At 35.6% G+C, this 144179-nt stretch overlaps 1 long non-coding RNA gene across 2 annotated transcripts; it reads left to right on the plus strand.

The window, feature by feature from the left end:
• Positions 1 to 62478: 62478 nt before the first annotated feature.
• Positions 62479 to 119037, plus strand: LOC141553725 (uncharacterized). Of its 2 annotated transcripts, none has more exons than XR_012485614.1 (4): positions 62479 to 62557; positions 74770 to 74926; positions 77360 to 77483; positions 118898 to 119037. It is a non-coding gene; the product is annotated as an uncharacterized LOC141553725 (long non-coding RNA). The 2 variants fall into 2 exon arrangements; XR_012485609.1 differs by lacking the exon at positions 62479 to 62557 and adding an exon at positions 65054 to 65130.
• The last annotated feature ends 25142 nt before the right edge of the window (positions 119038 to 144179 follow it).

Genomic DNA, 144179 nt, shown 5'->3' on the forward strand with positions numbered 1-144179 from the left:
TTGGAAATCCCTCTAAGTGCCTTTGCTAATTCTCACCCCTTTTAATAGTGTTGCTGTGTTCAGTCACCCCTGTCCCACCCTCTTATAGACCCTTCCTATAGTTCCCCAGATAGAGATGTTCACTGGCTTAATTATCTCAAAAGCTATTGTTAAAATAATATCTGCAACATCAATAGCCTTGGGTGTCTGAGTGCTGCTTGGGGTAGGTAAAGAGTGCTGTGAGAGCACAAAACTTGGAGCCTCATTCCTACCTAACCCCATGTAGAAGAGGTTCTGGTCCAACAGGGCAGTGAGGACTGTGAGACTGAGATCATTGCTTAATGTTGTAAAAGGCCTCAAGAATGGCAAGTCTCACATCACACCTGGCTGAAAGTAAAATAGTAATGGTGTTCTAGAGTCAACTTGAACATCACTGCATTGTAACAGAAATTGGGGCTTAGGAGAGCTGAGTTCTAGTCCTAGGTCCTTCATTGATTCATTGTATGACCTTGTCTTAGCCACTGCTGCCTTATGAATCTCACCTTTCTCCTCTGGCAAATGAGGGAATTAGTCTAGTGTACTTCTGAGACAATTTCCAACACTAACTTTCTATGAATCTAGTCTTGGTTCTGCCATTTGCTAGTTAATGAAACTCTGGACAATAAAGAAGTGTGATTAGATCAATGGACAAAATCAAAATCAGATAGAAAGTGAGGACATCAAAATGTGGCTTAGAAAACTACAAGTTAACATTATCTGTGTTCTATTGCATTTTTATTTATTTTGTTAGGTGCCAATTTTGTTTTAATATGGTTCCAAGGTATTTTGGAGTCTTGGGAAGGCCTCTGGATGCATGATATTTGAGCTCCCTTTTAGTTTGAGATGCTTACATTTCTGGATCTGTTCTTCCACCAACGTATTCTGTGACTTTGGACACATTCTGTTATGCCTTTGGCTTTTGTTTTCTTATCTGTAAAAGAAGAGGTTGAACTAGATGGTTTTAGAAGTTTCTTCTGTAACATTTGCTCTTTCGATATTACACAAAGGAGTATCATAAATGGAGTTATTCATTATGGTGCCATGGTTTGTGTTATGACCTAAAAATCATGGTCTGTTTTTCAATTATGCTACCATATATTTCTTAACAACCAAGGTATAAAAGGAAATTTATTGTGTGTGCTCCTTGAATCTGGACTTTCTTATATTGAATATCCATGTAAAAGTCATATTTTAAAAGTAGGAGAACTACATGACAACAAAAAACTCTTGAGAAAAAACTACTGAAAGCTGCCTTGTCATCCTGGGACATCTCTCCACTCTGAGCTCTCCATCTTGGGCAAGGGCCCAGGACATTTTTCACTGCTTTCTTGACTGTGCTTTTGACTCTACAGACTTTGCTGATACTCCTGTATTTGGGTTCTCTCTCTGTCTCAGTTTTCTGTCTCTGTTTCTGTTTCTGTTTCTGTCTGTCTCTGTCTCTCTCTCTATATATATATATCAGAGAAAACACACACATACACACACACACACACACACACACACATATATATTCATTGTGGAAGTGATATTTGGTGGGAAAGGCATCAAGCCTTGGAAATAGAGCACAGGGTAACCCTTTTCTCCAATAATGACAAAGCAATCAGAAGTCAGATTCAGCCTGAGAGTATTCTCTAGATTAATACTGCTAATAATTTAAACACATATGCACAGACATCTTCATGCATATATATATATATATAAATATAGATAGATAGATATGCACATAAATACACATACAATTATTCCTTTCATATTGTGACTTTCCTTATTCCAATTTCTATATGTTGTGAGTCACCATAAGAAGTGACTGTAAATAGGAATTTTGGGGGAAATTTTGTGAAATCTGCAGATGATCGAGAAAAAGATTAGAAACTTAGAAATGTATAAAATAGCCCTATGAACAAATACTTAATCCAAATTTTAAAATAAGATAGTGTAAACATCCCAGAAAAGCAAAATAAAAAAATTCAGACTTTGATATGAAGGGAGGACCAAAAATTTTTCTACAGATATTTCAGATTGTAGGAGCATTGTGCCCCTAATCTCTACAATGTAGAAGGGATAGCTACAAACACACACACACACACACACACACACACACACACACACACACACACACACGGACATGCCTATTCTGCCTCCCTTTGAGGCACCCAAAGAAAACCCCTCTCTATGTGTGCAATCCACTCTCCCTACACATGGAAATAGCATTGAAAAATATGATAAAAGAACTGGAGGTCTTAGTGGCCATGGGGCTATGAAATATAACTAACAATAGGCAGGTCATTTTATTACATGAAAAAAAGACTTTCTTGGATGAAATAACTTACCAAAACCAAGTTTTTAAAAGTTAATACAAATTAATACAGTGCTTAGAAGGAGTCACTTCAGGTAACTCAAGGTGAAAGGGATGTGGGGATGCTTGTTTATAAGTTAACTCTTGCCATAGGATCAATCTATTGTTTCTTCTGTTGGTTTGATAGTTCAGATATTCCTTGGCTGACTGGATTATAGTGTAGCAGCAGCACTGACAGTCAGCAATAACAGAGGCAGTCAGAAATGTCCTAGATCCTTCTTTGCATATGTCTACATTGTAAATTTATTTCTGTCATGCATTAATTTTAAAAATAATAACACATTTCGATTGTTCTTTAAAGTTTACAAAGCAGCTAGGTGGCACTATGGTGATTAGCATCAAGAAGACTAGAGTTCAAAATCAGACTTAGACATCTTCCAGCTCTGTGACTCTAAGCAAGTAACAATCTTTTTCTGCCTTAGTTTCCTTAACTATAAAATGTGAATAATAATAGCACTGTTTCCCAGCTTTGTTATTGTATGACAAAACATTTATAAAACATTTAACATAGTGTCTGACACATAATAGGCACTTAATAAATGCTTGTTTTCTTCCTTTATCTCAAGACTCAAACTGGTAGGGAATTTATCTTTCAACGTTTTTCCCTTATACTTTCATTCTACTTTGGCACAGTAACATTAAGTATAATAGAAGAGGGAAAAGAAAAAAAAAACAAAAAACTAAAGGCCAACAATAGTGGAATTGCTATGCATACTATGATATAGGATTATAAATGCAAAATGGCTATCATAAGTGTTAAGTATTTGTATTGTTGCTGTATGAAAATATAAATGAAATATTTATAACTAAAAAATTGAAACAAAATAGAATGTACACATTGGCCATAACTATCTAAAGTTATGGTATGCACAGAAAAATTGGAGTGGTTAAAATATATTTAATGTATTTTTTCCTTCCTCCTTCCCTCCTCCTCTTCTTCCTTTCTTCATTCCCTCCCTCCCTCCCTTCCTTCTTCTTCTCTTTCTTTCTTTCTTTCTTTCTTTCTTTCTTTCTTTCTTTCTTTCTTTCTTTCTTTCTTTCTTTCTTTCTTTCTTTCTTTCTTTCTTTCTTTCTTTCTTTCTTTCTTTCTTTCTTTCTTTCTTTTTTCTCATATATAGTGGCTAGAGAGCTGGCCTTTGAGTCGGGAAGGACAGGATTCTAGTATTATTTTTCACACATGATAACTGTCTAACACTGGACAAGACACTTAATCTTTAATGTCCTAAATTACTTTCTGAAAGTAAAAGTTGCAAAGCAGATGCCTATCAGTATTATTAGAGGGCTGGAGCTAGGTTTCAAATATAGGCCTCCTAACTCTCTCAACTAGACTCAACTGCTTAATATACTTCATAAATAAGAAAAGCAGATTTGGCTTTTGTTTTATAGTAGCTGATTGTGAGGTATGTCATGTAGGTCTAATGTACTACTTTTTATGCAAGAATAATATCATCAACAACAAGCAATGGAACAATTTCATCACTACTCAATTTAATGGTCTCAAGTGTTCAAGTTGACTTGAGTTTTTCTTCCTCTTCTCAATGGTCATTACTTATTTAAAAGTTTTCCTTCCTAAGAATCTTCTCAAAACATTGAATAGAAAATAATTTTAAAAAAACCTTTGAATTATTCTTCACACTATTCTCCTTCCTTCTAGTATTCCTCACTGTTTCCCTCATTCCCTCAATACTGGTTTTTGAAAGTTCAAATACTCTTGCCCGGGGAAGACAGAGTTAAACTAAGCTGTTGACCTACTTGGAACTGTTGATTTGGAAAGAGAGAAGAGGACAGTATTTATCTCTCCGTACCTCCTTGTTTCTCTCTCATCTCCACTGCCAGCTTATATCTCCTACTTCATTATCTTCAATCCTCATCTTAGTATTCAAGGTTTAGACAGGCAGGATTCTCCAATGAATTTCTAGATATCCTTAGTAACAGGTTGGGACTTTTGCTGGCTGTTGGCTTGATATATTCTCCTCTAGACCAGAATGCATAAGTTCCATATCTGAAATTCACATTAAAGAAATTCTAAATGTAAACAACCACTTTTGATTATTTAAAATCATCTATCTTTATTCTTCCAGAAAACCTGTTTTTTTTTTGTATTTAGCAGTATATGAATTGCCAAAGGAAAGATAAAAAGCCAAATATCTAGATTCTAATTGGTGTTGACACTGACTGTTGTATAACTTTGAATGAATCACTGTTCTAAAGTAAAGAGTTTTGAAACTATTGTGAGAATATTAAAAGCTAATGAAGATATGAGAGGATTCCATGTCTATTGTCTGAGGAGTAGCAGGGCTAAATTAGAGAAGGCATATCACCAAAGAGCTGGCTACTAGGAAATGAATTTATTTATTTTGGATTACAGCAGCAAATGAAGATGTTTACTAAGGCAGGGAGAAAGAGGTTTGTAATTTTTATTCATGAAGCCATTAACCTCAACAGTGGAATGACAGATTCTAAGAATATTGAAGTAAGAAGTAATTAAGTGTGTGGACAATCTTCCTCTTCTACCCTTATTCTTCCCCAGATACTTTTGGGTAAAACTATAGGGGAAAAAGGAAGGTCTGCAATGGTTATGCTAAAGTATATTAACTGCAGCTAAGTGACCTGGAGTAGGGGACCTGAATTCAATTCTGGATTCAGACAGCTTACTAGCTATGTTACCTTAGACAAATCACTTAACTCTGTTTGCCTTAGTTTCCTCATCTATACAATGAGCTGAAGAAGGAAATGGCAAACCACTCCAGTGTCTCTGCCAAGAAAACCCTAAATGGAATCAGGAAGAGACAGATACAGTTGAAAGCCCAGAAAAACAACAATTCCTTATTTTCTTCTAGTTTAGTTCCTTCCACATAGTTGATCAAGAAATATTTGCTAAGTTTATTGAGCTCTTTCTGAAGAAAATTAAAAGGTTAGAGTCACTGGGAGAAAAGATTCTTAATCTTATGATACTTGACATAGTTCATATATCATATATACAATTGAATTCAGTTCAATACCTCAAATAGTTAATAGTTGGTATGACCCTGAACAAATTCTTTATTGTTTTTTTCCCCCTGGGGAAAGGGGGGACAAAGCAATTGGAGTTAAGTGACTTGCCCAGGGTCACACAACTAATAAGTGTTAAGTGTCTGAGGCCACATTTGAACTCAGGTCCTCCTGACTTCACTATCTACTGCACTGTCTAGCTGCCCCATCCTTAGCTACTTTCAACCTCAGTTTCTTCTTCTGGAAAATAAAGGGGTTGAACTTCCTGACCATTAATGTTCCTTGAAGCTCTAAATCTGTGATCCTATTAATTCTTACAAAAGAACAATTCTAAGTCATTTTGGTCATACCAAAGTATTACATTGGTATGTCATTATCAGTTTATTGTATAAAATATATAACATCCATCCACAAATAGAACAAAATAAGTTTATTTGTCAAAAATGACTGTTCCCTATCCATGTCATTTCCCTTTTTCATATTATAGAATAAAAAAGATTGTACTTTGTTGCTCAGAGCTAGTAATTTTTACACTTTTCTTTCAAGTATATACTTTTAAAAGCTCCAAGAAAAATAAAAAAAATTCTTTTAATTTGGGGAAAATTCTGTAATTGATATATTTTCTTTCTTTGGAAAAAGAAAATAATCCCATAAATTGTTGTTTATGGCTAGTTGTTCTATATTTAGTCAGACCCTTTCTAGTAGCTAGTATCTACTGTTAGTTTGGAAAACAAATTGATTGTAGTTAATGTGGGCATGGAAAGTGGAAATATTAATTTTCTGTTCCCTCTCCTTTGAAAGGAATCACTTAAATCTTCAGCTTTGATGAATTTCCTCTTGTGGGTGAGATTGGTCTGAAGAGAGGCATCTAGGGAAACTGGATTGAGTTCTCAGTTCTGAGGGTGACTTGAAAGATTTCTCTCAGGACTCATTCTTGGAACAATGAAGCCCTGAACTGACCATTTTCTGAAGCAATGGAAAGAGAACTGTTAGACTCAATTCTGTTTTTATTCAGTAAAAGGGTCAGTCTTGGAGATACAGATGGGGAGAAACATGTGTTTTGTTGGGGAAAGAAAAGAATCCAGTTGGAAAGCTAGACTGATGAATATCACTTTCTTAAAAATTGGTTTAGAAATTCATTTTTCTTTCTGCTGTGCTTCAAAGTTTGCCCCAAGCAAAACAACAGTTTTTTTATGTCTGGAGAGAAAAAGTCAATGTGCCAGTACAGAAAATCTGTAGGTCAAAGGTCACTTCAAGGTTTTCTGACACATGTGTTCTCAATCTGTATTTAAGTTGATGATTGGTTCCTATTGGGATAGAGACAGCACTGGGAAAAAAGAGTTATGAGAAATATACAAAAGATGTTCTGATGCTGACAAACCCAGTTTTACTCTTTATCCTATTTCAACATTTCAAAAGATGGGTGACTTTATCTTTGTAAACTCTATCTTTGCTGATGTAGATTGTAACCCACTGTGCTTTAAGAGGTTGCTTCATAAGTTACTGTGGCTAAGAAATTCATGACCTGAAGGCCAATCTATTTAGGTGTTCCTGTCTCCAGGTCCACATTAAGTGCCTTTTTTGTTCAGAAAGAGGATTTAGTTGTGATAGGTCCTACCTAAACTTATGTTCTGTAAGTCTGACCTTCAGGCATTGCCATACTATTATGAAGCATTGGAGCAGGGCTTTCTTACCAAGTTCCTTTAATGTTTTCACAAATGCTTGTTTTTTTGCATAGGAATAGGCAGAAGGAAGATATAATTCATAGGCTCACACCTATCCTTAATCCTACATCCTCCTGGATTATTGCCATGTCTTGACCAGCTAAAGAATGAGGCAATTCTTCAGGTCATTTCCATGATGAGCCAAAACTGGGGTTACGGGGCAACCAAGTCTTTCCTAAACCAACTGAAATTTAGATAAGGCTCCCACAACATTTGTGACTCCTTCCATAGCATAAAAACAACTGAGTTTAGTATGTGATTAACAAGAATTAGTGATAAAAATAAAAAGCTACCTCCCTTTCAGATAGGACAAATAGACATGCACCCCAATACTTTGCTTCAGCTGAATTGAAGACACATTTTATGCAGGTTGACTTGGGTTAAAAAATTTCTAGTTAAGGTTCTGTTTCCATAGAAAGCATATACTTTGCTGCTGTGGTGATACTCTTGGTGGTAGAAATGAATCCTTTTCTGTATACCCTAGGAGGCAGTGGCAACAACTTTGAAGAAATAATGATCAGAGGTGGAGAAACCTACTGGCTTTGTTAGTTCTAATTTACATGGGTCCAAAATTGGATTGGCACCTGACTCAGACAGAATTGCATCTAGTGGAACCCAGAGAGAATGAAAATGAGGACCAATTTATTGGGACAAAGGAAAAAACTCTGGTTTCATCATGATTTACAGGAAAGTTTTCAGAATCAGAACACCTGAATTTGAATCCTGGCTGACATTTACTGTGTTACCCTGGTCAAGTAAGGGAGGGAGAAGATTGCTCGTATTTCCCAAGTTATATTCCAAAGAGAACAATTACAAAGAAAGAAGGACAGAGCAGAATTTCAAAGGAGATAAAATCCAGGGAAGGGACTAATAAGTGAAACTCATGGTTTTAAGTGTTTATAGACAAATATCCAAATCTTAGGCAAAATATACAAGAAAATTAAGATTGTAAGGGAAGGAGGTAAATCTGACCTCCTGAATATCATTGGAAATTGGTCTAATGAATCTCATACCCATAGGTGGAATAATTTGCCTTATTTAAAAGAAACAAATTAGGCAAAAGCATTGTATATAAGAAGGCATGCCTTCTTATGTATAAGATGTGAGGAAACCTGGGGAACAAAAAGAGGAAGCATGATAGAGATTTGGGTGAAGATCAAGACGAGGACAAGCGGAAGTGGTTTTGTTATTGGAAGATATATACTACAAATCATATGAATCATGGGATCACAGATAGAAAGCTACAAGAAAGAGAAGAGACGAGGAATTTGAGAAATAAATTAGAGGCCTGGCACGGGCATGATGTAGTAGTGATAGGGGACTTAGATTTTCTAGACATCTGCTGGCAGAGTTTTCTCTCTGCCATAAGCCAAGAGATAATAACTTCTTAATTTGCTTTGGTGATAATTTAATGCTTCAGAAGGTAGAGGAACCAGCAAGGGAAAATTCTATTCTGGATCTGATTCTCACCAATAGGGAGGATTTAACTGTTATGGAAGAAAAGTAAGAACCTTAGAATAAAGGGTCCACTTCTTCCTAGAGTTTGTGATAGATAAGGATAAAAAAAAATCTGGGCATAGTTTGACATGTACCCTAGATTTTAGGAAAAGCAGATTTCAAAGCTTTCAAAGTAAAGATCAGTAGAATTCCACAGAGTGAAATTCTACAGGGGAAGTCAAGCCAGGATGAGTAAGAGATGCTTAAGAATAAAATCCTGCAGAAACAATTTCAGTAAGAAGGAAAAATAGGATTTCTCTAATGAAATTGATATGGATGCTTAAGGAACTCACCAACCATCTTAGATTTAAGAAACAAATCTAAAGAAGATGGAAACAACATAGGATAAATATAAGAGTCTGGCATAGTTGTGATGCTAAATCTTAGAATGAGCTAAGTTAGTGGAGGGAAATAAAGGATAAGGAAATTTTAAAAAAAAGTTATTTGGGAGGAGAATCAAAAGAAGGTACCGAACCTTTCTTTGGTAGATGGTGTGATGGTAAATGAGCAGAGCTGTTCAATTTTTGTTTGGCTTATTTTCTGTGCCAAGGAAAATGACCTTTGTTCTAGAAATGTTAGACAAAAAATGACTAATAGAGAATTAATATTAATGATAAGTGAGGAAATAGTAAGAGAGTACCTAGCTGCCTTTGATGTATCCAAGTCACCTGCCCCAGATGAATTACATTGGATACTGGGAAAAAACCCTGGTAGATATGATAGCTAGTTTCCTTCACAACTCAGCTCAACAACAATTTCTTCAGGAGGCTTTGGCAGTCCCCCCAGCTGCTCATGTCTTCTGCTTTCATATTATCTTCCGTTTTCTCTGAATATTAAAATACATATGTACTTGCAGACACAAACATACACATTTGTATGATTATCTATCTATCCCTCCATTTCTCTATCTCTCTGTCTCTATCTCTGTCTCTGTCTCTGTCTCTGTCTGTCTCTGTCTCTGTCTCTCTCTCTCTTTCTCTTTCTCTCTCTCTAACGTACCTAGCTATTTACATATTCTTTCCTTCCTCAATTAGACTGTGAGTTTCTTGAGAGCAAGAGGCTTCCTTGCTTGTCACATAGTAGGTATTTAATAAATATTTGTTGACAATGTCATTACAAATGACATTTGAAAGATTAAGGGGGAAATAGTATGAGATTGGGTTGGAAAAAGGCTGATTTCAATAAAAGAGAAGAGAGCAGAGTTTGCAAAATTAGAGACTAATGAGCTTAACTTTGATTCTTAGGAAAATTCTAGAATACATGATTAAAGATATGATTGATGAACATCTAGCAAAGGAAGCTATGGCACAGAATAACTATACAGCTAAAATAGGTTACAAAAAAACCTCAACAACAAGTCACATCAGGCTCACCTCATTTCTTTCTTTCTTTTTTGATAGGGTTACTAAATAATAGATATGCGGAATATTGTGGAAACAATTTACTAGATTTTAGCAAAGCTTTTTGTAAAGTTTATCATGCGGCAAAGGCACTACTAACCCCAGAGAAAAGCACCAAGCATAAAGGTGATAGATGCAAAGAGACTAATTTGGGTTTGATGTCAGGAATTCTTAATTAAAAATGTTCAAAGCAGATGGGCTGCCTAAAAAAAAGTAGGGACTCTTCTCTTGGAGGTGTTCAACCACCTATCAGATAGGTTATATATGGAAATTCTTTCTTATGTATGATTTAGATTTAATGGTTGCTGACATGTCTTCTAACTTTCAAATTCTGGGATTTCTCTGAGACCCAGTTTCCTATAAAATAAAAGTAGTAATACCTAGATAACAACCTCTATGGGTTTTCTTCCTAACCCAGTATTCACAATTTGACAGGCTGGGTTTCCAGGGAGGAATCCCACTTTTGTGAGTTCTGGAGTAGCCTATTGGTCTATTCCCTTAACACAAAACCTCATGATCCTTTAATGCATTTCTTATCAACAATCTGCCATTAGAAATAATTAACTCAAAACAATGGCATTGTCTATGATGGTCTGGTAAGAAGACTAGTTATAAAACATTTCCTCAATAAGCCTGGTTCACACTCTTAGGCAAATGCACACCATATCAGTAAGAATAATGGGCACCAAATTAAAATATATTGGTAGTGAGGTGTATACTCAAGAAATACCTGTGGGTAAGGCAACACTTCTTTCTATTACTCCAGGATCCTGATATCCTTTTTCTTCCCATTGAGTCCTCCTTACAACTATACTTTTGATTGTCAGGGGCAATTTTTCCTTTTCTGCTGACAGAGAAAATCTTTGCATCTTCCTGGGGAGATTGTGCCTTGGCTTCTTTTAGTAATCTCTTCAAAACTTATGGCAAGGACCTATTCATAGCTTAGGAAGTGGCTGATTTCTCGTTTGTCTTCTGATAACATAATTTCATCTTATCTTGGAGACTGTGTCCAGATGCTATATTCATATTCTGGAGTGACTGGACGAAATGATTGGATGAGGATCCTGAACTACTGGAGCAGACATCTACTGAATGACTCGGCCGCTAGATTCTCTCTTTAACATAGAGGAGGCGGAGATAAAATCCTTCCTCTCCCCTTTCAGCTGCTCTGGGTTGAGCCTTGACTTTTGCTTGAATTCAAAACTCAAAACTACAGAGTTGTTAGACTTAGCTAGTTATTTAAAGGCAACTAGAGATCACTATGTGGTAAAATATTGGCCTGGAGTCAGAGGGACCTGAATTTGCATTGTTTATGTCAGACTAAATATGAATACAGAACCTGACCAGATATGTAGAATTTGTAGTAGCATGGGTTCCACAGTAAGTAACATTCTCACTTTCTAACAAATGACTGAACATGTAGCATATACAAGATCTTACTGTACTTGTTTTTTGATATTATAAAAGCATTTGATTTGAAAGAGCAAGATACCACCTTTAAAGATTTCCTTCCAGCAAGATATTTTTTACCCATACATCAAAATTATTGAAGTTGTTTTAAAAGACATATGAGAAAGAATCTTTTTCAATTTTCTATGGATGGTAAACACCAAGAGAGCTATAAATCAGAAGAATGTGTGTTTCCCAGATTTTTTTCTCCATTGTCATTGAGATCCAAGACAGAGATCACACTGAAAGGGGGTTCCCTTCATATGACATGGGACTGACTACATAAAAACTTAGAAATATTGCAGAAACTCCAGAAAGATATTTATAACTACTCAAATACTTTGACCTAACCATCCACACAGGAAAAAAATAAGTGGATGAAAAATAATTACACGGACAACCTACAGGACCTATAGAACTTGTCCATTAATATGCCTGTATTTATTTCCTACATTATTTTGGTACATATTATCTTCCTTGACAGAATAGTAATTATTTGAGGGAAAGGACTCTTTTATTTTTATCTTTATATTCCCAATTCCTGGCATGCAGAATGCATTCAAAAGATTTTTTTTTGATTGATTGGTTGCCCAAGGTCACACAGGTAAGAGGTGATGTTAGAGTCAGAATCTAAATGAACCTAGGTGTTCTGACTCTAGAACCTGTTATATTGCCTCCCTAAATGTCATCTCTAAATATTTGATTAGGTCTATTAGTAAGTCTTCTTTTTTTAGGTTATATACACTTAATTTTTTTCACTTAAATCTAAATGATTTAATTATGCATTAATTAAACATTTTTATTGATTTCTTTTGATTTCATACTCATTTGTTCACCCTTACTCTTCCACCTCCATAGAACCCTCTTTCACAAGAAAGCAAAACATTTAAACAAAACCCAAAGATGCAGCAACCCTATCTGACAGTTTTCATTCCCTATCTGTCACCTTTTACCTTTCTGACAGATCACTTCAATTAATCAGAATCCAATCTGATAGTATGCTTTGGAATCCTTTCACCATGCTGACTACTTTCTTCTGTATGTTCTATAATTTATCAGTGTTCTTCCTAAAATGTGGATCCCAGTGCTAAACACAGTGAGCCTAGATATCATTACACCAGAGCAGAGAATGGTAGCACAAGGGAAAATAAGCATACCTCTTTCTTCATGAAAGTTATTTCTGAAGATAAGCACATTCTGTGATTGCATCAGTTTCTTTGACTAGTATAATGAATTATACTTGTATAGTATTGAATTATTAGTATAGATTGAACTTGAGATGTAATAAAACCATTATTTTTTTGAAATGAAATATTTAGCTATGCCAACCTCCTGATGACATTAACTCTTAAATTCAAGTGTGACACTTTTCATTTCTCTCTATTGTTCAGTCTTATTCCCTCTCTCTATTGTTCATTTATTGAACAAATACTTCATCATAGCATTATATATTTAGAATTTGAAAATAACATTAGAAATTACTTAGTCCAAATATCTCATTTTAAATATGAGGAAACTGGGGCTCAGAGAAATTAAGTAACTTAGATTCAAATCTAGGTCATTTGACTTCAAACCCAACATTCTTTATTGTACTATGGGAAATTCAAAGATACATAAATTGTAACTCTAGTTGCAGGGAGCTTACAATCTAAGTAGCAAAAAATGTCCTAATCTATTTGATATAAGGCATTGTGAGATATATACTACCTAAATGATGCAAATAAGCTACTAAAGGAGCTTATTAGGAGAGATAATTTTTTATTTAAGTGACTAAAGAAAACTTGGAGGAAGTGGCATTTGAATTGAACCTTGAATGGTTTGAGAACTTGTAGAGATAACAGCAATAAACAGAGAGACAGGGTAAGAACAAATATGAAGATACAAATCATATTTGGGAAATGGCATATAGTTTTTTAATAAAATTTTTTATTTTCAAAACATATGTACAGATAATTTTTCAACAATGATCTTGCATGGCTTTGTGTTTCAGATTTTCCCCTTCTTCCCCCCACTCCCTCCCTAAATGGCAAGCAATCCAATATATGCTATATGTGCTAAAATATGTTAAATCCAAAATGTATAAACCTATTTATACAATTCTCTTGCTGCACAAGAAAAATCAGATCAAAAAGGTAAGTAAATGAGTAAGAAAACAAAATGCAAGCAAATAATAACAAAAAGAGTGAGAATATAATTTTGTGATTCATATTCAATTCCCACTGTCCTTTCTCTGGGTGTAGATGGCTCTCTGTTTTTTTTTTTTTTTTTTCTGTTTAAATAAATTTTTTTATTTTTTATTTTTTAATATTTTTTACTTTCTTTTCCTTTTTTCCCTTTCTTTTTTATTAATTTTATAATTATAAATTTTTTGACAGTATATATGAATGAGTAATTTTTTTAGTATTATTAATTTTTATAATTATAACTTTTTTTTGACAGTACATATGCATAGGTAATTTTTTTTTATACAACATTATCCCTTGTACTCCCTTCTGTTCCAAATTTTTCCCCTCCTTCCCTCCACCCCCTCCCCTAGATGGCAGGCATTCCCATACATATTAAATATCTTATAGTATATCCTAGGTACGATATATATGTGCAGAACCGAATTTTGTTGTTGTTGTTATTGCAAAGGAAGAATTGTATTCGGAAGCTAAAAATAATCTGGGAAGAGAAACAAAAACAAAAAAAAAGCTCACAGTTTACACTCATTTCCCAGTGTTCCTTTTCTGGGTGTAGCTGATTCTGTCCATCATTGATCAAATGGAATTGGATTAGCTCTTCTCTATGTTGAAGATATCCACTTCCATCAGCATACATCCTCATACAGTATCATTGTTGAAGTGTATAATGATCTCCTGGTTCTGCTCGTTTCATTCAGCATCAGTTGATGTAAGTCTCTCCAAGCCTCTCTGTATTCCTCCTGTTGGTCATTTCTTACAGAACAATAATATTCCATAACATTCATATACCATAATTTACCCAACCATTCTTCAATTGATGGACATCCATTCATTTTCCAGTTTCTAGCCACTATGAAAAGGGTTGCCACAAACATTTTGGCACATAGAGGTCCCTTTCCCTTCTTTAGTATTTCCTTGGGATATAAGCCCAATAGTAGCACTGCTGGGTCAAAGGATATGCACAGTTTGATAACTTTTTGGGCATAATTCCAGATTGCTTTCCAGAATGGCTGGATTCTTTCACAACTCCACCAACAATGCATCAGTGTCCCAGTTTTCCCACATCCCCTCCAACATTCATCATTATTTGTTCCTGTCATTTTAGCCAATCTGACAGGTATGTAGTGGTATCTCAAAGTTGTCTTAATTTGCATTTCTCTGATCAATAGTGATTTAGAGCACCTTTTCTTATGACTAGAAATGGTTTTAATTTCTTCATCTGAAAATTATCCGTTCATATCCTTTGACCATTTATCAACTAGAGAATGGCTTGATTTCTTATAAATTGGAGTCAATTCTCTATATATTTTGGAAATGAGGCCTTTATCAGAACCTTTAACTGTAAAAATGTTTTCCCAGTTTATTCCTTCCCTTTTGATCTTGACTGCATTAATTTTGTTTCTACAAAAAATTTTGAACTTAATATAATCAAAATAATCTATTTGGTGTTCAATTATGAGTTACAATTCTTCTTTGTACATAAATTCCCTCCTTTTTAACAAATCTGAGAGGTTAACTATCCTATGTTCTTTTAATTTGCTAATAATATCACTCTTATGCCTAAATCATAAATCTATTTTGACCTTATGTTGATATGTGGTGTTAGGTGTGAGTCACTGCCTAGTTTCTGCCATACTAGTTTCCAATTTTCCCAGCAGTTTTTGTCACGTAGTGAGTTCTTATCCCAAAAGCTGGGGTCTTTGGGTTTATAAAACACTAGATTGCTATGGTTATTGACTATTTGTCCTGTGATACTAACCTATTCCACTAATTAGCCAATACCAAATGGTTTTGATAACCATTGCATTATAATATAGTTTTAGGTCTGGCACAGGTAGGCCACCTTTGTTGGCATTTTTCATTAATTCTCTTGAAATTCTTGACCTTTTGTTCCTCCAGATGAACTTTGTTGGCATATAGTTTTTTTGTCCAAATCATATTTCACATCATTTAGTTGAATCAACTGAATAAATATAATAAATATTTATGATGGATTGCAAATATATATATATATATATATACTATAATGGAGAATTGGTCTAGTTGTTCCTTGAGTATCCTTTTAGGTCTAAATCTATAATTCTATGATACTGTGATCTACTATTGTGAGAAAATGAGTGTTAAGCTAACTGCAAAAATACAGCTAAGCTCAGTGATCTTTATGAAGGTTTTTTATTTACCTTTTTCCTTTGGATTCCATCTTGGTAGCCTGAAACCTTCCCTCCTGGGGCTGAGGAATATCTGTTTACCTTTCTTTCTTTGTTTTAAACATTTACTTTGTTCTTACAAACAGTGTTAATCACAAACCTTTCCAAGTTTGTAAATATTTATTGGAAATTCAGTTGAGATGAGATGAGGATGATTGAGGAGAGGCAGAGATAGAAGAAAGAGGGAAGGAAGGATAAAAGGGGCAGGAAAGAGGGAGAGAGGGAGGGAGTGGGAGACAGAGAGAGAGAGAGATACACACAGACAGAGAGACAGAGAGAGACAGAGACAGAGAGACACATCTACACATACAGACAGGAGACAGAGATAGAGAGAGATGGAGACAGACAGAGATATTCAATGCTAAGATGTTTTGCTAGAATGTTGTCTCTGGCTGAGGGCTCAGAGTAAGAAAACAGAGAACTATAGATTTTTTCATTACAACTTCTCAAAGCAGAGAAATGATGTTTAAACCAGAAAGCCCACTTAAGCAATGTCAGCAATAGTGTGAAAAGCGAATAGAGGGCTTGAAGGACCCTATTCAACTGCACTCCACCTCTGTTACACTAAATATATTATGTCAAATGACAGTGGGATTTAGGATCAGAAGATGACAGATTTCAGGGTGGAAAGGGCCTTAGAGGCTATCTAAACCATCTCCTTGATGGATAAGGAAAAGATTTAGATTAGACATTAGTAAGACTTTCCACAGAGAGTGTGGTTAGAAAGTACTATGGATTACCAGAAAGGTGGTGGAAGGAATCTCTTTCCCCAGAGGCAAGATTCTCATCAGTCTGAGAGAATTGATCTGTGATAGTGCATGAAGATGAGGGATCTTTTGGAATAAAGAAAAGAATCAAAGAGAAGGGGGATTTGTTTTTATTTGAGGAGGCTAGAGAGAAAGAATAGCTCCGAAAAATACTATAATATTTCTTTAGAAATATTGAATGTAAACCAATGAACATATTTAAGGAAGACTAAGATTGTGAGTTTTCTCATTCATGTTCCTTCCTAGCCCCTTGATATCCATGATTCTTATGGAATAAGAAATGACATAGAATAAAATACCAAAAAGGATGTAATTAGGTAAAACTGGATTTGGGGCATTCTCCTTTGAGTCTATTGAATTACAAAGCACAAGGCAGAAGGAAGGTCAAGTAGTGAGTGCAAGTAGATGTGGATTAATAAACATTCCAGAGTGCCTTACTGAGATAGTAACATTTGGATTATAAAATACTTTTAAAAACTATTTGAGCCAGTGATTAATTGAGGCTCACAAATTCCAAGCAGTGAAATGTGTTTTACTGCAATTGCCATTAAGAATTCCTATCAGCTATCTGATTCCTTGATTTCCCTTGTGAATTTTATAATCTAAATTACATTGAGAATGGTATAAATTTCCTCTTTTTGGGGAGTAACTGATTAAAGCCAATATCATCTCGATATCTTATAATAGGGAAGTTATGGCTGACTCTATGAGATAATTTATTATGCATCTGATTGCTACCAATATTTTTATGAATTGATCATAAGCCAATTTGAAGACTGACTGATTTGAAAAAAGTTCAGTAATAGGAGAAAATACTGCCTATCAGAGTTATTAATGAAATAATAAATCAGGACACATGAAAATAAGTATCTCTCTTGCTGTAAATTATGGTGTCTTGAATCCTTGAATCATCATCCAGGATATATTTCTTGCTTCATACTGAAGCTGCAGTATTAACTCCATCACCATCTCCAAAATCTATGCACATAGAGAAAACTTTTATTTGTTTTACAGTAAGCTTTTTTTTTTCTTAAAAATGCTTTAAAAAGAATGGAGAAAGAATCTACACCTAGGAAAAGAAACCATAATTGCACTCATTAAGGATGCTTTATTTTTAGAATAAGTACATGTTACATCAGCCACATTATTAATTTAAGTGTTAAGAATAGTAAGACAGTTGTAGTGGAATCATTTCAAATCAGAGGAACTCAGGTCCAACTCTGCTGCTTTAAAATCATGTGACCTTGGGGAAAATCATTTTACTTTCCTGATCTTGAACTGTCTAGATTGCAAAAACAAGGCTAATAACAAGTGCATACTTGCCTCATACAGTGTGTGAGAAGATCAAAAAGAAAACAGGGCCACTCTTTTTCTCATATTTGAAACGCTACCCTGATGCTCAATTCATTATGCCAGACTCTGGGTGAAGAAAACAGAAACAGGAATGGTTTCTTTCTTGATATGTCACACCTGCCTATAAACCATCCCAGAGAGAAAATGGAAAGGGACTTCTAGAATGTCTTTCAACAACTCAGAAATAATGGAATGAAATTAGAACCCTCCACAGAGGAAGAAGAATGTTGTTCATTGGTGTTTCTCTTTTTCCTCACTCCTCACCTCAAGATCTGCTTTTTTTTCCCCCCCACCGAGTCCAGGCTGTGTATGTGTGTGTGGAGGGGGTGATGGCAGTGTGGGGTGATCGAGGGATGGAAAGAGTAGGAGTAGGAGGAAGTAAAAGAATAGTGATGAAAAATTGTATGAAAAATGAGCCTTAAGATACCATTCTCTAAATATTCAAGTTCCTTTTCCTTTTTTTAATGCATCATATCATGTTCTTTAATCTGTCTTTGAGGCTGAAGTTTCTGTAGTACCATTTATTAATTATATTTCTTCTTTTGTGTGATTTTATGTGACATTTAGAAATTTAGGTTACTGAAATACTTTGAGATGATTGGAAAGATCGTTCAAAATTAATTCATTCAATCTCTCTCTATTTTTGAAAAGCATGAAATAGGTGATCTTCATTCTCAGAGAATGGGAGGCAGTGAAAATAAAATTTCATTGGGGTACTGTAGATTTTAGTTCTAGCTCTAAGTTGGTGTTTGACTTTGGGAAAGGCATTTACAGGTCTCCTTTTAATTCTGTATAATGGGGATTTAAACTAGATGATCTTTAAATTTCTGCCAAGTCTAAATCTTCTGAATTCTATGATTCAATAAATATTGAAACTCCTTTTTGGCTCTAGCATGCATTGATTATATAAAGCAACTAGATCTATTTCCATACTTTCTTTACTCTGTGATTTCACTTGAAGCTTTACTTCTAAATTTTTATAGTAGTTAATAAATTAAAGCAGATCTCTTAGCAGTGATTAGATTCCTGGCTGTGAGTAATCCTTATTTCTGTTAAGTAAACAGAGAATGTCAACCACTACTATTTTTGTATATAAATTTAAAAAATAAAATTCCACTTTATTTCCTTTTCATACTAGGGGACATGTTTTTCTCAAATGCTAAATGGCAAGACTGTCTTTCATTTACTTCCATTATTTTTTTCAGAATCTAGTCTATTCATGATTTAAGGAAAAGTATCTGCCTCCTACATGGGAGCCTAAGGGATAAATTCTTGTGTGTTCTGAGTAGGAGAAGTGATTTATTGATTTCATAGGAAAAGTAAATTAGAAGAGGAGGAGGGGAATGAAAATGAGGAAGGAGAAGAGGAGGAGAAAGAGGAGAAAAAGAAAAGGAGGAGGAGAAGAAAGAGGAAGAAGAAAAGGAGCAAAAGCAGGGAGGAGGAAGAAGACAAGAAGCAGTAGCAGAACAAAAGTCACTTTATCTCATATAGATTTTCTGAATTGTGTTTTTGAGATCGCTCAAGACAGCTTTTACGGTTTATCTGGAATAAGCTGGTGAGGAGGAGAAATATGCTGAATTAGAGAACAGGGCAGGCACCATTTTTAGTATTGGTTTTGAGAGAAAAGAAATCTAATACTAGGCCCTACTTAAATGCCATGATTTTGCCTTCCATGTATCCCTCTTCTCTCCATCCCCCATCTTGTTCTGAAATGTAATCAACTCCACATTATTGCTATCCCTGGAAAACTACTCTATTGTTCTACTTACCATTTTTGCCATTTTGTGTACCAAAACACCCTTTCTTGATCACTCTTTTATATACTTTGTCTCTCTTTTATTAGAATATTAGATGTTTGAGGACGAAAACTATTTATTTGTGCTCAATACATGCTTTTTCATCCATTCATCCATCTATCTATTAATTCATTGGGAGAGACACTTAGTTTGGGCCTCAGTTTCTTAGGATGACTTAGATATTAATTTGAGAATCAGCCTTTTTTTTCCAGATGTTGAGTACTCAAAGGAAGAATATCTTGTTGAATACAGAATAGTCATTGATGTATATAGATTTGAGTGTGCTAAAGGCAAACATAGAGAAAAGTGATGAAGGTAAGCTCTTTTCTATGAAGGTGAAAATTGAGATTTTCTTAATACAGGTACTTGACGATAACTCTATTTTTAAATTTCTTGATAATCCTGTAAAATCTCAGAGTTAATCCTATCCCTAGAACAAGAAGGTATACTTATGTAGTATGCTTTGATTTGCCCAAATATTACTGCCCACACTAACTTACTACCCATGCCAAATTTTTTTCACCAATAGAAACCTTGCAATTATTCTTGATTTCTCTCTTTCTGTTGCCTCTGTTAATCAATCAGCTACTTTGCTTAAAAGTATCAAAATATCACAGGATCAGGGGATCATAGATTTAGAGTTAGAAAAGCTCTTAGAATTAATTAATCTAATATACTCAATTTACAGATAAATAAACTGAAGCACAGGGAGATTAAATAGTTAAGGCTGTAGAGGTAGCAAATTTCAGAAGTGAGTTTAATTAAGGACTTCTGACTTCAAAGAAAAAAAGAAAGATAAAAGAAGGGAAGGAAGGAAAGAAAACAGGGAAGAAAGCAAGGAAGGAAAGAAGGAAGAAGGAATAAAATGAACATTTATTAAGTGTTTGCTTTGTGTAAACAATGGATTAAGTGCTCAGGATATAAGTATGAGAAAAAAGAATGCTTTTTGCTGTCTGGGAGCTTATCTTTTTTTTTATTTTGTTTTTTATTAATTTTTATAATTATAACATTTTCTTTGACAGTACATATGCATAGGTAATTTTTTTTTTTTTTTACAACATTATCCCTTGTACTCCCTTCTGTTCCGAGTTTTTCCCCTCCTTCCTTCCACCCCCTCCCCTAGATGGCAGGCATTCCCATACATATTAAATATCTTATAGTATATCCTAGGTACAATATATATGTGCAGAACCGAATTTTGTTGTTGTTGTTGTTGCAAAGGAAGGATTGTATTCGCTAAGGTAAAAATAATCTGGGAAGAGAAACAAAACAAAACAAAACAAACAAACAAAAAAAAAAAACCACAATGCTCACAGTTTACACTCATTTCCCAGTGTTCCTTTTCTGGATGTAGCTGATTCTGTCCATCATTGATCAATTGGAATTGGATTAGGAGCTTATCTTTTAATAGGAGAAGCCAACATATAAAAGGAAGCTTAAAAAGTGGAATTGAGGGCTGGAAGATCCGTAGTTCAGGATGATACCTGGCAAGGGAAAAGGGTTTTGAAGGCCAGAGAGCCAAGGACAAGTTTGGAAGATTGAGGGCAAGCCAATCTCAGCTCTTCCACAAAATAGAGATTGCAGGTGGAATTCACTAATGAAAGAAGGAGAGGAGGATATACCCTGTGAAAAAATATTCCAGAGCAAACCAGTCACTTTCCAGGGCAAGAAGGCATGAGGTACCAAGAGAAGTTCCAGAATGAACCAATGGTAGTAAAGATATGCTTTGTCTGGGAGAGATAGGATGTTAAAATGTAAATCTTTCAAAGGAATTAATTTGATATTAACCAGTCACATAACACATTCTTGAGGGAATCGAATCCAGTTTTAGGGAAGGATAAGGTAGAGCACCAATGGGGAGAATTCTGAGAAATTAAGGAGCAGTGGGAAGACTCTGAGAGTGATGAAAAAGGAAAGACCTTTCAAGACTGCTTAAGGTTTTTTTTTTTTTTTAAGTTTTAAGGTGGATGGGGAAGGAAGGAAGAAAAAAAAAAGAAATGTACATGATAACTTTGTTGTATATTTGGAGGGAATAGCAAGTTATACATGATAGATTTATAGTTTCATATTCAATCATTTTTAAAAATTGGACTGTGTTATGGAAATGTTTACTTTGTTATGTGAATTGAAAATAAAAATAAGTTTGAAATACAAAAAAGACTGATTTCATATGCTGCTTAATTTAGTGCAAGTTATGAGAGAATGTCCATGGAAATGGAACTCAGAACTATGCATTTTAATAGGGATGGTTCTAAGCTAGTTTTAGGAACCTGAATCAGCAGTGGAGTGCTATTGTTACAAAAACCATGGGAAAAGACAGTTTCAAGAAGAATGAAAGAATGTTGTGAAACTCAGACTTTTAGGGTCAGTTCCATACTTTGCTGATAAGCCAAAATTTCCCCAAGATAACAGAATTTGGGCCAATCATATTTATCAATTAAGAATATCTGCCCTTCTTTCTCTTTCTCTTTCTGGACCTAAAATGAAAGGGGTTGGAATAGATAATGTCTAAGGTTCCTTCCAGCTCTAAATCCTGGGAGAACCACTCATTAAACATCCCAGCTAAATGCCACCCTGGTAGGCTGGAATGGGGACACAATCACTTGTTATACAGTTTACCTACTCCCTGCAGCTCTGTTGTGGTCCCTCAGCTATCATACTAACCCTAGTACTCTCATTGCCCGATTACACTCCATTTGATGTGCAGTATTTTTAGGGGAAACAAAAAGACAATTATAATCAGAAGAACATTCATTCACATCTGAGAATGCCAACTGAGCTCTGCTCTATACTTTGCATCCTGGATTATCCCTATATGTTTCTAATTACTCCTTGAACCTTTTAATGAACATGTAGGAGGGAATACATTGGTCAGAAATGGATCACACCCAGACAGTGTTTCCCTTATTATACATTTAAACCTTACATACTGTGCACAGAATAATTACTGGGATAGATGCTAGATTTGAGTTATATTTAGAAGTACAAAGTGTTACATATTTTACTTCAGTTTTTGCTTCTTGTTTCAATTTGCTTCCCCAATCTGGATCTCAGTTTCCCCTTCCACAAAATAAAAATATTGTATTGAGTGGTGTCTATATTTATTTCCATTTTTAAATAGTTTTTTTTCAAAATATATGCAATGATGGTTTTCAATATTCACCTTCACAATATCTTGTGTTCCAAATTTTCTGTCTTCTTCCCCTAAACAGAAAGCTATCCAATATAAGTTAAACATTTGCAATTCTTCTGAACATATATTTCCATATTCCTCATGTGCACAAGGAAAATCAGATCAAAAGGGAAAAAAAATAAGAAAGAAAAAAAAAAACTAAGCAAACAAGAACAACAAAAAGGTTAAAATATTATGCTTTGCTCCACATTTTTCCAATTATATTAGTTTTATATATTCTATTAATGTATTATATTGATAACTAATGATATAATTAGTTTTTATTAGGGTAAGTGCCTTGCCTCTATCTTCCAAATGGTTTTGAAGGGAAGAAATAATTTTTCATTTGGACATTTGACATGTATTCAGTTTGATTACATTTAACAATATGTAAGACTGTGCTGTCTACTATACATGAAATAAGAAATATGACATATTTCCTACTCTCAAAATGCTTATAATATAATAAGATGATAAACGACAGTCACAATGATCATTTGAATGATGCATCTGGAAAAAGAGAGTATCCTACTCTGGCGGTTTTTAAAGATACAGCCTTTTCAAGTCAGGTAACCCATGGAAAGAGGATACTTGCATCCATGGAAGACACGGCATGATGACTTCTCTTAGAAGTAGGTTCTGTACTTCCTTTATTTTAGGGGGATTTTGGTATAATCAAAGGAAAGCCCTCAGTACACTTAATCAGTGTAGCATATCTTCCAGTATTAACTTCCTCAACTCTCACTCACATTAGTGGATCAGATCCTCAGAAGGTAGCAACCATTTCTCCGCTTAGGGATATCCATGAAGGGTGGAGGATTTCTAGTACTCTCATTCTTGAGACCCTACTAGTGTTTTCGTCACTATCAATCAGTCAGTTGAACTCCATTAACTTTTTGAAAAGCCACTTACTAAGAAAGTATAGCAAAAGATAGTAGTAATAAAAAATATCCCAAGCCAAGGATATATATACTTTCTCCTTGTACACTAGGTCTCTGAGGAAAGAGGGATCAGAATTACTATTATGTGGCCAAAGAGTAAGCCCAGAATCTACTTATTAGAAGTCCCCTTTTTCTCTTTTATGGAGCCTCTCTTGTATCTTTCTACTGGTCTCAAAGGTCTTGTGCCTTATGAGGTCCCCAAACTACTTTTTCCCAATAAGTCTAGTTTGTTCTGTGTGTCTCTACTATCAGATGCTGCTGCTTCAAAAATGTTGCTGCCAGGACCATTAGCTCTTCTGACCTTTTGAAGTTTACAAGGCTTTAACTTGGTCAATTCCATGTCTGAGTACACAATTGTCTTTTCTCAAGAGACCTTATCTTTTCCCTCCTATATTTCTTTACTCCCAGCTGCTTGAGCTCTCTTCTGTTAGCTCCATTTCTCTAGTAATTTGATTACTGAGCATGGAGGAAAAGAAAGAGGTACTCTCTTCTCACTCAAAGGTAAATTCTGAATTTCCATTTAGGAAATGGAATACTGATCTTTTGAATTTGGCATCCTCTTGCATTTGATTGGGCTACTATGAATTAAGTAAAAAATCTCAGGGGTGGTTAACTTTTTTGCTTAGTTATATGTTTATTCCACTCTTTACCTAATCAATGAGATCTACACCTCAAAAAGCAATCAGAAGGTATAATACATCTTGATTATACATTTACAGCTTCATCATGTGTGACTATCCTTACATTTAACACTTCAATATTAATTAGGGTAGGAGAACTCTACACTTAACAAGGATAAGACATGTACAGAGATAATTATAAATGAGAGTGTAATAATTGCATTAAAATGTTCACAGAGAAGAACAGAAGAAATTGGAGATTCAGGGAGGCAGGGAAGGGATTATCTCTAAAAGCATTTCTAAAACTTACTGAAAACTTTTGAGAAATTGATAATTGATCTAGATCATGAAAGAAGGGAATACTTTCAATGAGGATGGGGAGAAAATGGAGAGAAAGGAGTTATTCTGTGCATGGGGGATGGAATGGGTAAATAGGTAGAGCAAGAAGAATGAGACTAATGTTCAGAGCACACAGACTGAACTATCCTAGAATAAGACTAAATCATCTGGAACTCTGGATTTCTTTGTTTCCTTCTTTTCCCTTTACTCTTATTTTCTGCATTAATTCAGGTCACTGCTGAAAGTTGAGAAAAGAGGTTGTTTTCAAAGAAAAATTGTATTGATGAAATATTCTAGAGTCAAATGGTGTTGAATGTTTCATGTTTATAATCAGCATTCAAATTTCAGAATTATATTTATATAAGGATAGAAGGAAGTGAACTTTTAGCAAGTCATTAAGGAAAAGGCCACTAAGTCAAGTCTTTTTGACTTGGTAATTTGTTAGTGGTGTCTATTTTCCCATGCTGAATTCTTTCCTTCCCTCTGCTTCTTATCACCTTTCAATTATTTATCAAATCTTCTTGATTAGACAATCATATGTCTTCTTTTTATTTTAATACTGCTATATTCAGGCTCTTAATTATCTAGACCCATCCACCTGGCCATTTTTCTGGCCATATATTTCTCAGATGACTTTCCTTATGTTAGTTCTGCTGCACAATCTATCCTTGGAATGTGTCTCAGTCTGCTTACTCCCACCATACCTCTCTATTGACATTTAGTCAATTGGCTGGAGACTGATATTCAGTAATGAAGTAAAACTACAATAAAGAGACACTAACAAATTAGCTGGAGATTATTTTCAGGACAGAAAAGTTTTATAATGCTAAACTATTATGTAGTCTAGTTCAAAGAGAGAATCCTTATAGATGTTCCTAATATACAACATTATGCCATGTAGGTGGTATAATAGTAAATTAAGTGTTGGACTTAGAGTCCAACATGGCCTTCCATATGCTCCAATATAGGGTGGTCATTCCAAGTCCATGAACATTGTAGAATCACCTAAATGAGATCTATAATCCCAAAAGAATTTGGTCTCACTAATCACACTGAAAAAAACCAAATAGATAATGAATACCTAATGTGTACTCTGCTATGCCAGTGGATAGATAATCCACAAGGCTCCATCTATTCGGTTCATCTATCTTGGAAAGATTTTGTAAAAAAGACAAGGAACTAATACCAGAATAAAAGAGGAAGAAGAATGCAGAAAATATTGAAATTGAGAAATTGAACTTATTTTAATGATATTAAGCTTCTCCCTGGAAAAAAATGTCTTAACTTTTGAACACCAAAAATTTCCCAAGAAATCAAATATTACATAAATTTAAAGACAGGAGAATGGAAGAGTCCTTTTGACTCTGCTGAATCACATCCGCAAAGTTATCCAATTTGTCCTTATATAAATATAATACTGAAATTTGAATGCTGATTATAAACATGAAACATTCAACCCCATTTGACTCTAGAATATTTCATCAATAAAATTTTTCTTTGAAAACAACCTCTTTTCTCAACTTTCAGCAGTGACCTGAATTAATGCAGAGAATAAGAGTAAAGGGAAAAGAAGGAAACAAAGAAATCCAGAGTTCCAGATGATTTAGTCTTATTCTAGGATAGTTCAGTCTGTGTGCTCTGAACTTGTGTTCTTTACCATCTTATAAATTCTGTTCTGGAAAGGACTCATGACTACTCTTCTATTCAATAGTTCTCAAGATCCTTTGACAACTGACCAAGAAAGTGTTAAGTTAATTGAATCTCAATAAAACAGTACTCACAAGAGAGGAAGCATTTAATAAAGACTCTCAGGCACATGAACTTTTGGGGAAATTTCTTGCCAAAGACATGTAAATCTATCAAAATGATTTTAATCAAGTAATAATAACACAGAGAAGTATGTATTCATGAATATAGGATTGATTAGAAATTATTACTTCTCCAAATTGTTTGGTTATCTTGACATGTTGACAACTGGGATATAGGGGAAAGGAAGAGAGAAAGTAAGAGAAAAACAGAAGAGACAGATTCAAGTTTAATAATGAGCTAGATATATGTCATTAATTGTATATAGTGTTGCCTTCTTTAAGATATAGCTTATTAGTAATTAAAAGCTAATTGTTCTGTTCATGTAGCCCAAGTTTACTTCCCCCTTTCCCAAGTTCTATTCTGAATATACCTATGGGGAACAGGGAATATTATTAAGTTCTCCTTCCAAATAGTTAGAAGCTAACAAGATTCTAGTTGGTAATTACAGTGTTACAATAGTAGTAGATTTTTAACAGCAAAGCTTATTCTTTCATCTGCAAAATGGGAATGAACAAAATGACCTTCTCAACAGGTATGTAGTAAAGAGAAACTATCAAATGAAATGGAGATCATATCCAGAATAGAAAGCTTTTCTTGTTCTAGTTATGTAATTAGCTGAATAACACATAATTCTCCCTAGGTGAGAGTTTATGAATAAATATGAAAGGAAACAAAAGAAAAAGATAATTGAAAACATGAAAAATGGAGTGTTTAGTGGAAATGCAACTAAAGGGGACTTGCTGTAAAACACAATTTTTCTCGCTTTATTTTCAATCCTTCTCTCGCTCTCTCCTACCTTTGTTCTCCCTCATTGATATTGTCATGGTTGTGGTCATGGTCTTTTCTTCCTCCTCTTCCTTTTCTTCCTCCTCCTCCTCTTTCATCATCATCATCATCATCATCATCTTCTTCTTCTTCTTCTTCTTCTTCTTCTTCTTCTTCTTCTTCTTCTTCTTCTTCTTCTTCTTCTTCTTCTTCTTTTTCTTCTTCTTTCTTCTTCTTCTCTCCTCTCCCCCATCCTCTTCCCTCTCTTTTTCTTTTTCTCCTCTTCTTCCTTTCTCTCTCTTTCTCTCTCTTTTCCCTCCATCCTCTATTTTCTCCTTTTTTCTCTCATATATGTGATCATTGTGGGCCCATTTCTCCTATTTATTTGTGTTCTGCATTCAAATGTGTTATTTCTGTTTCTGAATGAACCAATAAGAATCTTTGGACAGAAATTTTGACAAAGCCCATGTAGAAATAAAACTTGTGCCAGGAAAATGAATTGGGTGGGAATGTTAAGGAGATAAAGAGAGGTGGGAGGAATGAACTGAGTTGAGTACAGTTTTACTATTTCACAACTTGTGGAAGCAATAGAAAAATATAGACAGAGATTGGGCTATGAAATGGCCTGACTAAGGTTGTATGCTGTTAATCTTTGGGTGTTCCCTCATCTTTATGGTGGCTCAATTGTGTTCAAGGAGCAACAAAATACCAAATATTATCATAAATGAAAAAAAATAAGACAAACCCAAACCTGAAACTTCCTTGAGAGAATTTTTCTTTCTTCTTTTCTAGTTTCCAGCTAGAATATATTTCATAAAGAATGATGCTAATGAAACTAAAAAGAAAAAAAAAGAGAGAGGTATCTAGTTAATGGGAATTTGCATTCATTTGTTCTGTTGTCCTCTCTGTTCTCCTCTCTACCCCCCAACCTTCCCTGGGAATAAATGACTGGAAAGAGGCCGGTGCCCTCTGGAGCTTGCTATTGTGAGTTTCTTTATATGGGGGATTTGGACCGGCTTTTTTCATTCTGCTTTCTATTAAGATGAGCTGCCAGTTTGTGTTATGTCAAGACAACCACCTTGTGGAAACCCAGAAAGAGCTGTAAAAGAGGAATAGGGCAATTTGCTTGAAGTGGCTTGCCAGGGCCCTCCAAGGTCAGTGGGGAGGTGCGGAACTCCATCGAGTTTCGGAGCTCTCAGTGGGTTTGTGAGAGTGCTTCTGTGTCTGCTCCTGCTTGTCTTCTCACACGCTTGGAAATCAAAAAAAGCCTTCATCTTTCCCGAAACCTACACATTGCCTTTCATCATGGGCTCCACAGTCCCACCACTCCCGGGGAACAAAGGATAGGAAGATCAGTCCCGAAGGAGAAGAGTCCAGTTCCAGAAATGTGCCTTTGTCCTGGAACAGCTGCATGGAATTCCAGGCTATCCAAGGGTGTAAAGATCACAGGATCTCTTTCTTTCATTGTATGCTTGTTTGCCTGGGCACCACACTGTGCTTCTGCCATCACTAGAGCTGCCCGCCTGTGTCGAACCTTTTAGGCTACAGATTTCTTGTTGTAGTGGAGGCTCCAGTGTGCGGTTAACCCTTCCATCTTTCTTGGATGTCAGATGGTCTTTGTCTCTTTGGAAGCCTCAGTGAATATTCACTATTCACACAGATATGCACCTATCTGGGTAATCCAAGGTGTAAGGGTCAATTATGAGGAGAATTTTAGCCTAGGACAATCTCCCACTTAGGCACTAAAGCTTTTAACATGATAGAATACAAAAATGAAGGGACAAACCAGGAATAAAAGCAGGTTTGATGATTGCATGAGTCCTAGGAAGATAAATTATTTTTAAATCTCTATTTCAATCTGGGCATATGAAAATTGGGGAAGGGAGAGGAAATACTGACTTAAATGGAGGGTTGGAAAGATTTATCAGCAGGTGAATTAGAGGTAGGTAGGTGGTACAACATATAGAATGCTAGGCCTGGAGATGGAAAGGCATGAGTTTAAATCTAGCCTCTGGCACTTAGTAGCTATGTGACCCAGGACAAATAATTTAGCCTCTGCCCCAGTTTCCTCAACTGTAAAAATGGAGATAACAGCATTTACACTGTAAAGCTATTAGCACTTAGCATAGTGTCTGACATGTAATAGTAACTATATAAAGAGTTGAGCGGTTTATGCCTTGAGTGATCTATTTGCAAATTTCAGAGATTGGGGCATCTAGATGGCACAAGTGGATAGAGAGCCAGGCTTGAAATGAGAAAAATTCATCTTCCTGAGTTAAAATTTGACATCAGACTTTTACTAACTGTGTGACTCTGGGCAAGATATTAAGCTTTTTACCTCAGTTTCTTCATTTGTGAAATGAGATGGAGAAGGAAATGGTAAACCTCTCAAGTATCTCCCAGGAAAACCCAAAATGGGAATGTAAGGAATTAGACATGACTGGACAACAAGAAATATTTTGTCACTCTTGTTCTTGCTGTGTCATTTCTGTTTTAATGAAGATTGCACTTGATGGAGTATGCACAAAGCAACCTAACATATTTCTAGTTGACCACATGTGTTAGCTTTGAAATGAAAAAATAATCACTTTATTGATTCCTTATCCTTATTTGTAATGATGACAAGGAAGGGAATACATCACTTTAAAAATTAGAAGATTTTGAAATTATCTTCAAAAATTATCTTCAAAAATCTCCATTATTTTCAAAAGATCCTGGTTTTTTTCTACCTTTTACTCTCTTGCATAGCAAGTCATTTTTTTATCCAGGATTCCTATAAGGGGGTACAGGAAGAATGGTATAATTTCTCCAAATCAGGGAGAAATGTCAAATTGTAAGCAAATGAAAACTCAAGTACATATGTGAGTTTAACTAAATCTGAGTTACATGTTGTATCCCTGCCTGCCTTTTCCTCTTTATATTTCCTTCCCTGAGCATAAGTGAATAAATAAATAAATAATGAACATATCTATCTTGGAAGCAATTTTGTGAACTCATGAGTTCCTGAGAATCTGAGTTCCTCACTCAGAAATGATTGGGATGAGAGGACAATCACTGATGGGAGAGCAGCTTAATTCTTGGCTTGCCTCCTAGAAGACAGAGAGCTAGAAGAAATTGTTTGGAAACGCAGAACTGAGGTGAAATGGAAAATGTCTATTCAGCAATTTCACAAATTATATCTTATCTTGATGTTTTAGCACCAACTTTCTAGGAGAATAAAACAGTAGTTACAGCTTTTTGTTTAAGTTTTTCTGTCAATGTGTATTCCCACAAGGAAATAGATAGCTGTCAGATACCTGATTCATACTGTATATTTCATTAACTTTCTACCTTTTGGAGAAACCCTAGACATATCCGAGCAAAAAAATTAATTAATTTCTCTTGGACCCTAAGGTGGGGATGTAGTGAGTCAAAAAGTGTGATAAAAGGGACTTAATCCTTTTCATTTGAGGGCAGACCTAACCCTGCACCTCTCCCAAACACTGAATTTGGTAACCAAGTATCAGTTCAGACTAGAGGACTCTTCTAATGTAGACAGAGCAGATGATGTACTCCAGACCCTTGGCCCCAGAAGAGGTTTTAATTGTTAGACTATAAGTACCTTTTTTTGTGGGGGGGGGGCTAAAAGTATCAACTGTCTTAATTATTGATGATAATTAAAAGGGGCTAGAAGAGCAACCAGTAGAGTCTAGTGAGCTGTAGTTTTAAGAGTATGGACACAGAGAACTTTGATCCTAGAGTAGTTATCCCATAAGAAACTGAATCTGTGAGTGAGAGTTAGAGTAGTCCAGTGTTGATACCACATATATGTGGTACTATATATAATATATAATACTATATATTGCTTTTGTTAATTTCATTCCATATCAGTCCATGCAAATTTCATATTTCTCAGAATTCTTATATTTGTCATTTTTTGGTAACATGATAACATTTGATTGCATTCATCCAGTTTTTGGACCATTCCCAAATTGATAGGAATCTAATTTGTTTGCAGTAATTTTTATTACCAAGTGTACCTCTATGACCATTTTAGTAACATATTCTTTCTTTATTCCTGTCTTTGATTTCTTTGGGGTATGGGCCTAATAGTATTATCAGTGGGTTGGAAGATATGGTCAGTTTCCAAATGGAAATTTTTGGTCTCATCTAAAGAACTGAAAGTATCAAACAATATAAAGGCTAAAAGGGTGAATTTAATTTGTTGTGGAGCCATTCTTAGCTGGTACAGACATAAGATGCTAGACATTGAGCTCAAAGGGACCTCGGAGGACATCTGGTCCAACTCCTTAATTTTATAAATGAGAAATTCGAGGCCCAGAGAGATTAGTGTCTTGTCCAGGGCCATTTATTTAATGTCAGTGATAGCATTTGAATTCAGGTCCTTTAGCTCCAAGTCCAGCACTTTCCCCAACATTCCACACATCCTGTATGATTCAATGCGGATGGTTAACATGTTTAGTCAAACAGAATCTTGACCTTACTACCTAATATATGACCATGGGCAAACCAAATTATTTTCTGAGATTAAGTGAACTCACATGTGAAGTGGGTGGACTGAATCAGATAATTTTTGGTGCTGTTTCAGAGGTAGCTAAGTAACTGACTCTGGCCTAGAGTCAAGAAAACTAATCTTTATGAGTTCAAATCTGCCTTGAGACTCTCACTATGCAACCCTGAGCAAATCATTTAAGCCCATTTGCCTCAGTTTCTTTATCTGGAGAAGGAATTGGCAAACCTCTCTAATATTTTTATCAAAGACGCATCAAACAGGGTCACAAAGAGTCAGACCCAACTGAACAACAATGCTTTAAATCCTGGGTATGTATATACATGGGCACAGCGTACAATAAGTAGGACCATAGGATCATAGATTTTCTAGTTGCGAGGAACATTTGAGATTATTTGGTCTAATGCCCTCATTTTACATATAATGAAACTGAGGACTAGAGAGGGCATGTGACTTACTGATCTCATCCTGAGGTTAAGATGTAGTTTTCTTTTGGTACTCATATCCAAACTGAATTTGAATCCTACCCCAAATACTTATAATCCTAAGCAAGTAATTTCACTTTTCTCAGCTATATTTTCTTCATCTGTAAAATGGGGATAATAATAGTGCCAACCTCATGGAGTTGTGAGGATTTAATCAGATTACATTTACATGTGGGATGTGTGTGTATTCACATTATTACACACACATATATTTATGTATATAAATGTATCTGTGTATAAATATTAAATATATATATATATATATATATATATATATATATATATATATATATATATATATATATATAACTTTACACATTGATACCTGTGTTATTATTCTGAAAAATCATGTGAAGGACTGGCATATACTGTGTATAATCATAGGAGAGAATTTAAAGACTGCTAGACTAGCTTTTTTTTTTTTTTTATTTTAAATTTTACAAAAGTGGAAACTGAGCCCTAAAGATGAAAAGTGACTTGTCCAACTTGGCAGGGTCCAGACTCAGTTCCCTGATCTGTAAACCGAGGAGGTTGACCTGGGTGATTTCCAGGATCCCTGCCTATTCTAAAGCTATTCCCTCGCGCTCTGCTCACTCCCTGTTCCGTGATTCTCCTGTTAGATCACACTGCAAATGATGTTGTTCCCCGTGCGGCGGACTTAGCTGAAAGAGCAGCATCTGTGCTCCCACTGTGTGTGGTCAATATTCATATAATCAGCGCTTGCCGCCAGGAAGGCGCTGGGCATTGTGCGCGGGACATGCTTCAGTTTCTGCTTGGTTTAACTTACTGTCTGAATGGGAGTTATCTGTTTAAGAGCTCAGGGCAGGGGCAGGCTTGTACTCTCCAGATAAGATTGTAACAAAGATGCAGATCATTAGACACATTGTAAACAATGCGAATCTATACTGCATTCTCTGAATGCGTTTTTCATGGGCTCATTCAGAAGGGAAGGTGGCCCTTGATATGTTGTTGATTTATCCCCAGGGAAAAACAGAGGGGGAAGACAGCTCTGCTCTTTTGACTCAGATTGGCCACAGGATGTCACTGTTGCTTGAAAATGGACAGAGGAAGCTGGGTTAGCTTGTCTGGGAGGGCTCTTTGGAAATGAAGTTTAAGAAAGACAGATAAATGGTTTGACTCATTTGTTCCAATGCACAAATATTGCTTCTAGAAAGCGAGTGGTCTTTGGTTCTTGTGGAAGTTTGTATTTTCCAGAAATGCATTTTCCCAGCAGAATGCCAATATCACAGAATAATATAGTCTCTTGGAATTATTGAGTTCTAGATAATTAAAAGATGCTGCCTCTTTTGTGAAGTTGTACTCAGACTTAACATTTTGGACCTCCCTAAAATATCCCTTTATTATAATTTTTTAAAATCTCATATTTCCTGCTAGATTGTGAACTCCATGAAGGCAGGCATTCTATTTTATTTAAAAAAAATTTTTTTTATCTTCCCTAGTGACTTAATACTTGGAATTGATTTCAATTGAAGCAATTTTACCTCTATAATCTCATATGGCCTCATTTTTTGGTTAATTTGAATAATTTAATTGGGGTAATATATGAAATTAAATCAAAGAAGAGCCTTTGGATATGTACCTAATATTATATTTTCAATTAGGTTCATGTTTCTTTTCTTAATATCGTTTCTTAATATTCTTTCCAGTTGGCTCATGTTTACCTTTTCTTTTAACTGTTAAATTTTCAGTCATTTCCAAATTTAAAAAAAATGTCGAATATGAAGCCTAGTCAGTCGGTTGGTCAGGAAACATTTGTTATTTACAATGTTTGGCACATAAGCAGTGCTAGGTCCTAGAGATCCTCAAAAGGTAAATATAATGTCACTTTCTTCAAAGAGCTCATTTTGTAATGTGAAGATAATATGCAAAGAACTGTGCATATATAAGAACTGATGAAAGGTAGTCTCAGAGAAATAAGCCCACTCTATCAAAAGCATTTGAATATATTTTTCTTCATTTTTTTTCTATGCCATTTTTTTTCACTTTCCCTTAGACAGAATTGTAACATCTCTTTTATGATCTCAGTTATTTGATTGTTCTCTTTGTGGTTGAATTTCTACAGTCTTTTATTTCATAGGCATCTTATGGTACTACATTCCTGTGTGTTAAGAAAAATAGATAATTATTTCCATTTGACAGATGGAGACATTTTGGTGTAGAAATATTAAGTGACTTTTAAGCATTAGAAGTTAGTGACTAGCAGTTCAAAGTTCTTTGTCATTCAAGACTTGCCATAATCTGATGATGACCAAATTTTTCCATCACTGCATATTGTTACTCTTCAAATACTTTATTATTTGGCCAGACTGCACCACTTTCTGTCTCTCAATGCATTCTGCTCTTTGTTACCTCCATGTCTTTACTTCTTCTGTACATTATTGTTTCTGAAACTTTTCCATAGGAGATGAACCTTTCAGTTTAAATAAAACTGGCTAAATCTCTGTAATAAAATCTCCTCTTTATATTTTTAGAGTCTATTAACAAACAACATATGGTTCATTAAAACATATCCATAAACACACACACACACACACACACACACACACACACACACACACACACACACACACACACACACACACAACACCTCTCACAGCTCATTGCAGCACAGTTTAAGAGACATTGTTTCTACACCTTCTCTTAGCCTCTTGAATCATTATCTATGACCTAATCCCAATTTAAATATAAACTCTTTGGAGAGAGTGTGATATCATGGAGAATGAGCCAGATAAGATAAGTATGAGACCTAGCTCTGCTATTATCTGCCTGGGTGACCTTGGGTGAACTACTTTAAGCCATCTAGATCAGATCTTTGTTTCTTCATGTCAAATAAAGTGGTTTGACTCAACCATAGATTTAAATGTAAAAGTAATAAGGTCCATCTCCTGTTTTATAATAAAAATATCTGGCAGAGCGCTCTAAAGCTTATGTATATTATCTCACTGATCCTCACAACAACTTTGTAAGATAGATAGAATAAGTCTGATTATCTTTTATTATAAACCAGGAAAATGAGGCTGAGAAAGAAGTGACTTTCTAAGTTGTGATCTCCAATGTCCTTTCCACTTTTAGATTCTGAATTTTGCCTGGTTCCCATTACTAATGATCTCTTTTTTCCCCTCCATATCTTGGATATACTTGTTATTGGTTATTCTGATTATGAATGCATGTGTCTTCATAAAACTCAGAGGTGAAAGGGATTCTCATCTGATAAAAACCTCTATATATGTATGGTAACAGTAATGGTGGGAAAGCATTGATTTAGCTTTGATTTTAACTAGCTATTTGACCAGGGAAAAATCACTCAAACTCACTGACCCTCAGTTTTCTTACATGTAACAAGATACTTGTATTATTTATATCAAAGTTACTGTGAGAAGTAATGCAATGTTTTGGGATAATCAGTTGTGAATGACTGCTGTTCTCAGCCATGCAATGATCCAAAACTGCTCTGAAGTACTTAAAAGATGAAAAATGTTATCCATACACAGAAAAAGAACTGATTGTGTCTGAATACAGATTGAAGCATTCTTTTTAAAAATTTTGTTTTTCTTTTGTGTTTTTTTTTTTTGGGGGGGGCAGAAATCTATGTTTTCTTTCACAACAAGACTTTTATGATAATGTTTTGCATAACTTCACATGTGCTTTTTCAATGGAGAGTGGTAGTGAAAGGGAAGGGAGAGAATCTGTAACTCAAAGTTCTAAAAACAAATGTAAAAACTTGTTTTACATGTAGCTGGAGAAAATAAAAGTATTAAATAAAAATTAATTAAAATAAAAAATATAACATTAAAGGAAGCTTTAAAAATTACTGTGAGGATCAAATGAGATAATATATGTACACTTTAGTGTGCTATATAAATACAAGTTTTTTTTTTTATTATTCTTGCCAAATGGCCATCTAGCTTCTATAAGAGGACTAGCACATTAATCCTTATTAGTCATTTATAGTTTAGTACAGGATTTCCCAATGTATTGTGCTTGTCCTTGCACTCATAGTAATTGAAGATGGTAATAAGTGTGTCCAGGAGGAAGTGCCAGGTGTGACAGCACATCCCAAAATACCAGTAACATCAGTCCTTCTCCTCTTCAATAGAAAGTCACGCCTAGCATATCTGACATATTCTTCTGTGAAATGGAGTCTAAGGTGTGAAAATATATATTTTGGCAGTCATGAGCTTCAAGATGTTATTTGTGGTGAATGCTCATCTTCCATGGAACAAATTGCTCTTGATTATGGTAATAGTAGCTTATTTATTTGTATAACTCTTTAGTATTTATATAACCCTTGCCTTATAACTTTTGAGTTGGATTGCTCAGCTCTTTTATTGCCATTTGCAGTATAGCACCTTAATCAAAGTCATGTGTCTACAAAATGGTGGAGTTGGCTCCCAAATCTAGATTGTTAGGCTTTTGGGTTCATGATTCTTTCTACTGTGCCACTCTTTCTGCCCTTTCCCCATACCCACTAACTGATCAGCCAGATAGGGGAATGTATACAAACACTGTGGCAAGTTAATGTAATGAAATTTTCCTACATTATAAAAAATTGGGAAGGTTTATAGGAACTGAAAAACTATCTGAAGCAAACAGAATCAGGAAAACAATATATACATGAGTATCACAAAAAACTCAAAATGGAACACTAATGTTAAAATGGGACACAGAGGTGACTCAGTGCATAGAGGGTTAGGGCTGGAGGTAAGGAAAACTCATTTTCCTGATTTCAAATCCACTTTCAGACATCTATTAGCTGTGTGACACCAGGCAAGTCACTTAACTCTATTTGCCTTAGTTTCTTCATCTGTAAAATGAGCTGGAGAAGGAAATGGCAAACCACTCTAGTATCTTTGCCAAGAAAACCCCAAATGTAGTCATGAAGGGACATGACTGAAAAATAACTGAATGATATTATGATAACCAAGGTTGGCCCTGGAGAAAAGTGAAACAAACAAAAAGCAAAAAAGAGGTGGGAAGCTAGGTATGCAATATTGCTTATACTCTAAGATATGGTTGATATGTTGGCTAGTTTTGTTCAACTGCTCATTTTTCCTTTTTTTTTATTCTTTGGTACAAAGAATCTAGCCTTCCAGATGGATTACTGAGTAGATTAGTGTGTAGGGGTGTATTTGATTCATCAACTCTACAACATTTATTAAATGCCTGCTTTGTTCCATGTGCTGTGCAAAGCAACGAGAATATAAAGAAAGGCAAAAACAGTTTATTCTTATAAGAATAATAAGGAGCTCACAGTCTGATGGAGAAGACAGGTTAGAAATGAATATGATATGAAAACCAAAGACATTAATAAAAATAAGATAATTTAAAAAAAGATCAGCCAGTTAGCTATAAATTGGCTGTTTAGGGAGTCTTAACTTAATCAGTGGGGTAGGAACCCTAACTAAGTATGCTCTGCAGCTTTATAGACCCACTAATTATATGACTTTGGGCAATTCACAGCTTCTCTGAATCTCAAATTCCTCATTTATAAAATGGAAGGATCGAACTGGATGGTTCTTAAATTTTCTTTTGATTCTAAATTTCTGTAATCCTGCTGACCTTATATCTTCTTCTAACATTAGATTTTGATGGAGGATATGGTGAAAGGAAAGGGAAAACACCACTAGTAACAGAGGTGCAGAAATAGGAGGCTTGGTTTCTGAAGATAAACTTTTAGGGTTGATCCTGTCAGTTGAGAGTTAGGAATAGAACCCTAGTCTTCTGCCTTCACTCTTAGTGTCCTATTCCATTATTCACAATATCAAATTCTCCAAAATTAGGAATCATATTTTTCTCCTAACTTACCCAATAAATTAACCTAGAAACAACATTGTAAGAAACAATCCAATTCTTGACCCTTTGGTGTTCCTGTTTCAAGTGATACTCTCTTACATCTCTATTCTAAAAAGCAAGGAGCTCACCAGAATAGAAAAAAAAATGAAAGAACAGCCAGATTTGGTTACTGCTGGAGCCACATGATTCAGAGATATCCTTGTTAATGACAGTTGCACAGCTGGATAATTAATCAAAGTATGAAGAGAATATAGAGCACTCTAATGCACACAGCTCCATCCAGTCTCCACGGGATAAGGCAATCATCTGTTTATTCTCCTTTGGAATGGCTTGAGATTATTCAATTATTCAATAGCTCTCCTCCTTGCTGTGATGGGCTGTATGGTTTTTAATTGGCACTGGGGCCTTTCAGTTCCTGCGAACTTTGCTAGTCACTCTTGTGATTCTAGTCCCTGGAAGCCTGCATGTTTATCTTTATCTAGGGCTGGGTCCAAACAATGAACCATGACATACCTATCCCCTTTGAAAGATACAACTAACAGCCAAGTGATGGGCATCAGAAGTAGGAGAAAATATGACTGCTGGGCTTTCACTCTTTCTTCCAACCATTTTGCACTTGCCATGGGGGAAAAAGAAATCTCTTCCTTTGGCAACAGTCATCCCTGTCTTTAATGGTTAATGTGATAAACGCAGTCATTTCCCTGGCAGCAATTTAGGTATTAAGTCAATGAGTGTATAAATACTTACCCAGCATGATGTTTCTTTGAAGTGATTTCTGGAAAGGCAAGCTACTGTCTAATGCATAAATATGATATGTTAGATATTTCAGAAAAGGATTATTGCAACTGTTTGTTCAGAGACATGTATAAATTGAGATATACAGGATTTCCATATAGTTTAGGGGCCTTAACTTAAAATTGCCATCAAAGATCATTAAATATATATTTGTTGCTTTAACTTTCTGAAGAGTTGAAACATTTAATTCAATTTATCTTTATTTCTCTCTTAAGATACTTTCCCCTACAGTCTTCTGAACCACTTGACTGCAAATGTTTTCCTTCCTTTAATTGTTCCTATATATTGCTGCCAGTTTAATCTTGCTAAAACCAAATTTGGTTAAGAAAATGATTCTTCCCTGTCTTTATCCCACTATCCCACTTAAGAACTTATAGTGGCACTAGGTCTGTATCCCAAAGAGATCATAAAAGAGGGGAAAGGATCCACATATATAAAAATGTTTGCAACAACCCTTTTGATAATGGCAAGGAACAAAACTGAGTGGATGTTCATCAATTGGTGAATGGCTGAATAAGTTATGGCATATGAATGTAATGGAATATTATTGTTTTATAAGAAATGATCAAGAGGATGATTTCAGAGAATTCTGGAAAATCTTGGATGATGATGAAAGAAGTGGATAGAACCAAGAGAACATTGCACTAAATAACACCAAAATTAAGTGATGGACGGCTGTGATGGACTTGGCTCTTTTCAACAATGCAATAATTCAAGGCAATTCCAATAGACTCAAAATGGAAAATGCCATCCACATCCAGAGAGAGAACTATGGAGACTGAATATGGATTAAAGGATAATAATATTTTCACTTTTTGTTTGTTTTTTCTTTCTCTTGGTTTTTCCCCCTTTTGTCTGATTTTTCTTGTATAACATGACAAATATGGAAATATGTTTAAAAGAATTGTATATATTTAACCTATATCAGAATTCTTGCTGTTTTGGGGAGGGGGAAGGTAATGGACAAAGGGAGAGAAATTTGGAACAAAAAGTCTTACAAAAATAAATGTTAGAAACTTTATTTACATGTATTTTAATGTTATTGAAAAAATTTTAAAAAGAATTTATAGTGACTCCACATAGCCTACCACATTAAATCCAAACTCCTCTTCATGGCTTTTAAGGCCTTCTATGATCTGATGAACTTTTATCAATCTAACATTACTTAATCATTGCTCTCCAACATACTCTCCTTTTCAGGTCAACTCCCTAATTCTCCAAGGTGCTACACCTTCACAAATTTTTGACTAATGTTTGTTCCTACCCTTTTCTTCATTGGAAATTGCTTGCCCCTTTTCCTCTTTTTTCTATATGTCAAAATCTTATCAATTCTTGAAAGTTCTACCCCAATCCTACCTTTTTAAACAGCCTTGTCATAAAGATAGTCCTTGTTTAATCAACCTGGTTTATTCTAGAAGATATTCATTGTCATAAAGATGTCAGATAAAGCAAGAATTATGGGATAGTTGCTAAGGCAACTGATAAAAAAAATTGGTCTAAGTACAGGCCATATCCAAAAAGATCTCATTCAATGTAAGAAAAAAATGTATCCACTGCATTCTGGACCACTTCCAATTGTCTTGGTTTTTTCCCTGCCACTGGCCTTTGATGGCTCTGGAAAAGAGAATGAAGCTAAGTAGTTCTGTCTCAAACTCGATTCATGAGCATGTCAGGACATCACCCTACTGATGTCTTTGGGCCTTTTTGAAGATGAAGAACAAGAGGTAGCTAGAAGTGCAAAGATAGAGCACCAGTATTGATGTCAGGAGCACTTGAGTTAAGATCTGGTTTAAGATATTTGATAATTACAAGCTATGTGACCTTGAGCAAGTCACTTAACCCCAATTGTCTTGCCCCCTGCCCCCAAAATAAAACAAAGGATGGACACTAAAATATATGGAAGTATAACAATAATTAAATTGCATATGCAAAATATAGTGTACCCCATTTCACAAATGGGTTACTAGAAAATGACTCTAGGCTTAAGTAACTCTCTAGTTTAGTATCTTCTCAGGACTGTAACTCACAAGCTCCCATATATGTCTTTATTTTTTCCAAGCTAGATGGAGGACAAAAAATACAAATTATAAACAAAAACCATTCATCCAAAGAGGACAAAAAAGTTCATAAAATAATAAAAATTACCTGAACCCATTTCTTCCACAAATTACCTTTGTGACCAATAAGGGAGAGCATACAAAGAATATGTTAGAAAACATGCATGAAGAATACAAATAAAAAACACATGTTGTTATGATACATAACACTTATGTAGTCAGGGGAAACTCACCCTTTAATGCTAGAACATCTTATCTGAAGAAATTATCACATAGTACCATAATGCTTTTCTTTACGGGACACAGCATTTCTGCTTTCCATTGAGAACATCGAACATCTGTTTGGTTATTTGTTAATGACTATTTGATTTCAGCCCTCAATGACCATTTGCTGTCTTTCTGCTTTCATTTACTAAATCACAGGAAAGCCTCTTTATAATTTTAGGAAAGATGAGCCACTACCCCTAGCTAAGGGAGGCTAACAAAAGCCAATCAGAGTACCTCCAGGCTAACTCTCTTTATTCCTTTGATTGCCTGTGGCTGGTGTTGATTCAAAGTCCGTCATCTCAGACAACTAGCTAACTTAATTAATACTTAAAAAATTACCTGAAACTACATTTTAATTCCTTATTGGGATCCTGTGCCTCTAAAACCTATTTGAGGACTGTAGGGAAAAAAAAAACACCTCAGGAATCTTGTAGAGGTTGAGGCTACAAAGCCCATTTTGTTTCCCAAATTTTATTTGATTGCATGCAAGTGGAATTAATCAAAAGAAAAACCAAAGAGAAAGTATTGCTCACATTGTCACCTTTATTAAGTAAATCTGTCAATAACAATTTAAAAAATATGTTACAACTCTCACTTGTACATTTATTTCTGGCCATCACAAAACCTTAGTCTCTTTACCTAAGGTAAATATATTATATATTATATAAGGTATGCATTTTTGGGGGATGTGCAGACTATATTTGATCCAACACAGAATTTGTATCACTCCTGAGTTTTTGGAAAGGAAAATATTCCATGTCATTAAAAAAAACAAAACAACCAAGGAAGCAAACAGCAGTAACAATTTGAGATCTTTGGATTAAAAATCATCATTAACCACATAACTTTCAAGAAAGTCAAAGGTTTTAGACTTGCCAAGTGGTATACTCTGCATGAAAGAAATTGTAGAAAATCAGGAAAAAATAAAAATTCTTAATGAAGTTCAAATGATACATTACCCATTCTGTGTGGTTAAATTGAAGTTAATATGCCAGTAAGATATTTAAATGGAGACATTTGGAAGGCAGTGGGAGTCTGGAATATTAAAAAAATTGGGGTAGAATACATATACATACATTTATAAACATATATATATGTATATATATATATATATACAAATAAGTTTTCATATATACACATGTATATTTGGGAAATTATCTGCATATGTTATATTTGAAGTTATAATCAAAGTGTGTGTGGGTATGGGTGTGTGTGGGTGAGAGAGAGACAGAGACAGAGACAGAGAGACAGAAATGATAATATACAGGAAATTCATTTTTAGAACTACTAATATGAAACATTAATAGTAAATGCTAAGAAATACATTAGTAGTTAATGTTAGTAAATGTTTCACAACCAGCTCTAAAAAAGTACACAGAACACTTTTATGTTACCTTAGATTATCAATATTTTGCCCTATCACTTTCTTAAATTTAGACAATCAACAAAACAATAAATCAAACCCTGATTTTGTAGCATTTGCTGACTTCCCAGGCATAAATGCTCACACTAAAAATTTAACAATAGGCTCATCAATTGAAGCTGAGTCCAGTACAGCTCTGAACTACTGATCCCCAAAGTCCTTTCTAACTCTGAGATTCCAGTGTCCTGTATACAGGGTCTTTGTGTGCAATTTCAAGCTTTATTTGCTTGAATAGATTGGATACCCTGTATGACTAGTGTACAGCCAAGATTGCTGTCTTTATGACATGAGTTTTCTTGGGCAAGGTCTCATTATTTTGGCACCCTGATGACAGATTTGTAGTGTTCATGAGCCTCTGAACCCCAACTATCACCCTCAATACAATAGTAGTTACAAAGGATATGAATCAAATGACTTATTTCTTCTGCCACATGTTTAGGTCTTCACAAGGGAATGCTGGCTTGAAGTGTTCACCCAAAATATTTAGAACTGTCAAATGTGGCAGATTACCAAGGAATAGGCAAGAAAAGGTGAAGTAATTGAAACTTAAGATCTGTAGAATATTATTATGGAGACATTGTAGGCATGTGCAGTACTAACAGTACTAAAATGATTGCTCATAAACCATTCAAGATAATTACAATAGCAAAACATGCACTTCTAATGTAGCTTTTCAAGGAGATATTAAGTTCAAAGCTTACATTCTCTTGTTTTTCTTTAATGAAGAAAAAAATGTACCTTAGGAAATGAAATTCAAAGTGCTAAAATTTAAGTAGGAGTTATGGAAAACATAGAAGTTAATTTGCTCATAGGTTAATGACAGATCATATTTAACTTTCAGAACTAACGAGTTGAATTGGTGGGCTAAGGACCTTAACTCTTGCCACTGCACCTGATAGCCTTGGATCTCAAAGGGCTTTACAAATATTTCATTAATGTGATTTTATTGCTGTTTTGGGATGTGGTGAAGGATTTATAGGTCTGGGGAGTCCAGTCAGGGGGAGAAAGAGATTTAGCTTCAGACTCTTAAATTTATGTTTTGTTTCTTTCTTGGTTTGAAAAGTGTCCAGATAGGCACAGAGCTGGGGAAAGTGACTTTTAGTATATGAGTGAATGTATTTGTTAGTTATAATATCGCATTACATTAACATCTTATATTTGAGATTTTAAAGAATTGAGTGCAGATGTTTTACAACTTTAACTCTTAGAAAAAAGTCTACTATAATGGAAAGCATGGACCTGTATGGGATAAAATCTGGATTCTAATCCTAGCTTCAACAACAACTAGTTGTGTGAACTTGGGCAATTTATTTAACCCCACTGAAGTATGAATATGGCCTCTTCATTGGAAAAATAGGAATAAAAATACCTCCCTCACAGGGCTGTTTTGAGGAATAAGTAAGATAAGATGTGTCAAATCTTTTGTAAAGTATGCAGCATTCTATAATTATCATATATCAGTATTCTCAGATCCAACCTTCTGTCGTAGAGAAATGAGACCAGAAAGACTTTATGGTATCTATAGTTAGAAATGGAAAATTCAGAGAATGGCATTGTGGTTTTTAAATAAGGAATGAAACTTTGCTGGAGTGAAACAATATGGGTAACTATTTGCTCTTTCTCCTGGACACTAGCAGGTTCTACTCCAAAGGCTTTGCATAAAGAGTCATAGTTCTTTCCCTCATATACTTCCGTGTCATCTCTGGATAAAACTGAGCAAACTAGTTCATTATGTTTCAAAAGAAAATCAGGGTGAATTGCTTATGTAGCCAGAGATATATTATGTAGATATTTACATATTTATGCACATTATATATACATATATATGACCAAGGATTCAGAAATATTCAAGGGAATTGGGGACTTAGGATTACTTTTTGTATTATTTCATCAAAATAATTGATTAAAGGTTTTTAATGAACTTGCCTTGCAATTAACCAACACATACAGATATAATTATTATGTAGTAGAAGAAATATTGACTGTTTTAAAAATAACTGGATTAAATCTCAACCTTGCTACTTGCTACTTGTGTGACCTTGGACAAATAAGAGCTTTTCTGGGCCCTAGTTTCCATATATATAAAATGAGCAGGGAGGATGAAATCATTTTAAAGGTCTTTTCGAGTTTAAAAAGTCTTATAAACTGCCACATTATTTTTATTGGAAACACTTTCAGACAAACTTCTGAGTATAACCTGTTTAAAGATCAGAGGCTACCTGTACAGATTAAATCATTTCTAGTTATTTCTCACCTTGCTTGATTTAGCTTGACACACCTTTACATATATCTAACTCTTATACTAGCTTTGAGTTTACTTGAACTAATTAATCCAAATTCTATTCTCAGCTCCTTTAGTTATTGGGAAAATATGATCTTTTTTCCCCCTATGGATCCTGAGTTCTACCTTTTAATTTTGAGGTAGAGCTGTTCCCTTGAAAGAAACCTAAATCTGGGGTACATAGATTCCAGTAGCAAATTACTGAGAACTAGATTGTCCTTTTCTGAAGTCCTTCCTCATCCCAACTTCTGTATCAAGGTGATTCTCCATAGATAAGTTCTCTCTCCTCTATTTTCTCCTGCTCTAAAATAATCTTTCTTTGTTGCAGTCCCTCCTTTCATATGTGGCAGGATAATAATTGTTCTTTTGGTATCATTAAATAATATAGTTTGTATATTTAATTATTTAATAATTTGTGTGCAGTGGATAGATCCATGGGCCTGGTTGAAATCCAATCTCAGAAACTCATTAGTTGTATGATCTTGGGTACATCACTTGAATTCTATTTGCCTCAGTTTTCACATATATAAAATGGGGATATTAGTAGAATCTACTTTACAGGGTTGTTGTGAAGACAAATGAGATAATAATTGTAAAGTTCTTAGCACAGTGCCTGGGACATAGTAAATACTTTATAAATGTTAAGTAATATTTAATTTAAGTAATGATTACTTTAATTCTAACTAATATGTAATATGTAAAATATTTAATTTTGTAATAAATATTAAGTAATATTTCAAAAATAATTCATATCAAATAGTTCATGCTTAATATTAAAATATTATTTAATATTAAGTTTATATTTTATATAAGTATTATATTAAATATTCTTTATCAATATGTATAATTAATACATATTATTTTAAGTTTACAAAACACTTTACAAATATTATCTCACTTAATCCTCATAATAATCCTGGGAGGTAGATGCTATTATTCCCATTCCATAATAGAGGAAACTGGCAAGCAACAGTTAACTGACTTATGCACAGTTACACTAAGACTTTCTATCAGTCCAGCATTCCATCCACTGAAGTGTCTAGATGTCCTAGAGTGTATCCTAAATGTATTCTAGTGATGCGAAAAACAAACAGATAAGTTAGTCTCTAGTTACAGAGAATTGTATCACAAATGTAAAAAAAAAATTGTCAAAGAGAAATTAGTAACCATTGTCTGTACAATATATTTAGCGGTACTATATACTACTGTCTGACATCCCTTGTATTGTCCTTAATAATTAATCTTTTGCTATTTCATCTTTCATATTCTTGTATCTTATCTCTCAAAATAGATTGTAAAACCCTTGTAGGGACAACTAAGCAGGGAAGTGGGCAGAGTGATGATCCTGGAAACAGGAAGACCTGAATTCCAATTCAGACTCAGATACCTACTGACTGTGCAACCCTGGGTTAGGTACTCAATCCCTGTTTGCCTAAAAAGCCCTTCAGAATCATTGTCTATAGTGCCACAGGAGCCTGTAGAGTTCAATGAAACTATGAGCTATGCAATGTAGGGTTACCAAAAATGGACACATTGTAGTGGAGATTTCTGACAAAAGATGATCCACTGGAGAAGGATATGGCAAAACATTCCAGTATTTTTGTTAAGAAAACCCCAATGAAAAAAAATTAGTTCATTGTGTCATGAAAATTTGGGCAGGGCTGTGACTGAAGAACCAGATCCTTGAAGGCAGAGACAGTATCTTCTATTTCTTTCTTTCTTTCTTTTTTTTTTTTTAATATATTGTAGCAATAAGTTCAGTGTTTTGCAATGTGGCTCACATAATAGGCAGTGAATAAATGTTGATTCAACTTGATGTGAAATATAGCAGTGGTATCCTGCTTTGATTAGGGCTTGGCTGACAAGAGCCTAATTAGGAAGATCCCTGGGATTGGGGGAAAGGTTAGTCCTAGCCTGGGCCAGAGGAGACAGGGTTTGAGAACCCTCCTTATGTTTTATGGAGGTTGGAGAACCTCTTTAAACAAGTTATCTAGGTTTACTTGCTAAGATTATTTGCTGAATTGAGAAAAAAGGCTAAATCAGTTTCAGATCAGAAAATACAGACCTGAGGGAGTCCATTGGAAGTTATGAGGCTAACATTCAAAAAGTACCAGGGAGGTTAATGCTTTGTCCAAACGATATAATTTTCCAAAGCTTAGGCTTTATTATTATTACTATGCTTTGTATTTTCCACCTTAGGTTGATGTTGACAAGCCTGCAGGGTTTCAGGTGGGTGGGAGGAGCCTATGTGAGAGTGTCTGTCCCTGGGCCTCTTAATTTGCCCACTCCTATTAAACTTTGGGCCATATGGGTGGACAGGAAGTTTAAGGAAGTTTTGCATTTTGGTTAAAAAAAATAACACAACTTCTAAATCCACTATTTCTTTTACATTGTACTCTTCCACCATTTTTTTTTACCAGCCCTTTATATACTTCACATCTGAGGAAAGAGATCATTAATAACCTTTAGAATTGCCATAAATATAATTTTCAGCCCCAATTAAAATTCTCATTCCTCCCACTCAATAAGTTTAGGGACAGAGTTTCTAACTTATTAAGGCAATGGCAAAGCATAACAGGTTTCTTCCAACTGTCCATTATAGGGGAGGGAATGCTATATATTTTGAGCCTACATCTGTTCATTTCTTTTTTTCTTTGAAGTTAATAGAGCTTTTCTTCCAATCTTTTCCTCCCTCAAATCTTTCATGCTTAAAAAAAAGCTAATGAGACACAAGTACTGTGTTCATCCTCCAATTGTTCTAAAGGCTGACTTTTGGATCTTGTTTACCTTTTAATGGCAAACCTGGGGCTCTTCCTACCTTTTCAATTTTTTTTTACATTTTTCTTCTCTCCACATACTTGATTCTTCAAATATGCTGCCTTTCTTGCTGTTTGTTATTCAGCCTATTTCATGCCTTCTCACTGGCTGTTTCCCTATGCCCATGATATTCTCTTTTCTAACTTCTACTTTCCTTGTCTTCCTTCAAAATTTGGCTAAAATTCTCCCTTTTGTAATACAACTTTTCCTGCAGTCCACTGCAGTCAACTCACCTCCCGCTTAGTCTATAGGTGTCACAAAAGTTTTAGAACAGTTTTAAGATTTAATTTTAAAATATGTATAATTTTTTAAAACTGCATATGTTGTATGCATATGGATTTTTTGTTGTCTCTCTCTCATTAGAATGTGAATTCCATGATAGCAAGGATCTTGTTTTTTTTCTTTTTTCTTTTTTTGTATCTTTAATACACAGTAGCACATAGTAAGTATTTGAAGGCTGACCTAATCCGCTCTGAGAATCTGTTAGTATTGGATAATGCTTGGTTGAAGACAGAGATGGGAAGAGATTTATAAGGGAATGAGGTTCTTTCTAATGGTCTCAATGCAAACCCAGTACTTGATCCTTGGCAGTTGAAGTTTCAGGCTAATTTATATTGGAAAAAATAGAAAAATTCTGGGAACTATGTTAGCAGTATTGAAATTCAAACTTCTTTTGTAAATGGGGACATAAAAACTCAGAAAAACTAAGTGAGGCACTTGAACTAATAGTCAGGACTAGAATCCAGGTTTCTAGGGAATTTCTGTTACAGTATAATTGTCTGGTCTTTCCAGAACAAGCATTCTTTAAAAAAAAAATTTTAAAAAATAATAAAACAAGTACAAAACAGGAAATACAAAACAAGAAAAGCAAAGCAAGACATTGTCATGTATCTAGTAGAACATAAGAGAGGATTCAATATAAAGCTATAAATTTTCATTTCAAATACATCCATAAAATAAATACTATACATTATGTTCAAAACAGTCCAGCTTTTCTTTGCTTCCTTATAGGTTTTCTTTTGTTCTCTGCTGTGTACTTTTTATCTTATTTTTACCCCCTCTCACCCTTATTCCCCAAAGAAGTCATGGATTAGGTGTGGGTATCAATATCTATCTATCTATCTATTTATCTATCTATCTACACACACACAAATCTATACATATACATATATATTGATATGTATAAACATACACATATGTATGTAAATATACTCATATACATTACACACACATATAAGTCAGTATTATACAGAACAAATATTGTTAGTAAAGAAGTGATGACCTTTTTATTTAGCGTCATGATTTATTTGTCAATTTGCTAAAGCCTATGGATCCCCTAATGATTTTTTAAAATGTTAAACTTCAGTAAGAGGTTAATGAAAATAAAAATATATTTTTCCCCATCCAAGCTCAGAGACCCTCTATCAGTGGAAGTCTTAGGAATCCTTGGATCCCTGCTTAGGAACTCCTATTCAAAAGGAGTCTTAAAATAGATGATAAGTTTTTCATTAAAATATATTTTCCTCTTTTTTTAAACAATAAATCTATGATTTCATTGGTGTGAGTATGCTGTATGATACTGACATCAATCTTTTCACATCTTCCTGTTCTGTAATATTTTTACCCTTATTAAACATAGACACACACATGCATATACACATACATACACATGCATGCATATGCATGTGTTTGTGTGTATATATATGTGTGCATAAATATATATATCTATAAATACATATACATACACCCATATATTTATTATCTTGGGTTCATTCTCCCAATCCCAATTCCATTGTTCCCAGCTCAAAATTACATGTGTCAGAGTTCCATTGATAACTCCAGTTAGATTGAGAGTATTATATTATAATGTTAAAGCTCTAAGCCTCCATTTCAGGGTGTTCTTGGTTTTGGTCACCAGTCATTAGCATTCCAATATAATTTGCCAGTATCTATGTCTATCTACTGTCCTCCATGGATAAATAATTAATATTAATTAGCTTTTAGAAGGGATATTTATGTAGAAGATAGAACAAGAACAGAAGCACAAACATATTCCTGGAATCAGAGTGTAGACTTTCTTTCAACCACTTTAGTCCTTGGGGGAAGTGAGTTCAAGCTTAAAGTGACTACTATGAAAGTTCCTCCTTTCAAGTACACTTACATTAGTCAATGGATGTCTCCTCTTGCTTCCAGGATGGAGTATCTTAGCTGCTGGATTCACTGCTAGGCTGGGTTACATGCATTACTCCTTAGGGCTGTACTAGTTGTGGCAATCTCTGCTGTAGACCCCTGTCATTAAAACTCTGGTTACTCTCCTGACATTTCAAAGTTCACAAGATTGTTCTGTTTCCAATATTCTTTGTTTTAAATTTAGGAAAGAGTAAATGCTACAGGGATAGAAGAAAATGTAGCACCACAAATTCACAGACCCTATGGAAGCTTGGGTGGGAGATAAGGCGATTGCAATAGAGCCTGTTACTTCCATTGATGCCATCTCTCTCCCCACTGGAAGTACATAGCATTTCTTTGAGTGAGGGAGAGATGGGGAGACACACACACAGACAGGGACAGAGAGAGACACAGAGAGAGAGAGAGAGAGAGAGAGAGAGAGAGAGAGAGAGAGAGAGAGAGAGAGAGAGAGAGAGAGAGAGAGAGAGAGAGAGAGAAGAGAGAGACACAGAGAGAGACAGAAAGAGACAGAGACACAGAGAGAAGAGAGTAAGAGAGTGAGGCAGAGATAGAGAGATCGAGAGAGACTAAGAGACAAGACAGCAAGAGAAAGAGACAGAGAAGGCAGAGAGACAAAGAATATTCAAAGAGACCAAGAGAGAGACCTAGAGACTGAGACAGACAGACAGACAGACAGAGATAGAGAGAGAAACAGACAGAGACAGACAGAGGCAGAGAGACAGAGAGTATTCAGAGACCGAGAGAGACCTAGAGACTGAGAAAGACACTGAGAGAGAAAAACAGAGAGAGAGAGAGAGAGAGAGAGAGAGAGAGAGAGAGAGAGAGAGAGAGAGAGAGAGAGAGAGAGAGGGAGAGAGAAACAGAGAGAGAGAGAGTTAGAGAGAGAGATTCAGACAGATACAGAGAAATAGAGAAACAGAGACCTAGAGAAAAATAGATGGAGAAACAAAGAGAAGTAGAGAAATAGGCAATGAGAAAGAGAGGCATTGTGATAGAAATAGAGATAGAGTGAGACAGAAACAGATAAAGAGGGAGACAGAGTGATCTGGAGAGACAAAGACATAGAAAGAGAAATATAGTTTCTAGAACCTTTTGTATGCATTTTCTGCCACCCTTTATTCCTTCCTTTGTCTCTTGTATCCTTTGTTCCCCCCTTCCTCCCTTCCTTCCTTCCTTCCTTCCTCCCTTCCTTCCTCCCTTCCTTCCTTCCTTCCTCCCTTCCTTCCTTCTTCCCTCTCTTCCTCCCTCCCTCCCTTCCTTCCTTCCTCCCTTCCTTCCTCCCTTCCTTCCTTCCTTCCTCCCTTCCTTCCTTCTTCCCTCTCTTCCTCCCTCCCTCCCTCCCTCCCTCCCTCCCTCCCTCCCTCCCTTCCTTCCTTCCTTCCTCCCTCCCTCCCTTCCTTCCTTCCTTCCTTCCTTCCTTCCTTCCTTCCTTCCTTCCTTCCTTCCTTCCTTCCTTCCTTCCTTCCTTCCTTCCTTCCTTTCTTCCTTCCTTCCTCATGATTATGATTATTATCAGAGGACTGCCAGTGCCCCACCTTTTCTGCCCATCTGCTATCTCTTATTTTCCTTACTTGACCAGCCCATTTCTTTTCCCCAGTCATATACATTCTTGTATGTTCTCTAAGACAAAATATCCCTATTCAGCTGATACCATTTGGTGGACTAGATCTGATTTCACAGTTTCTTCACTCCTATTGGTATAGACATTGGTGCAGCATGAGTAATGAATCTGGAGCAATCCAGACATCTGTGAATGGCCCCATACTCTACATTAACATCATAAACATTAAACATCTTACCTACTCACTTTCATCACAGTAGATATTATGTGTGTCTTTGAAGGAAAATGCATTTTCTCAAGTCAATTCTTGATCACAGAACATAGGTTTTAAGAAGGTTTAATCAGATGAGTTTCCAAATCACCAAAATATGTTCATCATCATTTCTTGAATAATTTTCTTAATGTTTCCTGACGTGTCATGATTCAAGGTCATGTTGAAGTGTTCCATCACACTTTAGGAATTTCTATAATTCCAAAACAATTATGCTTCTTAGTTTATCAACACTTTGATCAGAGTTCATTTTCAGACAGTCTGAAAGTAAAATAATCCATTAAACTTTTTTTTTTAGTGTGGTTTTTATAGTCTAATGAAGATGCCCAGATTTTAAAAGCTCAGTGGGATTTCTTATGACAATGGTTTTGCTATGACCTGGAATAAACAAGTGAGTTTCATCTGTGGAAATTGCCTTTAGAATCTTCAATATTTCAGTATTTGTGTTCCCTTGCCCATGACAAGCATTTTTTCTTTATAACAATGATTAGCAGCTATTTATTCATTTTATTAGTCTTTTTGTTGTTCTTCCAACTTCAAGAAGCTCGTGCTGAACTGAAGAAGAATTAATAATAACCCCATCCTGCTGCCAATTTCCTTGTAGATTTATTTTCTGACGACTAATTAAGTTGTTTTGCAGAATGGTTTGTCACTTCTTGGAACTGTTTTTAATTTTTGATCATATTTTCCTTAGTGCTTAATGTGGTGGATGCTATTTCATTGTTGGCTTGAATTATTCTTGAAATGCATGACTTCCTCATACCAACAGGTGCTGATATCCCTTTACAGAGATTTAGTATGCTTTTTAAGAATTTGAAGTTTTGCACGTTTCTTTGGAACAACGTCCATTCTTAAAAACCAGATTCAAAAACACAACAAAAGAGAGCAATAAACCAAGTATATGACCCAAAATCTAGACCTTAAATGATAGATAAATTATGAGGAAACCAGCTTAATATAGTTTTAACTGGTTAAGATCAGAAGCTCTGAGTTATTTTGATATCATTAGAGTAAAATATACAAGATCACTGTTGTCACAAAATAAAACCATATAAAAATTATTGCTTCTTACAAGTAATTAACATAGAAAAATGGGATTATTTGGATGGGGAATATTAGAATCTTTCTGTGATTCCCATGGTTTGAATGAAATAATGATGCTTGATGTGCTGCTGCTGTCTTCTGGGTCTTCCTTGTTTGGATACTTCTTTATCAATGTTCACTTTTCTCTTTCCCTTTTCCTCTATTCTAATATGTAAAGTGAAAAGAAATAAGTGTAGAAATAATTTCATCACAGTTTTCTTGATCCAAGAATCAGATTGCTATATCGTTTCTTCAGGGTTCTGGAGAGTAACCCTGGGGTTTGGTCATATTTTCTCCTCTGCTTTAGGTTTTAGCCTCCTTAGAATGTGTTCTATCAGTTAGGAACCTAGGACTAGTTCCAGTTCTATTCAACTATTTAGCATTCCAATGTTTTTACAAAAGAATTTTTACTTCAAAGGTATAACAAAAGATTCAGCTAATGCTGACAGATCTTTTTGAATGTTTGCATACCCCATTAACAAGTTTCTCATCATCATTTGGTTAGCCAATGAGAACTAGTTACAGAATGGCCACAAATGCTTCATAGTCTTGCCTAGTAATTCCCCTTCCAAGTCATTCAGACTGTCTTAAAAACAGGTTTTTTAGCTGCAGAAAATTCAAATTAACTAAACAAGCTGATGGGGAGTATGCATTTGCCAACTCACAGTAAAGAGGTCTCCAATTTCTATAGGTCATCTGGTTGGCTGGGGGATAAGCAAGGTAATATTTGGAGCCTCTTCCAGAAGCAGCTAGTAATGAATCAAATGTTATATAGTTTGAATGACAAGACTCTTAACTCCCCAAATAGCATACAGACTCCTCCCTTACAATTTTTGAATGTCATTCTTGCTCCAATAAGAAAGTATCATGTGGTGTGTTCTGTGAATATGGGGAGGGGGGTAGGGAGGTGGTTCCTCTAGAGTCATAGTTACTCCTGTCCTCATCTTCCAGTGGTCAATGATGATAAACAAGGATAAGGGATTTCCAAGGGGCAGGGCATTAATAGGGTAAGATTTCAAAATTAATTTTTCAAGTTAATTAAAATGTCCAAAAGCACAATAAAACTGTGGAAAATCTGGCAAGGGAATGGCAGCAAGGCTGATTAATGCAAGTCAACTGTCTTTGGAGGGTAATAGTAATAATGATGAGATTATGGATATGGAAGAATCTGCTAAAGAGAAATGTGATGCATGTGGAATACAAACTGTGTCCCAGTTACTATTTTATGGTGCACAATGGATCTTATTAAGGAGGAATAGCTACAAGAATTACCACCGAATTGCTCAATAAAAGTATTGTGTAATTAACAGTGCTATAGCGGCAGCTGGAGCAATGCCTCCTATTGATATTCGACAACCTCCATTTACTTCTAGTTTACTAAGGGGTGGGCTTGAGTAGTCTGAAGTGTAATAAAGAGCTGTTCATGAGAAAGGGCATAAAAATATCATCAAAGAGATGTGAAATCAGAAAATGAGGTGGGTTGGTCGTGTCATGAGAGTATGAACTAACCAATAGACAATCAGCATATTTCATTGTTATTCGTAGTCTGCCAAATAACAGATCTCTGTACTCTGGATGGAACTCATGTTAAGAGTTTATAATAATTATAGTTCTAGTTTTATTTAATGTATGTGTATGTGTATTAAAGGTACAGGTTCTCCACCATGCTATTGGAAAACTGGTTTTCAAAGCCCTGACTCCATTCTAGCACGAAACAAGATTTTTTTAAAATCTTAATTTCTTATGATCTAGCCACTAATTGGGATTCCTCAGAATGTTTATGAAATAAGAGAATTTGGGATATAATGTAGTAATTCTCAGGCACCTGTAGACATTATTTAGAGTACAATGAAAAGGAAAGACTGAATCATCCTTGTACAATTTGTACCAAGAATAGAGATTAAAAGTTGCATCAAGTTTTTTCTTTGAAGTTTGTGTACTGATGCATGCTTACTGGGAGGAGCACATCCACCTTGAATCTAACCCTGAATTTTGCTTTTCAAGGCACCCATGGGTTATTTCCAGTTCTCTCTCCCCCATCACTCACAGGACATGTTTCCATAACCCAGAAGTCTTTTATCCTGGCAGAAATAATGGGCACAGAAGCTGCTTGAGTGTGGAAGCCAGTTGATTTTCCAGAATTGCAATGAAAAGCAAATTATGGAACTGGAGAAGAATTGCCAGGCAGTTTCTGTCCAGGAGGGAGGGTGGTCTGCAGGCAATAGAGTGCCAGACTGGGCTTTCCCCCTTCATTGCCTTTCCATGCTATATTTAATCCATCTCTGAATGGAACTCATGTTAAGAGTTTATAGTAATGATAGCTCTAGTTTTATTTAATGTATGTGTATGTGTATTAAAGGTACAGGTTCTCCCCCATGCTATTGGAAAATTGGTTTTCAAGGCCCTGACTCCATTCTATTCGTTCTTTTGAAGTATTTCTTTATGGGATACATTTAATGTCTCAAGCTTCTCCCTAAAACCAGTGTTCATCTTTTTTAACATCAATATTCTTCTAATAATCCTATAGCATGATTTGGGATAAAGCATCTCTGAAAAGCTATATTTGTATATTATGAACAAAAAATGCATAGTGAAATGAATAGATTGTGACATTCCCATGAGAAGTTATACATGAGAAGCAATATAAAAGATGCCAAAGGAAGGAGTGCCAGGCCAAGGGAAAGTGAATGAATAACAGGGATGTTCCATTGAGAAAGGACGTCTAGAGATAAAGAGTAAAGCCCAAGCATGATGAATGGAGGGTTTAAAGGAAGACCTGGACAAAAACATAGAGGGTGAGAAGGCCTGGATCAATTATGATCTATGCTATTAGAAAGAGTACCCATATTGTTGAGGTTACAGAGTCATTGAAAAATTGTTGTACATTTCTTAGAGATGCCTCTTCTTTTTCTGGATCAGACCATATAGGTCCTAAGTGCAATGCCTGGCACATAGTAGGCACTTAACATATATATATATATATATATATATATATATATATATATATATATATATATATATATATATATATATATATATATCTTATTTATTGATCCTGTGGGTATTCTGGCAACAGTCTTTGAACTGACTCCAATAACTTCTGTTTTCCTTCCTCCAAACTGTCTTACATATGGTGGCACAAATTATTTTCAATCTGGTCACCTTCTCAGAGGACAAAAAGGATTTTCCAAGGACTCCAGGAAAAAAAAAAACACCTAAATTACTAATCATGGCCTCCCCTTAAAACATTTCAGATGATTTTATTTTCTGATATGTATCAATTCACAACTTCTATTCCAGTTGAGTAAACATAGTCACTATTTTTTGAGCACAATTTGTCTGCTATTGCCTCTGAGATATATCCTATTCTGGTCTTTCTGCCTATAATACCCTTTCTTTTCTTCTCTGTCATTTCTTGTTCCTTTTTTTTTCCTTTAAAATACTGGTTTAGGATTTATCTCTTCCAGGAGATCTTCCTTGTTTAACCCCTCTATTCTCAGTCACTTTCATCGCATGAAAGACTATGCAGCATTGGGAATAGTCTGCCAATTTAGACCTGAACAGAGGGACATATTAACACCTCCTTATCTTCCCATTCTTTGGAATTGTATCATGAAAATTTTCATATTTGTGTCAATGATTTCATTCAATTTCCTGACTTTGGGTCACACAGCAGTAAGTGCCTGAAACTGGATTTGAATTCATGCTTTTCTGACTCCTGTGAGTGATCCATCCACTGCACAACATAGTTGCCTCCTTCTACTTGTCTTTCAAAGAGATTGATGTAGGCTTATGATCTCTTTGGAGTTTGTAATAGAGCAGAGAGGCTCTCATTGAAATGTGCTTCCTCTGTTTAAGATCTTAGGAAGGAGACTAGTGCCAGACTTACTCCAAGGTCTACTTTGAAAATGAATGAGAATAATTGAAATGGGTTTAGCATAGTAGCTAGCACTTAGTAAGGGCTATATAACAGCTAATAGCTATTTTATATTAACATGGGCTAACATTTATATAATGTTTATGTGTTAAGTGTTTTACAATCATTATTTCATTTGATTCTCAAGACAACTATAGGAGCTAAGTGCTATCATTATCCCCATTTTACAGATGAGAGAACTAAGATAAATAGACTTTAACTGACTTGCCCTAATAAAAAGAATTTTAGGCTGAATTTGAACTCAGGTCCCCAGTTCCAAGCCTGGTACTCTATTTACTGGGCCACCTTTATATAAATGTTGGCGATTATTATTATTACAATATATGAATATCATCCTAAAGCTGAAATTGGTATTGGAATTCAGAAGAGGGGAAGTGGAAGGTAAGATGTCATATCATTTCCTTGGAGGAAATCCTAAAACCAGCATGTTCTTATTTATTGAGTTGTCCTGTAAAAGAATGAATTCATCAAAAAATCATTCTCTTTCCTTTTCCCCTCATTTCAAATATAAACTTATTAGCTACAGTATATAATATAGGAAATGTCTGTTTTCTTGTGAAATCTGTCTTGGAGCCAGTGGAACCCAGACTTTAGGCCAGAATGGGTTTTTGGGGTGTGTGGAAACACTCGTCTGCTGTTGATAGGAAGTTTTCAGGACAATGATGGGAACGTGTCCTGAGTCATCCAAAGTTGATGTGTTTTCAGATGATGTCCTGCTTCCAGGGCTAGTTCTCTATTCACTGTGCCACTTAGCTTCCCCAACTCTACTTGTTTTTAAAAAGTTGTATGTTTTGCTTTGGACACAAAAATTACTCTGCTGGGGAACATTGGAAGGGAGCAACAGAGTCTTATATGGTGAAATGTCAACTTTGTCATGGACCTGAATGCTTCAGAGGTAGAGTATGGTCAATTTGCTGTGACCTACTCAGTTCAAATTTGCACTGATGCTCTTCCCATTCACAAAGAAAAAAGTGAGAATTACTTTATTTTATCTTTTGGATAACTCTGCTCATTCAGCATAGAATTTCTGAGGGAAGACTGAATTAAGTATGTGTAATTCATGTAAGGATTTCAAGGGAATCCAATGACAGTCTTTATAAATATTGGAGAGGATTAAATACCAAAAAGGAAGAAGAATCCTCCACAGTCACAGTGAGGTGTGAATGGAATAAAGAGGTAGGTTTAAGAGATAGAAAATTTGGTCTATACATAGCAGATAATTTTTTTTTCAACAGAACTCTCAGAGTTACTCAGAGAGTAAAATAGAAGTCTTTTGATTGAAGGATCAGGCACTTTGGCAGTTCTGGCAGCGAACATACAATGGAGGGAATATTTGTGCATTTGTGTAGGGGATGGAGAATTCTTTCAGCTGCATTTTTTCTTTGTTCAATATAATACTCATATAAAGTTACTGATGAAATTTATGCAGAGGAGTCAAGGACCCATCCAGTGGAGAGGGGAACAATTACAAACAAGAACAATTTAAGGTCCCTCTTTTTCTCAACTTATGTCTTCATATATATATATATATATATATATATATATATATATATATATATATATATATATATATATATATATATATATACATATATATATATATATGAATCCATAAATGTTTATCAAAAAGTCTGTGGCATTGATGAGAATTTATCCGTTCATTAAGAGGAATATGATGATATTTGAGATAGTGTCAAGCTGGCTTCTGACCTTGAATGAGAAAATTGGAAACACACAAATGAAACTAAAATGATACCTTCTACTCCATACAGTACATTGCAAGAAGCAGGTTCTTTCTAAATGAAGTTCAGATGAGCACATCCATAGAAGTCTGAAGAGCCTGAATGGGTGAGTGTAAATCAGCAATGGTGAAAATAGTAGGAAAAATTTGGTAAGAGTTATAAAGTACAACCTTGTAAGTGAATAGACCTGTCCCTTTGTAGGTATCAGTGACAGTCCCCAGACTGTAGCATGGTCTGCACAGAACTTTAGAAATCTCTCAAGGGAGATGGCTCTGGAGTCCCTCCTATTTCTCAGTTGCTTTGACTTCCAAGCTCTGCTTTGGAGAGTTAAAAATCATCATCATCTTCACTACCATCCATTCAAAGTCCATACCAGGAAAAGGCGTAGCGCTAAAATAGGAGTATGGAGCCAAAATGATGTATAGTAGACTTTGAGTGTCCTATGATTGTTGAAGTAGTTATGATGGTCTAGAAAGAATACTAAAATATGGCAAACTGTTATTATTATTCAGCCATTCAGTTATGTCTGACTCTTGGGGATTCCATATACCATAGCACACCTGGCCCTTCTATCCTCTACTATCTCTTGAAGTCTGTCCAAATTCATGCTTGTTGTTGCCCTGATGCTAGTAAACTGGTTAGTGGCAATATTCCAAATGGATTAGCTCACTAACCAGTGCAATGCATCTTCTTCTAAAAGTCAAGGAAATAGGAGGATTAAAGACTGAATTCAAATGTGTTGGGATGATTAGTTTGACACCAGAGATAGTGAAGAAAGTGATGTTTCTTTGTATTTTGGAACCACAAAACACAGATGCATTCATCATGCACAGATGCCATTAGAAATACCAAGACTTCATTTTCTGGAAATACTCTGGTACTAGAGGAGCTGAGAAGTAGACTGAAGACATGAATGCTTTCATTATGCACCAATGTTTTAACAAACTTGGGAACAGCTTTTATTATTTATAGCCTTGGGCTTCCTATGGATGTTTGTCAGTAATACCTTGAGTTACAAGTTACACAACAGATTGACAATGAATGCAAGGCAATAATAGCAAGTTATAACTTTGTCCTTAACCCTAGACTGTATGAAATTAGAGATGGAATTAAGGAAAATGTACAGAGAAATGATTATCATTCAGGCTTAGGTCATGATAAGTAGAAATTACAGATGGTTTGTCCTGAAAAGACCCAGACAGTGATCAAAAGAGGAAATTGTTGGAAGCTGCAACACAACCTCAGGTCACAGAAATTTAGCTCTTATTGAATACTAAGCAGCATGACCTGGTCTAGAATTATACAATAGAAGTTCATTATTTTACATATGGATAAATAACAAATCAATTCATCTATGATAAATATGCCTTAAAAGATTTTTGGGAAATGCACTAATAAAGAGAAATGGAACTGGAACATGATCACTGTTAGAACTATTGTTTCAAATTGCCCTGCTATAGCACTGAACCATAAAAACTTAAAAACAATATTTAAGGCTTTTATTTTCACAATATATGCATAGATAGTTTACAACATTCACACCAAAATGTAGTTACCAAGCAAAGGAGATTAAAAACATGTAAGTTCATGAGGATATCTATATCTGTATCTATTTTTTAATTTATATCTATATTTATGGACTGCTAGGTAGTACAGCAAATAGATTGCTGGGCCTGAAGTCTGGAAGACTCATCTTTTCTGAGTTCAAATTTGTCTCAGATATTACTAGCTCTGTAACCCTGGGCAAGTCATTTAATCCTGTTTATCTCAGTTTCCATAATTGTAAAATGAGCTGGAGAAGAAAATGGCAAACTAGTATATTTGACAAGAAAACTCTAAATGGGGTCAACCACAGTTGAGTGATTATAATGACTAAACCAAAAAACCAGTACTCTATATCTATCTCTACACACACACACACACACACACACACACACACACACACACACACACACACACACCAAGCCCTATCATTGTCAGTCTAGTTATTCTGTACTAAGGATGCTTTCAGGGAGTCTATAGAAGATAGCCATAGATAGCATTTTTATTTAGTTATTCACCTTATCTACCTGTGCAGTAGTGTAGAATATCAAATGAAAGAATCATAGTCTGATAGTGAATTGTTCCAGGACCATTTCTATTGAAACTCCATTAAACCAGAAGAGAAGACTAAAATACTACCATACTGATGCTAATAAACTGGTATTTACGTAGTACTGCAAAGTTTATGAAATTCTTTACCCGAATTACTTCATTTCTGACTTACACAACTCCATCATGTAGATATTATAGATCAAGATCTGTTTTCCCTTCTAGCCTATAGCCTTTTTGGGTTTTTGATGCTTCTATACTGCCTACTCTTTAGTTCCTGCTCCCAAATGTTTTCCTTCTCTCTTTCTCTCTTCTCTCTTTTTGTCTCTATCTCTGTCTCTTTGTCTCTGTCTCTGAATCTCTTAGTCTCTCTGCCTCCCTCTCTTTGTCTCCCTACCCCTCTCTTTCTCTCCCTCCCCCTCTCTTTCTCTCCCTCCCTCTTCCCCTCTTCCTTCTTCCTCCTCTCTCTCCTCCTCCCCCTCCTATTCTCTCCCCCTCTCTCCCTTCTTCTTCTGTTTCTGTCTCTCTGTCTCTGTCTTTCTGTCTGTCTCTCTGTCTTTGTCTCTCTGTCTCTATCTCTTTGTCAGTCAGTCAGTCTCTCTCTCTCTCTCTCTCTCTCTCTCTCTCTCTCTCTCTCTCTCTCTCTCTCTCTCTCTCTCTCTCTCTCTCTCTCTCTCTCTCTCTCTCTCTCTCTCTCTGTCTCTTCCTTCTGTTGGCTAGGGGAAGCTATAACCACATGGCTATGACAGTTGGCACAGACTTGAGAAGGAGAGAACAGCCTGAAGGACCACTTTCTATTACATAAATATCCCGATGAAGGTTAATTTTGAAAAGCTGAAGTGGGGCCGACCTTGGAAACAGAGCTTGGCTTCTCAATTCTGGGACATCTGGCGACCTCAGATCGAGCTCAGCAAAAGCTCCCTCTGGCCTTTTTTTGGGTTGAGCATGGGGATGGAGCATGGGATACAACAGGCAGTTAAAAAAACACACCCACTTATGCTTCACCAAACTGGCTTGGATTTCTTCCTTTTATGAGATATTACTCAAATGGAGAAGTATCTCTACTCGAAGTTTCGTGGGTTTTGGTCATGGGTTCCATTCCCTTTTTTAAGTGGAAAAGGAGAGGACCATGGTAGTTAATTCTTACTTTTAAAGAGCTGACCCTTCTTTCAGGAGAAATAACTTAGCTCTGACACACTCACATTTATTTATTTATTTATTCATCCATCCATGTATTTCTTTCTTTATTTATTTGTTGTATAAGGTAATAGCTTATGCTACTTACAGAGAGCCAGCTGTTTGCAGGATGCCAAGAGCAGGTGGTCTGGGAGGCCTCTGATGAATTGCAAAAGACACTCACCAGCTGCCGTCACTGTGTGTAATGAGCAAACCTGCAAAAATCTTTATTTTCAATTGGATTGTACCTTTAAGTAAGCAAGGGAGACAGCCAGTATAACTACAGACCATGACCAACAACCCACATAAACAGTGTGCAAACACAAGTGATTAATGTACCAGTATTTCAAAACATCTAGAGCTAATGAGTCAGATTTACTAGGTTGCACAAGAGATGGGGAGAGAGATGTGGGGGAGGAGGGAACAACTTAATGGGTCTTAATGGCCTTTATCCTATGCTTAAGAATTCTCATGCCTTCATTCCATCGTGCCATCAGAATTGGTAAACAAATACCCTGTTGGCCTATCAATGACATTTTGTTTCTGGCTATTCCATGGGACGTTCTGGTTTCAGGGTAGCATTAGGGGAGTGAGCCAGTGACCACTACATCCTCCAGTGATCACTGATGATATGCGGGGATAATGGGTTACAAAGACAGACATTAATAAGGTAAGATAAGAGGGGGGAGGTTTATTAATTTTTCAAGTAAGTTAGGATGCCCCAGGGCATGGTAAAACTGTAAAGAATCTGGTGAGGGATGAGGGGCTTGGCTGATTAATGCAAGTCAGCTGTCCTCAGAGGGCGATAGCAATAATGATGAGATTATGGAAGAACCTACTGAAGACAAATGAGATGCATGTGGAATAAAAACTAAGTGTCCTAGTTACTCTTTTGGAGTGCATGGTAGATTTTTATTAAGGAGGAACAGGGATATGAATGACTGTCAGAGGAGATACCAGGACTAGGAAACAGACTTTGCTTCATTCAAGTGCTCTTTGCTACAGTCTTGTCAGATTTCCAGGGAGCCTATCTACCCCCACCCCACCCCCATCTCCAAGAGGTTCTGCACAACAGGTTTGTTGTTCTGGGAACCCTTTCCCCATAGCCAGATGAAACACAGGACTTGATTCCTCCCCTTTGTACTTAAATATTCCATCTTCTTTTCTGCTCTGTCTCCCTCCCCCTTTCTCCTTCTGCCGTTTCCTCTGGGATGTGGGGGGATTTGGGTTGGCTCCATTGTTCATCCATTTCCTACTTTGGCACTTATGATCCAGGAGCTTTTAGTTCAAAGAAAAAGAACTTTTAAACCTTTTTGTTTTTTTCCCCCTTTTTTTTGGGGGGGAGGGTGATTCTTCTCTATTTTTCTTTTTGTGCAGGTATTTTTACTTCTTGGCATGGACATTTCCTTTATTATCCACTGTGTTGCCTCTATGTTTCTTCTTTTCTTTTCTTTTCTTTTTTTTTTAAACATTTAGTCGAGACTTTGATGGAAACCACATCATACTGGAAGTCAGAAATCGAAAATTCTGATGTTGATGTTGCCATAAACTATATAAGGGAACTTGAGGAAAACACTTTGCTTCTTAAATGCTCAATTTCCTCACCTGAAAAATGGGGGCTTGGACTTGTTAAAAGGCTCCCATATTAAGATGATATGATTAGTTTTTACCCTCTAGCCACTTCAAAGGTGTGTGTTCATAAAATATAATAGACAAGAAGAGACAAAAGGACCAGAAATTGCAAGGATGCTCACCAATTGGGAAATAACTCAATGAGTTTGATTGTGATGGAACACTACTGCACTATATGAAAAAGACATTTCAGAGGTAAAATAGAAAGGATTAGGTAACCTCTAAGATAAGAGGTGAGGATCTGGAGTCAAAGAACACTGCTTGAGCAGGGCAAGCTGGGATGCAGATGTGAGTGGGGAAAGAGGGAGAAGCCAGATAAGAGAATGAGAGTATTTGGATTTTCTCATTTCTGCCTCTTAGGATTCCTTTACTCCCTTTGAACTCAGATTATTAACTTATGCATAAAGTTTTTCCTGAGCCCAACAACTGCTAGTCTAATGTCTCCCCTTCCCATAATTAACTTATATTTACTTTTGCATATTGAGTTTTGTTTTGAGGTCAGGAGACAGATAATGAACCAGCTAAGGAAACTGAGGAATGGTCAGAAATATGTAAAGAAAATTAGAGAAAATGAAGTCATAGAAGCTGTTGGAGGTGGGAAAAGGAGGTTGACAGTGTTAGGAAGTGCAGAGAAGTAATGATAAGAGGAAGGTGAGACAAGGGAAGTGAGAAAGTATATATTAAGTGCCCACTATATGCCAGATATTGTTCCAATAATTTTATAAATATTATCTCATTTGATCTTCACAACAACCTTGGAAGATAAGTGCTATTAAAATACTCATTTTAAAAATTGAGGTTGAGGCAGGCAGAGATTAAGTAATTTGCCCAGGGTCACAAAACAAGGAAATATATAAATCTGCATTCAAATTCAAGTCTTCCTAATTCTGGGCTTTGCACTTGATACTCCCTGCTTGCCTAGGATGAAGACGTTGTGAGATGTATGAAGAACTTTATATTCATACTGTGACTTTATATCTTTATTAAGATAGCATCCTTATCCCCTCACCTTGGAATTGAACTTGTATTTATAGATTAGGTCTTTTAGAGGAATGACTCACCTCTTCTTGCTGTCCCCTTAATCTCCCAGGTAACAAGGTATTCTATGATTCCACCTCTAAAATTAACTTATGAGCTCTTGCTGGTTCATTTGACTTTAATAGTCAGCCAAAGGACATTCACAAGAAGATACCTAAAGAACAATGGCACAAAAATATTCTCTCCATAAATGTGGGGTGTACTCTTCCACAATTACACACAGAGCTAATGGGAAGTCTGGGAATACATGCAAGAGTACAGAACCAGAAAAGGGTACATGTAGGGAGCATTCAGTCCAATCCACTAATACCTCCAGCACTGGAGGGTCTTGAAGTCTTCTGCCTTATTGTTGCATCCTCAAGCTGCTTTCTCTGGGCACAGCATTCCTGCAAGGCTGTCTAGAGAGTATATTTATTCCCCTCTGTAGCTTAATTCCTAATAACTAGATCTGGCTCTCTTCTCCTTTCACAGAATTGTTTCCTGCCTAGATTGCAGGGTCTCCTCCCTGTTGGGTGTGATATCTCCTAGTACTGGTCAAGTAGATATACTGCAGAATGGTAGAGATGAATAGAGGTAAGGAGAAAGAGACAAACTACAACTCTTGTTTCCCACTGAGGGTGAGGAACACACCCTCCTCAAGGTTTGAGTTCTTTTATAGCTGGCACTCTTCTCAACTGCCAGAGCTCCTTCTTGACTCAGCCCCTGGAGTGTTTTTAAAGAGTCAAGATGGGGATGGTCAATCTCTTGACTAGCCAATGGTAGAGGCCTTTTAGTTCCATCAAGTCTTCTTGAAGAGTTTTTTTTTTTTAACATCTCATACTGAGCTAACTGAATATAAACACATTTAATACCTGAAATATCTCTATTTCCATTAGCTGACTTATATACTATAATTTTGTCGACAGGACTAACATAAATTCATTAGGGTTTCCCTGATTGATCCTTATGTCTCCACTTCATTTTTACACTGGAAAGAAAAAGCCCCTGCAGGCACAGACAATGTATTGGGAAGAGCACGAGTAAGAAGTATGTGAAAGTAAATGAAATACTCATAGTGTTTCTCACAGTTTTTCTGAGACAAGCACTTTATAAACCTTAGAATTTGTTAGCCCTTATTTTTCTTAATGAAAATGAAAATCATAAAAAAAGATTAAGCTTGTCTGAATGGAAAGCTACTGTGAACTTAAGATGAGTTATGAGAGGAGAAAAAGCAAAGAAAACAGAAGGAGGAGAAAAAGAGTAAGAATTCATAAAGGAGAGTAGAAGGAGTGAGTAATATTGACATACCATCATTGAAATAACCTATGATGTGTGCATTGGGAGTGTTGAATTTGATTTCTCTGCTTAGGAAGCAGATATTCAGATGACTCTGTCTTGGTGATCTATTGAAGCCCTTCCTTGCGTTGGCACTTCACACAGGTGTAAGCTCTGCTGCTTCCATCCTCTGTGCTCTTTGTGGTCTCTTGCCTTTTCTCAGACTCTTTTCTACCTTCCCTCCTCCCCCAAAGGCCTAACTATCCAAGGAGAACGAACTTTGTTTCTTAGATTCACACTCTGCATACTAAACCCCTTATTACCACTCCACTGGCTTCTCTCCACCTCCAAACACCCCCTTATCTCTATGGTAACCAGAGGTACAGACATCACCCTGGTTGCTGTTAGGAGAATGGATCTGTTCCTGCAAACCCTACTTGAAGCATCCGTTAGTAATAGCTCAGATGCAAGAGGGGAATAGCTTCCTCAGACAGAACGGCCTCCAGATGTGGGGCATTTGGCAAATCTGGGCTGAATTGCTCCATGAAAATATTGTGCAATTAACAATGCCTCAGCAGCTGGAACAATTCAGTGCTTCACATTGATTTTCCATGTCTCCTATTTACTTTCAGTTCATTTACTGTCTGCAATGACAGGAAATCAAAGAAATATAACTGTCCACTAGTGCCATTGTGCTGGGACAGCACTTTCAAGAGAAGCCCTATCTTTAATGAGTTTACTGCAACTCAATCATCCCATTTCACTCCTAGATTAAAACTATCTGAAAAGGAGGATAACAGATAATTTGTTTTTGCATAGTTTTAAAAAGATCAATTAGATCATTAAAATTCTATAAGTATTAATAAAAAAAAATCCATCCAAAGAGATGTTAATTCTTAAAACAAACAAACAAACAAACAGGTTTTACCTTTAAATCTCAAAATATTAAGCTGATCCACTTTGTCACATTCCCTCTTGGTCACTTATTTCTCACATGATCTTGAACATATTATTTAACTTCTCTAGGTCTCTCTCTGAAAAGTGATGGGGAATTAGTTAAACCTCCTCTAAGCTTCCTTCCAATTCTAGAACCCTTCTCTTTTTATTCTCTGTAAAAGCACTGTTTCCATTCATTTAATAATAATAATTGGCATTTACATTATGCATTATGGTGGCAAAGAACTTTATATAGATTCTCATTTTTTTTCTTCACAACAACTTCCCCTTCCCACATTCCTCTCCCCCACAACAAATATTGATATTTCCATTGCACAGATGAGAAAACTAAGTCTCAGAGACTAGGTAACAGATGTTTCTTAAACATTAATCTTGTAAAGTCATAGGCACTAAAAGGGTAAAGCAATGAATCATATATTCAACACTTAGCACAAAACCAATAGCTACATGTAGTAATTAGTAGCAATGTTAGACTTCATATTTCTATCATTGGTATAGATCTGAACAGCAGCACCCAAATCAATACAAATGGTATAATACATAGTACCATTGTAGTTGCTGATGATCATGAGATTCTTTGATCAATTAATTTTCCTCAGATTGATCAATGAAATTATAGAATTTAAGGGGCAAGTAACAGAACAAAATGAGGCAATTCACTGGGGATAATAATATTATTAAACAAACATGCTTGAGTACATAGCAATGAATATAGTAGGTACAAATACAGGGGTTTTGTGATCATCAAATGAAATAATATATGTAAAGCTCTTTGTAAGCCTTAAAGCATAATGTAAATGATTAACAAAAAACAACTAACCAATAGTTTTTTTTTTTTTTTTAAGGTCTTAAATTCAAGGAAGTGTCTGTATGTGATCATCCTTTATATGGTTTGAAATTCTTTAGTCAAGCTTGATAAAATTAGATGACAGATAATTATTGTCTGGTTTAAGAATTGATCAAAGTCTCTGGTGGCCCTTTAAAAATCAAGGCACTCTCTAAGGAACAAGTTGAGGCTAGAGACATTTCTGAGGTTTGTGGGCTATTTGTATTATACATATATTTTCAGCATAATGCATGCTCCTTGCATTATTAGCAACATTGAATAGAGAACTCACTTTTCTATTTACATTTATGTTGTAAATGCAGCAGATTGATTATGTGTGAGAGAAATACTCGTGGGAGACAAGAACAAATCCAAAACAAGACAAAACTTGAAACAAGATTTCAAAAAGAATATGATTTTCTTTCCTTCCTTCCTTCCTTCCTTCCTTCCTTCCTTCCTTCCTTCCTTCCTTCCTTCCTTCCTTCCTTCCTTCCTTCCTTCCTTCCTTCCTTCCTTCCTTCTTTCCTTCCTTCCTTCCTTCCTTCCTTCCTTCCTTCCTTCCTTCCTTCCTTCCTTCCTTCCTTCCTTCCTTCCTTCCTGCCTTCCTGCCTTCCTGCCTTCCTGCCTTCCTTCCTTCCTGCCTTCCTGCCTTCCTGCCTTCCTGCCTTCCTGCCTTCCTGCCTGCCTGCCTGCCTGCCTGCCTGCCTGCCTGCCTGCCTGCCTTCCTTTCTGCTTGTTTTCCTTCCTGCCTGCCTTCCTGCCTGCCTTTCTGCTTGTCTTCCTTCCTTCCTGCCTTCCTGCCTTCTTTCCTTATAATCTGCATTCAAACTCCATCAGTTCTTTCTCTGAAGGTGGACAGTATTTTTCATTATAACTACTTTTGGAATTGTCTTATAAGATTGTATTATTGATCATTATTGTTAATATGTACAGAGTTCTCCTGGTATTCTAGTTCACTTTGCATCTGTAGATGTTAAGTCCTTCAGGGCAGCTAGGTGGCACAGTGGAATAGAGCATCAGCCCTGAATTCAGGAGGATCTGAGTTCAAATCTGGTCTCAGACATTTAACCCTTCCTAGGGGGAAAAAAAAGTAAGTCTTCCCCAGATTTTTCTGAAAACATTCTGCACATCATTTCTTACAGCATAATAGTATTCCATCACAATTATATACAATTATACCACAACTTGCTCAGTCATTACCCAATTAAAGGGCATCCCTTCAATTTCTAATTCTTTGCCACTATAAATAGTTATCAATAAGAACTGCTATAAATATTTTGTATATATAGGATCTTTTTTTTTATTTGATCTCTTTGGGGTATAGGCCTAATGGTGATACTGCTGGGTTAAAGGGTATGTATATAATTTTATAGTCTTTTGGACATGGTTCCAAATTGCTTTCCAAAGTGACTGCATCAGTTCACAAATCCACCTATAACAGTGTGTTAATGAACCAACTTTTGCAAACCCCTCCAACATGTAGTCTTTTATGGCATATTAGACAATCTGATAGGTCTGAAGTGTTACCTTCCAGTGGGTTTGATTTGCATTTTGCTAATCCAAGTATAGATAACTTTTATTGTTTTCATCTGAAAACTGCCTGTTCATATCATCTGACTATTTATTACTGATTGGAGAATGCCTTGTTGTTTTATAAATTTGATTCAGTGCTCCATACATTTGAGAAATGAAGCCTTTATTAATGGGATTTGCTATATATTCCCTCCCCCATTTTTTACTTTTTAAAAAATTTTTGACTGCATTGATTTTGTTTGTGCAAAATCTTTTTAAATTTGATGAAATCAAAATTTTTGATTTAATATCTCATAATTTTCTCAATTTTTTTGTTTGCTCATAAATTCTTGCCTTATCCATAAATCTTACAGGTAAAGCATTCTATGCTCCCTTTATTTCTTTATGGTATTACCCTTTATTTCTAAATCATGTATTCATTTTGACCTCATCTTGGTATATGGTGTAAAGTATTGGGCTATATCTAGTTTCTGCCAAACTGCTTCCCAGTTTTCCCCAGCAATTTTTGTCAAATAGTGAATTCATTTTTCCGAAGCTTGAACCTTTGCATTTATCAAACATTAAAAGCTCTGATCATTTTCTAGTGTGTATTTACACTTTTTTCCCCCAAATCTAACATACATCTTGTGATGGAATATTATTGTGCCATAAGAAATGATGAGCAGAATGCTCTTAGAAAAACCTCTAATCCCACATTAAGTTAAAAGTCTTGGATTCAAGAACTAACCCCCCCCCCCCCACACACACACACCACACACGTTACGTGATCCTGGGAGAATTACTTAATTTCTTAGTGTTCAGTACAGCTTGCTGCAGAGAAGTAATGACCTGCACTGATATAAGAAATTTCCTCACCTGGGCATTCCCATTAATCAACGAAATCACAGGACCAATCCTTCTCTCTGTCCTTTTTATATATTACTAACAAAACCTAGCAAAAAAAAGAGAGAAAAAGAAATCCCATTCAGTGTAACTAGAGGATATAGTAAATATCTGAAAATCTGTCTACCAAGACACACTTAGGACTTTTATAAGAAAAACTCAAACCATATTTACAAAAATAAAAGACAAATAATTAGAAAGCCATTAATTTCTCAAAGTATGCCAATATAATAAACATGGTGATATTATCTAAATTAATTTGCAGAATTTAGTGCTATACCAATCCAGCTATAAAAGAGTTATTTTGTAGATCTAAACAGCATAATAACAAAATTTGTCTGGAGAAATAAGAATCTCAAGGGAAATAATGGAAATAAAAGGGGAATGAAGGAGTCAAACAGTATCAGATCTTAAATAGTACCACAGAAAGTAGTTGTTAGGATTACTAGGTGATTTGGTGCAATTAAAAATAGAAAAGTTGATCAGTAAATCAGAGTAGCTAAACTAGACATAGAAACAATCATTCATAATAGTACAGTGAAAATTAAACCAAAAAACACTGATCACTCAGGTAAAGATTCCCTATTTGGTAAAAACTTTTGGTTAAACTGGAAAGCAGTTTGGCAGATAGATTTAGACCAACACCTTATATAAATACCACAGCAAATTTCAAATAGATACATGACCTATAAAAAGTTATAACCTAAGAAAATCATAAGATAAGAGGAGATACTTTTCACAATTATAGCTAAAGAAGTATTTTTACTTAAGCAAGAGATAGAGACAATCAAAAAAGACAAAATAAATAATTTCATTACATATAATTGAAAAAACTTCTTTATATGCAAAATAAATGCAGTTAGAATCAGGAAAAAGAAAAAGGAATCCGAAAACAATTTGGAAAAAATTCACAATTTTTGTAATAAAGTTATAATACCTAAAATATATGAAGAATTGACAGAAATATAAAAGAATCAGAATCATTTCTCAATAGATGCATTGTGAAGTGACATGTCAAGTGATATGAATAGGTGTTTCTACAAAGAAGACATGTAAATTATATATGGTTGATGATGTGAGCTATCATCAATCATATACAATTGGTTCCAGTTTATTTAGAAAAATGCATGTTTCAACAACACTGAATGTCACCTCACACCCATTAGATTGGCAAAGATGAAAACGATAATTGTTGAAGGGTTTGTGGGAGGAAAAGTACTTTAGTGCATCCTAGTGTACTATTGGTGGAGCTGTGAATTGGTTCAACCATTCAACCATTCTGGAAAATTAATTTGCAAAGCCTTTTCCACAGTGATATTACCTTAGGCATCTATCCCAAAGTGGTCAAAGATAGAAAGGATATTTATGTTAGTTCTTTTTGTTGAAGCAAAGAATGGGAAAGAAAATAAGTGTCCATCAGTAGGGGAACAACTGAACAATTTGTAGTTTCTGCAATTTGATTGTACCACAAAATGGAGAATGTGATGAATTCAGATGAATGTAAAAATAGGAGTATCTCTAACCTTGGGTAGCCTTGTCTAATACACAAATATTCATATACTTCTTTCCCTCTTTATATTGACCTCATTCTCTCAATAATCCTATAACAATAATAAACAATAATCCTATAATAATAATAAAATATTTTATGAAAACAATCTATATATTTATTGAAGGCTTCCTTTACATGAGTATGAGAGCATGCAGGCTTTCATAAGTGGTATTCCACAGTTGACCATTTCTTTCTTATAAAAGATTGATTAAAAAACCTAGTGAATATAAGATTTCATTGGATTTGTTGTTTTTCAGTTATTTCAATTTTATCTTACTTTTTATGACCCCAGTTAGGATTTTCTTGACAAATAGAGTGGTTTGCTTTTTTTTTTCCCTCCAGATCATTTTACAGATGAGGAAACTGTTAAGTGAATTGTCCTGGATCACACAGGTATAAGTCTTAATCACTGAATAGGTGTAGCCTCAGTCAAACTGAGATCTGTTGAAGACCTTATCTTCAAAAAGTCAAGGTTTCCCATTCTGGAAGAGAACCATGACATCAGGGAAGTGATGCCATGACATGTAAATGAATTGGATTTAAATGAGGATGGCCTGTGCAAGGTTACTTGCTTCACTTGCCCCTCCAGAGCCATCTAGGTCCTGTGGCAAGATACAGAGCAGGACAATTGGAGCTGGTCCTAGATATAATGGGAGACTTTTAAGCTAAAATCTTCAACAGAGCTCAGTTTGCTTGAAGTCACACCCATTCAGTGACAAAGGAGACAAAGCATCTCCTTTTTCATCTACTTAAAAAATTAAGTCTAGAAGGGGAAGAGCCTCAGAATTTTGAAACAAAGCAGAAATGATTGGTATTTACATTCAATCTAAATCAATCAGGACCCAAACAATGACTAAAATATCAGAGATAACCTAATTGATGACTCTCTGATCATAAATATCAGGTGGGACATTAAACAGGGAAATGTATGCGAGCCACATGTGTTTGCCACAGAATGTTCATTGCAGAAGTCAAATTGAAGAGAGTTTTCCTGTAGATGGTAAGGATACAGATGTTTATATTCATTTGAATCTTCCCATAGCCATGTGACATGAATAATACAAATAAGAAATAGTAACTTGGAGAGTTTGAGTGAGAAGGAATTTAAGAATTTTTGTAAATCACCCCAAAACAAAGTGTGAAAGTTATACCATCAACCTGATAGAATCATAAGGCTAAAGCTGAATGGCTTAGCTATATATCTGGTGACTTTTCAAAATTGAACTAGCCAGGTCAATAATCCATTGAGAAGAGCAAGAAATGATGCAGCAAGAAGAAGGGAAAAGAGATATGACATCTTTTCCTTGCCATGGGCAGTGGTAGCTTGCAACAGAAGCATAAGGATATCTGAGGAAATGGCTCAATCAAAAAGTTTAGCTTTGTAGTTGAATTAAATTGCTGAGAACAGTTGAGAGTTCTAGAAATGGCTCTTTTTTTTCAGAAGAAGAAGGAGAGCTGAGATGCTTACTAGGACTTAGCATTTTTGTGAAAGTTCTGTAAGCAATAATGTCTATATCTGGATTTGGTTCTAGAATCTAGTTTTGCCTCAGAACCAGAGCAGGCACAAGGGACATAATAGAAATGCTGGATACTGTGAGAAATAGGGTGTGTTGGAAACTAGGGCATTGGAGAGTGTGATTTTCATTAGCAACATGTTATTTCCTCCTCTCTTCCCATAGATAACTGTGTATTTGTGAGAGACTGTGGTCTGAGTTTAGAGCAATGATATTTTGTTGCTATTGCTCTTACCCTGCTCTTTTATTTTTATTTTTCCAAATACATGCAAAGATACTTTTCAACATTCACCTTTGTAAACTCTTGTGTTCTAAATTTTTCTCCCTCCCTCCCACTTTCGCCTCTCCCTAGACAGCAAGCAATCCTATGTAGGTTAAACATGTCCTGATCTTTTTAATAAATGCTGTTGCTTTGAGCTAATTGTATCTTTTGATTGATCCTAGACAAATTAAACTCACTAGTGTCTTTCAGTCAGTAAGCATGTATTAAGCACCCATTATGTGCCAAGCACTGTGCTAAACTCTGGGGCACAAACAATTCCTTTTCTCAAAAAACTCACAGTTTAAATAGGGAGACAACATGAAAGCAACTATGCACAAAGGAGCTATACAGGGTAAATTGAGATAAAGCTAGATGAAAAGAGAGAGTTCCAGGCAGAGAGAACAAACAGTGAAAGTGCTCAAAATGAAGGGATGGATAGCCTTGTGCAAGGAACAATAAGAAATCCAGAGCCCCTGCATCACAGAGTATGTTGAATGAGGGAGAAAGAATGGGAGACTGGCAACTGTTTTAGAGTACTTTGAATCTGGGGTAGTCATTTCCATAGGGGAACTAATAAATAGGATAGAACTAACCACAGCAGTCTGGTATCTCTGGATTGATATTGGAATGAATGAAATGCTTGTAGAACTATTTTATAGGTGCTTTGTCCATGATCACACAACTTGGAAGTGCCAGAGGCAACATCACAGTGTGAAGCTGGAGGTCGTGGGATGATCTCTCATTCTTTGACCTCTTAGTGAGTCACATTTATTGATGGAGTACCAGGGAGAGAGGGAGCATTTGAAAAACAGAATGAGGGCATTTCATCCCACCCCACTCCCCAATTATATGAAATAAATTAAGGAATCACATTTCATTTCTACCCAAGATTAGGACACATGCCAACCCCCTTGCAAGGAATGTATACTTCTCTCTATCTCTACCCAGGGAAGAGATCAAGCATGCCCAGGATGCTAGACAGGTGATGTCTATCACTGGGACTGATCTGCTACACTGATCCAAAGGGGAGGAAAGAAAAAAGGATGCTAGGGATAGGCACCCTAACCCTAAATGCGCCCCTAGTCCATAGAGCACTGGAACTGGAGTAACGAAGACCTGAGTTCAAATCTCTCCTCAGATACTAGCTATGTGACCATTTGCATAAAAAACGGAGAAAGAAAATTGCAAATCCAAGAAAACTTTATGAACTATTGGCCCACAGGGTCATGAACTATCACATATAATTGAAATGCTGAACAAAAACAATTACAACCAGGGGAAGGAATCAGAAAGATCTAAGGAATGGGGGAATGATACCACCTGCCCTTTCTATAATTCTACTCTGAGTATACAGTGTCTCTGGAGTCAAAGAGCATATTGCTTCTATATAAATACTATAGGCAGCTTTATTTGTACCTTTTTCTCTTCCCAGGTCTCTTTCAGTTTCCAGATCTATTTGATCTGCTGTCCAACTGAAGGTCTCAGAATGGAAGATGAGGAAGAGTCCATTGCAGCCATATGGCTAGAAGCTCTAGGTGCCACTGCCTTTCTGCAGCTCACAGCCCAACTTGACCTGGAGGGTTGTGGAGGTCTGAGCCCCCATTCCTATCATGTACTTGTGCTTTGGTCTTAGTTCACTACCAACTCCAAACTCTTCTTATGGATCTTATTTTGGGACTATACTTAGTCTTTCTGCCTATATTGATTGATGATATTCTAAGGGATCACTTTAAACTTGCTCACTTTTGTTCCTCAGGAACTAGGTCCCTCTTGATCCCTTCAGAAATCCTATAGCTCCCCTTTGTGAATTCTGGTGTCACAGTCGTGAAGATTTTGATTTCTCTTAGACTAGAGGCAGCTATCTAGGTAGTGCAAGGGATAGAGTACTGGGGCTGGAGTCAGGAAGATAAGTTTTTAATTTAGCCTTAGATACTTTCTCACTTATAACACTGGAAAATTTAAATGGTGTCTGCCTCAGTTTCCTCAATTATAAAATGAAGATAATAGTAGCACCTCCCTCACAGGGTGTGTTGTGAGGATCAAATAAGATAGTATTTGCCAAGTACTTAGCTAGAAATGTAGTAGGCACTTAGTTTATTTCCTTCCTCCCTTATCTATATAATAGCTTGGTGGAGTGGTTAGCTAAAGCAGAAATATGACACCAGAGGGAAGTTGCAGTGGATGAAATCTTGGGAGAAAAAGAGATGATGAGAAAAGGAAACATTTCTGAACTATCAGGCCTCTCTCCACCTGAAGCCTAAATCCAGCCCTCTTTCCCTTTCAGCTTTACTTCATACACCAGACACACTTCATGATCTAATCCTTCCTTCCTGCCCCTCTTTATACACATTGCAGATCACCAAGAATCTCCCATATGTAGCCCCTTCTATTTCTCTTCCACCTTAAATTACATACTTTATTCCAGGGAAAATTTGGCCAGACAGACTTTCCTTATTCATACCATCCAGCCAGCTCTGGCCAATAATTCAGAGCTAGCAAAATAATTATCTCTGCATGTGTATTCACAATGGGGAAATATTAGAGAACTGGGGCAAAGAAGACATGTTTAGTTCACTCCTTTTCTTAAGAAAGAGAATTTAATTAAGAAGGAGGAGTTTGAAAGCTATAAACCAGTAACTTTGTCTTTAATTTCTTGCAAACTTAAATTACAAAAAAATCTGGCTAGTAAATGTTTAGAGAGTCAAGCAATGATTATAAACAGCCAATTTGGCTTCATAAAGAACAGCTCATTTCAAACCAATCTTCCTTTATTTTTGTTAGGGAGACTAGACTGGTGAATAAGGAGAATACCACATGTTATCAAAGTGTTTGACATGCTCTTATAGAAAAGGTAGAGAGATGTGGGATGGTTAGTGGCAAAATTAAATGCATTTTTGCTCTGGTTGAATACCTAGGTACAAAGACTAGTCATGGGTAGCCAAGGTCATCTTGGAAGGAAGTCTATAATGGAGGTCTCAGACATCTGTGCTCTGTCCCATGCTGTTTAATAGAGGTGTCAAGCATGTGGCTAGTTTAACAAACTAAATAAAACTAAAGTAAAACGTAGATAATAATACATTTTAAAACTAAGTTAATAAGCAGACAGCATAGATCTTTATGTACATATTAGTGGCCCTTGTTTTTAATTTTCATTTGACACTATGGTTGTTTAATATTTTTATTAGTGACTTGGATAAACTCATATATGACATTTTTGTAATATTTTCTGTTAATTCAAAGGTGGGAGAAAATAGCTAACATGCTATGTGACCAAAAGGATCCCCAATTTTTTTTAGCAAGCTAGAAATTTAGAGCAAAGAATATCAAGATTAAATTTAATAGGGATATATGTAGAATCTTTCACTTAGATTATAAAATTTAACTTCACAGGTACACTATGGAAGAGGTATGGTTAGAATTTAGTTTATCTGACAAAGACTAGGAAAGAAACCCTAAGAGAATGAAAGCCCAGTATGAATCAAATGTGTTAAATGGCAGCCAAAATCAGGCAATGTGATTTTTGGCTGTATTACCAGAAGAGTACTGTTTAGAGATCAAAAGTTCCAGTAATTCATCTTAGTATGCTTGGAATATCTGGTACACTTCTAAGCGCCATATTTTAGGAAGGATGTTGATAAGCTGGAGAATGGACTAAGAAGGGCAACCAAGTCCTAAATTCATAGCTCTAAAGCAAGAAGTGACCTTGGAGGCCACTGTGTCAAATCTTTTACACATGTAGAAACTGAGTCCCAGGGATGGTTAAACGAATTACTAAAGATACTACACTTAATAAACATCAAAGGAGAATTTGAACATAGGTTTTCTGGCACCAGATTCAGCACTCCATAACCTATATTATGATGACTCTTCCTAAATTTGTTCCTGTTCTCTTTAGTTTTTCTCCTAAAAAAAATAATAGTTTTTCTCCTAAGCCTGAGTTCATCCTAAATTCCAGCAATGTTTCACTAGATCAATGGTGGAAAAATATTTTTCATTTTTTTTATTTATGTATTTGCTTCTAGGGGGAAGTTTAGATATAGTTGAAAACACTGAGCAACTTCTCCAGAACAATACAATTTGTTCTCTTTCTTCTGTTAAGTCTTGGGTCAAGTTTACTGTCCATCCTCAATGCTTTCTAAAATACAGGTATGTATAAATACAGTATATACAACTGCATATTTGTTGTTTAGTCATTTCAGTCATGTCTGAATTTTTGTGACTCCATTTTGGGCTGAGCTCTTTTAAGAGACTCTGAATTTTATTTAGGAAGCTCTGGGATACTCTGGGACTTGATAACCATGATAAGAAGAGCTCATATTTACACAGCACAAAGTTTGGGGAACATTTGTTGCATTTAAACCTATTTCTAGGATTGAGAGTGTGAAAAACAAAGGCTAGAAGAATGGAGTGTTATAATGAGGAACAATATCTGTACATGAAATCTCTGTTAGGTCTAGTCATGGTTTTAGGAGATCTGCTCAGGATTATTTCAATTTTTTCCCTAGCTGATGTGGCTGACAGAATTTATGTGTTGGATCTATGCAACAAGGATTTAGGTTTTAAAGGGATATTTTTATCCCTCAGTAAATATTCAGTGCTGTGAGCACTTATGTTCACACGGTTTGGCAGATAACCAAGAGACTAACATCCTGGAATTGAAAAGGTATCCCAAAGCTCACTTAATCAACATTCCACAGACTTCATTCTACATAGATTTTTACACTTACAGTAAACTTGGAATTCCTTGACAGTCTTTAATGTTCTACTACATCAACTCTCATAGAGTTAATTTGGGTCAAACTTATACATCTCTCTTCCTTCACTCCCTCCCCAAACACATTTTGAGGATGGTGTAGATTTTCCTCCCATGTTACATAGGATTTAGTTTCTATTCCCCTGCAAGGAATAACACCTTTTGCAAAATAAGAAACTACAGAGAGGAAAGAAAATGCATTTTGTGGAGGGGGGGGAGGAGGAGAAAGAAAAAGAACCCAATGAGATTGAGTGAGAATTGCACCACAGAGTCCCAATAGCAGATGTTTTGAGTGTTGAAACTCCCATCAGAACAGCTGCAGAAATGTAGAATCACATCTGGGTTTGTGACGTGGCTGCATCATTACCTACAGACAGCAAAGCAGCCAGATGCTTCCAATTCATTTTAAGCACTAAGTTTGGGGTCTGAACCTGGGAATGTCCCCTCTCCTCCAACAACGACTTATCAATTTCTGCCACAGTTCATGAAAACACAGCAGTGTGGATACCTTGGGGGAGTAACCTCACTTCTAGCAGGTATGGGGAACAACAGCTGAAACTCATCAAAATCCATTGCAGCTGCATTATCGCTATCTGGCTAAAGAGGGAAGCAAGGCAGGCAAGAAGTTTCCACATGAGGGTCTGCTGAAGATACTCTTTTTTTGTTGCTTGGTGGAGGGGGTGATGGACTTGGACTCAGGTAGACCAGCATTTGGATCCTGCCTATATGACTGATTAAGGCTCAGATCTGGGGCAATGAAGCTCTCAGAATCCTGGTTGCTTACTGATACATAAAGGATATATGTATATTTTAAGAAACAGTAAAGAATATTTTGGCTATAATTTCTTATTACTGTTCCATTGAGAAGACCTGATTGGTGACCCTAGGTGAAGGCACTAGCAGAGAGTTAGGGATTATAGATTTTAGAAACAAGTGAAATGGTATTTAGGACATTCATCTGGGGGAAACTTCTTATTAATCCCTGCTATCCATGGCAGGTTTAATGTCCAACTGTACCACAGCCTACCACACCAGCTGTGTGACTAAAAGAAAGTCATTTACTCTTTGAGTCTTGCTGTCCTTATCTGGAAAGTGAAGATGGAAACATGTTCTGGCCTAACATATAGAGAATTGGGTTTAGACTTCATATATCTCTGATACATAACAAAATGTGTGACTCTGGGAAAATTAATCTCTCTGTTCTAGGAAACTCTCAGATAATGAATTTCAGAGGAGTTGCAAAATGCATTGATATGAGAGTTTTCAGAATGGGTGTTCTTACATCAATGAACTCACAGGTCTTGGGGCTTATAATACCTGCTATTTTCCACCTGGGTTATAGGAGATAATCTATGTAAATTGCTTTGGAAACCTTAAAGCGTTATACATTCATCAGCTAATATGATTTTCCATTGTGGATAAATCCTCCTGCTTCATTCTCCAAATTCTCCAAATTATGACTTCTCTTTGCTGACAGACTTAATGACTGAATTGTTATTGTAATAATGAATAGCACCCGTGGTACAGTGGAAAGAATGCTAGCTTCAGAATTGAAAGTCCTGGGTTCACATTCTGTCTCTGCTACTTACTGTCTGGGTCTTGGACAAGACTCTTAATCTCTTTGTGCCTTTTTGTCCTTATTTGTAAGATGAGTGAGTTACACTGTAGGATGTCACTAGTTCTTTCTAGCTCTAAATCTATGACTCCGTGCTCTTAAGATCTGTGATATTATGAGAAAGTATTATTTGAAGATCCTCTGCATCCTCATGCTATTGCTTTCTTTTTGTACTGTTCTTGCTCAGCACTTGAACTGATATAGACAGCAAACTCCATTGTTGTAGGCAGGAATGAGTAACTTTTACAAAACAAATAGGATGAATTCTCAAGTTGTGTGAATCACTGAGCAGAGTAAAAATCTATTGCTGTATTCTGTCCTTCTTGGGAAATTGCAAAAAAATTAAAAAATTAAAAAGGTGCGGGTCAACAGGAAAATGACTCAGTCACCAGTTTACTTTATTTGATCTCTTCCATGCACCATATTAGCATAGTTACTAATCTTTGCATATGGCACTCTACCTCCTCTGTTTTTTTTTTTTTTTTTTTTTTATGAATTGCTGTCCATGTATGGAATGCTCCCTTTCCTTGTCTTTGCTGGTTGGGATCCTTGGCTTCTTTGAAGACTGCTCCTATGACTATCTTCTGTAGCAGACTTTTCCTCAGTCCCTTAACTACTAATGTCTTCCTTTTTAAGGTAACCCTATATCTACCTTATATCCATTTTGTATAGACGTATATAGGTATATGCCATCTCTGCCATTAAGAGTGTAAATTCTTTGAGGTCAGGGATGGTTTCACTATTCCTTTATCTCTGTAATCTTTAGCACAGTGTCTGGAATATAATTAGTACTTAATAAATTCTTATTGATTGAGTTACTAAACTTCTAATGTAGGTAAGGGCCTGGACTAGGTGCTCTGAAATTCCCTTCTAGCACTTAATAATAGTCTGGTTCAGACACTAGGCTGGATGGATGGAGAAGTTGTTTAATGTCCCTTATTGATTATTTGAAAGTTCTGTACATTACCTACTATGACTGCTCATCTACCTTTGATGTCTCCTTTAACCCAATTCTCACCTGTGGCTCCAAGAAGTTATAGCATATGCATCAGCTATTGTAAACCATCTGAGAAGATGGGCTAAATCAGGATGATGGTAACTAATAAACCTCAAACTCCTTGGTAAATTAGGGAAGTAGTTATCTGCAGCATGTAAAAACCATTCTCAGAGGAATGAGTAAATGAGGAAAATTTGTTTCAACAGGTAGGAAAGCAGTAGAAGCAGGCACTGTAAGCTATTTTCTTCCTTTCCTTCCTTCCTTCCTTCCTTCCTTCCTTCCTTCCTTCCTTCCTTCCTTCCTTCCTTCCTTCCTTCCTTCCTTCCTTCCTTCCTTCCTTCCTTCCTTCCTTCCTTCCTTCCTTCCTTCCTTCCTTCCTTCCTTCCTTCCTTCCTTCCTTCCTTCCTTCCTTCCTTCCTTCCTTCCTTCCTTCCTTTCTTTTTCTTTTTCCAAGTCACAAGGGAGGTAAGGTTCCAAGCTTTTTCAAGTACATTGACCCACTTCTCCACAGAACACTTGTATTCATTTCCCCAGAGAAACATTACATTTATTATAGGAAGTACTTTTTCCACTTTAAACCTTGGCATCAAAATGCTTTAGAGATATATTCCCCAAAAAAGGGAAGGATAAAGAGGTTGTCTTCTTTTCCTCATTTCAATTAAGAGCCAAGTCTGTGCTTTAAATTCGGGGTCAAATTTAACATCCCACAAAGAGGAGTTGGAAAATATCCTATCAGAGTGGGAGAGGAAGAAATGCCACTGAAGGCATGTTCTAAGAAGTAAGAATATCAGTAAGTCCTAGAAACTCTAAATTGTACAGTGATGGAGAAAAGGAGATACTCTGTTATGATGAAATCCCTATCAAAGTCAAAGAGAGGAAGGTTGAAGCTGAAATAGAATCTGCCAAGATTAGTCTTTGACATGAGTTAGAAGAACATTCTTCAGCAAAGCTAATTACAGAAGGAGAGAGATTGTCTTTGCAAAGTCATTCTTGAGATAGCTAACAGGTCTTAAATCAAGTCAACAGGTATTTGTTGTAAGCCTAAAACAGTCTTACTGTACTAGATGCTATAGGGAAAGAAATTCAAGGGACAGTCCCCGCTGCTAAGGAATTTGTTATTTGTTCTCCAACCTAAATTATAAATATTTGAGCAATTAAATGATCAATAGAGATTTCAGTAACAATTTGAGGAAACAAAATAAAATGTCACATATATTTCACGGGCTAATAGGTAAAAATAATTGCTATAGCAACCTATAGGTTTTCAGAGAAGTAATTAAGAAGCATTTCATAGTAATGGTGGATTTAAAGAAATGGGATTTGTGCTGATTTAAAGGGTAATAAGTTCATAGAAGTCTGGATTCCAAGGATATGAATACAGAAGTAGAAAGTTTCAGTATGTTGAATTAGAGCAGATTATCTCCTAGTAAACATATTGAAAAAAGCCAAGGAAGCTCTAAGATATAGGTGAGGAGAGAAACATTAGAATGGCCAATGACAAATCATGAAGTTGAGAAATAGTCTGTTTTGTATTTTTACATTATAATATAGGTAGATTGTATAAAGTGGGCCAAATTGTGAAGAGCTTTAAATGCCAAAGAAAATGACTTTATCTTTAACACTGGAGTACTACCTATAGGCAATATTGATTAAATACAGGGAGCCACTGAAATTTTATTGAGTAGACGGAAGAGTAACATAGGCAGACCTAACTTTTAGAAAAATCACTTTCTCAGCTGCATGGAGGATGAATTAGCATGCTGAGAAATTTTGAAACAAGGAAAGTATTGCAATATTCCAGGTGAAAATTGATGAGGACCTGTCCTAGACTGATGACAATGTGAGTGAAAAAAATATTTTAAAATTTTTCTGAAGGTAGAAATAGCAAGATTCCACACTTTATTGAACATAAGATATGAGTGAGAGTGAAGAATTAATGATGACATTTAGTGACTGGAAAGATGGTGATATCTTTCACCCTAATAGAGAAGTTTAAAGTGAAGGGTTTGGGAGAAAACATAATGAGCTCTATTGTTGAGTTTCAGATGTCTAGGAGATATCCATTTTGAGGTGTCCAATGGGCAGGTAGGTGGTACAGTGGATAGAGCACTGGTTCTGGAATCAGGAAGATATGTGTTCAAATCTGGTCTCACTCATTAACAAGCTGAGTGACTCTAGATGAGTCACTTAACCCCATTTGCCCCTTCTAAAAACAAAACAAAACAAAAAAGAGTATTTGAAAAGGAAGTTGGTAATGTGGGGTAATAGTTTAGGAGAAAAAAAACTAAAACAAGATATATAGACCTGAAATCGTCTTTATCGAGTTGCTTACCCATGGGAGCTGATGAAGTTCCCAAACAAGGCTGTAAGGAACCTTGAGAATCACCTGTTATTATTTGGTATAACAAGGATGAAAAACCAGCAAAGGAGACAGAGAAGAAAGTCAGAAAGATAAGAGAACTGAGAGAGAGTAGCATCACCCAGTGGGGAGAGCATATGGAGGAGGAAATGATGATCAGCATTGTTAAATGTAACAGAGAAGTCAAGAAGGAGGATTGAAAAACAGTCCAATGGACATGGCACTTCTCAACAATGAGATGATTCAGAACCAGTTCCAATGACCTTGTGATGAAGACAGCCATCTGCACTCAGAGAGAAAACTGTGGGATCACACCTAGTATTTTCACTCTTTCTGTTGCTGTTTGCTTGCATTTTATTTTCTTTCTCATTTTTCCCTTTTTGATTTGATTTTTCTTGTGTGGGAAGATAATTGTATAAATATGTATGCATATTTTGGACTTAACATCTTTTTTTTTTTTTTTACCATGTTTAACATATATTGGATTAATTGCTATCTAGGGAAGAAAGTGGGGAGAAGAGGGGGAATTGGAACACAGGGTTTTTCAAGGGTTAATGTTGAAAAATTTTCCATACATATGTATTGAAAATTAAAAAGCTTTAATTAAAAAATAGTCTAATAGATTTGGTAATTAGAGCTCATTGATATCTTTGTGATAAGTAGTTTTATTGAATCAAATTTGGGTTTGATTTGAGGTCTGAAGCCAGACTGAAGAGGATCTAAAAGAAAGTGAGGGGAGAGGAAGTAGAAGTCCCTAATATAGGAAGTTTTTCAAGGAATTTGGTTTTGGAAAGGAGGAGAAATATAGGACAATAGCAGGGATGGTCAGATCAAGTGAGGATTTTTAAGGATGGAACAAGAACGTGTTTTTAGACATTAGGGAAGGAGTAAATATATATAAAATATTGAAGTTAAGACTGAAAGCATGGAAAATCTGCTAGAAAAGATGGAAGGGGACAGAATCAAATATATATATAGGGGTTAACCTTGACTAGGAAAAGAGCCATCTCTTCATCTGAGGCCATAAAGAGGAGATAGTAAGAAGATGGAGTCGTAAGTAGATGGATAGTAAGGAAATAGAGATATATGGGTGATGTGAGATGGGGAAGTGTGAAGAAAGGAACTCATGGTGAATAGTCTTTTTTTGTTGTTGTTGTTGAAGTATGAGGAAAGAAAGAGGTCCTGTGGAAAGTTTGAAAAAAAAAAGATGAGAAATAATTAGAAAGAAATAGAATGATTGCCTTGCTACAGTTAGGGCACAATTGAGATTAGATAACATAAATTTATAGTGGACCCAGTCAACATAGTCTTATGATTTCATCTTGTTGTATTCAACAGCATAGTAAATAGGAATAGAGGAGGAAGATGGTAGAAGTGATCCAGGGCTGGGGTTTAGCAAGAGAGAATCAGCAACTATATAAGGGGCAAGGGATTGTAAAGTATAGTGTATAGATTGAGTTGGTTCACTTAAGTTCAAGATAGGAAAAGGAAGAAAGCATGGTCACTTCAGTAGTATCACCTGGGAAAAGATTGGGGGATGGAGAGATTGGAGTTTTCACTGAGGCTGAAGAACAGGATTAGGTATTATAAAGTTTAAGGAGATTGAATTTCAATTCAGTAAAACAATACAGTTCAGCTCAAAAATTCTTCAATCTAATCGATCTGTCTGTTAATAACTAAATGCCTAGAACATGCAAGACAATTGAGTTACATAGATAAATAGAATTTGGACTCTGCTCTCAGGGAGGGAAACTTAGATGAAAGATGAAGTCCTACTGGGTGGCATCCATAATAGCATTGGGACCCAGAGAAAATCGATTCATCAGAGTCCTTTGTCTTCTTATGCCAGGAGCTATGGAAATATTTAAAATTCCTTCTCTTTAAGTAATCTCAGCAGGAAATATTAAATAACAACAATAAAAAAGGAGAAAATGTCTTAAGGGGAACCTAAAACACAGCCACCCACATCCATACACACAGAGAAATGACTCAATAGTATTTCTTAAATGAGAGGGAAGAGTGTGCTCACAAGTGATTGAATTTCAAAGCTCTTATAAAGATTTATTTGGAATTGATTTTTTTGCTGTAATTTTTTTTTTTTGGCTCTTCGAGGTTCATTAAATGTCACTGTCACCTTGTGAAGATTGTTATGGCATTACAGAGAAAGTGAAAATAGAGAATAAGGGCCTTTTTCATTTTTCCTAGAGGCAAAGTTTTCCAGAAAACTAATTTTTTTTTCTAAGAGACCAAAGAATTAGAATTCAGAGAATTACTCATTAATCCAGACTTCTGCCCTACATAGTTTGATTTGTAGTTTGGAGAAAGCATCAACCCAAATGGCAGAAACCTGAGACTTAAATAGCTTTATCTGGAGAATAGATGAAAATCAGATCAGAGATATGGAAAAAACCTTGGCAGAGTTATCTTGATATTAATCAATCATACCTAGGATATAGAGCTGGAAGAGACCTTGTAGATCATACATTCCCAAAGGCCAGGAAAATTGATGCCCAGAATTGGCTATTAAGTGACTTGCTCAAGGGTTCTGTTAAAATGTAGTATGGTTAATGTTTAAATACAAGTCTTCTGACTACAAATTCAATACTTTTCTTTCCATGATTGTTTCCTTCCTTCCTTCCTTCCTTCCTTCCTTCCTTCCTTCCTTCCTTCCTTCCTTCCTTCCTTCCTTCCTTCCTTCCTTCCTTCCTTCCTTCCTTCCTTCCTTCCTTCCTTCCTTCCTTCCTTCCTTCCTTCCTTCCTTCCTTCTTTCCTTCCTTCCTTCCTTCCTTCCTCCTTCCTTTTTTCTTTCCTTCCTTCAGTATGGGATGGGGGGGGGAAGAATGTATATATAAAATTAATGACTATAATAGGGAGGATGTTGAATAAATTTAAGTTCATAGTCATAGAATCAGAAGGCTAAAAGAGCATTTAACTTCCTTATTTTAGAGTTAAGGAATCTTAGGGTCAGTGAAATGATGTGATTTGCCCAAAATCACAGACCTTACTAGTGGTAGAATTTAGACTAATACCAACAGTGTTCTGTTAAAAGTTTAACAATTAGCTCTCTAGAAAAAAACAAAATGTACACAAACAAACTTTTAAAATTAATTTACATTTTTAATATTTTCCTATAACTTAGATCTAAACAATCAAGTCCTGATTTATAATATTTGTCAATTTCTGCAGTGTAGATTCTTACACTGAAAATTTAACAATCAATTCTCCTGAGCCTGTATAAATTACCCCCAGTACAACCTGATAAGCACTACTTCTTGCAACTGTTTCTATGTTTAAGAATACCAAACCTAAGACTTACTATCCTTGTCTGGTATTTCCTATGTCTCTACATTGTACATGATGTCATACTAAACCTTAAGGCAATTAAACATTTTTTGTTAGATCATGTCTCTACTCTTAAAGAATTTATCCTCTGCTGGGAAGACCAAATATATATATGTATATACATTTCTAAGCACATAAAACAGATGGAGTGGATCAATACTAGGACAGTAGAGAATCCATTTGGAGGCACCTAGGTGATTCACTGGATAGAATGCTGAGCTCGGAGGCAGAAAGACTCATCCTCCTAAGTTCAAATCTAGCTTTAGATACTATCTATGTGACTATGTTTAAGTCTCACTTAACCCTGTTTACCTCAGTTTCCCCCCTATAAAATGAACTGGAGAAGAGAATGTCAATCTACTTCATCATCTTTACCGCCCCCCCCCCAAAAAAAAAACAAACCAAAACAAACAAACCCAAAATGAAGTCATGAAAAGTTGAATATGGTTGAAAAACAACTGAAAAACAATAACATCAACAAGAAAATAGATCATTACAGCTTAGCTTTCTAGATTATGCTCCTCTTCATGTATTCTAGGGTGCCCTCCAAATAAAGCTTTTTTTCTCACATGAAATCCTCTGTCTTCCATACCTGTGCCTTCCCAGTGGTGGAAAGCCTATTCCTAAAATGCACTCCTTCATCACCTCCATCTAATCATAGAATCCCTAATTTCCTACTTTCTACCTTCTAGAATGATTTTTATTTTTTGCTGAGGCAATTGGGGCTAAGCTTTAGTTTAGAGTGCTTAGAGTCACACAGTTTGGAGTGACTTTTCTTGCTTTGAGTCACTATCCTTATCACTAAAGCATGATGTGACTACCTGCATTCATTTAGAAAAGATTATCCTGCATCTATAATACTTACTTAGCACAGGACCCTATACATATTAGACAAATACTTATTGAATGAGTGAATGGAAAATAAAAAGGAAGCTAAAAAAAGAAAGGAAAAGGAAAAAAAATAGAGTTCACAATAGAGAGGAAATAATGGTGGATTTATAATCAGAGGCTGTGGGCTGTTCTCCTGGTCCAGCTATTTATCACCTGCATGATGTTGGACAAGTCATTTAATTTCTTTGAGTCACAGTTTCTTTATAAAGTGAGAGAAATGGTTGAGAGGACCTATGATATCCCTTCTACTTATAAATCTGTGATCCATGAAAACCTTTTGGGATCTAGACCCATTCCAGACTTTTTTCCAGTTTGAATCCTAGTTGAGTATCCTAATGGAAGAAAACCCACAAATGTTTTCCAGTATGATCTGGTTTAAAATAGGTGCCCTGTAAAGCCCCTGAAGTGGAACATAAAGAATGAGAAGACTGAATTAACCTTTCTAATTTTCAATTAAATAGGTAGAATATGGCTGAGATTCAGTCATGGGAAACGGATGCCTTATTCAGGCAGAAGAATCAAATGAAGAACTTAAATCTGGGGGAGGTGAATGAGGCTAGGGGCAGGGAACGTTCAATCTTCATAAATGGGTCTTTATTGTGAGAGTGCTATTTTTTCTACAGTGCTTGTTAAATACCGCATTTATGCTGTGTATTTGTATACAGTGGGATTAAGGGACTGAGTTGAATTACTGATGATGACTGCTTGAAGGGGTGTTTGACTAGGAGATTTACACAGCGTTCTTAATAATCTTTTTTATTTATTTATAGAATGTTATAATTCCTAACGTACAGTGCAGCTCTCCCTTAGGAAAGATGCTTTCTATTTGAAAACCTCCAGCTCTGAATGTTGATTTGAAAAGAGATAAAAGAGCATCTGGCCACTATGGTAAAAAGCCTCACAGTCTCTCCTTCTTCATTATGCAAAGAGCTGATGCAATTTTTGCTTCTTTGCTATTTATACAAATAAAGAGAACGATTTGGGAAATATGTCATGCTGGCATTAAACATCACTACCCTTGCTGGGTTGAAATGTACACGTTCCATTAACAACAATTATATTGTATAATTAAGGTTTCAGTCCCTCATGTCTGGCTCTGAAGCCTCCTCAAATACCAATGGGTTTATCTTAGACTTGTTAAAATAAACAGCCCCCTCCCTTCTTTTTCCTCCTCTCCCCCAAAGTGGATGACTGGCAACAGTGACAGTGTCTCTGTCTACAAGAAGTATGGTATGAAAGTGCCCTCTAGTGTAAGACGGGGGGTTGAGATTAATATGAAGAAAGACATGATATCTTTTAGAGGCAGGGGCCTGAGGGCAGCATCTTCATCAAAAAGGTCCTCATGTTGACTGCAGAAGGATACAGCCTACCAGGCATTAGTGGGACTTGGCTGACTAGAAATGGTTTTGAATGACTGTTCAGAATGGGTCTTCAACCTGGAGAAGGTAGGAAGCCTAGAAATAGAAACCCCAGATAACTCCTTTTCCTGAGTAAGAATATTCTCAGGCAAAGGTCTTTGGAAGCCCATTTTTCCTCAGAAAGATCTTTCTGCTAATAATTACATTCCCCTGGTGCCAAGGAGTTGGATTAGCCATTGGTGAACTGTATCTGTAGATACTAATTCATCCTCAATACTTTAATCATGTCCCACTTGTACTGCAGGTTGGGACTTAGAGAATAAATATTTCACTACCTTAGAGCTCTCCTACAATGCTTCCCTTCCCTTAGGATAAAGAGAAGTATAATGGACTCAGCACAATGCTTAGCATAGTGACTGGTGTACCATAAGTATTTAATAAATGTTGAGTGATGAATGTAAATAGTTTCTTTATCATCAGATTTCTCTACTCTTTCTTGAGGTAAGTGAGTAAGACATGGTCCAGTGGGACACATAGCTTATCTAGGAATGAGTCCAATGTGAACTTGGTCAAGGTTTTTAACAAGGTTAAAAGATGAAGTCTTTGTTTTTGGTATTGATGATATGTCTTTATTGGAGCATCAATTCTTTTTGTTATGAATACAACCTTATTTACACCATATTAAGACTGATTAATTCATACTCTGCTCCACAACAGGAGGCTATGTCCTTTTAAAGGAGGAGCTACCGAAATGGACAAAACTAGAGATAAGATAGGTAGATAGAAGAGTAGCTACGCAGAAACTCAAGACTTAAATTCCTCAAACTATTCTGCAGATGCATAGATTTTTCCCTTAAAAGAAGCACACATTGGGGCAGTTAGGGAGAACCTGAGTTCAGATCTGGATTCAGATACTTGACACTGTTTTGTAACTCTGGGTAAGCTTGCCAAATGTTTTTGTTTCTCCCTATGCTGACCCATAATTTATTGGAACTGCAAGGGGAAATGTTGAAATGAGAAAAGGATAACTGTATATTCCCAGAATCCTTTTGCAAATCTGTTTACAGTCTATAAGAAAGATAAATCCAGGAGTTCTACTCTTACTGTCTACTGATTATAACTAGTAAACTAACAGAATCGAAGAACTTTCTTCTCACTTCAACTTTACTCCTTTACTTTTGGACAGTCATTAGAAAGACAAAAAAGGTTGTCTTTAAAACCATGGTGCTTTAAGATTTGCAAAGCACTTTACAAATAGTATCTTGTTTTTTTCTTGCAAAAACTTTGGTAAGTAGGAATTATTTTTAATAGAGTTAGAAAAACCTGTCTTTGATGTACTGTTAGCCTGAGTCCTTGCCTGAGAGTTGAATGCCTTCCCCCCCTACTTTTTTAAGAGTCCTAAACACAAACCAAATTTTGATATTCCTAGGAAAAGCCTTGGGTGGGGACAAAATGTGCTAAATTTTTATGTTCCCAGGAGAGAAAACTCTGGGTGGGGCATGAATCAAGATTATATTCAGATTGTGCCACTTAAACAGAGAATTTTATTGAAACAGAAAACCGTACTTGGAGTTTGCCCAAGGTGAAGGGTACTAGAAGGAGAAAGCCCTGTTATTTTTGCTATTTTTACTATTAGCATCTTTTAAACACTCACTCCTCTACTTCATAGCCCACATAAGCTTCAGATCACACCATCTCTGCTCTGGCCATCACTTCTGCCCTCTCTTCACTATAAGAACCTTGGACTCAACCCCTGTTGTTCCCTTTTTTTTCAATAAAATACTTTAATAATAATAAATAATAATTTAATAATAATAATAAAATACTGCCCATTACTTTTTATAGATTTAAAAAATGTATTTAGTTTTCAAGCATTTCCATAATATAATACAAAAAGATGATTGCAAATGAATTACAAATCCATCATATATAACTTGCCATTCCCTCTAAAGATACAACAAACATCATGTAAATTTCTCCCTTTTTTCCTTCCCTTCCCTCTGATCTCCACACTAGAAATGGCTACATTAATCACAATTCACACACACACACACACACACACACACACACACACACACACACACATATATACATATATGAAAATTTTTTTCTGTGCCTACTTCTATTTATCAGTTTTTTCTCATCTTTCTTCATATGCCCTTTATTTTAAATTTGTGTATGTATAATAATAAAAATGACTTATTTGATCAAAACTGTTCTTAAAACAATATTGCTGTTGACCCAGCAGTGTTGTTACTGGGTTTGTAACCCAAAGAGATCTTAAAGAAGGGAAAGAGATCTGTATGTGCAAGAATGTTTGTGGCAGCCCTCTTTGTGGTGGCCAGAAACTGGAAACTAAGTGGATGTCCATCAATTGGAGAATGGCTGAATAAATTATGGTATATGAATGTTATGGAATATTATTGCTCTGTAAGAAACGACCAGCAGTATGATTTCAGAGAGACTTGGAGAGACTTACACGAACTGATGCTGAGTGAAATGAGCAGGACCAGGAGATCTCTGTATACTTCAACAACAATACTATATGATGGTCAATTCTGATGGATGAAGCCATTTTCAACAATGAGATGAATCAAATCAGTTCCAATAGAGCAGTAATGAACTGAACCAGCTACACCCAGTGAAAGAACTCTAGGAGATGACTATGAACCACTACATAGAATTTCCAATCCCTCTAATTTTGTCCGCCTGCATTTTGGATTTCCTTCACAGGCTAATTGTATACTGTTTCAAAGTCCGATTCTTTTTCTACAGCAAAACAACTGTTTGGACATGTATACATATATTGTATTTAATTTATACTTTAACATATTTAACATATATTGGTCAAACTGCCATCTGGGCTGGGGGAAGGAGGGGAAAAATTAGAACAAAAGTTTTGGCAATTGTCAATGTTGTAAAATTACCCATGCATATATCTATAAATAAAAATTATAAAAAAACCCCAATATTACTGTTACAGTAAACAATGTTTTCTTGGTTCTGCTCACTTTGCTTTTCAGTATTTCATAAACTCTTTCTATGCCTTTCTAGGATCAGAGAGTTCATAATTTCTTATCCCCTGGCATCCCCTTTTGACCACTAAGTTTGTATCTCACTTTCGGTTACCACCCTGTGTCCTGCTGCCTTTTATATGTTGGTTTCCGTTAAAACATAAATTCCTTGAGGGAAAGGATTATTTTTGTGAGCTTATGTTTATATTCCCAATATAGTAATCAGCATGAAGTGCTTAATAAAGGCTCTATCTAGTCTCTCCCACAAGATAGTTTTGCCAGAAAAAAAATCATGAAATGCCCCTTGAAAACTTTCCTTTTGTTGATTATCTCCAATTTATTTTGTATATTATCTTATTTGGACACAACTGCTTCTATGTCCTCTTTCTCCTTAGAAACTGTAAGCTCCTTGAGAACTGGAGCTGTTTTTTATCTTTCTATTCTCAGCTATTCACACAGTGCCTAGCATATAGTAGTACTTAAGGAAAACTTGTTGATTGACTTGTTGATCAGTGTGGGAAGGTTGGTCAGAGTTATAAATACTCTTCATTCTTGTTTCTCTGTCTCTTGTCCATCTTCATCCTCATGTCTTTCTTCCTGCTTCCCTACTCACTATTATTTTACTATTAATTCACTTGATTGCAGGGCAGATTATGATCTCTTTACTTCATTCTCTTTCTATATAATTAGGTTTTCTTTTTGCACAAATGAATATACTTGGGCAAATAGTATTTAAAAAATCCCAAATCTCCCAAAAAACAAATCTCAGAGCTTATGTATTTGTTAATGGGCTTCGTTATTTTTGTCCTTCAAATCCCATATATATTCTTTAAGATTTAGTCCTCTAAACTAATAATGATAATAATAATAAATAGCTAGCATTTATTGATTTAACACTTTATGTCAGAAAAGTACTTTATCAGTATTACCTCTTTTGATCATCATTACAATCCTGAAAGATAGATACTATTATTGTGCCCATTTGACAGATAAAGAAATTGAGGCAGACAGGAGTTAAATGACTTGCTCAGGCTGTTACAGTCAGTAAAGGTCTGAGATTGAATTTGAACTCAGCTTTCCCTGACCCGAGATCTAGAGCTCATTCCATTATACTACTTAATTGCTTACATTTTTCTGTAGGTTGCTTCTTATACATTTCAGTAACAAGGTCACAAACTTTCATTCAGTATTTTAACACAATGCTCATCTTTATAAAGGCACAGAAGCTCCTTTAGGTCTGTGACTCAGAGGTAGAACAGCAGTTGGACAGCTAATGTCAGAGGCCAGCTTTGAGCTCATCTTCCTCATTACAGCTCCAGCATTCTTTTCCTCTAGCAAGCGGTCTCTCATAAAAGTACTTCATCATATCAGTGTTTTAAGCTTTGATGAATTCTTAATTATCAGTAATGTTTCAGGGGTAGCTAGGTGACAGTGGAATAGAGCACCAGCCCTGAAGTCAGGAGGACCTGAGTTCAATTCTAGCCTAGACACTTAAGACTTAACACTTCCTAGCTGTGTGACCTTGGGCAAGTCACTTAACCCCAATTGCCTCAGCCAAAAAAAAAATGTTTCAGAAGTTAAATACTTCTTTTGTATTTGTAAAAGAAAATTTAAAATGCTATAGAGGAGCCAGGAAAATGTTCTGATCCAGGCCTAAAACAAGCTAGGGAAAAGAATATAGTGAGAATAATTTGTGGGCTTCTTGGGAATATGTTCCTTTCTTTTCCAATTTCCTTTTTTTTTTTTTTTTTTTTTTTTTTTTTACTGTTGTTATATGCAAAGGTAGACTAAATATTTGTGAAGAAGTTCTGATTGTAGATGCTATAATCAGATTTTGTTTTATTAGCAATTTGGGTAGAAGATGAAGTAGATGGTGACAGGTTGGCCAACTTGGTGATGGAGTTACTGAATAAAAATATAGTGAATCATTGTTGCTTTTCTCAAAGATGAATAAGATGTAGGTGTGCTGGGGCTGTTTTTCCACTGCAAAATGGAGGTCAAGGTTGTTTTTTTTTTTTTCCTCCTCCCTATAAAGTCCAAATTTTGGAAAATATAGTTCTAAGATGTCACCACAAGTAAAATAAAGGTTGCACATAATGGTATCCAAACATTTCTGGGAGAAAGATAGCTCAGTTTAGGCCTGAGAATCTGTTTAGGAATCTGGACAAAGTATGGCATGGGGGAATATCTATCAGACCATAGCATCATGGAATCTCACAGGTGAAGGACCCTTAGATATCATCTACTATAGTAGGGGAATGATCATGAGGAAATGTCAAAGATGAATGGGCCTAATTAAAATTCATCAGGGCCCATTCATGTGGAAGGTTAATGCTTAGAATATGGGTATATTTGGACTATTTCAAACCAAGGAGAACTGCTTTTAGTAAATTATCTTGGGTTCTTCTATAATCCTTTTGTGCAAGATAGCCCTGGGTTGGCTTAAATGAAATTCTGTGCCTTTATAAAGACTATCATTATGTTAAAAGACTCAATGAGTTTATGACCTTGTTACTGAAATATAAAACTTGTGCAATTCCTATGTATTAGTGAAATTCATGTATATTACATTTTATAAAAGAACAAACGAATATAACAAATCCAAAGATTAGCTATTTGAGCCACTATGTCTGATAGTAGAAGTAAGTATAAAGTAATTCTAATTGACATATTAGCTAAAAATTGATCCGCATTTTACAGGTATTAGTATAAATTGAGTTTTTTTTAAGCTATGACTATTAATAACCAAGGCTTAAATGTACCTTGTTAGATAAAAAGGACTATGTACCCATATAGCCAAGGATGTTTGTACCCTTTAAGGTGAAACAAAAGATAGAATAAATAATCTATATTCCATGACCCAATAAATCTGTGATCTCATCACATCTCCACTGATGTGGAAATTCCCACCTAGTAGGGGCAGCTAGGTAACGGTACAGAGAACTATGGCTGGAGTCAGGAAGACTTGAATTCAAATACAACCTCAGACAATCAGTAGCAATATGATCCTGAACAAATACCTTAACTCTATCTCAGTTTCTTCATCTGTAATATGGGGATAATAATAGCACCTACCATCTAAGGTTGTTGTGAGAATCAGATGAGATATTTATAAAGTGTTTAACAGTGCCTGGCACATAGTAAGTATTATATAAATGTTGGCTGTTATTAATGCTAGTAGTTGTAATGCAGAAAGAAGTCCAGGCATACTGGTCTTTTCAGTGTAACTTTTTCCTTTTCTGATACTGTTTTGCAAATATAAATATATATTATATGAATATATCTATATATATGTATAATATATTTTTCTATGTCAAATTTTATCATGAAAATAAAAAGTAAGGTAATCTAAATATAGAGAAATCTCTAAGTAGAAAATTATATTTATATAGAAACATCCATCTATGCACACTCACACATATGTACATATAAATAAATATATAATATAATATACATATACATATATGTTTATATAGAATCTATGGCACCAGAACTATAAGTAGTATGGGGCAAATGAAGTTTTCTCTCCAAGTATTCCAGCATGTGTGGGTAAGGGAGCCTTTCATGGCAGTAGCTGTTTCTGTGCCACTGCATCATACACATATCCCTGAACCTCCTTCTCCTCTCCTCCAGGGACCTGAGATTATCCCGGGACTTTCTTTCACTGCACCTTATGTGGGAATGAAAGAATGATTCCCTACCCCTTCTTCTTTCTTAGTATTATTAGACCCACAATCTGATGTGATTTGTTTACTATTGATTTATATTTGTGATTATCTAGATATAATTATAGTTTATATTTCTGTATATCTAGATTAATACTATACTATCCAATACTATATAATACTATACTATAGAGCTGAGGTGGTTTGTTGACTGTCCACTGGAATATTGGAGTGAGCAAATTGATCATGGTCTGGGAAAGGATCAGATATAGGAATTGGTACTATTTAGCAGAGGAGGGTTCAGTTGAGTTTAGTTGAATTAAAATATAAGTAGTTCTAATCTGGGTATTAGAATGAATCCATTAATGATAATTCAATCAATCAATATTTATTAAGTACCTATTATGTTCTAGGTACTAAATACTAGGGCACAAAAAAAGAAGCAAAGGATAGTCCTTATCCTCAAGGAGCTTGCAATCTAAGGGGGGGGGGTGACAATGTGCAATGAAATCTACACAAATTAAGTTATACATATATGATAAATGTTGTTGTTTGTCCTTTGTTCTTGAAGAGGGCCATGATATCAGGGAAGTGATATCATGACATGTATGTGAATTGAATCTAAGTGAGGGTGGTCTGTCCAAAGTTACTAGCTTCATTTTCTCCTCCAGACTCATCTGCTCCAATGGCAAGATAGATCAGGATGACTGGAGATAGCCCTGAATGCAGTGGGAGACCTTGGACTTTTTAAGTTAAGGTCTTTAATAAAGTCTTTAATAAATCTGGCAAAGACAATGCCCATTCAGTGATTAAGACTAGGTAAGAATTGAGGCAAAGAATGATTACTTTTACCTAGTCAAAAAAAATCGGTCTGAGAGAGGGAAACCCTCAGGGTTTCTGGCCAAAACAGAAATGATTTCTTTTTACATTTACTCTGAATCTATCAGAGCCCAAACAATAACCAATTGGGGCTTGACCTGAGATCCATTGTTGATCAATTGATGAGAGCCAGAATGATTTTGGTTTAAGGCTGTGATCTTTAAGGAAAATTTCATAGGAAAATAACAAAAATGAGGTCAGCACAAAAGCTCTGCAAACCTTCAGCTTGATAATCTACTCTTCCACACTTTCTTTCTGAGCTTCCCGAAAAGTGCTGTGTTTGATGGGCAAAGCAGAATTGCATTAGCCCAAAGGAAGCACAAAAATATGCAAAATTGAAGAAGCTTTCCCAAATGTTCATATGGACAATTTGTGTCTGACCTGTGGCAAAGCATTCCAAGTTTGTATTGCTTTGATCAGCAATTATTGGACACACTGTAACTCTATTCTAACATAGTGATGTCACTTTTGTTGTCTTCAAAAATGAAGGACAGCAACAAAGAAATAAATCTAAGCTATCTTGACAGGTTTCAGTGATCCAAAAAAAAAAATTCACATTCTTTTGGGCATAGCACCAGCAGGGCAGGGTTTGATATGTGGACACAAAGAAGGAAGGAAGGAAGGAAGGAAGGAAGGAAGGAAGGAAGGAAAGAAGGAAGGAAGGAAGGAAGGAAGGAAGGAAGGAAGGAAGGAAGGAAGGAAGGAAGGAAAGAAGGAAGGAAGGAAGGAAGGAAGGAAGGAAGGAAGGAAGGAAGGAAGGAAGGAAGGAAGGAAGGAAGGAAGGAAGGAAGGAAGATAAAGATGACCTGTGTTACCCAACTGATCATTTCTAATTGAGTCCCTAGTAGGGCAATGCAAAGCAGACATACACATACAGATAAACACAAAACTCTATTTTCACCTTTTACATACAGATTTAAGTCTGATATACCCAAATAATCTTGGGATATACATCCTCCCAGTTTTCTTCCCTTTCATATCTGAGAAGTTCATCCCAGTCTTGAATTCCCTAGCTAAATGTCCTGATATAAATTTTTAGACTGCTTCTATCCCATTTTACCACCTTGGACCCAGTCCAGATGATGGTGTGAGGCCTTTTGTTACCCTCACACCCCCACAGCCACCAGAGAGTCTCCTCAGGAAAAGTCCCATTGTCATTGGGGTCAATAGCAGTCCACCAAAACAATTTTTAAGAGGGCTAGTCCCTTGGGTCTCCCTTGACCCAGCCAATAGACCCCCAGACTTCCCAAGAGTTTTGTTTACCTTGAGAACATGTGTTTCTTTTCAGACTGCCGCCAGCCATCAGGACTGTACTTCAATCTTCAATTCTGTGTTCCACTGAGTATCCCTGCCTTGAGTCATTGTCTAAGAGGGAGGAAGGTTGTTCACCCAGACCCAGAGACCACTGAGAAAACTAATCCATGGCACCTATTCCTCTTTGGGGTGCACACAGCTGTCTCCCCCAACCAACCACCCCATCCTGGACGAGCCCTCAACTGTGAGGGATGTAGAAGACCCTTACCCAAAATGACTACTCAGAGATCACTCAGTAAAAGGCAGAAAAGTTGTTTATTAAAAATCTCTGGAGGATGAGCCATCCCATCATGAGATAAGAAAGAGAAAGCTCACGGTAGAAGGGCTAAAGAAGTAGTAAAGATACACAGCTTTTATACAAGAGATTACATCACAAGTAAGAGAGCATTGAGAAGGGCAGGGGGAGGCATCTAATTAGTTGTTGCTATTTGGAGAGATTGGAATGGAAGGTTTCTGTTTCCTAAAATCTCCTGATTTCTAGGAAACAGAAGATCAGGCCTTCAGGCTTAATCAAGTAGATAATGGTCAAGCTAATAGACTAAATATTGATAACTGTCAAAATGTCAAATACTGATAAATATCATCAGCTCAGGTTAAGTAAATATGTTTATAGCTGGCCAAAGCTCAAGTAACTATGAGCCTGCCCATATTATACAGGTCATAGGGGAAACACACAGAAATAATGAAAATAAAATACAGAAAAAGAATTCATACATGCCTATAAGTTCTTTATCTTATCTCTCTCAATTCTGTACAATTTTGACCTTATTTTGGTTATGAGGTGCAAGATGTAGGTCTATGGCAAATTTCTGACATATTATTTTCCAATTTTCCCAGCAATTTTTGTCAAAGAGTGAGTTTTTGTTCCAGAAGCTAGAGTCTATGGGTTTTCTCAAATACTAGATTGCTATAAACCTTAATTATTGTGTCATATGTATCTAATTTTATTCCACTGATCCACCACTCTTATTTCTTAGCCACTACCAAATGATTTTGATTACTATTGCTTTATAGTTTTAGGTTTGGTACTGCTAAGCCACCATCCTTTATAATTTTTTTTTCATTAATTCCCTTGATATTCTTGATTTTTGTTCTTCCAGATAAATTTTGCTATTATTTTTTCTAGTACTATAAAATAACATTTTGGCAGTTTGATTGGTATAGCACTAAACAAGTAGAATAATTAAGGTATAATTGTCATTTTTATTATGTTAGTTTGGCCTATTTAGGCATAATTGTAATTTTTATTATATTAGCTCGGCTTATTCATGAACAATTGATATTTTCCCAATTGTTTAAATCTGATTTTATTTGTATGAGAAGTGTTTTGTAATTGTGTTCATATAGTTCTTGGCTTCTTCTTGGCAGGTAGAACCCAAAGTATCTTATTTTGTCTAGTCATTTTAAGTGGAATTTCTCTTTCAATCTCTTGCTGATGGACTTTGACAGTAATATACAGAAATGCTAATGATTCCTGTGAGTTTATTTTATATCCTGCAACTTTGCTAAAATTGTGGCTTGTTTAAAGTAGATTTTTGGATGGTTTTTTAGGATTCTCTAAGAATATCATCATATCATCTGTAAAAAGTGGTAATTTTTATTTTCTCATTTCCTATTCTAATTTCTTTAATTTCTTTTTTTTTAATCACTAAAGCTAACATTTCTAGTACAATGTTGAATAATAGTGGTGATAATGAGCATCTTTGTTTTATCCCTGATTGTATTTGGAAAGTATCCAGCTTCTTTCCATTACAAATAATATTCTATAAGTTTTAGATAGATACTGCTTATTATTTTAAGGAAAACTGCCTTTATCCCTATGATTTCTATTGTTTTTTAAAATAGGAATGGGTGTTGTATTTTGTCAAAAGCTTTTTCTGTAGCTATTTGAGATTGTCATATGATTTCTGTTGGTTTTGTTATTGATATGGTTGATTATGGTAATAGTTTTTCTGATATTGAACCATCCCTGAATTCCTGGCATAAATCCCACTTGACTGTAATGCATTATTCTGCTGATAAGTTGCTGTAATCTCTTTGCTAATATTTCATTAAAATTTTTGCATCAATATTCATTAGGAAGATTGGTCTATGATTTTCTTTCTCTATTTTGGCCCTTCCTGGTTTAGGTATCAGTGTCATATTTGTATCATAGAAAGAATTTGGCAGTACCTCTTCTTTACCTATTTTTCCAAATAATTCATCTAGTATTGAATTTAATTGTTCTTTAAATGTTTAGTAGAATTCACTTGTGAATCTATCCAGCCCTGGAGATTTTTTCTTAGGGAGCTCATTAATGACTTGTTCAATTTGTTTTTCTAAAATGGAACTATCTAAGTATTTTATTTCCTCTTCTGTTAACCTGGGCAATTGATATTTTTGTAAACATTCATCCATTTCACTTAGATCATCAACTTTCTTCCACAAAATTGTGTAAAAATAGCTCCTAATTATTGCTTTAATTTATTTTTCATTCATGGTAAGTTCATGTCTTTCATTTTTGATGATGGTGATTTGGTTTTTTTCTTTTCTTTTTCTGATCAAATTAACCAAAGGTTTATCTATTTTGTCAGTTTTTTCATAAAACCAGGTTTAGTTTTCTTAATTAATTCAATAGTTTTCTTGGTTTCTATTTTATTAATCTCTTCTTTGAATTTCAAAATTTCTAATTTGGTATTTAATTGGGGTTTTAAAATTTGTTCTTTTTTTAGATTTTTCAGTTGCATGCATAATTCATTGATCTCCTCTTTCTTTATTTTATATATATATATTTAGAGATATAAAATTTCCCCTAAGAAATGCTTTGACTGCATCCCATAGACTTTGGTATATTGTCTCATTATTGTCATTTTCTTGGATGAAATTATGGATTGTTTTTGTGATTTGTTGTTTGACTCAGTCATTCTTTAGAATTAGATTATTTAATTATCTTTCACTGGCCCTTTATTGAATATAATTTTTATTTCATTGTTGCCTGAAAGGGAAACATTTACTATTTTTGCCTTTTTGCATTTGATTGTGAGGTTTTTTATGCCCTAGGGCATGGTCAGTTTTTGTGTAGGTGCCATGTACTGCCAAGAAAAAGTTATATTCTTTTCTTTTCCTATTCAAATTTCTCTAGAGGTTTATCACGTCTAAGTTTTCTAGGATCCTGTTCAATTCCCTAGTTCCTTTCTTGTTTGTTTTGTGATTAGTTTTGTCTAATTCTGAGATGGGAATGTTGAGGTCCCCCACTAGAATAGTTTTGCTCTTTTCCTGTAACTGGCTTAAAATCCTCTCTAGGAATTTGTCTGCTCTACCATTTGGTGCATACACATTTAGTATTATTACTATTTCATTATTTATGGTACCCTTTAACAGCATGTACTTTTCCTCCTTATCTGTTTTAATAAGATCTATTTTTACTTTTGCTTTATTTGATATCACATTGCTACCCCTCCTTTGTTTACTTCAGCTGAAGTATAATAAATTCTGTTCTAGCCTTTTACCTATACTCTGTATGTGTCTCTCTATATCAAATGTGTTTCTTGTAAACAGTGTATTGTAGGATTCTGTTTTTTAATATGCTCTGCTATTTGCTTTCATTTTATGGGAGGATTCATCCCATTCACATTAACAGTTATCATTACTAACTGTATTTTTCTCCATCCTATTTTCTCCTCTGTATATATCTTTGTTCTCTCTTTCCACCCTATCCTTAGTTATGTATTTTTTCCCACTCCACCATTACTTTATCTTCTATCAATCCTTCCCCCTTCTCTTATCTTTTTCCTTAGTGTTTGTACTCTCTCTTTTCCTCTTTCTCCTCTTGCTTTTTTATAGGGTTAGATAAATTTCTATAATGATTAAATTGTTCCCTCTTAAGTCCAAACTGATGAGATCATTCTTCAGACAATGCTCATTCCCCTCCCTTCTATCCCTTGATTATAATAGATCTTTTGTATCTCTTCACATGAACTAATTGTCTCATTATACCTCTCCTTTTCTCTTTTTTCCAATACAGTCCCACTTCTTAATGTCTTTTTCTTTAATATGATCATATCAGGGGCCATTCACAACCACAGTCTCACTCCATGTGATGCCCCCCTCTATATGCCCCAGTGACAGATATAGTTAGCAAGAACTATCTAGGTATGTAAGCAGTTTAACCTTTAAATATGTATTTTTTTCTGTTTGCCTTTTTGTGGATCTCTTGTATCCTGTGTTTGTAGATTAAATTTTCTGCTTAGTTCTGTTTTTTTTTTCCAATAGAAATGATTGAAAGTTTCTTACTTCATTGAAGCTTCATTTCCTTCCCTGAAAAATGATGCTGAGTCTCCTGGGTAGTTAATTCTTGGTTAGAACCCTAGGTCCTTTGTCTTCCAGAATCTGATATTTCAGGCCCTTTGATCCTTTATTGTACAAGCTGCCAGATCCTGGGTAATTCTGATTGTTGATCCTTGATATTTGAATTCTTTTTGTCTGGTAGCTTGTGGTATTTTTTTCCTTGAGATTATAGTTTTGGAGTTTCACAACAACATTCCTTGAGATTTTCTTTGTGAGATCTTTTTCTAAAGGTGATTGATGGATGCTTTCAATGAATATTTCCCACTTTGGTTCTAGAATATTGGGGCAGTTTTCCTTAATGACCTCTTGTAGAATGCTATACAGGATCATATTTTGGTCATGGCCTTCAAGTACGCCAATAATTTTAACATTTTCTCTTATGGATCTCTTTTCCAGGTCGACTGTTTTGCCAATGAGGTATTTCAAATTTTATTCCATTTTTTTTCATTCTTTTTAGTTTGACTGATTCTTGCTGTCTCACAAAGCCATTAGCTTCTATTTGCCTGTTCTAGTTTTTAATGTGTGATTTTCCTCAGTTGTCTTTTGTATCTTTGTTTTCCCATTTGGTTTCTTTTACTGTTTAAGTAATTGTTTTCTTCAAACAATTTTTTTCCCTTCCTTTTCCAAACTGTTGACTCTCTCATGCATATCTGTCATTTCTTTTTCTTTTTTCTTTTTTTTTTTTTTTTGGTTTTTTTCCTTCTACCTCTTTTATTTGCCTTTTGAAGTCTTTTATTAACATTTCCAAGAAGCCTTCATGAGCTTGAAACCAATTCATCTCACTCTTTGAGATTTCTTCTGTGGACATTCTGTCCTTGTTTGCCATTAGCTTCTATTTGCCTGTTCTAGTTTTTAATGTGTGATTTTCCTCAGTTGTCTTTTGTATCTTTGTTTTCCCATTTGGTTTCTTTTACTGTTTAAGTAATTGTTTTCTTCAAACAATTTTTTTCCTTCCTTTTCCAAATTGTTGACTCTCTCATGCATATCTGTCATTTCTTTTTCTTTTTTTTTTTTTTTTTTTGGTTTTTTTCCTTCTACCTCTTTTATTTGCCTTTTGAAGTCTTTTATTAACATTTCCAAGAAGCCTTCATGAGCTTGAAACCAATTCATCTCACTCTTTGAGATTTCTTCTGTGGACATTCTGTCCTTGTTTGCGTTTGTGCTTTAGTCTGCTCTATCACCATAATAGCTTTGGTATTTTCTCTTTTTTATTTTTAAGGTGGAACTTTGTTGCTCTGATGAACCAGTACTAAGAGTCTCAGTTGCTGACTTGCTGTGATTAAAACCCTCTCACCAGCTTTTCAGAGTCTAGCTGACTTGGGCTAAACATGCTTTTCACCCCAGTGATCCTGACATTTCTTTTCTTTTCTTTTTCTCCTCCCTCCCTCCCTCCCTCTCTTCCTTCCTCTTCCTTCCTTCCTTCCTCCCTCTCTTCCTTCCTCTTCCTTCCTTCCTTCCTTCCTTCCTTCCTTCCTTCCTCCCTCTCTTCCTTCCTCCCTCTCTTCCTTCCTCCCTCTCTTCCTTCCTCTTCCTTCCTTCCTTCCTTCCTTCCTTCCTTCCTTCCTTCCTTCCTTCCTTCCTTCCTTCCTTCCTTCCTTCCTTCCTTCCTTCCTTCCTTCCTTCCTCCCTCCCTTCCTTCCTCCCTCCCTCCCTCCCTCCCTCCCTCCCTCCCTCCCTCCCTCCCTTCCTCCCTCCCTCCCTTCCTACCTTCCTTCCTTCCTTCCTTCCTTCCTTCCTTCCTTCCTTCCTTCCTTCCTTCCTTCCTTCCTTCCTTCCTTCCTTCCTTCCTTCCTTCCTTCCTTCCTTCCTTCCTTCCTTCCTTCCTTCCTTCCTTCCTTCCTTCCTTCCTTCCTTCCTTCCTTCCTTCCTTCCTTCCTTCCTTCCATTTCTTTTTGCTGAGGCAATTGGGATTAAATAACTTGCCTAGCCTAGGGTCACACAGCTAGGGAGTGTTTAAGTGTCTGAGGCCAAATTTGAACTCGGGTCTTCCTGACTTCAGGGCTGGTGATCACTGTGGCAACTAGCTGCCCCAGAGAGTGACATTTCTTGAAATTTTTCAGTCTGTTTTGAATTAGAGAGTGGTTTTATTCTATCAGATTCTGTTCAGAGTCTTGGTTTCATGTGGTTTTTGAGGAAAACTGGGAGAGCTTCAGCATCTTCTTGACTTTACTCTGCCATCTTGGCTCCATCCTCTAACATTCTAGAATATGGACTTTTCCAAGGCAGAGACCAGAATGTCAGGCTCATAATAAGAACTTAATAAATGCTTGTTGACTGAATGATTTGGGGAAGGAATTATTTTGTAGCTTCTTCTGGTTTCCTAGAGGTTTATTAGGAGCAAGAAAATAAAGTAAGCACTTGGAGGTGTGTGGCTTCCTCAATTCCTTAAGTTTTTTTTTTTTTTTAAAACATACTTAAAGTTGGCCTATTTCTTCTCCTGTCACCAATTTTCCCCTGGAATGCAGGGTCTTGTCTTTGTTTTGCTCCCCTCTAGAGAAGATTCCTCTTTCTCTGGGTCACTGCTTCACTATCCTTTAAAGATCTTCTGCCATCTCTGGCTACTGTTGTTGCATTCTTGAGTTCTAGACTTTGGTTTAATTTAATAGAAAGAAGAATGATGGGCTGAATAATCTGTCCCCCACAAATAACAGTTATATACTAACAATCCTGTCATAGTTCTTCAAACAGACAATAAGCCCTTTCAGGCCAGGACTAGGTCTTACATTTCATATGTATTCCATGATAGTGTCTAGTTTAAAGTTGGGCAGCCAGAAGGCAGTGTTATGATGAAGGTCAGACTGATATAGTGGAAAGAACTCTGTATCTGGAGGTCAGAGGATCTATGTTAGGATTGTGGCTACTTATAGTTCCTCTCTGGACTAAATTTTGTCTTTTGTAAAATGGAAAAAAAAAAGAGTGGATTAAATGACATGGAAGGCCTTGCTTGGCTCTATATTCTATGATTCAATTAGAAAAGATTGACCAATTTGAGATGGAGTGAAGACCTTGATCCTCTATGAGGCCTTTTAATTAGTGAAATTGGAGCCATAGATTGATGCTGCCAGCCTCTTTGTATGAACTGATTCAGAGGGAAGAAAGAAGAACCAGAACAGCATAGCACCCAATGACAACCCTAACCCAAATGAAAAAGAATGCTAAAAGCTATCAGGATTCAGATTATATAAAAAACTCTAATCTTGATTCCAGAATATGACTGATAAAACACTTTAGATTATTAAATAGACCAAACGTGACCACCTCAGTTTGCTCATTATCTTTTCTCTATGTCATAAGAGAGGCTAATTATTGTAGGATGGTGCAAAAAAAAAGCACCAATGTGACATAAAAGGTTTTAAGAATATTTTTTCTGATATTCTCTACCTTTTTGTCACTTACATTTTCTTTTGTTGCTTCCCTTCCCTTCCCTCTTTGTCTCATAACAAAGTGCTGAAAAGAGGTAGGAGAGGGGCTAGTGGGAGAGCAAAACTAGCCAACATTAGAAAAAAATCTGAAATAAAATGCAGTGAAATAAAGTTAAAATGAAATCCTTATTAAACATAAAGTGACCCAAACATGATGATTCATTATTCTCTCCTGGGAAAATGAGAACGCATACCATCAGAGAGCAATCTGTGTGAACAGGGAAAGAGCAAGATAAAGACTCCAATTTGCCACATTAAGAGACACAGCCTTGATGCTGTGATTTGCTTTGGATTAGTGAATCTCATTGATTGAGCCTATAAGAAGGCGATTGGTTTGGAAGCTTCCTTTAAGATTTACTAATCAGATTATCGAAGAGCTGGCACATTTTCCCTCCTCTTGTGAGTCCCAGGGTTGGATATGCATTCTCTAATTGAGATCCCCAGAAAGCAAATATTTTCAATTGTTTAATTGAAGGCCTTTCCAGACAGAGCTGTCAGGTTGGTTCTAAATAGGCGTGCTGGAAGCAGACCAATGCCTGTGATCGTTTCAAGGGGTCTCCCTTCAATTTAACAAGGCAAATCAGCAGAACTGCATTTCCCTGTGTAATAATTCCACTGGCACTGACAAAGCTGAATGCATTTTCCAGCTGCCATGCATCTCTGTCCAAATGGATCGCTTTAGAAAGATGGGACATCTAAAATCAGGTGCTGATTGTCTAAAGAGTTCTTTCTACTCTTAAAGAAGCCTTAATAATGAGATGTTGAGAGTGACAGTGCTTACAATTGAACAAATCTCCCCCAGCCAGAATGACTTACACCGGTATGATGCCATGGAAATGGATGTTGATGGCTGACCAGATCAATCCTGTCAGGAAATTCATAGCATCACTCTGGGCCCACAGATTCACAAGCCTTAAAGGTTTAAGCAAGACACACAGTAGCTTATGTACTGAGGGAGATTGATTGGAAGTGGCGAGAACACCCAGAATGCTGATGTTTCAACCCATCACGAACTTTATCAAGATAGATGGGCTGAAATGTGAGTTTTCTGTGTGTTCCAGTTGCTCCTTGGGAGTCTTTTGGATTGAAAGGAGGTGCATGAGTTGGAATGCTTTTCACCTAACATATCCAGCTGTGTATGCTTTTGCCTCCTTTCTGGATCATTGTAGGGTGCTACAGTGGGTCAGAGGATTTTGAATTTGATAAGATCTTAGAGAAATATTTAATTTAGCCTTCATTTTACTGATAAAAAAAGTGATCCTCAGAGAAGGGAAATGTATTATTTAAAGGAGATTTTAAAAGAAAATGAAGAGCAAAATTTGAATAAGAGATTATCACACTGCCAAGATCTACCAGTATATATGGCTTGAAATTACAGTGAAGTTAGTATTCCTAGACCTTGAGGGAATTTTCATTTTGGCATATTTGTTTTTAAATGTTTCCAGTGACTAATGAGGATAATAATAGTGTAAAATATCTTACTGTCTCAAAATATTTTATATATTTTCCTAAATTGATCTTTATACCCCTCTTTGTTACAAATGAGAAAATTGAGGCTAAGATTATTCAAGGCTTGTCTAAACTCACTTAGCTGGCATGTAAACCAACCAGGGATTCAAACCTAGGTCTTCTAATAGCAAGTATTTATAGCTTCCATGACCCCCCCCAAAAAAAAAGAATTAAAACCTTCCCTATAAAATGATAGCACTGATTTAGGCTGATTAACAATGTCATTATACAAATGAATTGACAAAATTACATATAAAATTTTCTAAATACTTCCCTTTAATCAATAACTACTGTTGGATTCAGAATCACATCTTCTTAGAGTTGGAAAGGAACTGAATGGCCAACTAGTCAAACTCATCTTTGGACAAAAATCCTCTCTGCAACATACTCTGAAGGTAGCTAGATAGAGCAGTGGATAGTGCTTGGCATTAGGAATTTGGAATTAGAATTCCTGAGTTCAAATCTGTCCTTAGACACTTAATAGCTGTGTGACTCTGGGCAAGATAAGATCTTGTCCTTCTTGCCTGTTTCTTGTCTGCAAAATGAGCTGGAGAAGGTAATGGCAGACTATTCTAGTTTCTTTGCCAAAAAAATCCCAAATTAGAATTACGAAGATTTGCACAGGACTGAAATAACTGAACAACAAGTTGACATTATTTGGGTACCATTTTTGACTGTTGACTCATTTTGCTTGTAGCCATTATATCCCCAAGATCTCATTCAGGTGAACTCCTATGTAGACATACTTTCCCTATCTCATGCTCATGATGCTGATTTGGTAATATGTGTTAATATTTTTGCATGAATCCTCTTATTAAATTTCTTCATATTTGATGCACTCTTACATCAAAATTGTAAAAATGCAGCCTACTAAGCAGCCTGTAGCTATCAACATACTCCCAAGGGCAATTGAATCAGATTAAAATATAAATGGGACATTTTATCAAAATAATAAAAATTCAATAAAACACAGATAATGTTAAAATGTGGCTTTTCTAAGTCAATATGTAACCTGTAGTGTTCTTTATATATGGGGTCATATCCCCCATTTCTATTTGAGTTTGGCACCATTGGTTTAGATTATCAAAATCTTTGGGATCCAGACATTCAGTGTATAAACCAGCCCCTTTCAGTTTTGCACCATCTGCCTAAGGACATCATGTGTTTTACAAGTCATTAATAAAATGTTAATCTAGGGCAAGGCACATAGCACATTAGAAATCTTCTGCATTGAAGTGGGAAAATGACTTTTTGACTGTTCATTCAATCAGTTGCAAATCCACCTAAGTAGGATTATTAAGCTGGAATCTCTCCTTATCTTCCATAAGAATAGTATGAGAAATTTTGTCAAATGCCTTGCTGATATTTAGGTGAGTTATATCTAGAGCTTGGTTGGATACTTAACCAAGTGATAAAATCTATGAATAGTGTCCAACATAGTTGAGTCTCTCAGGACACCTCCCATTGCTCAGCTTCTACTTAAAAGCCATAGCAGCTAGAATGTCAAAGACTCAGCATCTTCAATTATTTCAGTCTACTTGGGAGCTAACTCAGGACCAGAGCCATTTCAGATAATATGATGTAGTGAAAAAACTGCTAGATGTGGAGTAAGGAGTCCTGGGTTCAAATGTTGACTCCTGGAATCAGAAAATCTCATCTTCATGAGTTTAAATCTGGGATCAGGTACTTGCTAAGGGATCATGGATAAGTCATTTAAACTTCCAGAGAGCTATTTTCTTCATTTATAAAGCAGTAATAATAGTTCTTTCACAGGGTTCTTCTGAGGAAAGTATTTTTAGGACCTCAATGTGCCATGTAAATGTACATTACTATCATTAGGATAATGACTAATGTGCATCCTTACTCTAGGATAGGAGTTAGCAAAAGACCTCATTTGATTATTAGTCATATCAAGTAGGAAGGAACATACCTAGATACATATAGAGACAAACCAACTTTGAGACCTATCACTCTCCTACTCAGCAAATTCCAGTGGCTTTCTGTTACCTCAAGGTTCAAATGTAAACTCTTGTCCTTCAGCCTCCACTTTTGTGAAACAATTGAGGTCAAGTGACTTGCAAGTCACATAGCTTGTAAGTTAAGTATTTGATTCCAGATTTGAACTCGGGTCCTTCTGACTTCAGAGCCAGTGCTCTCTCACCTGTACCATCTAGTTGCCCTACTCTTATTCCTTTTTTAAAAAGTATTTTATTTTTCCTAAAGGGCAATGTAAAGTCAGTTTTAAAATTTGTTTTTTGAAAGATTTTGAGTTTTGAATTTTTTTTCTTCCCTTTTCCATCTGTGATCCCTTCCCAAGATGGCAAACACTCTGATTTGGTTATACATGTGCATTCATGCACAACATATTTCTACATTAGTCTTGTTGTGAAAGAAGAAACAGAACAAAAAGGAACCTCTTTCCCAAATGAAAATAGTATGCTTCAATGTGCGCTCAATGCCTTAGTTCTTTATCTGGGTGTGGATAACATTTTTCCATCATGAGTCTCCTTGAAGCATTTTCCATCATGAGTCTCTTTGAACTTAGAACACATGTTTCTGCAAAGAGCTAAGTCAACCATAGCTGATCATTGCATAATGTTACTATTACTGTCTACAGTGTTCTCTTGGTTCTGCTCGCTTCACTCAGCATCAGTTCAAGTAAGTCTTTCTAGGTTTTTCTGAAGTCTACCTGGTCAGCATTTCTTAGAGCACAGTAGTATTCTATTACAGCATATACCACAATTTGTTCAGCTATTCCCCAATTGATAGATAACCCCTCAATTTCCAAGTCTTTACCACCATAAAAAGCTGTCATATTAAATTATACTTTTTGGCATTTAAAGCCCTTTTCTACTTTTTCTAGTCTTTTTACACATTAATCTTCTCCACATATTCTGTGATCTAATTACACTGCCCTATTTGTAGTTCTTCAAACATGACTCCTTCTCTCATCTCCATCTTTTGAAGAAGAGCTTTCCTAATCTCCTCAGCATCTGGAGTCTCCCTCCTTTGAGATGACCTCTCAACTATTTATCTTTTATGGTTTAGTTATTTACATGCTGGATCTCACACTAAACTGTTTGATATAGAATAAATAATTGTTTAATACTAAATGATCTTTTGATATGAGAACCATAAAAATCTTTTGTTTTATATTAGGTGATTCAATTTCAGGGAAGGTAAGATTTTCTATATAACCACAGTTAAGTGGGTATTTTTAGGACTGGACTATTGAGAAACAGGGAGGGGTATCAGCCACATTCTGTCCCCACTACATTATGGATCCTGAAATTATGCCATTAGAACTTTATTCCCTTAGCTTAAAATTGTGATGTTCACTAAATGAACTGTTCCCAAAATATGATTCAGTGCCCGGTTAAACTCATTGACAAACCCCTGTAGTTTGGGGAAGCTTGTTTCAAAAGGTTGGTTAAAGCATTCTGTGAACACCTAAAGCATATTTATGCCTTTATCTCCAAAGAACACCTCTAAAACCATTTGATTCCTCGTGTTGCTTGAGCTTTGCTAACATTTATATAGCATTTTAAGGCTTGCAAAGCACTTTACATATATGATATAATTTGATCTTTATAAGAACCTTGGGATCAGTGCTGTTATTATCTCCATTCTATAGAAGATAAAGTCAAGTGACAGAGAGTATGCCTGGAATCACTGAGCTAGTATACATCAGGTGTGGCACTAGAAAAAACTTCTCAGCTTCCAGGCTACTATTAACAATAGCTCACATTTATTTAGTGCTTTTTGATTTACAATGTGGTTTCCTAAAAAATCTTAGACATTGGTAGTCAAGTATCTGTGATTTCATTGGTGGAGGAGGAATAACACAGATTTAAGGTTGCTAGAGAATTTTGAGGCCATTTGCTCCAAAATTCCCTTTCCCTCAATTTTCCAGGTAAAAAAATTGGTCTAAAAAAGTGAAACAACTTGTTCAAAATCACATTAAAAATAAATGGCTGAGGTAGAATTTGACTCCAAATACTTCTTTTTTCATACTATGTTATACTGCTGCCTCTAATTCATGAACATTCTTATAGAATTACCCATATCTCAGAGAAATTAAATACTTAATTCACGGTTATAAAGCTAGTAAGTGTCAGATGCAGTATAAAAACTTAGGTCTTTTCAGTTCTAAGTTTATAACTCCATCCATTATGCCACACTATAGTGTTATAATATTCACATTTTACAGATTAGAAAATTGAGGCTTAAAGAGATATATTAACCTATGTTTCTTTACACAGCTTGTGAGTATTAGTAGTATGAAGGGATAAATCACTAAGGTTAGAATGAGGAAGACTCATTTTTATGTGTTCAAATCTAGCCTCAGATATTAGCTGTGTGATTCTGGGAAAGTCACTTCATCCTGTTTGCCTTAGTTACCTCATTTATAAAATGAACTGGAGAAGGAAATGGGAAACCACTTTAGTTTCTTTGCAAAAAACCCCCTCTCAAATGTTGCCATGAAGAGTTAGACACTCCTATAACAATTGAAAACCTACTAATGCGCCCATCTTTTATTATGGAAGTAGGTCCTAATTAATGCAAATAATGAATCCTGGGAAATAGTAGCATTATTTCACTATGTATTTCCTTTAGACTTGACTCAATTATTATTTGTTACATAATCATAACTTCAATAGTGCAAATTTGAATACATGCAACCACTTCATGAAATATATCATTTACACTGATTGGGACCTAATAGTAGATGTTAGCTTTTACTACATCTCAGACTCATATTATAGATAATAATAACATAGATCAACTAAGTTTAATAACTTATCTTCCCAGTCCCTAAGCCCTGGATACTACTGTATAAGGGTTCTTTTTTTTTTTTTTTTTTTTTTTTTTTTTTGCAACTTGAAACCTTTTGACAATCTGTATTTTTAAATGAATAAAATAAAGTACACAAGATTGCAAAGGAACTCAATTATCTTAAAATAATAATGTCTTACATCTCTCTCATATGTGTGTGTGACACAGATACAGATACACATCCCCCTAAGAATCAAGTTCACAGTCAAAGGGTTAAGAACCATTGCCCTACAGGAAAATCAGGGAGAGAATCAGGCCCTCTTGCTCCCAGGGACAATTTGGGGATATATCTACTCAACCTGGTTCTGGTTTCTGGGAAAACTCCTGCTCCCACAGCTAGTCCAGTTTGGACATTCTGATTTGTACCAAATCAAAGTGAATTATCTCTTATTTAACTGAATCTTCAGGGAAGGCATTTTGGAAGCAAACTCCTTAGGGACTCCCTGATAAGTTGTGTTACTGAGGACAGATCTCTGCAGGTCACAGAATTGACTACTTGCAGGTTGATTGCCAAGTAATTGATAAGAGCTAACAGACCTCATAGGGCAGTTTCCATATCAAGCAGCCTGAATGTCACTGTTCATACTGTGGAAACTTCACTCAGGTCAGCACAGGGCTTGGGGAACTCTTTGGAAGTAACCTCAGGCTAATGGGAATGCTTGCTGGCAAAGAATGCTTAATGCACTAACTGTGAAGGCATGGAGTTATCATGGACTTTCTTAGCAGGAGAGTCTACTAGAAGGAGTCTGTCTGGTTTCCTTTCCTTGCCTTTACCTCCTACCCTCAGCCCTATAAAAATTTAGTTTAAAGCTTTTAGAAGTATCTATTTTCAACTTTCCACAATATGCAGAAGCTATCATATCATTTATAGTCTTTCTTACTTTTTGTAAATGTCACACTTGGTCTTTAGTAAGAACAGGTTTTTCCCCCCCCTTTTTTTTAAAGCATAAGGAGTGAATGATTAAATGATATTTCCACTGTGTTTAATTGGGAAATTCAGCAAGCCATTTTTTACAGTTGAAAGACAGTCTATCCTTTCAGATACTATTTTGAGAGAAGGATATGTATCTCTTCTTTCCATGTGGTATTGATAAGAGCTATCTGGAAGGTGGGAGGTAGAGAGAATGATTGAACTAATGAGTGTCAAGCTAAAGGGTCATAGTATCATTGATCTAGACATTGAAGTGACCTCAGTGGCCATGTAACCAACCCTTTTATTTAACAGACAAGGAAACGTTGGTCTGTGGAGGTTAAGTGACTTGCCCATTATTTAACAGGTTGTGTCAGAGGTGGAGCAAGTGTTCTGAGCCAGTGATTTTTCAATCATGCTTTTTAATAATAGCTTTTTAATATCAAAATATATGCAAAGATAGTTTTCAGCATTCATCTTTTCAAAACTTTGTGTTCCAAATTTTCTCCCTCTCTTCTCTTTCTCTCCCTCCTCTAGACACAAACTAATCCAATATATGTTAAACATGTGCAATTCTTACATACATATTTCCACATTTATCAGGCTGCACAAGAAAAATCAGATCAAAAGGGGGGAAAATGAGACGCAGATGGCTCTCTCTATCACAAGTCTATTGGAATTGGCCTGAATCACCTCATTGTTGAAAAGAGCCACGTCCATCAGAGTTGATCATTACATAATTTTATTATTGTTGTGTACAATGTTCTCTTGATTCTACTCACTTAATTTAGCATTAGATTATATGTCTCTCCAGGTCTTTCTGAAATCATCCTGCTGATCATTTCTTATAGAACAATAATATTTCATAATTTTCATATACCTTATTCGGCCATTCCCCAATTCATGGACATCCATTCAGTTTCAGTTCCTTGCCATTATAAAAAGGGCTGCTATAAAGAATTTTGCACATGTGGGTCCTTTTCTTTTTTTTAATATCAGTCGTATTTTTATAGCCTCTCTTCAGGAAACTACATAGAGCCCTTTGCAACTAAAAGTTGATAAAATGGTAAAGGGCAATTTGGAGCTTGTGAAAAAGGAATATTTAATTGAGAAAAAGTGGATAGTATGTCTCCAGCATTATCTATGGGACATGGAGCCTAAATCAATTGATAGGAATACATGAGCATTTCAGGGAAGTTTAAAATAATGTCTAATATTTAAGACTTTTCAACCAGCAAAGGATAATCTGGGTAAAGCTTTATTGAGAATATATGTTCTTTGATGCCAAGTGAAGAGTGTAAACTGAGCAAACATTGTACATAGTCACAACAAGATTATATGATGATCAGTCCTTTTCAACAGCAAGTTGATTCAGGTCAGTTCCAATGGTTTTGTGATGCAAGAAGCTATCTGCACCCAGAGAGAGGACTGTGGGGACTGAGTGTGGATCACAACATAGCCTTTTCACTTTTTTGTTGCTGTTTGCTTGCATTGTTTTCTTTTTCCTTTTTTCCCTTTTTGATCTGAATTTTCTTGGGCAGCATGATAGTTGTGGAAAAATGCATAGAAGAATTGCACATGTTTAACATATATTGGATTACTTGCCATCTAGGGAAAGGGTGGGAGGATGGGAGAGAGAAAAAAAAAATTGGAACTCAAGGTTTTGCAAGGGTTAATGTTGAAAACTATCTACGTATATGTTTTGAAAATAAAAAGCTTAAAAAAGAAAATATATATTCTTTCATATTGGGACTATATCAGAAAATCTGAGACATGTTACCATTTCTAGATGTCTTCCTTTAAATGATTTTATATGCTTATCAGAAAATCCATGCATTTCTTCATTTATAAAGTGTGAATAAAAATTTGTAGCATCTACTTCAAAGGGTTTTTGTAAAGAAAATACTTTATAAACTTTAAAACAATTGAAATGAATTATTGTTAATATATAGTGTTATTGTTATCATTAATAATAATAATGTTGGTTTCTCAAGTAGGCTTATCTATTTGAAAGGGATAATTTCCATTGGAAGTTATTAAATTGGCTTTCTGGAACAAATAAGCTCCCTCTGAGTTTGGATAATACAAGCCAGTTTTCCCTAAGGTCTGAACTAACTTTGATAAGCTGAAAATCAGAGTTTCAAATTTGCGCATCTGGGAAACCAAATCTTGGAGTACATAGGTAATAGTAGGTTGAGAACTTTACCGTTATCAGCCAGAGCCATAACCAGCATAGAAAAAGCTGAGCTTTGAACCAAATTTTGAAGAATTGATGCTTCAGGCATTTAGAATGTGGTCAGCATCCTAGCCTGTGGCAGAGGTCCCTTTTTTCCATGCTACCAAAACGGTGACACCTCCATAGTGTTGTAGGCTAGGAGGGGACATCTTATTGGGATTGGACTGGAGGCCCAGCATTCCTACAACAAATGCAGCTGAGCCATCATTAAGATCATCATCACCTCTGTATCCTTCCCACAATTGTATTTCAGTTCTGGAGCCTCTCTGGATCTTGATAGGTTAGCCTTGGATATGTCCTGCTCAATTTCAGGCCCCCATATCACTCTCTGGACATGTCCAACTCCCTTTACTGTATCTCTCCCCACATCACTTGAGGTTCTCCTTTATGTGTTATCTTCTCCATAGAATGTAAGCTACTTGAGAAAAAGGTAGGCTAGTATATTTGTATCCTGTGCTTACAGTGCCTGGTACATAGTAAACATGAAAAAACAAAAATCACGTTCTCTCTATCTATCAATAATTAGCATTTATATGGTTCTTTAAGTTTTACAAATAACTTTACTTCATTTGTAACCTATATCAATGCTGTAAAGTAGGTGCCATTACTGTTCTCACTTTACAATTGAGAAGTCATAGAAGGTGTTTAACTTTTTCAGTCACACAGCTAATAAATATCTGAGAAATAATTTGAATTCAGTTCTTTCAGAGTTTTGAGTCCTTTGATATAACAACTGTACCATTCTACTGTCTTTTTCATTCCTTATGTTCCTGAGAGGCCCTGCTATTTCACGCTCTGACAGACTTCCTGTAAGATGGGAGAGATTTGTGGAAGACTCTTGATTGGGAACAAGTAGAGAATTAGATGTAGGCAAGAAAATGCTTTATTTTGCCACTCTTTCTTTTCAGAGCAAGTGAGATGACCTAGGTCTAGGATTAATTTGTGTCCTTTCCTTCTCCTATCTCCCCCACAATTTCTGCCTCCCCAATTTCTTAGTAATTTGATTTTTTTTTTGGTGGCAAACAACTGGGAGCTAAGTGGGTGTCTAACAGTTAAGGAATGGCTGAATAAATTGTGGAATATGAATGTGATGGAATACAATTATATCATAATATATGAGGAAATTGATGATTTAGAGACCTGGAATTGATGTAGAATGAAATAAGCAGCATAAGAAGAGAAATTTATTCTATAACATTAGTGTTTTATAAAATAACAATATAGACTATAACTTTATTATAAAATGTTTCAAAATGATTATCCAATTATTTTTTGCAGGGAATTCATAATTATATATTTCATTTTTATCTGAAGCATTTTTTGTGCCTATGAGAGTGGGAGCTTCCAAAGCCTAGGGTTCTGTGAAATAGAGGACCACTCAGATTTTGAAAGCTATAAGAACTATAATCAATGCAAAAAACCATCCATAATTACAGAGGGCCAATAATACAGATTATTATTCATTCACCTTCTGACAGAGAGTGAAAGATTCAGGGTGAAGAATGAGACTTTTTTTGAATTAAGGTCAATGAGTGAATTTATTTTGTTTGACTATATATATTTGTTGTGAGGAATTTTTTTTCTTTTTTTCCCAATCCAGTTCTTTATATATTGTCTTTCATAATCTGTAAATGCATTTGCATAAATGTATTTGATAAGCTTTAAAATATTTTATCTCTTTAGACCACTACTCTAAAGGTATCTTCAAAATTTTAGGATTGTTGCTATGCACTCCCATATTTTGCATAAGGATGGATGAAAAATAACCTTTCATTTCCTTTTCAAAATTGCTATGAACAAACATGTGTGAGTATGTAAGTATTGTATGTATTTATAGTACTATATAAGTATTATATGTATTTATAGTACCATATTGACTTTTAAAATGTTAAGTAATTCATTTTTCACCTTTAAGTATGGAAAGGAGAAATAGAACCATTCCTTTGTTAAGTGGGAAAAATGAAAATATACATTGAACTGATTAAATAAAAAATAGAATAAATCCTAAATAAGAAGATCTAATAATTAATGGCATTTAATATTAATATTATTGGGACAAAAGTGATTGAAGTAGTGAAAAGAGTATAACACGGGGAGTCAAGGGTCTTAGATTAGAATTTTAGGTATGTGATGTTGGGTAAAACATCTAATTTTTCTGAGCATCAGTTTCTCAAAATACATCCATCTTCCTAATTTCCTATTTAAAAATGCTTTATTGAGAAATATATCTTCATGCACAAGTATTCCAGGAGGAAAAACTATCCCTCACAGAAAATATATCTTCCCTTAGGAGAGAAAAAGAAACAAAGTTTAAGTCAAAGCATCCAATTCAGTAATTCTACCCTGGTAGTCTTCCATGAAGAGGAGGGCTTCTTTCATTATCTCTCTCTTTTTTTTTTTCTTTCATTATCTCTTAGTCAACATTAGTGGTTTTTCAGTTGTTCAGTATTCAACTTTATTTAGTGATCTTTTCATTTGCATTGTTACAACAATGCAAATACTTCTTATGTATGCTGTTTCTTTGATTCTGATTATTTTACTCTTAATTCATTCAAATCTCTCCATATTTCTGTGAATTTTTCACATTTATAACACAATAAATAAGTTTCAATTATTTTCAACTAATACCCACTTTGTTTCCAGTACTTTGCTATCACAAACCACATTGCTGTGAATATGATAGCATGTAGTAGATCTTTATTGATGTCTGATTTCCATGGGGGAATACACCCAATGGAAGAATACATAGATCAAAAGTTATGGACATTTTAGTTAAATGGTTCAAATTGATATGGAGAATGTCTGCACTAATTCATAGCTTCACCAACAATGTACTAGTGTTCCTAACTTTTCACATCTGAATTAATTTTCTATCCCAGCTTTATATATCCAGCCTTAATCTCTCTGTGGAGAAAGAATATTTCTTTTACCTGGAATTCCACATCATAAATTGCCTATTGAAGATTTCCAACTGAATGTGCATGTCCCAAATAGAATTCATTATTTCCCCCCATCAAATTCCCAAATGCATGAAGGGAACGGGTTCAAATATTACTGCTATATACTACCTGTGAAAATGTTGGACAAATACTATAAGCACTCTGAGCTTGTTTTCTGATGCATAAAACAGGAATATTAGACTTGTGATCTCTAGGATTGTTTTTACTCTTAAATTCTGATATTAGAATTAAATCTTTTTGTCATTCAATGAGTTTTTATTGAGTTCTTGTAAATATGTATATATACTATTAAATTTGATATAATTCATGATTCCAAATTAGTCATCTCTTTAGAATGCTGAAAACCATTTGAAACATTTTCCTAACATTTTGAGCGAGACAAACTCACTTAAGAAATAATTTTATTCCATTTAATAATTCTCAAAAAAATGTTAATAAATGCCACCCTGCTCCATCAGTTGACTTTTGGAAGTTGGCAAGGATTTCAAAGCTACAAGGTTTGTGAAGTTTTCTCAGTGTGTTCTCCTTGATTTTATTAATAAAAAGGAACTATGCCAAAGGTATGTGCCTCAGTGAGAAATAATGAAAGGCAATTGCTCACCAGGCTCACTTTGTTAAGTGCAATTAAGCTAGCCTGTAATTTTTGTATTAAACTCCTCATACTTTGTAACCCATATTTAAAATTGCTTTTTAAACAAATTACCTGGATTAGGGCATTTTTCATGAGTATAATTACACAGAGGGAAGGATGTCAATTGAACCCATATTCTGCATAATTTACTGGGAGGTAACAGCATGATATAGTTGGAAAGAGCATTCTACTTGGGAACCAAAAGAATAAAGGTTCAAATCCCAACTTTGCCACTTAGTAGCTCTGGGATTCTAGGCAACTCACCTAATACCTCTCTGAGCTGTAGTTTTCCTAATATATAAAATGGGGATAATAAGTTGTATCTATCTTTCTGCCAAAGTAGAAATAGAGATGAAATGGGAGGACATGAATAAAGCATTCCATAACTAAAAAGACTTTTATAAATGTTAACTAGCTTTTTCCTCCTGAAAGAGCCATTGCTAGATTAATTGATGAATGCCATCTATTTGTTGCAAAGATAATTGATGTCCAATTATCAAGTTTTCCTTGATGAGTAAAATTAACAAAGACTTTTAATGTTAGGAGTCACAGAATTTGGGAGTTGGAAGGGATGTCAATGGACAGTTACTCAAACCCATACATGAAGGAATCTCCTCTGTAACACACCTGACAAGTGGGTATCCAAGCATTGGTTGAAGACTTCTACATACAAGGAATCCATCACCTTTGAGGTAAGCCATTTCACTTTTAGAATGCTTCAGTTGTTAGGAAATTTTTACTAACATCAAGTTTAAGTTGCCTCCTGTGCAACTTCCATCAGTTTCTCTTTGTTCAGTCTACTGGGACCACTTAGAATAAATTGAATTCTTCTTCAACATGACAGTCTTTCAAATGCTGAAATATAGATGTCATGCCCTCCTGCCTTGAGTCTTAATTTCTCCTAAATTCACCTAGTTCTTTCAACTGATTTTCATGTTATTTACTCATGGCTCTTCAACCATCCTGGTTATTTAGTCTGGACATCTTCTAGGTTATTGAAGTCCTTTTAAATAGTGCCCAGAACTAAAATAGTACTTTAGTTGACATTTGACAAGGACAGTGCACAATGTAACCATCACCTTTTGTGTCCTGGAAGTCATACCCTCCTAAAATAACCCCAAATTGCTTTAGCTTTTTTTTAGGTTGACACAGCATACTGCATACTTATGTTCAACTTGAAGTTCAATAAAATCCCCAAATTCTTTTTAGAACAACTGCTATCTATCTGTATCTCCTCCTAACTTTTATTTTTGGAGTTCATTTTTTGTACCCAGACACAAAAATATTTCATATATTCCTAAAGAATTTCATCTTTTTAGATGTATGACCATATGTCTTCCTTTTGGATTCTATCATATTCATCTGGTATACTAACTAGTCTTCCCAGTTTTATGTCATCTGCAAATCTGATGATTGTGCTAACTAGGAATTATCCAAATCATTGATAAAACTATTAAATAGTAGAGATCCTTTGGATACTCCATTTGAGACATCCTGTTATTTTGATACTGAAACACTAATAAGTACTCCTTGAGTCCAGTTATCCAAACACTTTTGAATATATAATTGTATTATATCATTTAATCTATTTTTTTCTGTCTTTTCAACAAGAATGGCATGAGACGCTTTATTGAAAAATGTGCTAAAATTAATTAAACTGTATCCATGGCATTCCCCTCATCTACTAATTGGTAAGTGTCAAAAAAGGAAATAAGGTTAGTTTGGCATACCTATTCTTGATCAATCTTTGTAATCATTGCTTCCCTTTCTGGATATTCAACACTCATATGGTCGATGACTCTTTCTAGAATTTTCCTAGGAATTAAGTCAAGATTTTAGTTTGTAAACTCTGTTCTCTACCACTTTAAAAAATGGGGACAATATTTGGTTCCTTTAACCTTATGGTACTTTTTTCATTTCTAATATCTTTCAAATACATCTAGCAGTGACTGAACAATCACATATGCCAGCTATGTTAGGATCACTTGTAGTAAAATCTGTCAATATATTCAAAAAAATCTGAAAATATTGATGTTCTATACCCACTGAATTCTCTTTCTTTGCAAATGAGCAAGAGAAGTATCTCCCATTTTCTCTTCTTAGAGGCTTGTTCTTTGCAAATTGGCAGCATTCATTTTGAAAATTATTATGTCATTATTTTGTTTTCCATTTACTTTAATGTAGATATATATATATGTATATATATATATATAAATATAAATATATATATGTATATATATATTTTTTTCCTGGCTATGCTTACTTCAATTTGTATCAGTTCATGAAAGTCTTTTAGTACTTCTTTGTATTATTTATGTTTTCCCCATGGCAATATTCCATTACATTTGTGTATTATAATTTATCATCTACTGTCAACAGTCACCTAAATTTATTTCCAATTTTTAGCTACTGCAGAAAGGAATCCCATAAATATTTACCTTGAACTTTTTGGGAGGTATGTGCTTGGTAGTATAATCTCAAGGTAAAACATTATGGAAATTTTGTTTATATAATTCCATATTGCTTTCAAGAATGATTTTTGAAAAACTTAATTTATAAATTAAAACTTAATTTATAGTTCTAACAACAAAACATTAGCAAGTCCATCTTCCTAGAACTCTTATGATATCATGATATCATGATTCCTTTGCTAGATGTCTGGCTTATTTTGATTTGGCTTATGTTAAGAGAAACATGGGTAGCTTCAAGAAATAAGGAAAATACTCTGATGGAGTAGAGTGGAGAGTGACTTGATGCATAGAATACAACTGGTAGGATATTGCAATAGTCCAAATATGAAGTGTTGAAGGTGAACATGAAGGTGGTAGTAGTACAGAAGACAGAAGGGGGAGTATACTAGAGATGTTTGAAAGTAGAATCAACAAGACTTGGCAACAGCTTGGCTATGGGAAATGAGAATAGACTGAGGAATAAAGAATGACAACTAAGTTGTTGAGCCTGGTTGACTGGCAAGATCATGGTACCCTTGACAATAATACGAAAAGTTAGACAAAGGGGAAAGCTTAGAAGTATAGATACTGCGACCAGTTTTGGACTTGTTGATTTATGATGCTTATGGAACATTCAGTTTTAGATGGTCAATGAGTAATTGTATATGTAAAATTGGAGGTCAGGAGAGATTATCCATTTCACAAATTTATTTTTCAATGAATTAGTATCTTTTTCATATCTATTTTTGTAAGGTATTATAGGCTTTTTCCATTTCATCAAATCTATTTTGTAGAGAGTTATATGCTTTTCTCATTCCTTCTTGCAAATACCTCATTTCCTTTGCCCATTTTTTCTTTTCTCTTTTAAGATCCTTTATGCAATCTTCCAAGAAAGCCTTGTGAAATGGGGATCAGCTCATATATCCCATTGGGGTTTCATCTGGAGTTGATTTGCCTTTAGGATTTGAGGTCTGTTCTCTCCATAAAAGCTGTTTATGATGAGAGTTCTTTTGGGATGTTTGCTCATTTTTAAAAAGGCTTTTGATCTTCTCTTAACAAAGGGAGCAACAACTGCTTTAATTTGCCTTGGGGAAGTTCTTTTGATTGACTTCTCATGCTGGGTAATGGGGACTAGGTCCCACATTCTTCCAGGGTTCAGTGGTTTATAGTTTGCCTTTTCTAGCAAATCTGCCAAACTACCTGCTTGCAACCAGGACAGAATGGCCTAAGAGACTCACAGAGGATTCCCAGATGCATGGAAGCTGCAACACTCTGACTCCTTGCTCCAGCTCCTTGCCCTGGTCTTCTGCTACGGTCTGGGTTTGGCAGACTGTCTCCCTGTACATTTGAAACAGACCTCTTCTGAAATTCTTCCAAGGTATCTTCTTCTGGAAATGTGTTATATTCCAAATATTTGTAGGTTCTTTGCTTCCAAAACCAGTTTAGAGGCTCAATCTGCTATTGATTTGAGAGAAGATCAGAGGAGGTCACAGAAAGTTGTGTCTGCTCTCTGCCATCTTAGCTCTGCCCTCTTCCTCTTAGGAAAGATTATCGTTGGATAAATTGATATGAGAATCATTTACATAGGATTGATAGTTGATGGGAGTTAATAGAATCACCAAATGAAAGAGTATAAAGGGAGAAGAGGATTCAAGACAAAACTTGAGGAATACTCAAAGTTAATGAGTGCCACTTAGATAAAAATCCAGGAAAGGAAACTGAGAAACCACTTAGTCAATATACATTTATTAAGTGCCTATTATTTGCTAGGCACTATGTATAAATATTAGGGATAGAAAGAAAGCTAAAAAAAAAAAAAAGAAAAAGAAAAAGAAAATACTCAAGGAGTCAATAGTCTAATGGGGGAGATAATATGCAAATACTTATGTATAAAAAAAACTATATATAGAATAATTTGGAAATAAGAGAAGATAAATTTGAAATTTTTCTCATACCAGGTCAGTTACATAGGAGGAGAACCAGAAAAGATCTGTGACACAAAAACCTAGGGGAGTATATTATCAAGAGAAAGAGGACAATAATGTGAGACAGGGATGAAAGAAGAAATAGTGGAGGAAGGCATCTAAATATGAGATGAAGAGGTCTGGGAGTAGAAGGAGTTCTCAATAAATTGTTTCTTTTTTTCCATTAAAAATAAGACAAAGTTCTCAACTGAGAAGGTAGGGAGAGAGAGTCATGGGAGGTTCAGAAAAGCTAGTAGAAAAAGTAGGATAGTGAATTGACGAAGGAGTACAATCTTATTGTCTTCTTGCCTATTGAGGGCTCAGCTGAGACATGTAACAAATTTGTAATAGACTAAGTCATTGTGGATTTGTGCATTTCTCTAGATGCATTCATATGAGTAGGAATACAGTGGGAGTGATCCAAAACTAAGGCTTGTCAAAACAAGATCAGTAAAAAGATAAGGGGATAAGGGACTCAGGAGAAGGGGAGCATGTAGAATTGAGCTCATGAAACAAGAAATCCATGTAAGGAAAGGAAAAGAGAAGAGTCATTGTGGGTCTAATGGCCTGGGAAAAACTGAGAAGTGAAGGGATAGGAAGTTGTCCCAAGGATGCAAAATAGGATTAAGCATTTCAAGGTAGAAGAAGAATGACAACATATTATTATCAGTTAAGGGAATTTCAAAATATATGAACTTGGAAATGAAACACCCTTAGGTTATGATAAAAACAGGGGCTTGACCATCTCTATATAGTTAAAGTTGAGGAACTGGGAGATTAGAGTATTTGAAGGACTATTGATATGTATATTAAAATACCCTAGTATGAGGACAAGAATTGGAGAGGAGAAAAAGCCTCTAAGTCAGGAACTGAAGTCATTGAAGAAAGAAAAATATTCTGAAGATTGGTAGATAATAGATACCAGAGTCTTGGTTGGATGCTAAATATAAATTGATTGAACCTCAAAGGATAGAACATTGGGTGATGATGGTAAAGGGAAAGTCTAAAAATGACAATTAGAAGCAAGGAACATTTGAGTTCCCTTTCCATAATTAGTGATCTGGGGAGACAGGACAAGAGTAAAAGTAAAACTAGTGCTATAAAGCATGACTATGGAAGCTGTGTTTTTAGGAAGGAGTTGGATCTAAATGAGTAGAAAAAAATGGAGGGGTCAAGAAAGAAAAAATTCAAGGTGAAAGCAAGTTTATTATCTATGGAGTAAACATTTGAGAGATTACATCAGAAGTTGTAGTACTTTAGAAGATGGCGGTGTGGAGGCAGACAGCTGCTTGAGCTCCTCGTTTTCTCTCAGAACTTACTTCATGACAAGCCTCAGACTTAATGCTTGACCCAGAAAGAAATCCACAAATAATCACCAAGAGAAGACATCCTTGAAAGTCGCCAGAAAAGGTCTGTGTTTGCTCGGGGGAGGGTCAATCAGACAGGGCGCAGACTGAGGGCAGGCAAGCCAGAGCGAGACAGGCTGCTCACACAGCTCAGACCTGAGGGGGAGGGGTACAATCTCTGCCGTTTCTGCACAAAAGGCTTTTTCCCCAGTGTGGATACTCCGTCTTGGCAGCAAGCCAGGAGCAGCAGAGAGGGTGTAAACACCGGAGGTGAAGATTAAAACCCCAGAAAGCCAGCGTCTCTCAGAACCCGGCCACCCCCAACCCCAACCTGGACTGACTCAGCGCATTCTCAGAGCCTCAGAGCGCAGACTCAGTACAGTCATTGCTGTTCTGTTAGTGGCTCTCTGCTGCCCTACCCCCAGTCTGTAGAGGAAGCCCATTAATACCATCCAGCCCCATCCCCCCAAAAACAGACCTATTGTTTCTCTTGTCAATTTGTTTTCTTCGATTCCTACTCTGACAAAATGAACAAAAAATTCAAAAGGGCTCTAACCATTGACAGCTTTTGTATGGAGAGAGAGCAGACTTCAAACAATGAGGAGACTAAAAACAGACTGTCCTCAGAGGAATCCCCTAAGAGGGATATGAACTGCTCCTCAATACAAAAGAATCTCCTAGAGGAAATCAAAAAGGCTCTCACAAGAGAGCTGGAAGAGAAATGGGAAAAGGAAAGGGAAGCTTGGCAAGAGAGCCTGGAGAAGTCATCTCATGCATTCAAAGACAGAGTGGATAAAGAAATCAAATCATTGAGAAACAAGATTAGTGAGCTGGAAAAAGAAAACAGCTCTCTAAAAAATAAAATGGATAAAATGGAAAAAAATTCCATAGAAGATAAAAACTCAATTGGACAATTACAAAGAGATATAAAAAAATTGAGTGAAGAAAATACATCATTGAAAATTAGACTGGAACAAGTAGAAATGAATGACTCAAGGAGAAACCAAGAGCTAGTCAAGCAAAACCAGAGAAATGAAACAATTGAAAAGAATGTCAAGTACCTTATCAGAAAGACAACAGACCTGGAAAACAGATCCAGGAGAGACAATTTGAGAATAATCGGACTCCCTGAAAAATGTGAGGAAAAAAAGAGCTTGGACACTATTTTCGAGGAAATTATCAAAGAGAACTGCCCAGACGTTCTGGAAACAGAGGGTAAAATAGACATTGAAAAAATTCATCGATCACCTACTGAAAGGGACCCTAAACTCAAAACGCCAAGAAATATAGTGGCCAAGTTCAAGAACCATCAGACAAAGGAAAAGATATTGGAAGCTTCTAGAAAAAAACAATTCAGATATGGAGGATCCACAATAAGCATAACCCAGGATCTAGCAGCGTCCACATTAAAAGAACGAAGGGCCTGGAACATGATATTCCGAAAGGCTAAGGAACTTGGTATGCAGCCAAGAATAACTTACCCAGCAAGAATGAGCATCGTTTTCCAGGGAAGAAGATGGACATTTAATGAAATAAATGAATTCCATCTATTTTTGATGAAAAAACCAGACCTACATAAAAGGTTTGATCTTCAAATACAGAACTCAAGAGATTTCTAAAAAGGTAAAAAGAAATCTTGAGAACTATACTTCTGCCAAAAAAATATGTAAAGAACATATGTACAATTTGTCTTAGAAACTAGAGGTGGAAAGGAAATTATATCATAAAAAAGTGTAAAGTGGTGGTACTACATCTCATGAAGAGGCAAAGGTAACCTATTGTATCTGAGAGAAAGAAAGGAGGGAGATGAACATAGTGTGTATCAATACACATATTCGATTTATGGTGAAACTTCTTCTACTTCATTGAAAAGTGAAAGGGAAGGAGTAAACTAAGGGGAAGGGAATAAAGAAATTTGGAGGAAAAGGGGTAAAATAAGGGGAGGAACTTTAAAGTGCGGGAGGGATCCTAAAAAGGGAGGGCTGTTCCCAAGTTTAATACTGGGCAGGGGGGTAAGAGGGAAGGAAAGGGGAAAAGCATAAGCAGGGGTTAATAGGATGGCAAGCAATATAGAATTAGTCCTTCTAACCATAAATGTGAATGAGGCAAACTGCCTCATAAAGAGGAAGAGGTTAGCAGACTGGATTAAAAGTCAGAACCCTACTATATGTTGTTTACAGGAAACACACCTGAAACAGGGTGAGACATTCAAACTAAAAGTAAAAGGTGGAGCAGAATCTATTATGCTTCAGGCAAAACCAAAAAAGCAGGAGTAGCCATCCTCATCTAAGATCAAGCAAAAACAAAAATTGATCTAATTAAAAGAGATAAGGAATGGCATTATATCCTGCTAAAGGGCAGCATCAATAATGAAGAAGTATCAATATTAAACATATATGCACCAAGTGGTGCAGCATCTAAATTCTTAAAAGAGAAATTAAGAGAGCTGCAAGAGGAAATAGATAGCAAAACTATAATAGTGGGAGATCTCAACCTTGCACTCTCAGAATTAGATAAATCAAACCACAAAATAAATAAGAAAGAAGTCAAAGAGGTAAATAGAATACTAGAAAAGTTTGATATGATAGATCTTTGGCGAAAGCTAAATGGAGACAGAAAGGAGTATACTTTCTTCTCAGCAGTTCATGGAACCTATACAATAATTGATCATATACTAGGGCATAAAAACCTCCAAATCAAATGCAGTAAGGCAGAATAGTAAATGCATCCTTTTCAGACCATAATGCAATCAAAATTACATTTAATAAAAAGCCAGGGGAAAATAGACCAAAAAATAATTGGAAACTAAATAATCTTATACTAAAGAATGATTGGGTAAAACAGCAAATCATAGACATAATTAATAACTTCACCCAAGAGAATGACAATAATGAGACATCATACCAAAATGTGTGGGATACAGCCAAAGCAGTAATAAGGGGAAGTTTTATATCTCTACAGGCCTACTTGCATAAAATAGAGAAAGAGAGGGCCAACGAATTGGGCTTACAACTAAAATTGCTAGAAAAGGAACAAATTAAAAATCCCCAGACAAACACAAAACTTGAAATTCAAAAAATAAAAGGTGAGATTAGTAAAATTGAAAGTAAAAAAAACTATTGAATTAATTAATAAAACTAAGAGTTGGTTCTATGAAAAAAACAACAAAATAGATAAACCCTTAGTAAACCTGATTAAAAAAAGGAAAGAGAAAAAGCAAATTGTTAGTCTTGAAAATGAAAAGGGTGAACTCACCACTAATGAAGAGGAAATTAGAACAATAGTTAGGAGCTACTTTGCTCAACTTTATGCCAATCAATTCGATAACTTAAATGAAATGGAAGAATACCTTCAAAAATATAGCTTGCCCAGATTAACAGAGGAAGAAGTAAGTAGTCTAAATAGTCCCATCTCAGAAAAAGAAATAGATCAAGCTATTAACCAACTTCCTAAGAAAAAGTCCCCAGGACCAGATGGATTTGCATGTGAATTCTACCAAACATTTAAAGAATAACTAACTCCAATGCTATGTAAACTGTTTGAAAAAATAGGGATTGAAGGAGTTCTATGACACAGACATGGTACTGATACCTAAACCAGGTAGATCGAAAAGTGAGAAAGAAAACTATAGACCAATTTCCTTAATGAATATTGATGCTAAAATCTTAAATAAGATATTAGCAAATAGACTTCAGAAAATCATCCCCAGCATGATACACTATGACCAAGTGGGATTTATACCAGGAATGCAGGGCTGGTTTAATATTAGGAAAACTATTAGTATAATTGACCATATTAATAATCAAATTAATAAAAACCATATGATCATCTCAATAGATGCAGAAAAAGCATTTGATAAAATCCAACATCCATTCCTACTAAAAACGCTTGAGAGTATAGGAATAAATGGACTATTCCTTAAAATAATAAGGAGCATGTATTTAAAACCTTCAGTAAACATCATATGTAATGGTGATAAACTAGAACCTTTCCCTGTAAGATCAGGAGTGAAACAAGGTTACCCACTATCACCATTACTTTTCAATATAGTACTAGAAACTCTAGCCTCAGCAATAAGAGCTGAGAAAGAGATTCAAGGAATTAGAGTAGGAAATGAGGAAATCAAATTATCACTTTTCGCAGATGACATGATGGTATACTTAGAGAACCCCAAAGACTCTGCTAAAAAGCTATTAGAAATAATTCAGAATTTTAGCAAAGTCGCAGGATACAAAATAAATCCACATAAATCCTCAGCATTTTTATACATTACCAACACAATCCAACAGCAAGAGATACAAAGAGAAATTCCATTCAAAATAACGGTCGATAGTATAAAATATTTGGGAATATATCTACCAAAGGAGAGTCAGGAATTATATGAGCAAAATTACAAAACACTTGCCACAAAAATAAAGTCAGATTTAAATAATTGGAAAGACATTCAGTGCTCTTGGATAGGCCCAGCGAATATAATTAAGATGACAATACTCCCTAAACTAATCTATTTATTTAGTGCTATACCAATCAGACTTCCAAGAAACTATTTTAATAACCTAGAAAAAATAACAACAGAATTCATATGGAACAACAAAAGGTCGAGAATTTCAAGGGAAGTAATGAAAAAAAAATTAAGTGAAGGTGGTCTATCGGTACCTGATCTAGAACTGTATTATAAAGCAACAGTCACCAAAACCATTTGGTATTGGCTAAGAAATAGACTAGTTGATCAGTGGCATAAGTTAGGTTCACAGGGCAAGATAGTGAATAAAAATAGCAATCTAGTGTTTGACAAACCCAAAGATCCCAAATTTTGGGATAAGAATTCATTATTTGACAAAAACTGCTGGGAAAACTGGAAATTAGTATGGCAGAAACTAGGCATGGACCCACATATAACACCACATACTAAGATTAGATCAAAATGGGTCCAAGATTTAGGCATAAAGAACGAAATCATAAATAAATTGGAGGAACAGGGGATGGTTTACCTCTCAGACTTGTGGAGGAGGAAGGAGTTTGTGTCCAAGGGAGAACTAGAGATCATTATTGATCACAAAATAGAAAATTTTGATTACACCAAATTAAAAAGTTTCTGCACAAACAAAACTAATGCAAACAAGATTAGAAGGGAAGTAACAAATTGGGAAAACATTTTTACAGTTAAAGGTTCTGATAAAGGTCTCATCTCCAAAATATACAGAGAATTGACTTTAATTTATAAGAAATCAAGCCATTCTCCAATTGATAAATGGTCAAAGGATATGAACAGACAATTTTCAGATGATGAAATTAAAACTATTTCCACTCATATGAAAGAGTATTCCAAATCACTATTGATCAGAGAAATGCAAATTAAGACAACTCTGAGATATCATTACACACCTGTCAGATTGGCTAAGATGGCAGGAACAAATAATGATGAATGTTGGAGGGGCTGTGGGAAAACTGGGACACTGATGTATTGTTGGTGGAGTTATGAAAGAATCCAACCATTCTGGAGAGCAATCTGGAATTATGCCCAAAAAGTTATCAAAATGTTCATACCCTTTTACCCAGCCATACTACTACTGGGCTTATATCCCAAGGAAATACTAAAGAAGGGAAAAATGTGTATGTGCCAAAATGTTTGTGGCAGCCCTTTTCATAGTGGCTAGAAGCTGGAAGATCAATGGATGTCCATCAATTGGAGAATGGTTGGGTAAATTATGGTATATGAATGTTATGGAATATTATTGTTCTGTAAGAAATGACCAACAGGAGAAATACAGAGAGGCTTGGAGAGACTTACATCAACTGATGCTGAGTGAAACGAGCAGAACCAGAAGATCATTATACACTTCAACAATGATACTGTACGAGGATGTATTCTGATGGAAGTGGATATCTTCAACATAGAGAAGAGCTAATCCAATTCCAATTGATTAATGATGGACAGAATCAGCTACATCCAGAAAAGGAACACTGGGAAATGAGTGTAAACTGTTATTTTTACCTTCTGAATCCAATTCTTCCTGTGCAACAAGAAATTTGGTTCTACACACATATATTGTATCTAGAATATATTGTAATATATTTAACATGTATAAGACTGCCTGCCATCTGGGGGAGGGGGTTGGGGGAGGAAGGGAAAAAATCTGAACAGAAGTAAGTGCAAGGGATAATGTTATAAAAATTACCCATGCATATGTACTGTCAAAAAAAAGTTACAATTATAAAATAAAATAAAAATTAAATTAAAAAAAATAAAATTAAAAAAAAAGAAGTTGTAGTACATTAAAGAGGAACTGCATTGAGGGTGATGGGAATAAAGCCATAAACAGTGGAGGATAGAGAATGGGATTTGAAGAATGAAAGGTTTCAGAATCACTGGTTGAGGAAGGTATGATGGGGCCAGGAGGAAAGAGTTCAGGTATCATAATTCCTAGAGATGTGATCTGGGTAGACTAGCCTCAAAATATTAGGCAGGGTATTAACTATATAGAGAGAGGGTCTCTCATAGGGAACAGGTGGAGATGAAGTTGTGGGAAGCAAGAGAGGGAGCTCTAAGGAACTAGATCACTGCTGATGACCACCTTGCCCTTCCATTTCTCAAAATCTGTGATTCTGACAGCATGGAAATATTACCTATTGCCACGATCAAATATTTGTCTTATTTATTTATCTAGAATCCTTGTCAAATGCAAATTCAAATCAAATAAATATTAACTGTATTACAAATTTGACCCTAGATCATCAGGCTTTATTAACATGGGTTCAAGAGATTATGGAGTTAACACATATTGATATCACTAGGGTATATGTGGTATCTATGCACATATGTGAACATAAATGAGCATATTTTAATATGGGAAAATTAGAAAATTCTATAGAAATTGATTTGAAAGCTCAATATTTTTGGTTTCATGAATTTTTCTATAGGTTCTTCCTTCTCACATGTTCCAAAATCATCTACAGCTCCAAATAGGCCTCTGCCATCAAACAGTAGCCCTTAAACTGCTCCTGAGATGCTATTTGAGTGTGGCTTAAACTGTGGTATAGGCCCATTGAGATATTAATGTAAATATATGTATGAATTAAAAAGTGACTCCAAATGTGCAGTAACCAATTTTCTTCACATTAATAATTCAGCTATTTTTATTTGTTTCTCAACAAAAAGCAAAAAGGACCCATTCCACAGAGCAATTGCAAGACTATACATGATTTTCATTAAGCTAAAATAAAATCCTTGAAGATTTTAGAAGTGGGAAGAGCAAAGTCCCCCAGACCAGTCTGATGGTCCCTCTCTTTGGGAGAGGGTTTTTTGTCCCTTTCTCCCAAACTTTCTTTTGTGTTTTGTCTTTTGCAGTCTTTCCTCAAGTCTAAACCTGACAACTGATTCATTTCTTTTTCCAAATGGAGCCAAGAAAGGGAAATGTCTTCAGCACTCACATTGTGGTCTGTATATGAAATCAAACCCATCCCCAACTAGAGTGCAGCTCAGGCCTGTCCATCTGTTCTCAATAAATGGAGAACAATGATCAGAGAGGTCTAAAAAGGAAGCAAAAGCCAAGGCATGCTGCACAAAACAATTTTCAAAGAGTCTTAATTTGCACATTTGAAATGCTTCATGCTCCATGGTATTGTGTAGTTATGTTTTGTGAAACACTTTACAAACCACTATGCCTTGGCCACTATTTGAGGATGGCAGAAAGGCAGGAGCTTGCCAATGATAAACACATTTTCAGGGTCACACAAGAAATAATTTGTGGTGCCAGAGATAGACAATTATCATACACACTCCTTTTGATTTAATTTTTATTATTTTGTTTTTTCTTATTTGTACTTCATTTCATTTGCTATGATTATATGTGTGACTGATCTAATATCCTTTTCTAAAAGTGTTTATTGTTGCCCATTCTGTCTTTCTTTATCTCCTGCCAATTCAGTTATATGAGTATCCTTACTTTGGGGAACTCTGGGATTACATAACAGATAAATCAGGAGGTGATGACCAGTATCAGGAAAAGGGTTTCTTTATTTTGCAAAAATAGTCACTGTGGGGTTCCACTAATGAGCTCTTTTAGGGCATTCAAAATGATTTAATTTGTAAACACTTGCTTTGCAGATGACTTTTGAGGAAAGCAAGTACTTTAATGATCAGAATAGGTCATTTTGTGCCTTTTTCTGTGTGTTCTTTGGTCACTTACCCTTCATGAGCCTCAGTTTCCTCATCTGTAAAGGGTTAGATGATCTTAGAGGGTCCTTCCAACCCTAAATCCAAGATCCAGCAATCCCCTAATCTTCTAGAAATTCAATTTTTTTTCCTTTCTCAATCTAAGATGAAAGCATTTGATTTTTTTCTATCCCTTATATTTCTTCCTTTATCTTAATATTTTTTTCTCCATATAACATCTCCTTTGTTCCAGATGGATAGATTACATATATGTATATATTTATTTTTTGGTCCCTAATTGATCTTTATGGAAAACTTCCCAGTGTGGAAATTCTCTCCACTGATGCAGTTTGATAACTCAACATATGTTTATAATAGAGGGCACAGAGAGGTCAACTGACTTTTCTGAATTATACAGGATCCCAAAACTCCTCAGTAGCCTTTAGTGACTCCCTGTAATTTCTTGGATCAAATATGAAAGACCTATGTGGCGTTTAAAGCCCTTTATAATTTGACCTTTTTTTTTTTTTAACCTTTCTAGTCTTTTTACACTTTATTACCCTCTACAGACTATGGTCAAAATAACGCTTTCACCTTTCTTAGTCCTCCAATTCTGAGGTAAGCACCTTGAAAACAGGACTATCTCATTCTCATCTTCATATACTCTGCATCTACTACAGTATCTGTCTTATAGTAGGCTAATCAAATGCTTATTGATTAATTGATATAGGCTAAATGTGGGCTCAAAAGTAGAAATGTTGGTTCATCTGAAACTGATTGCTCAATTGAAACAAGAGCCTCGGAATGCTAATTAGAAGAAATAGCTTCACGGGTTCCAAGCCCACACAGCTTTGATTGAAAAAATGGAAGCTACCAATTGTTATCATATCAGGCTTTGGCTTTTCCTCTCCTCTCCTTCCAAGCACTTTTAAAATATCTGGCAAAACTTTATGAATTTTCTTTTATTGTTTATGCCTCTACTTTCCTTTATGTCTTATTGCCACTATTTTTTTATTATAATGTTAACTCTAAGACCTTAACAATTGTTCCTCCATGCCCTTTTCACATTAATCCTTAATACATTTTCTTGTTTAAAGGCCATTTATAAGAAACAAAGGAAAAGTAGACCCCATTAAGCTCTTAATAAATGTTTTGCTTTCATTTAGAAACAGTCAGGATCCCTGCCTGACACAAACCCCCATGAACACAACAATACCAGTCTGCCACAATAAATACAAACACACAGAGAGAAAGACCCAGGACTAAATACTGCAGTTGTCACAGCTTTATGCTTCCTCCCAGTTTCAATTAGTCTCTATTCTATTCAGTCTTCCTATCTCGTTACAGTATTTTTTCTCACTACCAAAATATAGCTTCTTTTACTAAAATTTTACCAACTTTCTTCCTTCTCATATCTCTTCCAAATGCTCCAGTAGCATAAAATCTAGGACCTTTTGATATACCTCAATTGCGATCAAGTAGAATCTCAGATCATTTGCACAGATTCTCAGGGATATGCTGGAACCAGCCTGTAAACTTGCAAGAGCTGAATGTTCAATTTTTAATATGAGCTTTTATGTCTAAGTCAGACTTAATTTATTGTTTCTTTTAAAAACAAGGAAAATGGAGAAAATGGTAATAATACATATTAAACTTAGAGAAATGTTGTTTGATCATCTTTTTGTGGTTATGGAAAGGTCAGTTGTTAAACATCTCCTCTCTATAAGCCCAGGTTGTTTTGGATGATCATGTCATTCAAACAGATCAGGTCTGTTTTAACTTCATGGACAGAGGCAAAGCATGGCCATGGTACATGGAGTGACTAGGATGAAGAAAGACACAGACACATTCCAGTGACTCCCTAGTAAGATGTGCAAGGTCTAGAATTGTGATTTCATTGTTATAGGGGAAATTCCTGGCAAGGAAGCTCCTCCTACCAATTTGGATCAGTAACTGTTCTGCAACTTCTGGTCTTAGAAACTTCCTTGGAAATACTGAGAGATTAAGGGACTTATCCAGGGCTGTAATGAATATGTATCAGTTTAAGATGTGAATTCAGATCTTTCAACCTCAGAGGCTGATTTTCTATTTACTACTCCATATTGCTTCTATAACTGCTATGAAAAGGAAGACTTCATATATCCCCCCCACTCATTTCACATGCCAAACATATTTGATTTATCTCCTCTTCTAATTCTTCCCAATTGCAACAGGATATATGACTAATCTCAAATTTACTGCTATTAATAGATGCCTCTTCTTCTTCTTAAGTATCGCAGGTAAAGGTAAAGGTAAAAAATACTGCTACATGCCAGAATGGAGGTAGTTCCTCATGATTCATGGGCCAGTGAAGAACATTTACCTGTAGGGTTCAAAATAATCTAATTAGGTTTTCCTAATTGTTTAATTAGCCTTGCCATTTATCTTTGACTCTAACTGGATGACCTTGGGCAAGTCAATCTTGCTGTATGGTTTTTGAGGTCCATTATCAATCTAAATGGGTGGTTCTGTGATCCTATGTCATGCAATCTTACCTAGCCACCATGCCAGCAAGTGACATTCCTGTTCCAATTAAGTATCACTTACTTTAAGTGTTCCTTAATGTCCTTGTAGAGGAAAAATGTTCCTTATGAGTAGCACAATGTGCTACACATGATTTGTTTGACTTCAGAGTCCTGAAGATCTCCTTTCTCAGTTTTGTCTTGATGCAACCTTTCTGTTCTGGCCAGAATCTCTGAGAGTCTTCCCCTCTCACACTGATTCCTTTGAGAATGGCAAACTAGGCCATTTTATGCTTCATTTCTTACCTAGCCTTTCACTACTAAATGCGTGTTGTCTCAGACAATCTAAGACATTCCCAGGTCTTAGCTTAAAAAGGCAACAGTCTCCCACTGTATCCACGGCTGTCTCCAGTCTTCCTGGCCTATGTCTTGCCACTGAACTCAGATGGCTTTGGAGGATAGAGTGAAGCTGGTAACTTTGCACAATCTGTGTCTTTAAAAGCCATTTCACTTGCAAATCAAAACATTTCTTTCCTGATGTCATTGGTCCTCTTCAAGAAGAAAAAATGAACAATAACCAAATCTGGTGCAACCAGATTTTTGTCACTATTAGAACTGGGCATGGAGGGAAGAAATGTGTGATATGGGGGTGTTCTGAAGGGTAGTCTCAAAAAATAATCCTTCACAATGGTGCCTAAGTGAATTTTCTTCTGCTACCACCTAAGAGTCAAAGTTAGTATGGCACTAGTAAGTTCACAGTCTATCTTTTCCAATTTCCTTTACTATAGATATCCTATTCTCTTTGTACTTAAATTCACCTGGACAATTAGAGTAAACACTTTGTGAAGAGTCTCTATCTCAGATTCTTTTCTTTGTAGTTTACTGTTCATACATATGGTATCCCTGCTCAAAAACCTTTAATAGCTCTCACTTGTCTACAGGAGAAAAACAAAATATGAAACCTGATTGGCACTTAAGAACTTTCAAAAACATATATTTAACCCATTTTCCCAATTACATTTCATAGAAAATCTCTTTTTCTCAGCTCTGTATTCCAGGAAAACTGGTCTTCTGCCATTCCATGGTAGTACCTTTTTCTCTGCCTTGCCTTAGATTAGTAATGCAGGCTGTCTTCCATATGCAAAATGTACTCCATATCTTCTTCCTTCAAGGACTATTTCAAGTGCCACTTCCTCCACAAAGCCCTTTCAGGTCCCCCCAGCTGAAAATGATCTTTCCTTTTTCAAATTTTCTTAGAATGTTTTGTAATAATTTCTTCTTTATTTTCACTCACTTTTTCTTAGGTATGTCTACTTGTATACTTCCTATGGGTTGGAAACTCCTGTGTCATTTTTCATCTCTGCATTTCCAGAACATTAATAAATGATTCTTAAAAGCACAGTAGATTGGAGTCAGGGGGCTATGTTTGAATTTGTCAGACATAGCCTGAATTTTGGCTTTCCCTCTACTACCCTTGGGACATTGGACAAATTATTTAAATTCTCTGAACCTCAGTTTCTTAATTTGTAAAATATAGGAGTTGAACTAGGTCATCTCTATGGTCCCTTCCAGTTCTCAATCTGTGATTTCACTGTTTAACAATCAAATTTAAATAGTACAACATGGTAAATTTGTTTGATTGCACTTTTTATCTTTACTATAATTTGGGGAACAAACTATGCACAAATTCCAGGTTACTCTATCAGTTTGCAACAGGTTTAAAAAATTTAACAGTCCCTCATAGGAATTTCCTATTGTTATTTCCTTTTGAACCTGCAGGTTTCTACTGCAGGCTAATACTGACCCTTGTGGTCAGTGACTTTTCTAGCTAATCTACCCTTTTTTCAACCTCAGGCCAAAGCTGAGCTTTCTTTCTATTAGTTCCCCAGGTACTTGGAGATGCTCTTTGTGGGCCCCAGGTCACTCTTTAGCTTTAGGTAGAAACTGTTATTCTGTCAGTTATCTGACCTGAGAACTTGGCTGATGTCTTCTGGACTCTGCCGACAGAATATCTCAAATGAGCTTTTGTTATGAATACAAAGCTTTTTATTTAGTCTTCTTGAGTTGAGGCTTCCATCTTAATTAGCATGTACTGGCTTTTCCACCCTCATTTTTAGGATCATAGGGTTTAGATAGAGAAGAAACCTTAGAAATTATCTAGTTCAATGCCTTCAATCTATGAATGAGAAAACTGAGTCCCAGGTTGTGTCTTATCTAACATAATATAGAAGGCAGCATAACTAATGTTTAAATCCAGTGGTTTTACACTAAATTATGTTCAATCTTCTTTTCTCTCTTGTGTTTATACTTAAAACTTTCTTAGCAGTAGTGTCTCTACTCTGGATTGGATCAACCTAGCTTTTCTTGGTTCTTCTTTCAGGCTGTAACATTCCTGAAAAGCTCCATTAGCTCATTATATCTCTTTTTTTCCCCTGAACTATTCCAGAGGCTTCTCTTCTCAGTCTGGCAAATGTTAGGCTCCAACTATATAATTAGCCTGCTCAAGAAACATGCCATGCAAACGTTTGGTTTTTCTTTATCTGTTTCAGGGATGTCTAACTCTACTTGACCCTATCTGGAGTTTTCTTGGCAACGATATTGGAGAGGTTTACCATTTAGCTCCCCAGAAGATTATTTTACAGATGAAGCAAACAGGATTAAGGGACTTGCTCAAAGTCAACCAGCTAGTAAGTATCTGAGGCCAGATTTGAATTCAGGAAGATGAGTCTTTCCCACTCCAGTCCCAACACTTTATTTATTGTGACATCTAACCATCCACCACTCAAACACATATAAAGTTAAATACAGATCTTCAGAAGCCAAGGCATGTTCCAAGATGACTCAGTAACTTTGTGCTTAGCAGTTATGGCATGGAACAATCTGCTGGCCATGGTGCTGACATAATTGGTCCATTCACTCTTTTAATCCCAGGAAAAGCAAGTAGTAAAATAAACTGCCCTATGGCTCAGCTGTTGCTGAGATTTGCTTTGGTAAAGAAAAAAGTACCACTCATTCTGTCACCTACATAGGTAGGCATGGACCAAAAAGAACCAGTGGCTCATTATATTATCTATCCCAAGTCTCTCACATGCTAAAGCAATGGTTCTCAATTATTTTTGCATCATAGATCTTGCTGGCAATAGGATGAGGTCTATAAATCCCTTTTTCAGAATAGTACTTTTAAATACATAAAATAAATTATATAGAATTATAAAAAGAACCAATTATTCTGAAATGTTAAAATGAAACATGTTAACAACAAAAAAGTTGATGTACCCTGGGTTAAGAATCCCTGTGCTAAGTGTTTTTTAAACAGCTTTGCAGTGCTTGCCAGACTGGCTAAGGTAGGACATTATAGGAATTGGTCCTTTGAAGCATGCTACTCTTAAAGTATCTGATGGCATCCTTCTCATAATTCCCAGAGATATTTGTTACCTACAAATTGGTTTTTGCCAGTATAGCTTTTCTTGTCTTCTATTTGCCCTGAGTGGGATAGGATCCCCTTGTGGAGCCCTTCATATCCTTTATGAGACTAAAGGTGCTTTGAAATGTGCTTTGAAGGCTATTCCATTTCAAGATTCTTGTCTAAGAAACAATATTTTGAGGCCCTATTCTTATCTACAAGTAGAGACAATAGAACAGAGTGTTGAAACACGAGCGGAAGGATTAAGAGTATTCAACAAATACTCAGTTTGAAAACTTTCCCATGAATTCATATCTTTTGTTTCTATTAAAATTGATATATTTATACTTTTATAGAAGATTATTAGTTCCATTACTGATGAATTATAAATGTAATTTTATAGTATTATGTCAACAATAAGGCAAAGGCCTTTTTTGACTAGTTTTAAATATGAATGAACACTGTTGGAGATAGTTTAGTGATCATTGTTCAGGAAAAATGAATTATTATCATCTGGATTAAGCATCCAACTCAATTCAATTAATGTTCATAGAAGTATAGAATTTTAGAGCTAGATGGGATATTGGAGATTAATTTATTAGTCTCAATTTATAGATTCAATTAAAAAAGAAAGGAAATAGTTCCTACCCTTGAGGGGCTTACTATTGGTTGTCAGAAGGAACTAAATTTTTTTTAGCAAATATTTTTAAAATAAAATTTTTTTTCATTTAACAACATCTTTTCTTCTAACCAGTCCCTCCCCAAGGGGAAAAAAAGGAACAAAATATTTGTAACAAATGTTCATAGTCAAGTAAACAAAATTTTTACATTGTTCATGTTTAAAAAATGCTTTATTTTGCTTTATTTTATACAGCTATGTATATAAAACTATTTTATTAACTATTTTAATTTAATTAACTAGGTTAATTAATTAACTATTAACTAATAACTATTTTAAAACTATTTTAAATTTTTTATAAACTCTCTATAGTTCATTATTATTACTCTATAATTATTTAATAGAATGGGGAAAGTTCCTTCTTTCAATTAGTAAAGACTAGTCCTTTCAATAATATCAACTTAAATATGCTAATCACTTCTTTCTTTTCCTTGTTTTCATTGATATCATTATAAGCACCTGGGAACAGAGTTATAGAACAATTGAGTTTCAACATTCTGTTTTTGAACTATATAAAATGGAAGCTCTATAGTTTCTGGTTCTTCCCAAGTCTAAATTCTATGTTTAAGAATTTAGAAGTTAAAAAAAATTAGAAATTTTTGTCAGGTAGTAGTTTAGGATTTTATTGTCTTTCCTCTAAAATAGGGTAATGTTTCCAATGGATTCTATTATTTCTTTCTTCTACACTTTACAATTTTTTTTCCTACAGTTAAATTTTTATATGGTTAAAACTTTACTTAATTTCAGTATAGAAAATTCCTTTAGTTGATATCTAATTGTGGAAATGGACAACTAAGGAGCCACAAGAATTCAAGCTAGAATGGACCTTAGAGAATATCCTATCTGTCTCTCTTTTTAAAAATAAGGAACTGAGGAAAGGTTTAATGATTTCTCCAATGTTACTGTACTTGCAAGTAGCAAAGACAAAATTTGAAGAGGTCTTCTAATACAAAAACTGATACAGAATACAGATAACTTTAGCAGATTATACTACTTATTCTTCCTATTTTCCCTGTACTATTCCTAGTACCTGGTACAAAAAACTGATACAGAAAATTCCCAATACAGATAACTTTTAGCAGAATATACTACTTATTCTTCCTATTCTTCCTATACTATTCCTAGTACCACTGCTTCAAATGATCACATTCATATAAATTCATATAAACTGAATTCTCAATTCAACTCTCAGAGTTCAAGTGTAATTCTGGAGAAACTGAGGCAAGATAGAGATTAGAGAATATTTAATAATGTATTTAAAAGGGAGAGATTTACTGAGACCAAATAGATCCATGGTTTGGTCCCAGGGCTGAATGAGACAATGTGAGTTCTCAATGACCTATATACACATGACTCAGACTCGGGTAGACTGAGGCAGGGGCAGAGTTAGGATGATGAGAGTGGGAATAGGATGCTGACAGGATGGAGTGAACCATCAGAGAGGGGGATGACATAATAGGGAGAGGCACCCCAGAGATGGGGAGAGCCATCTTGATGAGACAGTATCTGATGTTCTGATAGCTTGGGATGGGGAGAGGCATTCTGATATTCTAAAATATAAGATCTTTTATCCTTATCAAATATTCTGATTAAGAGGGAGGGGTAGTTTCGCTGGACTGGGCAGACAATTATAAACTGAGGCAGACCACTTAGGGAAACTGAGGCAGGACAATTAGGGAAACTGAGTCAAGACAATAAAAGAGAACTGTGACATAACAAACTCTGTTAGGAGTTGAGTGGTATGAAGCTGGAACTTCAGAAAGAAGATTTGTCCAAGATATTCAATTCCATTTTAGCCAACATTTATTGAGCATCTACAAATTATAGAACACTGTGTTTTATACTAAGAATAAAAGAATCATAGAACTGTATATTCAGAACAGGGAATTGGGGGAAAACTTATTCAGTTCCCTAAAAATATTTTCTGATCTTTGAGATGACATATCTGCAGTTTTTTATTTTATTTTAATGAGGAAATTGAGAACCAGAGAAATTGCTTTAGTAGACTAGTACCACACAAATAGCCAAAGACAGGTTTTGACCCCAGTTATCTGATTCCAGTCATTGCTCCTTAGATAACCCATTATTCCTGTCCTGGTGGAAGTAACTACTGAGCTTTAAAAGGATGAGTAGTCCAGTAGATCTGGTCTTACTTTTCACCATTCAGTAGTTGTGGGCAAGGATGTATTTCTCATTACTTCTGATGAAAAAAAAATATTAGAGACTTGGTTTTAGGGATTGGACAGAGTGTGATTCTCTTTGAAGCTTTCACAAAGCAGGCAAGAATCTCGCACCATTTTGAGTGCTGCAGGTGGAGAATTTAACAGCTGGTGGGAGTGCAAATTAGAGCCAATTATAATTTGATTGACCTGCCTTGACAATAAAACTGTCTTCCCTAATTTAAAATGCTTAGCAGGATCCTCTCTGCCCTGGTAAGGTGGTGATTTCAAACACAGAGCTGCTCAAACTAGGAAATTCTTTAACAAGGCTTTGACAGTAATAAAGATTTATTTATATGGTACCTTTTCCCCTTTTGAACTAAAATGGAAAATGTTCAACCCAAAGAATGGTACAGTAAGTGGAAAGGTGTTGGGGCTAAGGGACAAAGCAACTCAGGAGAAGCAGTAGATGTCTTGAAAAATTCAAGCAACTTTAGAAATCTAGAGGGAAAATATGCAAAGCTTTATTTTAAGTATGTAATGCCCATGGCCATGATATTTGCATAAGAAACACACATAAAAGCAGGGAGTTAACCAGAATCCAGACTATTTCCGAATGCTGAAAAGATAGCAGGATAAGAAAGCATCTATTTTTGTTTAGGTTGTAGAAACTAATTTATTTCTGCAATCACCATTTCCAAATAGGTAGGAGGAGGAGGTCTTGGACTTCCATACAGAGTCAATCTACTAATTTCCTAATCCATGAAAAACATAAGATGTGTGCATTTTTAACTGTCTTGCTTGAATATTTATTTACTTTGATCTTTAAATACTTGAATCTCTATTGTTTTTGTTATTTTGAGTAACTTCTTGAATGAACTCCAGATTCTAGGTCTCTAGTAGTTTGCTTTTATTCAGTCTTAGTAACATTTGCTAGGAAGTTTCCAGCCTATTAGTAGATTATGATATCATAGCATTTCAAAAATTTGGCTATTTTTGACACTGTGTTCATTCATTATATGAATGAAGTAGATAAGAGTGATTGTTTTGGGGGCTAAATGGCACATTGGATAGAGCACCCACTCTGGAGTCAGGAGGAGCTGAGTTCAAATCCAGCTTCTGACACTTAATACTTCCTAGCTCTGTGACCTCTGGGAAAATCACTTAATCCCACTTGCCTCAGCCCCCCCAAAAAAGAAAATCATTTTCAAATGACCCAAGACTTCATAAGAGTACCCACTGGACCAATTCAGATGGTAATTTTTCCTTACCATTATTGATAGTTTGTAAGAGTTGCTGCAGCCTGAAAAAAAAAAAAATTGTCCATTTAGTGGCTAACACCATGTGATGATGAGCCTCTCTGATTTCAATAGGTGTGGTCTCCTGAGGACGTAGTTACTTGCTGGTCTGGTTTGGTTGTTGTTGAGTTGTTGTGTTGTTGCTTTTTAGTCATATAAGATTGTTCATGACCTCATTTGGGGTTTTCTTGGCAAAGATATTAGAGTGCTTTGCCATTTCCTTCTCTATCTCATTTTACAGCTGAGGAAACTGGTAAATGGGATTAAGTAACTTGCCCAGGCTCATACAACCAGAAGTGTCTAAAACTGAATTTTAATTCAGGAAGATGAGTCTTCCTCACTCCAAACTTAATACTTTCTCTAGTGCTTCATTTAGCTACTGCTTTCATCTTAGAAGGACTTGCCAAAACTTGAAATACACTGACCTTAGAGACTCTCAGGTCATCAGCAGCCCATAAAAAGACATCAATGAGAGATTAGCCTAAGAAAAATAGTATTCTCTCACAGTATATGTACATACATGTGTCTATGCATGTATACATATCAGCTAGGTGGCACAATGGATAGGATGCTGGATCTGGAATCAGGAAGTCATCTTCCTGAGTTCAAAATTGATCTCAGACATTAGCTATATAAACCAGATAAGTCACTCAGTTTTCTCATTTGTAAAATGGGCTTGAATGAGACTGATTAGATGAAGTATTTCTCAGTATTGAGTCACATGATCCCTGTTTTCAGAACTGGGACCTTGGTAGGTCATTTGATCTCTGGAGGGATAAACTTTGAGCCTAAAGATACAGGAATTTGCAGGAAGTGACATGACCTGTGGGAGGCCTCCAGCATTGGTGACCATTGGTCAAGGATGGTTACATCCCTTTAGTCTATCCGATAGAGGCTTGAGTCTTTTGCTTTTAAACCCTGGATGAGTTGGAAGCAGGTCAGGTTCCAGGAGCACATGGAAGGAGCATGGGATAGCTCCCAGGTGTGTGTCTGGGCCTCTCCCTGCAGGGATTAAATAAATGCTTTCTCTTTGTACCTGATGATGTCTCTGATTAGTTAATTGGGAAGGGGGGCTTGCTGTCCTACACAGACTGGAGAAGGAAATGACAAACCATGACAGTATGCCAAGAAAACCTCAAATCCCAAATGGGATCATGAAGCATCAGACATAACTGAAAAAAATGGAACCTACATATACATTATCTATCTATTGATCTATCTACCTATAAATGTGTCTATCTATATCTATGTCTTGATACTGATACTGTGTCATACAATCTAGGAAAGTAGATAGTACAAATTTTATTATCCTAAGATGAAGAAATAGAGGTTGAGAGAGTAACTCATTGAAGCTTGACATGAAAAATGTCAACTAGTTGCAATCAGTGTTTTGGATGAAAAGGCATTTAATGGAGAATATAAATTATTCATAAAAACCCTTCAACATTCCTAAAGATCAAGTAAGATTCTTCCTTATCATTCACTCAATTAACTAATCATCAACAATTCTTTTATTCTCTATCTATCCACTCACTTATTTCTTTATTCATTTTTATTAGTTTATATGTTTATTATTATTTGGTTTTCTGTATACCAGGTACTGTGCCATGCACTTGGGATGCAAGTGCAAAAAATGAGATTATCTCTGACCTCAAGTAACTTATATTCTACTGAATTTAATGGATATAGCATATGTGTATGTAAATGTATACACATATATGTGTGTATATATGGTATATACACACACATATATACCAATACCTATATTTACACACATGTTTAAATTTATATATTTGTAGTGTCTATGCAAAATAATTGAAAAGTGAGGGAAGCACTTAAAACATGGAGGAATCAAGAAAGGCCTTTTGAA

Source organism: Sminthopsis crassicaudata, chromosome 1 (assembly GCF_048593235.1).
Source record: "Sminthopsis crassicaudata isolate SCR6 chromosome 1, ASM4859323v1, whole genome shotgun sequence".
NCBI lineage: Eukaryota > Metazoa > Chordata > Mammalia > Dasyuromorphia > Dasyuridae > Sminthopsis > Sminthopsis crassicaudata.